Raw genomic sequence first — 144,179 nt, forward strand, 5'->3', positions numbered from 1 at the left:
AGACTACTTATCTAAATACACACACGATTTTGAACTTGTTTTCACTTGGTAAATTGCAAACATTTAAAAATTTATATATCTATAAATATATCTCTATATATGTACCTAAATACATATATATGTATATATATTTAGCTATATATGTGTATATATATATAATTTTGTAAATATATATAAATTTGTACATTTATATGTATATAATATATATTTCATATACCTCTATCATTTTCAGGGGTTGAAAATTACTTATTTAAATGATTCCTTGTTATTGGAAATTTAAATTGCTTCCAATTTTTCGCTATTATGTATGCTTCAGATCCTATTTATTTTTCTGACCTCACATGTTACACTCTTCACCTTGCCCTCTGTGTGCCAAATGCATTGTACTTTCATCAATTCTTAAATACTCTCTTTCCTCAATAAAAAGTAACTCTGGAGGGTAGAACGCATTGTTCTTTTGTTATCCCAAGAGCTCTCCATATTACTAATACGCACATAAATATGACTTTTCTTCCATGCCTATCAACATGACACCTGAAATGTAGCTGCTTATATAGTCTATTACCCCACTTAGCTCCACCCTCAATCGCTGTATAAACTAAGGTTGCCTTGATAACACCAACAGACACTAATTATTATCATCACCTTGCTGCAATTGCCGATGAATATCGTTTTTTCTTTTCATGTGTTTGCACAGTTAATTAATACTGATATACCTCGGTAGTAAACTTACCTTTTTGATAATCCACGAATTATGGGGAAAAATATAAGTGACATTTTGTTGATGTTGGTACAGTATCAGTTTAGTGTCACTCAGCTGCAACTAAATTAGGTATAATTTTGAATAACGTCCTTTATTTGTTGATTAAAAGTAGCCCTACACTTGATGTTGAAGAGAGAAGAAAGTTCCTACACGGGTTTTTATAGGTAATATAAACAATTTCACATGAAGTGTCAATATAATACAATGAAACTAATTGTGTAAATTCCCTTCATAATTTCCATTTCTTCCCTCAATTACATTGATATTTAATGTGGAAATTATTTATGTTACCAAGTTAAGTTAAATTAAAATCTGGATTTAATATCTGGGGTTCAATGTGCCATCTTTCTCAGATGGACTCTCCAACCAGAATTATAGCCTCTTACAGATTTTCATGGCAAAAGTCTGCGCTGTCAATGACTGAAATATAGTTGACAACATGTAGTGAGCCCAAATCTACCATCTGACATGGGTCATCCTCCAATTCTGTTTGAATGCAAGAGACTTCGTAGATTCATCTATGGCTCTTTCAGAGGATCTGGAGTCACTGAAGGTGCTAAGCTGTGAAGTTATTGACCCTGGGACAGAATCACGTTGATGCAGCTCTTCTAATTTCATTATATTCTAATTCTTGAATATACATCGTATCTCCAAATCAGTGAAAACAAAAAAAGATAAGCATATGGTTCTTCTAGAATTCAAAACTTGGATTCATACCTGGGATTTAATGTGGCACAATATTCACATTAATCTCTGACTTGGGGCACCTGGGTGGCTTAGTCGGTCAAGCGTCTGACTCTGGCTCAGGTCACGACCTTGTGGTTCGTGAGTTCAAGCCCTGCATCAGGCTCTGTGCTGACAGCTCAGAGCCTGGAGCCTGCTTCAGATTCTGTGTCTCCGTCTCTCTCTGCCCCTCTCCTGCTCAAGCTCTGTCTGTCTCTCTCTCAAAAATAAATAAACATTAAAAAAATTAATCTCCAGCTAGAATCATAGATTGCTTCATTTATTTCTTCCTGGCAACCATCTCTTTGTTTGCTGAGTAACAATTTTGCTGGAAAGGCCAAATCCACCATTCAACAGGAATTAGTCTCTTAATAGGTCAGAATATACATAACTTTACCAAAGACGATGGCTTTTTGAAAAGATCTACACAAATTCAAGGTATTGGACTGGGTTGTATCTACCCTATGAGGCAGTACTGGAGATACTTCTGAAATATTAAATATGCAGATAATTAATGACCAGAGGAAATTAAAATTCATTGTAAATAGTTCACAGATAACAATAAAAGGGAAATTTTATACTTCTGGGTAATTACTACATCACTCTCATTTAAATCATGAATTGTTATGTTTCTCCAAGTGGATCTTTTTAAAAAAGTTAACAAAATATATGAGTGTATGCTAGCAAATCAAATAGGAAAAAAAAATCTTATGTCGCTGCTTTGCAAATTGAGACTGTTATTGCCTCTTTCACTGCCTCTATGCTTCCTGAATATCTTTCACTTCATCTGTGTAAAAGTTATTGTCAAGACTGCTAATCTGTCTCTTCTATGCTGCAAAAACAAAGAAAAAGACTCACTGTATCACTACTATAAGAATCTAGGTTCCAGTATCAATTTTCCAGGAAACCACCTGCCTTATGGATACAAATGGGATTATCTACATTCCTCACATTACTCGAGCTTAAGATACATGAAAAGGTAAATTTTATGGTTAAATAGAGTTGACATACCTAGCTTACATCTAGAGCTGGTACTACATATTTATGTTTTCATTCTAGAAAAAGTTATAGTATTTAATTATATGGTATCAACTGCTTGGATTATTTTGGCCGAATTAATTAATTATTTCAATCGAATTACCGGTAAATCTTATGAAATGCTCATGTTAACTTCATTTTTACCTCAAGGAAGGGTTCCCTTTTAGCAAATTGAAAGATCAACTTAAATACATTAAATGTTCATTTGAGAATAGTGTATCTGTTTCCATATACCTAGATGATACAGATATCTTTGTCTACAGTTGATTCTCCAAACTACAATGAGAGAAAAGAACTACTGCTGCATGGGCATAAACCGATATAAACACTTACTGAGTTATTTAGTTGTTATTTTTGAAGCTTAAAGTTTCGATCTTTACCTGGAATTTGTTTTGCCACTGTAAGCAGGTGAGTGTCCAGGCCGAACAACAGCTCCTTTTCTCTCTTCATGACCCATTCTTCTCAGTTGGTGGATGACACAATGGCCACAGCCCAAGGGGTACCCAGATCCGTGATCCACCAGGGTTCAGTCTCTTTTCGGGTCTGAATACAAGGGATTTTATCAAAGTCACTCATGAAAGATCCATCAATAGCTTGTCAGGATATATCAAAGGATCATGGAGATTGTTGGGTAGATGTTTCCCCCGAGATAGTATTGGACCTTAAATGCCAAAGTACAGCCAAAGTGAGCTATACACCAAAAGAAAAGTGCAATGTACTGATGGCAGAATGGGAAGTGACTTTTTTTTAAGGGGAACTAATGGGGAAAAATATTTCCATTTCTTGAAAAGTTGGTATATAAACTATACCTCATATCTATCGATCTGGCTAAAATGTACCATTGTTACTATTATTATGAATTCAAACTACCAGTCATCTCCTGATTCTCTACAAATGGCTTCATGCAAAAGAGGATTGATTCCTATGATTCATATTTAGATTCCAAGTTTTAAATGAATTCTGTTGTCAGACTATGGCTTGGGACGAATGGCAATTTTAATGGTTTTCTACATTCCTTCTGATTTTTCCTATTTATAGTATAAACAAGGGAAAGAAAGGTGATATTTTATGTGATCTTTATTTCTATTGCCTTCCTTACATATTTATTTTTCTGATCATTAACCACAGATACTGTTACAGAAATGGACTTAACATTAAAGGTTATTTAATTTAGTCAAAGAAAAGATTTATTACATTATAAAGGTATGTTCACTGAGTATTTTTAATCCTAAGATAATTTTGACTTCTAGGGATAAGAAATTAAATAGATAAAGAGAGACAATCACTAAATGAGAGGTTTAGATCTTGTTTGTAAAATGAAGCGTGGTCTTCTATGGAGAAGTACAAAATGAGTTAACTTAATTTTTTTTCTGATTTACTAATTTTATATTAAAAGTTAATATATGAATTCATGGCTATTCAGTGCAGCATCTATGGATGAAAAAATAAAAATAAACTTTTACCCCTTCCTATATACCACCCCTCTTCTCAAAGTAGAAATGACTAATAGTTAAATTCTTTCAGGTATTTTTATATTTATATTTAGGTATTTTCTATTTACCCTTATTACCACTTTCTACCCATAATTCCCTTTCTAATTATGCCAAGAATTCTATACAATAAATTATTTTTAGTCAGTGGTATCTTTTTTTTTTTTTAAAATCTTTTTTTTAACGTTTATTTATTTTTGAGACAGAGAGAGACAGAGCATGAATGGGGGAGGGTCACAGAGAGAGGGAGACACAGAATCTGAAACAGGCTCCGGCTCTGAGCTGTCAGCACAGAGCCCGACGCGGGGCTCGAACTCACGGACCGTGAGATCATGACCTGAGCCGAAGTCGGCCGCTTAACCGACTGAGCCACCCAGGCGCCCCTAGTCAGTGGTATCTTAAATCATTTTGAAGTGTTCTAGTAAGTGAATTGATCTGCCAAAATAATGGGTCAGTCTTTAACAAAATATGTATAGTTAAAAAAGGAAAATAAAAATGGTAATGATAACAACTCAAAAAATGTTCCAAGTAAAGCCAAATAGTCAAGTTGACCATAAGTAAAATATCTTTTTTTTTGCTCTTTGCAATTTATTTGCAGCAAAACATCTTCCCAGTCCCTCTAAACTTTGTTAACAATATGATTTATAGTTTTTTGGTAATTAATTTATCAATTAGGTTTTGCTTTATAGTTTTTACATAAGAAATATAAGCATAAAAAGTAAATATCTCATTGTTTGTTGGCATTTATTTAAGCAGCATGAACTACGGAAATAAACTAATACAGGGAATCTATGAGAAATTTTTCCCTTCACTCAAATATGAGAAGTCCTAGGTTCATATAATCTTTAAAAAATAAATCGACAAGTGGAAAATATAAAACAAGAAAGAAAATACTGAATAAATAAGACAACAGAGGAAATGGCCAGTGAAGAGAAATGAAACAATACTCTGAGGAAGATTATGAAGTTAGAGTCGCAGCATCGTTAGATATTTCAATTTCCATATTATTTAATATGAAGAATGTTGTCTTCCCTTCTGTACTTCATGATATAATGAAATAACTGAATAAAAATAAGGAAATGTCATGGGGTGCCTGGGTGGCTCAATAGGTTAAGTGTCTGACTCTTGGTTTCAGCTCAGGTCATGATTTCATGGTTCATGAGTTCAAGCCCCCGTATCAGGCTCTGCACTGAAGGCATGGAGCCTGCTTGGGATTCTGTCTCCCTCTCTGTGCCCCTCCCTTGCTCACTATCTCTCTCTCTCCCAAAAATAATAAACTTAAAAAATAAATGAAATGTCCTATTAATCAGGAAATATATGTAACACCCACTGACCCATGTGGCTTTTGATATAGGCAAAACTGGGCATGGACCAAAGACTTGCATCTCACACAAAGTTGAGGATATGTTTCTTACCTGGAGTGTTGACAATCACATATCTTCCTCTCATTCTCCCACATCTAACAGATTCTAATTTTCCAGGTTCTACAGAGTTAATGATGGCATATCTGAAGAGAAAAAAAGTGAATTTCAGGCTTGATTTTGTTAGTGTGATCAAAGAAATCACATAAATTAAATTAGAAATCAATGAAGTGTCATAAAATACTTTGAAATCAGATGTTCTGTTCTTTCCTTATCTGGTAGTTGGAAAGCAATGACTGAATTCATAACAGTTATTATGACTATTATGGCAATTTTACAGTCAGCATTGGTTTTCTGGCATTGATTGCTTCACTTTTTCCAGCTACATTTTATAAATGATGTCCATTGTCTTCACTTCTTTGGTAAGTTATTTTACTACGAAAAAAAATCACTGATACTTGTTACTTTGCAAAATCTTTCTATACATACATAAATTATTTCTACAAAATGTCAGATGTTATTTTGTAGCATGAATTTTTACAAAATAAACTCAATAATAAACATATAGTTTATTCCAAACCCCCTAACAAACTTCCTTCTGCAGTTTGGGGGGATTGTATTAAATGTATAGAATAATCTATAATAATTTGTTTGTTTATAGTATCAGATATTTTTGAAAAAGATCAAGGTACATCATTTAAAGTATTCAAATCATTCAAGTATTTGAGAGGTCCTAGGTTGGTATAGTTTTGAGTTGATGTCCCTCCATAAATTTAATTTAAAAATATCCATGTTCAATATATTTGTATTCATTTTCTCCCAAGTATTAAAATTATTTGTTGCTGTTGAAAATGGGATTTTTTCTCTTATTTATGCTTTCATTATATGTTCCAATTGATTATTATTTATATCCAACAACATATTACTTATTGTATTTTAATTTTTAACGAGTCACCATATTGAATGATCTTATTTTTCCTAGTCGTTTTAATTTGATTCCTTTGGTTTTGTAGATTTACAATGACATAATCTGAAAAGCTACTTTGCCCTCTTCCTTGCAGAATTTTATGTCTCTAATTCATATCACCTGGCTAATTGCATAGACTAGTAATTTCAGACACTGTTAAGTGACAATTGGTGATTTAAGTAACATGTATTTTGTTTTAGTTTTCTTCCCAGTATTTAAACTTCAGACAAAGAAAATTTTTAAAGCAGGTAGAGAAAAGAATTCTCACATACAAGGGAAATGCCATAGGGCTTTTCAGTGGATTTCTCAGCAGAAACCTTTCAGGCCAGGAAAGAGTGGGATGATATAATCAAAGTGCTGAAAGAAAAAAACCTGCCAAACAAGAATAGTTTACATAGCAAAGTTGTCCTTCAAAAATGAAGGAGAGATAAAGACTCTTGAGATACACACAAAACGGTAGAATTTATGATCACTAGACCAGTCTTACAAGAAATACTGAAAGCAGTCCTTAAAGCTGAAATATAAAATACATTGGTAAAGGTAAGTATAACATTAAATTTAGAATATTTTAATACTGTAATATGATAGGATGTTAATCACTTAACTTTAGTATGAAGATCAAAAACAAAAGTATTAAAAATAACTATAGCTACAATAATTTGTTAATGGACACAATAAAAATAATGTAAGTTGTGGGCGCTTGGGTGGTTCAGTCAGTTAAGTGTCCGACTTTGGCTCAGGTCATGATCTCACAGTTTGTGGGTTTGAGCTCCGTGTCAGGCTCTGTGATGACAGCTGGGAGCCTGGAGCCTGCTTCTGATTCTGTGTCTCCCTCTCCACCCCTCCCCTGCTCACACTCTGTCTCTCTCTGTGTCTCAAAAATAAATAAATATAAAAAAAATTAAAGAAATATACATTGTGACAACAAAAACATAAAATATGAAGGGAGAAGTAAAAGAGAATAATTTTTGTAAGTAATCAAAGTTACATCATTATTTGCTTAAAATAGACTATTATATCTATGTTATGTTATGATGTTAAAATGGTATGTAAACCCTATGAATCACAAAGCAAAAACCCACAGTAGGTACAAAAGATAAAGAGAAGGTAATCAAAGCATATTGCTACAGAAAATCATCAATTCACAAAGAATGACAAGAAAAGAAAAACGAAACAAAGGAACTGGAAAACTAATAAGATGTCACTAGTAAGTCCTTACAAATTGATAATTACTTTAAATGTAAATGAATTGGTTTCTCTAATCCAAAGAGTGGCTAAAAAGATTACAATGACAAAAAAAAAGGCCAACTATATTCTGCCTATAAGAGACTCACTTCAGCTTTAAAAACACACAGACTCAATGTGAAGGATGGAAAAAATATTCCATATAAATATTCCAAATAAAGGAGAAAAGAGATAGCTATACTTCTATTAGACAAAATAGACTTTAGGTCAAAAACTCAAACAAGAGAAAAAGGTCACTGTATAATGATAAAGGGGTCAATTCACAAGGGGACTTGACAACTGTAAAACATATGCATACAACATTGGAACGCCTAAATATATTAAGCAAATGCCAACAGATTGGCAAATGCCAACAGCAGATTTGAAGGGAGAAGTAGCCAACAATACAGTAATAGTAGGGGACTTCAATACCCCACCTTCAATAATGAACAGATCATCCAGGAAGAAAATCAATAAGGAGACATTGGACTTGAACTATACTTTAGACCAAATGAATCTAACGGATAAATATAGAAGATTCCATCCAACAGCATTCTCCAGGATAGATGATGTTATGTCAGAAAACAGGTCTTAGCAAATTTAAAGATTCAAGTCATTCCAAGTATCTTCTCCAACCACAATAGTATGGAACTAGAAATAAATAACAGAAAGAAAAAAAAACTCATAATATGTGTAAGTTGCTCATTCCTCAGCAACCTATGGGCCAAAGAAGAAATCAAAAGGAAAATCATAAATATCTTGAATCAAATGAAAGTGGAAATACCAAAACTTATAGATACAGCAAAAGCTGATCGAAGGGTGAAGTTTATAGCAATAAATGCCTATTTTTAAAAAAGAAAGATCCCAAATCAACAAACTAACTTTGCACCTCTAGAAACTAGGAAAAGAAAAAGAAACTAAACCCAAATTTAGCAGAAGGAAGGGAATAACAAAGATTAAAAATAGAAAAGATCATTGAAAGTAAGAGTTGGTTTTTTGAAAAGAAAAATAGAATTGACAATTTTAGCTAAGCTAAATAAGAAAAGAAAAAAATGAAGTAAAATTAGAGAGAGGAGGTATTACAACTGATACTGCAGAAATACAAAAGATTGTAAGAGACCATTATGAACATTATACACCAACAGATTGGATAACCTTGAAGAAAAGGATAAATTACTGGAAACATACAACCTAGCAAGACTGAATCAGGAAGAAATAGAAAATCTGAACAGACCAAGAACAAGTAAGGAGATTAAATCAGTAGCCATAAACCTCCCAAGAAAGAAAAGCCCCGATCAGATGATTTCACTGGTGAATTCTATGAAACACGTGAAGTACTAATACCAATCGTCACACTCTTCCAGAAAATCGAAGAGGAGGGAACACTCCCAGACTCACAAAGCCAACATTACCCTGACACCAAAGCCAGATAAGGGCACTACAAGAAAAGAAAACTGAAGGCTAATATTCCTGGTGAATCCAGAGGCAAAAATTTTCAACAAAATACTAACAAACCAACAGTACATTAAATGAATCATACACCACGATCAAGTGAGATTTATCCCTCGCATGCAAGTATGGTTCAATACATGCAAATCAATATAATATACCACATTAATAGAATGAAAATAAAAAGTCACCTTAGGATCATCTCAACAGATGCAGAAAAAGCATTTGACAAAATTCAACATCTTTTCATGGTTAAAACTCTCAACAAATTTGGTATAAACAGACCCCAACATGATAAAGGCCATATACGACAAGCTTATGGCTAACATCATACCATGGTGAAAGCTGAAAGCTCTTCTTCTAAGATCAGGAACAAGACAAGGGTGCCCACTTTCACCAATTTTATTCAACATAGTACTGGAATGTCTAGCTAGAGCAATTAGGTAAGAAACAGGAATAAAAGGCATCCAAACTGGAAAGGAAACAAAGTAATATTCTTTCAGTTTGCAGATGATATGATCTTATATAAAGAAACTCCTAAAGGCTCCACCAAAAAACTGTTAGAACTAATAAACAAATTCAGGAAAGTTGCAGGACACAAAATCAACATACAAAAACCAGTTGCATGTCCGTGCACTAACAACAAACTATCTGCAAAGGATATAAAGAATAAGAAAAAAGGATATAAAGAGTAATCCTATTTATAGTGGCATCAAAAACAAAAATACTTAGGAATAAATTTAATCAAGGAAGCAAAAGATCTATACCCTTAACACTATAAAACACTGATGAAAGAAATTAAAAAATGATGCAAATGGAAAGAAATCGTTTTGTTGGATCAAAAGAATATTGTTAAAATATGCATTCTACCCCAAATCTTCTATAGATTCAATGCAATCAAAATTCCAATGGCACTTTTTCACAGAAATAGAAAAAAATATATATATATCCCAAAATTTGTATAGAACAACAAAAGACCTCAAATAGCAAAAGCAGGAGGTATCACACTTCCTGGTTTCAAACTATATTACAAAGCTATAGTAATCCAAACAGTATGGTACTGGAATAAAAACCAATGCATTGGCCAAACAAACAGAACTGAGAGCACAGATTTGATGCATGTATGATCAACCAATATTTGAAAAGGGAATCAAGAATACTTGATGGAGAAAGATTAGTCTCTTCAATAAATGGTGCTGGGAAAACTGGATATTCCTGTTCTGGACACTTATGCCCCATGTTCTTGTGTAACAAAAAAAGCACAGCTGAGCGAAGGTCAAACGCATACTCTCGAAATAGAAGCCTACATAAAATAATTCCCTACAATATCAAATTCAAATTAAACCTCCTAAATAGCATTGTGGTAAACCTCAATTGCTTCAGCGACTGGAATAAGCCGAAAATATTTACAGACACACACAGAGGCATACTGACCAAAGTAATTTCCTTGTTCTTCAGGGCTCCCTGAGGGGAAAGAAATGGCATTCTCAGAATTGAGTTCCAAAGGGCTTCCAGCATATTCTGCCGTCCTGTGACCCATTGGTTGTTTTGCACTTCACAAAACAACAGAAGCCCTGTTCTCCCATTAATGATCACATTCACGTATCCTCCTTTCTTTCCTCCACAGTTGAAAGCCTCTGTTTCCCCAGGGCTCAGGAAAGAAAGAAATGGTTGACACCTGAACGTAAAACTGCATTGTCACCATGGATAATTCTTAAATGATTATTTTGGCCTGGATTATTTGTTTATGCTCTTTGACAATGTTAATTAATAATTGTGTTTCCTCCGCCATTTCAAGTATTATTTTTTTATTTTATTTCAATTTACTCATTAGGCACACAGAAATATTCCCAGACCATCTGTCAAAAATATGGTTCAATTCAGAACACTCTTTTTTAAATTTTTAATTTTTTCTTTTTTAAAGTGTTTATTTATTTTGAGAGGGGGCTAGGGGCAGAAGGAGAAAGAGAGGAATCCCAAGCAAGGTTCCATGCTCAGTGTGGATCCTGACGAGGGACTTAATCCCACAACCCTGGGATCACGATCTGAGTTGAAATAAGGAGTCAGTCACTCAACCAATTGAGCCACCCAGGCGCCCCCAGAACACTCTTTTAAAATAGTTATTGGTTGTATTTTTCCAGCAAGTTCATGGGCTGTCAAGTTTGTGAAGAAAATTCTATTCATCCCTAATCCTTTTTTTTCCCCTTATTTATAGATTTATAAAGACTTCACTGCAAAAGAACCAATTCATAGTCAAATAATTACTTAGAAACTTTCTGCACTTTTAATCTTGTTTACGAGTTTCCAGACTGCATAACCATTACTCATTTAGTCCTTGAAAGTTTAATCTGCTTTCAAGCCAAGCACACATTTTTTAACTTCTCCAAAAGTCAGTAACTGATATTATCAGACACAGTTGTTGCCAAATCTTTCTGCTGTATACCACTATGACAGTTCTCATGTTTTTTATATTCTTTAATTTTTTACACATTAGCTTTTTGTCATTAACTGAAATCTAGAGAAAAGAATGCTTTATTCAGCTTTATAGCCTCTGTTACTAGGACAGTCTCTTAAATAGAAGAGTTCAATAACATTTTAGAGAAAGTACCTATATTAGAAAATAAAACATATAGGAACTGATTTTAAATGTAACTTGACGAAATTGATTTCTATGAATACTCTAAAATTTGTATTTGTTTTTATTTTTGCAAAGCCCATAAATGTTTAAGTGCCCTGTTTTAATTTAAGATGAATTTCAAGAATAAAATCTTATCTATTGCTAAGATTTTCCTTCCCTTTGGTAGGTGCTCTCCAATCAGATTCACAGCTTCCCTTGATCTCTCATGAGAGCAATTCTTCATTTGAAAATCACCATCATTTGCATTGTCTTTGTGGATCCCAGATCTCCCATCTCCCAGTGTCAATCTCTCACCATGTTTGAGTACAAGAACCTTTGTCAAAGTAATTTTCTGGAGACCTATCCATTGACTTCTCAGGGGACCCCAAGAGATTCTCAGTCCTAGACTGGTAACTGGTTTGATTTTGATGGAATTGGACGTAAGCATATAAAAGATGATGCAAACACATTTCAGTTAAAATGCAGACTTCATGTCTATACACGAAATGTAATCAATGAATGACTCTGGTCACTACATACAGTTATGACACCAAATTTGATACTCTGGAAACTGTGTCAAGAGTTGAAGAGTGAGAGATATTTTTGTTTGCAGGGGAAAGACTGAGAGATAAACTGATAGCTCTATCCAAATAGGTTTAGGGTATTTCTTTCATTGAAAGTCAGTGTGACAGAATTAGAATTAGAAGAAATGTTTTCAACATACAAATGTGAAAATTTAGGTCACCAGAGAAAAACTTATATTTTTAATCATGAGCTCTAGCCCATAAAGACATGTTATGCCTCAAAACATTGCATATTTACCTTATCTATAAATATTCAAATAGAAGCTAGTGGCTATTTCTTGGAGATAGGGAGAAAATATCACTACATTACAAAATCTGCTAAACTAGAAAAACTGTAAGTATCCATATAACTTTAAAATTTGAAGATTCTTGCAAATTCAATTTTATTTTTTATTTCCATCTTTAAATTTTAAATTGGTGTCAGTTTCTTGGAAGGTCAGTCATATTACAACTATGAAATCATTGTGTTGATTGATTTTTCATGTGAATTGACTATTTTTTAATATGTAATTTTTTTTAAATACAAAAATCCTTCATAAATGAAGTTTTGAAAACCTTGAGATTCATAGACACTATCTTGCTATTTAAAAGTGCATTAATAGGGCACCTGGGTGGCTCAGTCGGTTAAGAACCGACTCTTGACTTCGGCTCAGGTCATGATCTCATGGTTCATGAGTTCAGGCGCCTGCATCGAGCCCTGTGCTGACAGTGTGGAGCCTGCCTGGGATTCTGTCTCCTTCTCTCTCTGCCCCTCACCCGTTTGCTCTCTATCTCTCTCTCAAATAAAAATAAAAACTTAAAAAAAAAAGTAGATTAATAAATCTTCAAATCATTTAACAAAAAAAAATTTAGAGAATTCTTTGATGAGATATATTTTCAAAGCTTGTTATCTACCAAACAATACCAGATTCATTGTAAACCTTTGGTGTGAACACAGATCTGCCTCTTCACTATTTAACAGAATATAAGCCTATAATCAGTAAAGACTAAAGTTGAGAACTCATCAGTAGGCCTGTGAACTGGTTAGATATTGAGACAATTACATATTCCATGTACAAGATTATGGTTTTTAATCTTGAAATCCAACTGCCTAGTTCAATTCTTGGCTGTACTACATAAGACTTTAGTGGGGATTAAATAAATTAAGATTTGTAAAGTACTAAGAACAGTGTCTTGCACATAATAAATATCATATTAAATAGTTTTGCTTTTTTTTTTTTTTTTTGAAATACAATTAGGAGCGCCTGGGTGGCTCAGTTGGTTGAGCATCTGACTTTGGCTCAGGTCATGATCTCAAGGCTTGTGAATTTGAGCCTCACATGGGGCTCGATGCTGTCAGCACAGAGCCTACTTCAGATTTTCTGCGTCTCTCTCTGCTTCGTCCCCGCTTGTGCTCTCTCTCTCAAAAATAAATCTTTAAAAAAAATACAATTAAAAAATAAAACTTCCTGTTTGATACTAATGGAAAACTTGTCAGCAGAAATTTTTAATGGAAATGGGGTCAGAGCAATTTTTGGGTTCATTTAGATCATATTTCACACTATCTTTATTTCACTCTTAATTAAGAACAGTTAAATAGGGGATCTGAGTGAAAGGCAGCTACCAACTGGATGAGCAAGATGCATAGATGTTTCTACCTGAATCAAAGGGTTAATTCTATCAAGCAATCTGTATGGTCCCCAAAATAATTATGTTATTTCTTTACAGAAAATTATATGGATTAGGTTTTTAAAGACTGAGTCACAGAAATTATTAAAACTCCTCAAATTAATTAGAATCTCCACCTTTCACAGAAAATAATAAATCTTTCCTCTTAAAACTGCAGTAGCATCTATCTAGTAGAGACAAACTGTTAGAAGAAAATATACTTAATGTCATAATCAATAGCAACGCATTTTAAATATTTTAACTATAATTTTTTTTTTTTATGCATTACTGCAATTTTTTTTTTTTCAACGTTTATTTATTTTTGGGACAGAGAGAGACAGAGCATGAACGGGGGAGGGGCAGAGAGAGAGGGAGACACAGAATCGGAAACAGGCTGCAGGCTCTGAGCCATCAGCCCAGAGCCCGACGCGGGGCTCGAACTCACGGACGCGAGATCGTGACCTGGCTGAAGTCGGACGCTTAACCGACTGCGCCACCCAGGCGCCCCTTAACTATAATTTTTAAAGGTGGTTTATGACTCATATTTATGCTTATTGTAGAAAATTGAAAATATAGGAAAAGTATAAAGAAGAAGTAAAAATTTCGACCTAATGCTACTCCTCAGAAAAAATAAACTTTAACATTCAGTGGATTTTTATGTAACTTTTTCCTATGCTTATTTTTATGATTTCACTTGAATCATACTATGTGCCCAATTTTCCATATGGCCTTTTTAATCTGAAACTATAATTATCTGGTTATTAATAATAATGATAAAAATTTCATAACTATTAAACTATTGCAGTTTATTCTATGAGCACTATAATTTATTTATCATTTTCCTTAATGTAGTATTTAGATGGTCTTTTTTTTTTTTTTTCTTTTTAAAATACTGCTGCAGAAAAATTATAACATGTGGAGAAAAGCTTCTACCTGTATTTTGGATCCTTTCCCTACAGCCGATCCCCAAAACTAGAATATTTAAGGCTTTGATGTTCATTACAAATTTTAGTTGTGACTCAGTTAAATAGATTTCCTGTCATATGATTAATATTTCATGTGATCTAACTAATAATTAGAACCTTAAAATACAGCTAATAGTTTTATTACGTGATTTCTGCTTTGACATGTGAATTCTGTCTCTTTATACTTAAGGAATCAGCTTCTCAGGTTGGAAGGAGATATGTTCACAAGTCTAATCAGACTTAATATCTGTTATTAAATTATTTAGAGGAATCAGATTTATATTTCCACAAATTTCTATTAATTATCCAAAGAAACCTAAAAGAGGAAGACTAAATCATGCAGGATATGAAGAGAGAAAGTGGAATGGATGATTTGGGCTCCCAAGTCTTCATTTAATATATTTGGATAGATTATGATACTGATAAGGAAGTCAATAATAATAAAGATAACGGGGAGGATAAACAGCATCATCTTTACCCTGACATTCATAATCAACAAAGCATTTCCTAAAAGAGCACTGTGCTCTCTTAACTGCAGTAACCAGCTTGGGCTCTTATTATATGATAATTATATGCATGATTGCATGTACTTTGGACCTTAAATGGTATTTATGGAAGATTTCATATTCAAAAAAAATGGGAAACGAGAAGAGTAATAATTTGATCATAAAAATGCAACAATCTGGCTTCTGTTAAGTCAGTGTGAAATAAGAGGATTCGCTGATGAGATGGTGACAGCTGTCACCATCCATTGCTAAGTGACCAATAAAAGCTTTAGAAATGTGCTTCATTCTCATCACAGATTCCTCTGAAAGAAGAGTAAGAACTTGATGTGAAATCTACTGGTGAGACAACTACTTAACGATTTTCATTAGTTTCTATTTAAATTAGCAGAAGTGTGGACATCTCTAACGTGGTCAAACCTACATCTGTTTGGAGCAGAAATCAAAACTTCTGACTAGAAGTTTAAAAAAGGTAAAGGGAAAAACAATTCCTTAAGAATTCAACAAATTGAGGAGGGAATTAAATATTTATGAAACATGATTCATTTTAAAAATGAGAAGTACAGATGTTGTGTAAGGGTACAAACTTGGAATGAGTATTTATAAGCCCTAGAGGTCTAAGGCACAGTACAGTGAATGTGGACAACAATATTGTATTATAATCATCAAACTTGCTAAGAGACTGGTACTTAAGTACTCCAACCACTAAAAAAAGGATAATATGCAACATGATTGAGTGCTAACTGCATTAACATGTGCCTTAAATTTACACAATATGTCAAATATTTGTATAAAGTGGCATTTTTGAAAAAAAGAAAAGAAAATGAAGAGTAATAATTCCATTAGTAGAGGAAGAAAGCAAGCGGTAGAGGGAGAAAAGATATAGAAGTGGATTCTTTGCCAGCCCCCTATCCAAGAGGATAAGATTCAAACTCCATCCTTTGGAAATGAATTTTGCCGCTGACTTGAAAATGTTCCTTAACGAATTCCTAAAATTGCAAGTGAAAACAACACTTCTATGTGAAACATACTGTGGTAAGTCTTTTGACAACAGCTAACATTTGAATCACAAGTAATGTCAAGCTGCTCTATAAACTTTACATGTTGTCAAAGGTAAACACAAGAAGATTGCAACAGATATATGTTTCGAACTAAAATTACGGTTCTAAATAGCGTTTTTTTTTCCTGATCTCGATGTAAATGCGAAGGAAATTTCCATATTTCAAACTCCATTTAATCATGCAATTGAGGAGTGTCCACCTTTACTTCAACTGGAAGTGATTAATGGGCAATGCAGTGATATGCTGAAAGGCAAAAGATGCCATCCAAATGATGAGTGTGCTCAACTAAAAGCATATGCTTGTGAGTTAATACCAGTATTTGGTGTATCTATGTGAAAAGTAAATTCTCAAAATTGAAATATATAAAATTTTAAAACACACTAGCCTTAACAGATGAACATTCACAATTAACTTTGATGAGAATATTGACTTTGAACCCCAAATAAGCAAAAGGTTATCTCCCTTGCTCCAGAATTCCATTCTTCTCCTAAGTAGCATACACTATCAAATATTTTAATCCATCGTTATCATATTATTTTGAGTTTCATTAATAAAAAATTGTGGAAATTTATTTTTTCTTTTATATGAATATTTACACAATATCCTTGATTTTTATTCTTATTCACCCTTCATATCCTGAAATAGGTACTATCTGGACCTTCCCAAAAGTTTGTCAATCCCTAATAAAATTATAGTCATCCGTCATTATAGTGTAATTCTCTTATCAAGTATACGCATTGGGGTGCCTGGCTGGTTCAGCAGTAGAGCATATGACTCTTGATCTCAGGGTTTTGAGTTCAAGCCCCATGTTGGGTGTGGAGCCTAGTTAAAAAAAAAAAAAAAAGTATGTGCATTGATTCTAGTATTAAACATGAACATTGCTATCTAGTCATTGTCAAGAGATTGATAATTTCTAGTGATTATTCTTCTATGTTCCTTGTATTTCTATGAATATTTTATGCAGAGAGCAGGAGTTATATCTATAGCTATTTAAACCTTATTTAGTAAATATTTACTATTTTATTATTTTATTTTTATTTTTTAAGAGTATACAACTCTTTTAATGTTTATTTATTTTTGAGAGAAAGAGATAGAGTGCAAGCAGGGGAGAGGCAGAGAGAGAGTGGGAGACCAGAATCTGAAACAGGCTCACGGTTTCTAAACTGTCAGCACAAAGGCCAACGTGGGGCTTGAACTCCGGAACCACGAGACCTCAGTCTGAGCTTAGGTTGGATGCTTAACCGACTGAGCCACCCAGGTGCCACAATATTTATTATTTTAAATAATGATATAATTAAATTATTTTTCCTGCCAAACAATAAGTATGTACAAATTTTTACATTAAAAATGAAGGCATAGGGGTGCCATAGGGGTGGCTCAGTCAGTTAAGTGTCCGACTTCAGCTCGGGTCATGATCTCACGGTTCGTGAGTTCGAGCTCCTCGTCAGACTCTGTGCCAACAGCTCAGAGCCTGGAGCCTGCTCCCTCTCTCTCTGCCCCTCCCCTGCTCGCACTCTATCTCTCTCTCAAAAAATAAATAAACATTAAAAAAAATTTTTTAAATAAAAAAAGAAATGAAGGCATAATATTGATACAGGATAGAATGGAGATGCAGTAGCCTAAACAACTAGAACAGTAGAGAATAGAATAAAATATACTTGAAACAATTTTGCAAGTTTCAAATAAAAATAAATGGAAGTTATATTTTGCTGTGACAAAGCAAAACCAAAAATCTATCTTTTGTGTTAAGAAAAATAAAGTTTATAATACTAAGACACATTTTCAGCAAATACATAGTGAAGCTGACAAGTTACTTCCTCTCAAAAGTTAAAAAGAATTGATAAAAATTTGTCTGCTAGAACTAGAATTAAATATGTGAAAAGGTTTTAAAAAATAATTTTCAAAGAATCCAAGCTTTTAACTTTAGCCAACTATAAAAGCTCTTTTTTTTAAGTTTATTTATTTATTTATTTCTGAGAGAGACAGAGTGTGAGCGAGGGAGGGGCAAAGACAGAGGGAGACATAGAATCCGAAGCAGGTTCCAGGCTCCAAGCTGTCAGCGCAGAGCGCACTGCAACTCGAACCTATGAATCAGGAAATCATGACCTGAGCCAAAGTCAGACATTTAATGGACTGAGCCACCCAGACGTCCCTAAAATAGCTTGGTTCTTACGCACACAGAAAATAATTTTTAGATGAAGAAATTGGAAAATAAGTTATTTCAATTATGAAAACTTTGTTAGAAAATTATGAGAAAAGACTTTAAAAAATATATTTGACAAAAAGCTGAAGATTTCAATTAAACCAAATAATTGCCCATGGAATGCAAGACCTCTATAACACCAAGATCGACTGATTCAAACTTTGAAAAGCTGCAGGAACTTGTCTTTAGCTTCTTATCTGTAGGTGAGTCATGTGATGTAAAAAGCACTGCCAAATTAACATTCGATGTGTATTTCTCAAAGGACATCCATATTTATGAAGAAAGGTGGTCAATTTATGGCTTAAATGGAACTCATAGCAGAGATTTTTTTTTAAGCTTATTGATTTATTTTGAGAGAGAGAGAGAGAGAGAGAGAGAGCAACTGCAGCCCAGTAGTTCCATGCTGTCAAAGTGGAGCCCAACGCGGGACTTGATCTCAGGAACCGTAAGATCATGACCTGAGCCAAAACCAAGATTTGGATGCTTAACTGACTGAGCCACCCGGCAGCCCCAAGATATTTTTAATTTAATATGTCTGCCAAAGAATTTTTGATATGAAATATTAGTTTCTATCACAACAGAGGATGCTCCAACTCTTAAGCCAAAAGTCTTGATTTATTGAAATTTTAAGACAAGAAACATGTTTCCCTTCCTGCTTTGTTTCTACCTGTGATGCATACTGAAAACATATATGCCCCAGTTTTCTGAAGCAAACTATGAAAATTGCCATAGATGCATTTAACATCATTCAGGGAATATGTGCAAATGCTATGAGCCATCAAATTGTTTTGGAATTACTGAAAGAAATAGAAGACAATGAATTTAATCATCTTGTGTTCTTCACCAGTGTTTGTTGGTTAAATTGTGGAAGAGTTGTACAAGGATTAACTGCACTGTTAATTCCAAGTCAATGTTTTTCTTGAAAGAAAAGGAATACTTGGCAAATATTCAAAATCCAAACACAAAACTTGGAAGTCTGATCTATGTTTTTTTTTTTTTTTTTTAAATTTTTTTTTTTCACGTTTATTTATTTTTGGGACAGAGAGAGACAAAGCATGAACGGGGGAGGGGCAGAGAGAGAGGGAGACACAGAATCGGAAACAGGCTCCAGGCTCTGAGCCATGAGCCCAGAGCCTGACGCGGGGCTCGAACTCACGGACCGCGAGATCGCGACCTGGCTGAAGTCGGACGCTTAACCGACTGCGCCACCCAGGCACCCCTGATCTATGTTTTTTTTACTGCTACATCACATTGCCTATGAATGAGTTAGATTTGAAGTTATAAGAAAGAAAAAGTTTGTCGTGAACTAGCTAGACAAGTACAAGAATGTATGTTGAAATTGAGTCTTTGCATAATGTAAATCAATAATAATGATTTTATACACTATTTAACATAAATCAACATGAAAGAAGCTTTAAACTATGATTCAGAACACCATGAAAATTGACTATAAAAATTACAAGAAATATTTGAAGGATACCTTGTGGATATTTGTAAATTAAGAGTTGATTTTCAATTTATTCAGTATTTCTTTCAATTCAATGTTAGTAATAGTGGGTTAACAGAAGAGATAGTGAATTTACTTCTTTTGGATGCAAGTAGTTTTTAAACCGGTATGTTTTTCTTTAAAGTTATATCAATTTTGGGGGCACCCAGGTGGCTCAGTCAGTTAAGATTCTGACTTCGGCTTAGGTCATGATATCATGGTTCATGAGTTTCAGTCCTGCATAGGGCTCTGTGAGGACAGCTCAGAGCCTGGACCCTGTTTTGGATTCTGTGTCTCCCTCTCTCTGCCCTTTCCCTGCTCATGCTCTGTCTGTCTCTGTCTCTCTCTCTCAAAAATAAATAAACATTAAAAAAATTAAAATAAATAAATAAGCATTAAAAAAGTTATCAATTTTTTTAAAAGATGAACAAGTTTTTTCAACATAAAAGCACATGATAAACGAACAATTCTTGGCACTGGATTCAGTTATTGGAGAATTGTTAGTTTGGAACTTGGATATGTGAAACTATGTTTTTCTTTGGTTGTTAAATTCAACCTTCTTATTTTTATTTATTTATTTCTAATTTTATTGATTATTGATTTATTGATTTATTGATTTATTTATATTTGAGCCAAAATCAAGAGTTGGTTGCCCAACCAACTGAGCCACTCAGGCACCCCAAAACACAGACTCTTAACTATAGAGAACAAATTGATGGTTACCAGAGGGGGGGTGGATGGGGTGGTGGGTGAAATAGGTGATGGGGTTAATAGTACACTTGTTATGATGAGCACAGGGTGATGTATGGAATTGTTGAATCATTACATTGTACACCTGAAACTAACAGAACACTATGTTAACTATACTGGAATTAAAGAAAAAAGAATAAGAGGGATAAGGAGTGCATTTGTACCATTTTCAACAATGAGGAGAGGATTTGTAATAATATTATTGCAAAGTAACTGAATGTGTTTTCCCATAGAACCACATATACTGCTTATTAGCTTATTTTCTTATAGAAATAAAACAGTGGACAATAATGAAACTTCAGCACTTGGTTAAAATGTTTCTCTAGAAGAAACAACCTTAAAAAAAAGTGTAAACCCTAATTCCTCATGTGGACTCTTTGTGATCACCTCATTTATTTTCCTAATGAATAATTTGTTTCTTTCAGATGTGTTACAGTCTCTACCCTAAAGTCCAGAAGAACACAGACCTTCCCAGGTCAAGAATGAAAGAAACAGGTGACCATCACCATGCCCACTGGCCCAGAATTTTTTAACTCTGTAGAATTTAGTCACCAGGTGGTGCATTGTTAGACACTCCTTGACCCCTCTCCCTCTGGATTTGGACAGGGACGACTTGGTGAGTATATTTTATATTTTCTTTTCTTCCACAAATTTGGGGGTATGCAGGGGAATTCATCCCTCGGTTTTTATTGTGTATCTTTTTTTCTATTTGTCCTTCTATTCCTATTCAGTCTATTCTCCAGGCTCCTCTTCATCTGCCCTCCTTTTAGATGTCAAGATTCCAAATTTCCTTGCACAGCTAGCTTGTCTTTTCATTGTGTTCCCACTCAACAATTTCCCTGGGCAATTTCATACCTTTTCATGGCTCCGCCCACCACCCCTCACCATGGATTCTGTCTCTATTGAGGATTCAGACCTATCGCAGCAACAAAACTAACTTTCTTACCTAACCATCGTCTCCTCTTAAATTTCCACAGTCACCCAATCCTCAATGTTTAAAACTGAACTCATAATTTTCACCACAGATTTAATCTTCCTCCTTGTTTCCTGCAGGGCAGAAATTTGAGACTTATCCCATCCTCATTCCTCCCTCTTTTCTCCACCTGGGATGTCTAGCATGCATGTTGAACTTTCTAAGAATACATCGCCTCCTCTTATGATTTCCAATTTTAATCATTGGATTAAATTTAGGGGTAGCTAAATTAAATTAAATAAATGTGTTGAACACATTATCTGGTCTACTTTGACCCTCACAACAACCCTACAAAATAGACGTATTATTCACAAGATGTTAATAAACTTGACAAAGGACATAAAGCTAGTAGGTTGAATCCAAATGAGTGTTATTTCTCACTTCCATTAGCTCTTTTTTGTAAAGGAAGAAAAAGTGGCTTTCAAAGTAACCAGTTGCTAGATTCAGTTGACTGATTGTCTTCAAAATAGTTTATGTGTTGTGTGGAGCCAGCCATAAACTAATGGAGAGCGGAGCTGCTCCGGAGAACTATTAATGCTATCGTGGGAACCACGTATGTGATTTCAAACTTTCTCCTAGCCATGTTAAGAAGTGAAAAAGAAACAGGTGACAGTAATTTTAAGAACGTATCTTATTTAACCCAACGTGTCACCGTTTTATCATTTCAACACTTATCCAGTACAAAAATTACCAAGATGTTTCACATTCACATCAAACACAAACACCTAGTGCTTGAAATCTCTTGTGTATTTTACATTTACAGCCCACCTCAGCCAGGATGCTAACTTTTCCATTTACTTGCTCTGTATGTAGATTCCATAAAATAAATAGCTCAAAACTAGTTTAATGGGGCACCTGGGTGGCTCAGTCGGTAAGCGTTTTGACTCTTTGTTTCAGCTCAGGTCATGATTTCTCAGTGGGTGGGATCGAGCCCTGGGTCAGGCTCTGCACTGACAGCATAGAGTCTGCTTGGGAGCTCTCTCTTTCCCTCTCTCTCCCCTCCCTGCTCATGCTCACTCTCACCCTCTCGTTCTTTCAAAATAAACAAATAAACTAAAAAAAAAAAAAAAAAAAAAAAGAGTCTGTGTTTTGGTTTGTCTCTGTTTTTCTTTGTTCATTTGTTGCCCAAATTCCACATTTGAGTGAAATCATATGGTATGTGTCTTTCTCTGGCTGATTCACTCCTACTCTGCCATCTTCCCCAGAAGTCTATTCCTCTGATTCTTTAACACATCTCTGTCTTTTGCTTTTTGATGTGTTCCATCAATATTTTTTCTCCAAATGCCATCTTAGTTCAAACCTTTATCACCTCATGTGGTTACAAACAGCAGCTTTTGAATTGGTTTGCTAATGTCCTCTAACGTCAGCTTCATTTGTACACAGCTACCTGTATCACTTTTCAAAAATGTAATTAGATTAAATAATCAAAGCAAAATGTATCATTTATAATATGGCTGCTAATTTGCTGAATTCCAGTTATCATAATGTCATTTCTTAAAATAAAGAAATATAGTATGGACATTTGGAAAACCTGAATTGAAGTCCCTGTGATTTATATATGACCTTGAAGAAATTGCTTAACTTCTGGGCTTTAGTTCCCTCATTTGTAATATAAATTGGTATATATGATCTCTGAAACTTCTCAATTCTGATTTTGAACAAGGCTTTACCAGTCTGCAGGCATTCAGGTCTTTGCATTGTACTCCACATTGTATTTCCTGAGACGTTTTCTCACTCATCAATGATTAAGGAACATTAATCAGTGACAGGCATTATGTTAGACTCTAGGTATAGCTAAATTCTCTGCCCAGAGAAACAGGACAGAGCCATCTACCTAAATATTGGTACTACATCAGTACATAATCAAGGCCATACTAGGGGATTTATATACAGCACAATGGAAGGGGGGAAGGATAAGAAACAAAATCTAACTCTGCCTAGGGAAGCTAAATAAGATAGGAAACCTTAAGAGAAAATTATAGATATAAGAAAAAAAAGAAATGAAAAGCAAAGAGGTCATTGATGACCATAGAATGGAAAAATTCAATGAAGTATTAAATAGAAATCTTACTAAAGTAGGTTGAAAATTAAATATAAACTATTAGGAGCGCCTTGGTGGCTCAGTCTGTTGAATGTCCAACTTTAGCTCAGGTCATGATCTAATGGTTTGTGAATTCCAGCCCTGTATCGGGTTTACTGTTGTCAGCACAGAGCCCACTTCAGGTCCTCTGTCCCCCTTTTTCCCCTCTGCCCCTTCCCCCATTCACACACTCTCTCTCAAAAATGAATAAACATTTATAAAAAACCTATAAACTACTAGTTAATGCATTGAGTTAAGTCGATATGCTTATCTCTCTTCCTTCTTCATACTCTTGAAAAAAAAAAAGGGTACAAACCTCCACAGAAAAACAATAAGGAGAACACAACTGACCAGACAAATCAACAACATTGGGAAGGTCGAAAGATACAAACTTCCACCTATAAAACAAATAATTGTGGGGATATAACGTACAGCATGGTGGCCATAGCTAGTAACACTGTAGTGAATATTTGAAAGTTGTTAAGAGAGTAGACCTTAAAAGTTCTCATCACAAGAAAAAAAATTATAACTATGTTAACTAGACTTATTCTGGTAATCATTTCATAATATACAAATATTGAATCATTATGTTGTACACCTGAAAGTAATATATATTATGTGACAATTATACTCCAATAAAAAAAGCAAGCAAGAGAACTTACATATGAGACTTGTCCTGGTGGCTGCAAGACAAGTAGCTCTTTACGTGTGCCTACCAGAATCTTGAAAGTTTATACAAAGGCCTTAATGTGTTCAGTCACATAACCAGTCCACATGGTCTCAACAATACATTACTCTCTCAAGGCTGTGTCCTTGAAATGGCTGCTAGGATAGGGATAATAGGTAGAATGTACATTCCAAGGACAGGGGAAGGAGTAGGGAGACTTCAGTTGCCTGAAGTCAGTGGGCAGTCATGTCCTCTTGGTGACTTCCTCTAACAAGTGTTTTCGAAAAAAATTACACCTTTAGATCCTATGATATGTTTAAATACATTGGGACACACTTTGATTTCTTTTTTTTTTTAATGTTTATTTACTTTTGAGAGAGAGAGAGACAGACAGAGTGTGAGCAGGGGAGGGGCAGAGAGAGGGAGACACAGAATCCGAAGCAGGCTCCAGGTTCTGAGCTATCAGCGCAGAGCCCAATGCGGGGCTTGAACACAAGAACTGTGAGATCATGACCTGCGTGGAAGTCAGATGCTTAACCAACTGAGCCACCCAGGTGCCCCGAGACAGAGTTTGATTTCTGTGGGGAAATGTGGGGATCAACCATGACAGGTAATTTTTAACTACAAGGAAAGAAAAAATTTGTCCAAGAAATGTAATCATAGAGTATATGGCTCAGTTAGGAATAATGTTAATGTATGTATAATAATGTAACTACTTAAATACTAACAACCAAAGAATTTTAAATAATTATACTTGATGGATGGGGGTCAGAAAAGTTTATGAGTAGGTAGGAGGGAGGATATGTGAATTCTCCTCCTCCATGGTAGGAAGTGAATAGGTAACATCCTAAACTTAAAAGTTTAGATACAGCAGTATTAGCATGTTATTTAGAAATACAGAGATGTCACCAGAAGAAAAAGCTGATTTCTGGAAAGCAGAAATTGGGGGAAGAGAGGAACAGCAGGGGATTTCTGCTTTTCAATATACATTTTATGGAACAATTAGATTTTAAAACTAAATAAATGTTTTATTTTGATTAAACAGTTAAAATTAACTTACAAAAAGAAACATTGACTAACAGTAAATGGAGAATTTCTGCTGAAATAAGTTTGCATATTCCCAGCAATCTTCCAGATTCCAAGAAAGTATAGAAAATAAAAATTAGGGGCGCCTGGGTGGCTCAGTAAGTTAAGCATCCAACTTTAGCTCAGGCCACGATCTCACAGTTCAAGGCCACGAGCCCCGCATCAGGTGCTGTGCTGACAGTTCAGAGTCTGGAGCCTGCTTCAGATTCTGTGTCTCCCTCTCTCTCTGCCCCTGCCCCGCTCACACTCGATCTCTCTCTCAAAAATAAATAATATTTTTAAAAATTTTTAAAAAGAAAAGAAAAATTAAACAACAGTTTTAAAAAGAGCTAAAGAACAAATGACAATCATAAAAAGCTGGTAATTGCAAATACGGTTCTAGGACCTAGAGAGATAAATTTGAGAATCAGCTTTATATAAGTGGTAATTTAATCCACTAAGTTGAACAAACTCATTTTAGGCTGAATAATGAGAGGAAAATGAGCCTTTCTGCTAGAAACAGACTCAAGATCCAAAAACTCAAATACTAGGCTAGGGGTGGCATGAAAGGGGAGATGCGAAGTCCCTAGTGCTTCGCATCTGGTGAGAAACTAGAACCATGAAAAGGGTCACCAAGAGGGGACCTTCTCACTTTCGAAAGAATGCCTGAAAAGAATCATGGCATCTGCTGGGGAAAGTGGCCTGTGTCAAGTCTTGCTCAGAGAGGGAGAGAGAAAGTGTCAGCCTCCATACTGGACCAGGGCACATTGGCCATTTTTGTTTGTTTGTTTTAGTAGGCTTCACTCCAATGGGGAGCCAGACTCAGGGCTTGAACTCATGACCCTGCAATGAAGAACTGAGCTGAGATCAAGAGTCAGACGCTTAACTGACTGAGCTACCTAGGAGGCTCAAAAATTTTTTTCTTTTCTTTTTTCAAGTAAGCTCTACACACTCAGAGTGGGGTTTGAACTCACAACCCCAAGATCAAGAGTCACATGCTTTATCAGCTAAGCCAGCTAGGTGCCCATGTGTAAGATGTGCAATATCTCTACAGAGCATTAAACATAGGCTACCAATTCAGGACCTGGGACTGAACTGAGAAGCCCAGTCAGTGATGTGTATATAACCTTAAAATTATCAGAGATATGGTAAAATTAAACAGTGTATTGAATCACTGACCCAGAATGCCAGGGAGATAAGAAGATGCTGAATCAAGTAGCTTTGGGCCATGAGGGACTGACTGAGACACTTTGTTAGGGGTAAATAACGCAAGCTCCACAGCTCCATTGCCATGATTCAAATCTTGAGTCTACCCTTTACTGACTATGTGACTTTGGGCCAGTTTTGCTACCTGCCCAAGTCTCAGTTTGCTTAGTTTTCTAAATAAAAATAGCATCTACTTCATAGGATTTTTGTAAACCATCCTTAGAAAAGAGTAGGCAGTCAAATGACATATCTGGTAAAAGTTTAGTATCCAAATATATAAAGAACTTATCAGCTCAACACCAGAAAAAAAACAAATAATCCAATTAAATGGGCCAGATGTGAACAGACATTTCTCTAAAGAAGACATATAGGTGACCAACAGACACATGAAAAGATGCTCGATGTCACTCATCATCAGGGAAATACAAGTCTAAACCACAATGTGATATCACCAGACACATGTTAGAATGGCTAAAATCAAGAAGACAAGAAAGAAGTGTTGGCGAGGATGTGGGGAAAAAGGAACACTCGTGTGCTACTGGTAGGACTGCAAACTGATACAGCCACTCTGGAAAACAGTATAGAAGTTCCTCAAAAAACTAAAAGTAGACTTACCACAGGATACAGGGTCGCCTGGGTGGCTCAGATGGATGAGTGTCCAACACCTGATTTCGGCTCCAGCCACGATCTCGCGGTTTGTGGGTTCGAGCCCCACATCAGGCTCTGTGTTGACAGTGCAGAGCCTGCTTAGGATCCTCTCTCTCTCCTTCTCTTTCAAAAATAAATAAATAAATTTTATTAAAAAAATATTACCTTATGATCCAGTTATTCCAGTACTGGATATTTACCCAAAGATTGCAAAAACACTAATTTGAAAAGATATGTGCACCCCATGTTTATTGCAGCATTATAGCCAAATTATGGAGCAGCCAAGTATCCATCAATAGATGAATGGATAAAGAAGACATGGGGTGTGTGTGTGTGTGTGTGTGTGTGTGTGTGTAATGGAATATTACTTAGTCATAAAAAGGAATGAAATCTTGCCATTTGTAATAATATGAATAAATCTAGAGGGTATAATGCTATGTGAAAAAAGTCAGTCAGAGAAAGACAAATACCATGTGATTTCACTCATATGTGGAGTTTAAGAAACAATACAAACAGGGGCGCCTGTGTGGCTCAGTCTGTTAAGTTGGCTTAGGACATGATCTCACGGTTCATGGGTTCAAGCCCTGTGTCAGGTTCTGTGCTGACAGCTCAGAGCCTGGAGCCTGCTTTGGATTCCGTGTCTTCCTCTCTCTCTGCTCCTCCCCTGCTCATGCTCTGTCTCTCTCAAAAATAAAATAAACACAAGAAAACCAAAGTGGGAGGCATCACAATCCCAGACTGTAGTCTCTACTACAAAGCTGTAATCATCAAGACAGTATGGTATTGGCACAAAAATGACACATAGACCAGTGGAACAGAATAGAGAACCCAGCATTGGACCCATAAATGTATGGCCAACTAATCTTTGACAAAGCAGGAAAGAGTATCCAATGGAAAAAAAGTCTCTTTAGCAAATAGTGGTGGGAGAACTGGACAGCAACATGCAGAAGAATGAAACTAGACCACTTTCTTACACCATTCACAAAAATAAACTCAAAATAGATGAAAGACCTAAATGTGAGACAGGAAACTATCAAAACCCTAGAGCAGGAAGCAGGCAACAACCTCTTTGACCTCAGCTGCAGCAATTTCTTGCTTGACACATCTCCCAAGGCAAGGGAATTAAAAGCAAAAGTGAACTACTGGGACCTCATCAAGATAAAAAGCTTCTGCACTGCAAAGGAAACAATCAACAAAACTAAAAAGCAACATGGAATGGGAAAAGATATTTGCAAGTGACATATTGGATAAAGGGTTAGTATCCAAAATCTATAAAGAATCAACACCTGAAAAAACAAATAATCCAGTGAAGAAATGGGCAGAAGACATGAATAGAAACTTTTCCAAAGAAGACATCCAGATGGCCAACAGACACATGAAAAGATGCTCAACATTACTCATCATCAGGGAAATACAAATCAAAACCACACTGAGATACCACCTCACACAGGTCAGAGTGGCTAAAATTAACAACTCAGGAAAACAGATGCTGGTGAGGATGTGGAGAAACGGAACCCTCTAGCACTGTTGGTAGGAATTCAAACTTGTGCAGCAGTTCTGGAAAACAGTGTGAGGTTCCTCAAAAAATTAAAACTAGAACTACCCTACGACCCAGTAATAGTACTACTAGGAATTTATCCAAAGGATACAGGAGTGCTGATTCATAGGAGCATATGTACCCCAATGTTTATAGCAGCACTTTCAACAATAGCCAAATTATGGAAAAAGGCTAAATGTCCATCAACTGATGAATGGATAAAGATGTGGTTTATATATACAATGGAATACTACTTGGCAATGAGAAAGAATGAAATCATGCCATTTGCAGCAATGTGGATGGACTGGAAGGTATTATGCTAACTAAATAAGTCAGTCAGAGAAAGACAGATATCACATGTTTTCACTCCTACGTGGATCTTAAGAAACTTACCAGAAGACCATGGGGGAAGGTAAGGGTAAAAAAAATAGTTACAAACAGAGAGGGAGGGAGGCAAACCATAAGAGACTCTTAAATACAGAGAACAAACTGAGGGCTGATGGGGGGGGGGGTGGAGAGGGGAAAATGGGTGATGGGCATTGAGGAGAGCACTTGCTGGGATGAGCACCGGGTGTTGTATGTAAGTGATGAACCACAGGAATCCACCCCCAAAACCAAGAGCACACTTTACAGACTGTATGTTAGCCAATTTGACAACAAATTATATTTAAAAAAATAAATAAACATTAAATTTTTTTTTAAAAAAGAAACAATAGAAACAAAGAAAAAAAAAGAGACAAACCAAAAAACAAACTGTTAACTATAGAGAACAAACTGATGGTTATTAGAAGGGAGATGGGGAGGGGAGGTGAAATAGGTAATGGGGGTTAAGAAAGGCACTTGTGATGAGCATCATGTGTTGTATGGAAGTGTTGAATCACTATATTGTACACCTGAAACTAATTTTGCACTGTATGTTAACTACATTGAAGTTAAAATTAAAAAATCTTTTATTATACTTTCTTTGGATTAACTCCATTTTTCCTAATATTTTAAGTTGAATACTTAGCTCATTAATTGTCACTCTTTTTTCTCATGAAGAAACTTATGTATAAATATTTCAGCCTATAAATTTTCCTCTAAGTAGTACTTTGGATGCATTTCAGCTATGCTTTGTTCTCTATACGGTACAGCTATCTTTATAAAGGGTAAAATGGAACATGCGCTTTCTAGATTAAAATCTTTTATTGATTTTCAATTACACTTACAAGAAAACCCCCAATCTTTTTGGAGCTGGTGTGCCACCCTCTCCAGCCTCATCCTGTCCCACTCTCTCCCTCCTTCGTGGCAGCTTAGCCACACCAGCTTCCACTCTTTCTTAGATGTGCCACATTCTTTCCCTTTACGTCTCATTTCTGTTCTTTAGCACTAGGCTTAACTGCTATATCCATGAGAAGTCCCTAACCACTCTAAGTTAGCTCCCTAAGTCCACCAGGAAATAGTCTTTATCACATCCCTTATCTCCTTCATAACATTTATCACAATTGTATATATTTATGTTTGGTAACGTGGTTTTTTTTCTGTCTTTCCAACTAAATTGTAACTTGCATGAGGACTTCTAGAAAATAGCTAGCAAACAGACTGAAATTAATGGAGTAATAATAGTAACATTAATTGCATAGAATATCAACACTATAACAAGGCAGGTGAATACTAATGAGATTAAATACATACTTTTTCTTAAATTATTGAAGACTGTTCAAGTTATCTAAATCTGTTATAATAGAGATAACATAGATAGTAGAGATCACATATATAATAGAGATAAAAATGGATTTTTTTTTCTGAAAGATTAGATTCTGCTATCATTGTCTGGGATTCCACTTGCCACCATCATCAGATGAGGCACCAACCAGAACCATAGATCCTTCTTATCCTTCTTTCTAGTCAGAGCACCAAACTGTTGGTTGGTGATGGCCATAGAGTCCACAGTGGAGGCCACATGCAAGTCCACCATCCTCCACAGATCCACTTCCTGCTGTGTTCAGTCAAGCCCTTGTTATAGTCAGTCAAGAAAGGACCACTGACAGCTTTCTCAGGCTTGGAGACTTTTCTTCCAGATATTACAAGATATATAAAGGTAGCCATAAGCTAAGATATGCAATATAATGTGATTATTTCACACCATGAAATGATCTCTAACTTTTGTACTTCTGCCTTGTCTATAAATGATACTTTTGAGGATTTATTTAAAGGTCAAGTGTTGATGGCTCATACATATTAAAGGAGTTTATTAAGTAGCAAAAGGCCTTGACACAGAGAGAATACTTAAAACTTGGATCAAAATCTCTGAAAGAACTGGAAAAAGATGATAGACTGTGTAAAAACTATCATTGAAATATTAAAAATAACAGAGGAAGAAAAGAAAATAGAAAAGAAGTTTGCCATATTCTATTCAATGAACAAAGTACTAAGGAACAAAAAAAATACATGAAAGATACAATTTAAGTGATGATGTTTTAACTTTTGAATAAAGTAATTTTTATTTTTAGTAAAATGTGAAAAACTGTATGTTATTACCATGATCACTTAAAGTTATTGACATATTTTATATTATTTTCCAAGATTTGATACAATCAATCAATATATATTTTATTTTACTAAAAACTTACAGACAACTGACCAAAAACCTGGCTCACGTGGTATATACTAGAAGCAGTAAAATTGTTTGGCAAATACATTGAAACACGTCCAAATACATACAAAAGTTACAACTGTTCTTTGATAAGTCTCCTTAGATGCTATTTAAAATGTGGATAGTGGGGCGCCTGGGTGGCGCAGTCGGTTGAGCGTCCGACTTCGGCCAGGTCACGATCTCGTGGTCCGTGAGTTCGAGCCCCGCGTCAGGCTCTGGGCTGATGGCTCGGAGCCTGGAGCCTGTTTCCGATTCTGTCTCCCTCTCTCTGCCCCTCCCCCGTTCATGCTCTGTCTCTCTCTGTCCCAAAAATAAATAAACGTTGAAAAAAAATTAAAAAAAAAATAAATAAAATGTGGATAGTTATCAGGCCATTTCAGTTTAAAATTATTCATGAGAGAGAGCCAAAGCATAAGAGACTCTTAAAAACTGAGAACAAACTGAGGGTTGATGGGGGGTGGGAGGGAGGGGAGGGTAGGTGATGGGTACTGAAAAGGGCATCTTTTGGGATGAGCACTGGGTGCTGTATGGAAACCAATTTGACAATAAATTTCATATATTAAAAAAAAATTATTCATGAGAGAAGCATCACAAAGCAGAAAATGAATGTCCTCAAATACATCCGTATGTCGTAGTCCCTGTCTTCCCTTTTCAGCCCCTCGTTGATGACTGTGCATCAGGAGTCTGGGGACTGTCTGCTATCAAGTGAACTCATCCTCGAGGCCCTCAGCCCTTGTCTAATCTGCTCTCCTGCCTTTGCCCCACCCACTTCACCTTGTGAATGGTACCACCAGGGGTGCCCTGTCAAGTGTGAGAATCCCTCTACCATCTCTTCACCACCTTTACCTATCACCAGGTCCAGTCAAATCTAGCTTGTTAATGTGGCATTAATTTACCCTTTCGCATCCATTTTCTTCCCTGGTTCTTAACCTTTCTCTTGGGTGATGACATCATATTTACTGCAGTAACCTCCCAACTTGACACTCTCAAATTCACTTGTGATTGCTTCCCAAAGGATCTTTTTAAAATACACATTTGAGGGGCGCCTGGGTGGCGCAGTTGGTTAAGCGTCTGACTTCAGCCAGGTCACGATCTCGCGGTCCGTGAGTTCGAGCCCCGCGTTGGGCTCTGGGCTGATGACTCAGAGCCTGGAGCCTGTTTCCGATTCTGTGTCTCCCTCTTTCTCTGCCCCTCCCCCGTTCATGCTCTGTCTCTCTCTGTCCCAAAAATAAATAAACGTTGAAAAAAAAATTTAAAATACACATTTGAGTAGAGGACCCTCTCTGATTATTCCTAAATAACTTGCAAATTATTTCAGCTGAAAACCCAAATTTCTTAACCGTCATGATATAGTCTTTTCCTGTACTAGTCCAGTCGCTCAGGTCCCACCATTGGAGACTAGATTGGAGACAGAGTACATATCCTCTAGAATACTTTTCCTCACTCTTCCCAGCAAAATTTATTATTCTTTGTGCTTCTGAATAGCTGTACTTTTTTCATATTTCTGGAGTCATATTTATAAAACAGTTTAGTAAGTACTCATTTTTATAATATATAATGTTACAGACACTGAGACCCGTGACTTTGTTTCCCTGGAGTCTAAGATCATGCTTGCCACACATGAAATGCACAATCACAGCGTGTAAATTATAATGCATTGCAAGAATGATAGCCCCACCCCTTCTTCTCTTCCTCTGAGTCAGTACCTGGGATTTTCCCAGACCTGAACACTGCAGTGCAGTTTCCGGCAGTGGTATATGGCAATGAAACATCATAACAATGGCATTATTTCATTATCAGGAACTATTTTCCCAACAATAATCATAAGTCTCCCCACAGTTTTTTAAATAATTTATTTTAGATAGATATACATTAAAGGTTTCTTTTTGATATTCTATCAGTTCTGTCTTTAAATATTCCAAAGGATTAAGTACTTAGGCGTGTTGGGAATGGCAGGGATGAATTCCCTAGTGGAATATAAATTTGGTAAATTATAGAGTGGTCATATAACCTGTATCATCATGCCTTCAAGTTTGCTTTTTGATTTTTCAGTAAGCCTCTCATAAAAAACAAAGCTTTAGGGGCGCCTGGGTGGCGCAGTCGGTTAAGCGTCCGACTTCAGCCAGGTCACGATCTCGCGGTCCGTGAGTTCGAGCCCCGCGTCAGGCTCTGGGCTGATGGCTCGGAGCCTGGAGCCTGTTTCCGATTCTGTGTCTCCCTCTCTCTCTGCCCCTCCCCCATTCATGCTCTGTCTCTCTCTGTCCCAAAAATAAATAAAAACGTTGAAAAAAAATTTAAAAAAAAAAAAAAAAAAAAACACAAAGCTTTAATCGTACTATATTGAACAGCCTCATCCTAGACCTCTGCAGATTTCATGGCATTACCCCCCAAAATTGTATGGCTGTAGTACCTCCATTGACTCCACTGATAAGCCACAAGTCCTCTTTTAAGATTTCCCATAAACAATCTGCCCATGAACAAACACCTCTTTGTTTTAGAGGAAATTTCTTATTTTTTAAATATTTATTTATTTAAAGTTTATTTATCTCAAAGAGAGAGAGAGAGAACACGAGCAGGGGAAGGGCAGAGAGAGAGAGAGAGCAGGCTCGGTGCCATCAGCACAGAGTCTGGGGCAGGGCTTGATCTCAGGAACCAGGAGATCATGACCTGAGATGAAACCAAGAGTTGGTCTCTCAACCAACTGCACCATTCAGGTGCCCCTAGAAGAAATTTCTTGAGTCAATATGCACAAGTATTATTCTTCATTATTTAGCCACATCCCATTAAGTTCTGTTTTACTTAGGTGAGAAGACAGATCAGTGTTAAAGAACATTTTTGATTTTCCTACAGCTTCACTCGACTAAAAATGAAGCATACATACATACACACCTGAATCTAGTCAGGAAAGAATGCTTTCTTCTGATCAAGGATACCCGTCCTCATTGGACTATCGTAATAGTAAGGAATTATTTTGTATTGCATTAATAAGCCTCTAAATGTTTTGGATTTGGTCAGTATCAACATTTGTAATAGAAAATGTTATTCACAGTTATAATTTATCATAAGGGGCAGTTTGGAGGAAGAAAATAATGTGCTAATTTGGAAAGTGCACTTGTGAATAATATTACCCATTTAAACCAGATAAAAGAAGACAAGATGGATGGAATGTTGAAAAACACTAGCATTTGAAAAGATGAGCAAGGAAATAAAGATAATAAAAGAGATTGCACAAAAGTGGAGAATACTACCATGGTTGTGAAAGACAAAAGACCCTCATGTTTCCAGAAAAAGACAATTGTTAACTGTGCAAATGCTACAGGCAAAGCAAACCAAAGCATTCCATTCCCCTGCTTTCTCAGGCACACCTACTCTTCTTTCGTCACGATTACATAGCCACATGGAAAAATAAGATTTTTGATGTGACTCCCTGAAATGTTCCACCTTTCCCTTTATCACTTTGCAAGATTAAATGGTTCTAAGACCCACACACCTACTCAATCAAACACATAATTTTGCTATTTGGAGGGGCAAATTTTATTGAATTCTGAGGTCAAAACACTAACCAATATTTATTTTATTATAGTTCACATAACTCAATATCATGTTAGGTCTATGGCTTTTAGTTAAAAACTGTGTAATTTTAAGTCTATAAGTATGTTCAAATTTTGGTTTTCTTCAAAACTAAAATAAAGGGGTGCTTAGGTGGCTCAGTCAGTGTGTGTCCGCTCTTGATTTCAGCTTAGGTCATGACCTCACAATTCATGAGATTGAGCTCTGCACTGACATTTGAAGCCTGCTTGGGATGCTCTGTCTCTGTCTCTGTCCCTCCCCTGTTGTGCTCTCACTCTCTCTCTCTCGCTCTCTCTCTCAAAATAAATAAACATTTAAAAAATTAAAATAAAAGGAAAAGGAGAAATTGGAAAATATAGATGAAAAAATTGTATACCAGTGATCATATTTCTAATATGTAAAATGATTCTTTAAAGCGGATTCAAAAAACACTAACATTCATATTGGAAATGAAAGGGTAGACAACAAACACCGAAATTCACAAAAAGAAAATCCAATGACCTATTGATATCTGAACAAGTAGTCCACCTTTCCATAATAATTCATTTATTATCCAACAAATACTTACCGAGACATATTTTGCATCTTTTTCAGATGAAAAAGCAGAATACCATTTTTCATATGAAACAATGGTAGTTCTAAAAATATGATACTATTCAGGGTTGATAAGAGTGTGGAGAAATGGGCACTTCTAAATCTCCCATTTAGATATGGGAGAGTTTCAAAGGGGTGTAGTATTTCGCCATGGCAGGGAGCCACATATTTCAAAAGTCATGCATTTTTCCTTCACCTAGAAATTCTACCTCTAGGAATATATTTAAGTAAATAATCAGATATGTTCATAGGATTTATGTGCAACAATATTTTTTGCAGCATTATTTATAATAGCTCCCAAAGGAAACAACAAAATGTCAAATGGTGAGAAATTGGTTAAATAAATCATGGTGTGTTTTGTACAACATCTAATAAAAGTCATGTGGAAAAACAGTTAATGGAAAATATTCTTGATATGTTGACAAGTTTAAAAAGCAATATTAAACTAATATATATGCTATCATCCTGATTTTCTGATTGTTTATAAATGTTTAAATGTACCCCCAATATAATACAGTTACATGTGAATATAATATTTGCACATAATACTATAATATAAACTAAAACGTTGACAGTAATGACCTCTGAAGGCAGGACTCAGGAGAGTTTTTAAAAATGTGTTTCCTTTAAAAAATTAATGTGTTTCCTTTGCTTTTTCTCTATATCCTATTGTTTCCCTATTAAATAAGCACTGCTTTTATAATAAGAAAAAAAGTTACAAAATTGGATTTTATAATTAGCTGATTGATAACCTAAGAGTAGTTTCAGTATAGTGTGAGGGTGAAGGTTTTTAAATTTGGTTAAGTAGTGATTTGAAGAAGTAGAAGCAATCAATATAGACTGTATCTCAGAACACTTGGCATTTAAGTGCAGGAAAAGATCCAAGGTTAGGTTTAGAGGGAAGTCAGGTTGAGGACAAAGGAGATGGAGAAATATATATATATATATATATATATATATTTATATATAATATATATTTATATAATATATATATTTATCATATATATCATATATATAATAATACATATTTAGGGTAAAGAGAAAAAGACAGTGGAGAAAAACATTTGTACATAGATTAAGGTAATTTACAGATATCGTTATTTACCCATGTAACTTTACATATAGGTATAAGTTAAGAGAAGAAGAAAAATGCAAAATAGTATGCTAACTCATAGTAAAACATGTGTAAATATGACAACATATTAAGTTGTATTAGTCAAGATTCTCCAGAGGAACAGAACCCATAGAATATATGTATACACATACACACACACCACACACACACACATACGCATATACAAAGACAAGTTTTGTCTATCCATATATATATAGAGAGAGAGAGAGAGAGAGGTTATATGTAAAAATTATATATTATGAAATTTATATATTATAAATATATATTACTATTATAATTTATAAGTATAATTTATAAGTATAATAATTTATAAGTATAATTTATAAGTATAATTTTATAATGTAATATCATAAATTTATATATTTATATTTATTTATATTATATTATAAATTAGAGAGAGAGAGAGAAATTTATTTTAGACACTGACTTACATGATTATGCAGGCTGGCCAGTTCAAAATCTAAGGGTCGGCCAGCAGACTGGAGACTCAGAAGGTCTGATGTTGCAGTTCAAGCTCAAAGACCTGTCTGCTGGCAGAATTCAGGCAGTCTTTGTTCTATTAGACCTTCAACTGATTGCCCCATTAGGGCAAAGTCTACTGATTTAAATGCTAATCTCATCCACAAAAAAATCATCCTCACAGAAACATCCAAAATAACATTTGGTCAAATTTCTTGACCCTATCAAGTTGACACTTAAAATTATCATCACAAAGGTACTGATGAAAAATGAAATTGTTCGCCAGGAGCAAGATTGCTAGTTTTTCTTAATACTGTCTTTAAATTTGTTACAGTAAAAGGGTTAGGCATAATTTATTAACAATGAACTCATGCTGTTCAAAACTCAGAAGGGCTTCAACTTTTATAATGACTAATCTTCAAACCACATAACATTATGAGGTCATTATACTATCTATACATTATCACTGACTCCTAGAATTCTTATCAAACACCAGTATACAATTACATTCCTGACCTAATTTGAGTATGTCCCATCAACATTTACAGAGTGGAAACATCTAATTACAAACATAGAAGTATATGGGACACCAGTATAAATATGTGGCAATTATATCTTTTGGGAAGCAGAGGTCATGCAGCCTGGGTTTTAGGCATAATGTTACCACTAACTGGCTATAGCAATTTGAATAATTATTCAAGGGACATGAGTCTGCCAAACTACAAAAAACAAGAGTGACACTTGCACACTAGCCTTAAAGAGGTGTTTTAAGGAATAGATGAAATAATAGATTTTGCTTTGAAAATATAAAGAGGTCCAAAATGAAATAAATACTTCTACAGTGGATTAGGGAAAATTAAAGAGGAATCAAAAAGGTGTCAGAGAGGAACAAATTTTACTTTCAGTCCCTCATAAGCTAATCAGAACTTCCAAACAAGGTCAGGCCTAAAAGGACACAAGTCATTGGTTAAGGGATGGGGAATGAGTAGATGTTTATCATCATAATGGTAACATCCAACATTTAGTAAACGTATAATAAGTGTCAGGCAACCTGCCATATATTGCCTATATTATCCCTTTTAACCATCATAAAATCCTGAGAGCTGTTATTGCCATGTTATAGATGTGGAAAATGAAACTCAGATTTGTTAAGGGACTTACCCAAAGCTACTACATGTGGCATGATGCTTCCTGAAATTTTCCCGTTGCTCTAGGCTCATGACAAGGGGCCCCTCTGGATTCCAGGTTTTATAGTGGGAAGTGAAAGTACAAACCATCCTCTCCCCACTCCACATCTATTGAGCTTAGAGCTAGTCAGCCATGGAGGAAGGAAAAGTTTTTTATACTGAATAAGAGATTGAAACTTTAAGTAGATTTGACTTTTAATAACTGAGACAGTGACCAAAACGTAATGGAATCTTTTCAAGATATCATGAGGTTAAAGGAGAGATCTGATAGAGAATGGATGAAGTTTTCACATTTGTCTCCTGAGTTGAGAATATTCAATAAACCAGTTACATTTGAGGGTGGGAAATGGAGCAGTTACCCAGGATCCTTCAAGAACCTCCACATAGACATAAATATGTATACGGGGTTCATCAAACAATTCCAAACACAAACTGGGATGGGAGAGATACCGCCAATATAGACATAAGAATAGACAATGGAAAATATTTAAAGATACACATATTATGAACGGAAATTATCTGTGGATTATAGTATTTATGAGGATGTCAGATGTTGGGTGAATCTTCTTTTGTTGTCCCAGAATTCATAACTAGGGTCCAAGCTGCGGATAAAGAGGCATCATGTACCTCAAATTCTAAAGACAGAATTGCAATCAGACATTGCCTTTCCAGGCTTACTAAAAGGAGGCAGAATCAGTTCCACCGCCATGAGCCGCTGCTTCCGTGGGAAGATAAGGATAATCACAGCTATGAGTTATCAGTCCAGAGAGGCATTTGACAGCTCTTTTCTCCTCCTTCCTTAGGGGAGACTGAATGAAGAGAACTAATCTCCTATTCTGGACAGACACATCCACAGGCACTAGACTGTTTTGCCTGCAGCCACCTAAGCAAGAGAAAAGAGAATGGACACAGATGGTAAAGCTGAGAGAAGGGATGGCAGCAGTTATTACCTCTGGGCCACAACCTGGAATGTAACCAAATTACTTTCTTTCTCTGATCACTGAATTTAGAAACCACGGCAAAAATCGTATTTCATCAAATATTTAAGCAAGACTATTCCCTGGAAGAATTTAAATGTTAATGGTTACCTATAGAATCCTTATCTCCCTTCTGGGTCTCCCACTATAAATCAGGGACTCTTCTTTCAAAGAAACAGTTGGCAGGTCTAATTGAGGAAATGAAATCCCTTTACACCCTTACCCCTTACATGTGAAATGTAAGAGATACAGACAAAGCTATTTTGGGAAGGTATATATAACCTATAGATAATATCATATATAGTAGAGTAGTGTCAATGATACATTCTTCCCACTTGTAATATACACATACACATGTGCATGTGTATATGTATCCTTTCCATATGCACTATATAACCTTCCCATTAATCCTCTGGTCATATCATGCTTGTGAAAATTCATTTCAAAGTAAAATACTTAAAAATATTGATTTCATTATTAATTTATACTTGTAGAAAACTCAGAAAATACAGCAATATCTAAAGATGAAAATTAAAATAATCATAAACCTCTACTCATTAATAACTACTGTTAACATGTTGGTAAAGGAAAAGATTAATTGTAGTGTTTTACTATATCAATATTGTGCTCTATGTAGTTTTATATCCCACTTTTAAATTCTTACTTATACACATATTTGTGCTTACTTATTTGTGCTTACAAATAAAAGACTTGGAAATAAGTGTTTCTAAATGTAGAATACTAGCAATAATAGCTATGATAACATTAGATGCATGAAAAATGAAAGGTTTCCAGAACAAAAAAGAGAGCTTAGAAATTGAGTGATATTTAAAGTATTTAACAAATGGTTACGGGTAATAGTCACTGGCTGATCAGAAGGGAAACCAGGCACAACAGTCAGCTTGTCTCCACACTCGTGTGTCTGGGCTGAGTATTACTCCTGCATAAGAGGAGACAAAGCCTTGAGAAGCCAAATAATCAAATGTCACACTGATATTTGGCAACAAGATCACAATTACCATCTAAGACCCAATTTCCTGTCCAGGGTTTTTCGTACTTATCAGGTTGCCTCCCTATATGAAAGCTTTCTGAAATGTATAAAGTGCTATTTAAGTGTACATTCTAATTAATATTATCAATACAGTTAAACAAATACACAGAGATTACTACACAGGACCAATGAAATATCCAACAGTAGGAGGTCCCCAATACACCAGGCCTGGGAACTACTGTGACCTTTGTTCATGACATTTGTTCCCTAAGCTTGGTGTGCATTCCCTTCTATACCATCTGACCTTTGAAGACAGCCCTACACCTGACAAAATTTGTTCTGTGCACCAACAGCACCTCATTCATGCCCCTCTATTAGAGTAAACCACACGTGTACCACCCTCCCGATGTCTACTAAGAAAATAGAAGCTTCTTGATAGCAGACACGTGCTTATTTATCTCTGAATCTTCAAAACTTAACAGCATTTGGAACAAAGGAGGCATTAAATGTTCAAAGATCAGAAGAGATCACTTTGCTAATTTCAACAGCATCCCGTTCACATTTAAGGGAGGCATTACAGAGAAGTTTTAAGTTCTTTAACAAACATTTGTAGTAGGCATTTTAATTTTTTAATGTTTTATTTACTTTTGAGAGGGAAAGAGAGTGTGTGAGCCAGGGGAGAGGGAGAGAGAGAGAGAGAGAGGGAGACACAGAATCCGAAGCAGGCTCCAGGCTCTGAGCTGTCAGCACAGAGCCCGATGCGGGGCTCAAACTCATGAACTGTGAGATCATGACCTGAGCGGAAGTTGGCAGCTTAACTGAGCCACCCAGAGGCCCCTGCAGTAAGGCATTTTATTAGTCAACTTCAGAAAAATCTCAGTTCCAATTTCAGATACTTTGTTGTATTCTCAAATCATGTGACCCAGTTTGGGTTTGGAAAACATGATTACTTTAGGACCGCTAGTACTACCATAGGACTCATACAGACAAATATAAAGATTTCCTGTGCTCCAATAATTTGGTTATATTTTATAAAGAGCATAAGACATGAGCAAAAATAGCTATGTTCCAAGGCAGAACGTGAATTCTATTAGGCAGTTAGGAAGAAATAAGGCCATCACCAAAAATACAAGCAAAAAAAAAAAAAAAAAAAAAAAAAAAAAAAAAAAAAAAATTAAGCAATTCCTAGTAAGCTAAATACTTAAGGAATAGATATATTGAACTGCCATACAAATACTTATATCCATGACCCACTGGGGTCCTAATCTTCACCCTAATATTTGATTCATGTTAAATTGGAGATCTAATAGGTACATTATCTATCTACCACCTACTTACATTCACCCTTCCACGGTCAACAAATACAGAGGCACCAAAGTGTGCCAGACTTTGCTGTTTCTTTTAAGTAACTCGGTTTTTTCATTTGCATTACAGAAAGTTGAGCTTCTGGGACTGTCTCAGTACCCTAGAAATTTAATTAATACCAGAATCACGAACACACTTCAATCTTTATGGAGTAGGGGAAAATACTTAGAAGTGAAATATCAGCAAATAGGGCCAAGAGGCCTCCATGGCAGAAGCAGTGTCATATAAAGGTAAGGCCGAAGGGTGCAAGATCTAACAGGGTTGGGTTCAATTCTTGCCTCCAATTCGTACTCCCCCATTATCAGTTTCCTCATCTGTAAAACAGCAATAAATACTTCATAAGTTTGCTGGGGAATCAAACGCAGTAATGGGACACAAAGTGTTCCAAAGCGCCTGATCCCCAATAATTGGTATAATGCCAGATTCCGCTTGGAGAATACTAGAAATGTTTCCAAGTGAGCTCCGTTCCCGCCTCGCCCCACTGGCGGCCCCTGCCGGCCAGCACAAAGACCGGTCCCCAGGGTCCTGATCCTACAGTCGCCTGGGGAAAGCGCCCTCAAACAGGCCGCCCCTTGCTCCGGGTTTCCAGGCCACACCGCGGAATCAGTGGGCAGGACTCGCGATTACACAGCTACCTCGCCCCCACCATTTCCACCGAATTTATCAGAACGCGGGCCTCCGTCCATCTCCCACCCACAGCCCCGCCGACGGCTCAGAAAAGGGCTTTTACTCTACAGCTAGGGCTTATCTCCTCCTGAACAGCAGCACGATGCCGCCCCGCACCCCTGGCCGCACTGCCGGCTAACTCCTGAATCTCCATGGCCAGGGGTCAGAGCACCACCGCCAGGCATTCGGGCCGGGATGCTCACCCTCTCCATGCCGCTAACTGCAGCTGGCCACTGGCCGAGGCCGCGAGCCTTGGCCCCGCCTTCGACTTCGCCCGCGCTTGGCCGCCTTTATTCAGCGTCGGCATTGGGTCACCTCCTACTCAAACGTCAGCAAAGAAAATACTCACAGAAGGCGGCACTACAGCGTGCCACACTAGAACCGCACTTAGCACTTTCCGCGCTATCTGCACTTCCGCGTTCACAGGGGCCAGGCAACCGTGCCGCACTGACGAGAACCCGTCCCCTCTGACGCGTGGTCCCCAGACCCAATCGGAGGCAGCACCAACTAGCCCTAATTTGCATAGAATCCTGTATATAGGCTCAGGGACAGAGGCCTCAGCCGCTTACAAGCCAACCGCCACATCTAAAACGTGTTTTTTCTGCAGTGGAGATGCCTCCTTCCCTCAAATGGAACCCGAAGTCACCTCAGGAGCCCAGTGTGTATGTGTACCATAGAACGAGGTCTCCACCCGGTACCGCACTCCCCAGACTACATCCTATGCGAGCGGCGCTGGGCCCCTACTGCAAGCACTAACCGCCCACACCTCCCCCCGGAAGCCCAAAGCCCGCCGCCTGCAACCTGCAGCTACCCTCCGGGACAGGTACTTTCAGGACACCGGGCTGGTGCATTTCACCCAACACACCGATCTGCGTCTGGATTCCACATTCACACAGTAAATGCAAAGTGTTCGCTCTTTTCTTGACGTCCTGGGGGCCCTTAAAAGGGCCTTTAGAAACGTGGAGATAAGCCGCCGGGACTGCTCAGCCACCGAAGCCATACAACGTGCGGCCCTGGCGTTTCAACGCGTACACCACGTCCATTGCCGTGACGGTCTTGCGCTTGGCGTGCTCCGTGTAAGTCACTGCATCGCGGATCACGTTCTCCAGAAATACTTTAAGCACTCCCCGGGTCTCCTCATAGATGAGTCCCGAAATGCGCTTGACACCCCCTCGGCGGGCCAGCCGGCGGATGGCGGGCTTCGTAATACCCTGGATGTTGTCCCGTAAGACCTTCCGGTGGCGCTTGGCGCCTCCTTTTCCCAGCCCTTTGCCGCCTTTCCCGCGACCAGACATCCTTTCAGTACGCAAAAACCCGAAAGCCGAAGAGCAAGAAGCTAAGGGTTACGACACTGGAGACCAAGCCTTATATTGCCTGGCGGCGGACCTGTTTGAAAACCTCAAGCAAGTGGGCGGAGCTCTAGGCGCGAAGGGACTTTTTTTTTTCCACCCTCCCAAAATGAGGGAGGGAGCTGTGAGCAGAAGGAGTTGACTTTCGTTGTTTGCTTTCTTGGGAAAGCTTTTTGGTACTTTTACTGTAAAATTGAGGAAAGACTCATTGGTATTTCGTTTTCTCAACGCTTCAATAAAAATAGGCCAGATTTATGCGCGCTGGCTTCCTCTCCCCACCTCCTCCCTCCCGTGTCCCCTCTATACCCATTCTCGCGCGCTTTCTAGGAATGCTTACTTTATTAACAGCATTCCCAGACTAATATGAAAAATAAATAGTAGCCGGGAATGCATTCTATCTTGTTAGATTTCAAAGCAATTAGCTTTACACCTTTTCATCTGTGGATCTTTTCAAGTCACTAGTGGGAGGCAGAGGAGATTTTTTAATACTTTTTTCTCTTTTGTGACCCCCGCAAAGAATTAAAATTGTTTCAAAAAAGATCTTATCCCCTCCTCACTCCTCCCAGACTTTGCCTTATCACTGCTTGTGCGCCCTTTACAGATTATTCTGCCTCCTCTGCCCTCTTCCCCAACCCCGCGCACTTTTGCTTTTCAACAAATAACGATTTCTATGATTATTTAGTTGAAATAAAGTACATTTCTTATTTCATTCAAACTTTAGGTTCTCACATCTTCCACTTTAAAATTCAGAGGTCTTAAAATAATAGAGCCCATGATCGTAGCTTTAAAGAGTGATTTGTATTGCAAATAGCTCATCAGGAGGCTTTCAATCTTTTTCTTAAGAGAATCCCTGAACAAAATGAAACTCTCAGTAGTTTCACCGCTCTAGGATACAGGACTCTCTGTCCTCCCAAAAGGTTTTATTGATAAAAGGCAGCAGTATTTAGAGGATGATTCATAACTCTTTCCCAGGCACTTAACATCTGGAGGAAGGAATATTGTAGTGAATTGTACTCCCTGTCCCCAGTCTTTAACTTTCTAAAAAAAGCTTTATAGCAATTTTTTCGATAGGTATAAATGCTTATAATTTACCCATCCTTACCCATCTCCATAACACATTTTCATTGTTAGTGATAAGAGTCCTCAGAATACTGTGTGTATGACTGCAAAAAATCCTGAATAGTCATATTGTACTACATGACTTTAATCCTTGACAGGAAGAAAGAAAAGTCTATCAGATCTTGAAGAGATCGGGATTCTTATGGTAAATTGGTTGATTAACTTATATTTTATTAAGACTAAAAAATCAAAGTTAGAACATTTTCAAGTTAGAAATCCTCTTGCTGACAAGAATAAAAGGAAAACATATCCAAAATAATAATTGTTAAAAGTTTCCCTTAATACAGGCAAAATTTAAGCAAAATTTACAAAACTCATATCAAGAACATGTTAATAAATGCACCGGAGGTTTGTCCATTATTCAGTTTATCTAGCAGTTGTTGGATGCTTACTAACATATTTAATCTTCAAACACTTTGGGATACCTACAGAGCTTATCAACTGGTAATTGTACAGCCAGGATTGGGACCAAGGCAGTTTGGCTTCAGAATGAATGACTTAATCATAACAGTATACTGCTTCTCAACTTCAAAGACATTTATTGAGTGTCTACTATGTATATATAGGTTAATCATTGTTCTAGGCAATAAGGACACATACAGAAATAGGCAAAAATGTGATTTCATTGCAATCAAATCTTAATTAGGATGGTGGGAGGGTAAATTTGTTTTACTTTTAAATGGATACTATAATCCACATAAAATGTTGTTTATTTTTAATGTGCTTAAAACAAATAGTATAATTGTATAATTGTTAAATTATGTCAGTGAATTGTTAAAAAATAGTTTCTTATAAAAAAAACAAAACAACCTTATTTTGTTCCAAATGCTATGGCTCTGCAATTTAGGTAAGTACAGTTGCTACCATTCTTTTTAGTCTTTTCAGGACTGGAGCACCACAGGGGCAGCAGAGGACTGGGAAAGGGAACTACCAAGTGCCACCAGAATGTCTTAGGCGACCATATTGATTTCTGGACTCCTCTACAAGGAGACCCTCAGTCTCCTTGGAGAACCATGATCAGCAGCGCGGGTGATGAATAACGAGCAAACCAGGGCCAAGATTTTTGTGCTGCTCCTGCGGCCTCTCCCTGGAATCCAGAGACTCTTTTCAGGCTCATAACCTCAAAGACAAGACATGTTAGGTTTTGGCTAACCGAACTTGTTGCAGTCTCTGAAGAAAGCATTCACGTCTAGTCTAGCACTCTAGTTTCGCAGTCCCTAGAAGCGAAGATTGGCAACCTGTGAATGGCAGAATTGCGCGGGGATCCAGTGTCATCTAGGCTGATTAAGAAAGTTTCAGATGGTCAGTTCAGTCCGAGGCATCTTTTGGGGCCAGCTCCCACACACTGTTGAGTAACAGCAGGCGCATCTGAGTTTGCAGGATACAAGGCGCGCATGTTTAAAGAAACGGCAGGCAGAGGGGCAGTGTTGCCCACAAGGCGGGGTCTGGAGTCAGATAATTAGCTGGTTAGGATGCTGTATACGGTGAGAAAATCCACTACCGGGCATAGCAAAGTAGGGCTCACCCTGCGTCCTCAATTGCTTTTAGTATTTCTTGCTGGAGTGCTTCGTACTTGTAGACAGAGTAGCTCTTCCAGATTTTTCAGTTTCTAACCATGGTTCCTTAATTCTTAAGACGTTCCTTGGAGCAAACTTGCACGTTCGAATCTCAGGATGCACTGAATTCAACGGAGGCCCCAAACGCAGAGCGGTCCGGTCCTGCGTATTCATATGGGGGGTTATGTAAATGAGGACTAGGAGTTTGCTCTTTTGATTGGAGAGAGCTGGAGAAGGCGGTCCCTCAACCAGGAGCACTGGTTGGAAGCGGAGCCTGCCTGTCATTGGCCAATAGAACTGAGGATGTTGCTGCGCCCAATGAGAAGGCACCGCCTAGTGTCAGCACAAAGTCTTAAAGGCAGTTCCGGTGTAGTACTTCACATTCACTTGCTCAGAGCTGGATTGTTGCGTTTCGCTTCGCAAGCAGGAGTTTTTGGCGAGAGGTGAACATGTCTGGTCGTGGAAAGCAGGGCGGCAAAGTGCGGGCAAAGGCTAAATCTCGGTCCTCCCGCGCGGGCCTCCAGTTCCCGGTCGGTCGAGTACACAGACTGCTGCGCAAAGGTAACTACGCGGAGCGAGTAGGCGCTGGGGCACCCGTGTACCTGGCGGCGGTGTTGGAGTACTTGACAGCGGAGATCCTGGAGTTGGCTGGAAATGCCGCTCGTGACAACAAGAAGACCAGAATAATCCCTCGCCACCTGCAACTCGCCATCCGCAACGACGAGGAGCTAAACAAGCTGTTGGGGAAAGTCACCATTGCTCAGGGCGGCGTCCTGCCCAACATCCAGGCCGTGCTGCTGCCCAAGAAGACGGAGAGTCAAAAGGCGAAGAGCAAGTGATCCTGACGCCACCACAGGGGAGCTGGCTTTCCCAGCAAAGGCTCTTTTCATAACCGCCCGCAGTATTTTTCAATATACTCGATGTCATGGAAGGCTGGCGAGATATAGTGGGGAGGTGGGCGGCGAGGGGCCCTCCAAGTCCAGGGCCAATAAAGTCGGTGAAAATCGTGTGGTGGAGAGAGCTATGTAGTCTCCGGGACCTTCCGGATGACCCGGGGGGCAACCGGGAGACCTCTGGAGCAGGTACTGGTGGGTTGGCTTCAGCCGCTTTGTGGGCTACTTTGGTCCGCACCCTCGAGGCGTTTTGTGGGCGGATAAAGGAAACCAGGAGGGACCCACTGGCTTGGAATTGGGCAGAGTTGGGGTCTCTCCCTACTCGCCTTAATGCAAAAGATAGGCAGAGTAGGGTGCGGTTGCGGCAGGGGGATTATTTTTACACCTCTTTCCCAGGGCTTTCACTCTTCTGTCTTGTCCCGGCTGTTCAGGACGACCCAATTTGGAAGACGCAGTAGGGGCTAGCTGGTGTCTGGCAAGACGTTGGCTTACTGGCCATACTTTTCAAAAGATGGAGTAACTCTCAGTCTTGGAAGAGTGGTTCTGATGACACCATGTCAACAGATTTTTCTTAGCCTAATAGCTGTTGTGTTTACATGCTTTGGATAGCAGGTATTTTTATATACACACTTATGTTCACATTTCTTTAAGGTGAAGGAAACATCCAGTAAGATGTGTAATACAGAAGCATGAGTCATGAGTAAATTTGTTCTCCTGACACTCATGTTGCATAACAGTGCAGTGTCTTTAGTCATGAGTTGCTTATGCTTAGGAGCTTTTAAAATGATTTTCTCACGATAGCCTTGTCTCCACCATATTATACTCCTTTGGAAGTGTAATCAATTTGATTTTGCTTCCTAACAACAAATAACTTGCTTGAAGTCTTTTATGTTCCCCCATTGGCATGGAGTAAAGATCTCATCCCAACAGTCTTCTAGGGTTTGCATTGCTTAATTGTACAGTAATGCTTTAATAAACATGGGATGTGTGAAAATGTAAGGGTAAATAACGTAAGTGCAAGAAGAAACACGTCTCAGATCAGGAATCCACATTTAAAAGTTTAAACCCTAGCCATCCTATTCTGTCCTCAACTGACCCTTCCATCTTACCCTTTTCTGAAAGCTTCATCCTGGCCCACCAGGCCCACAAGTAGGATCCCAGTTCAGATTTCACATCTTTGGAGTCCTCTTTCCTATGAGTCAGAGTTGCAGTCTTCCTTTCAAAAAAAAAACAAAACAAAAACATATATATATATATATATATATATATATATATTTCTTCATTTTGGTAGTGTGTGGCCCATTTTCCCACATTGACTTTCTTTATTTCTTCCCCAGTATTTATTGAGGGAGTACAGCTGTGAATGAGGACAACTAGATTTCCACTCTCTGTGAGCTCACTTCTTTTTCCTGGTAACTGAAGACAGGACATTGAACAAAGAAATGTTAATATCAGAAAAAGAATCCCCTTCAGTTTCCATTAATACTGTGTCTGTCTGCTGCTTGTGGAAATGAAGGTCGGGATTACTTCTCCGACATGGTCAACTTTGAGGGCTACACACATCTTTGTTAGGAGGCAGATTATTGCCCCCTAATTCCCCAGGAGAATAGACTCCAAGGGTACCATGGGCAGGTGCCAAGATGTCCACAGCTATTTATTTACTGCACTCCTACCTTCCATCCAGAAGGCTTCATCATGTGTAAAACAGTCATAATACCAATTTTAAGGACTGAGATAGTTCATTTACTATACGTATGAGGCACATATTAGGTGCTGAATAAATTTAAAAAAGTATGATTTCCTACAAGATCTGGGGTTACCCTTATAGGTTAAGGTATAACTGTAACAGGCTTTTGTTTGGTTTTGTTTTGTTTTTTTAGCACACAATCATTAGGATAGTTCTCAGTGTTACCACTTTGGGGAAATGGTAGGCAGTAGAGGACTATATATACATATATATATACACACACACACACACACATATATATATATGTATATATATGGCATATAATATATACATACATATATGGCATATATATATAATATACATACATATATATGGCATATATATAATATATATACATATATATGGCATATGTATATATATGATATAAAGTGTACATATCCAATGCTGGTTTTGACATTTAAGTCTTTTTTTTAATGTTTATTTAGTTTTGAGAGAGAGAGAATGAGTGGGGGAGGGGCAGAGAGAGGGAGACAGAATTCGAAGCAGGCTCCAGGCTCTGAGCAAGTGGTCAGCGCAGAGCCTGACGCAGGGCTCAAACCCACGAACTGTGTGCTCATGGCCTGGGCCGAAGTCGGAAGCTCAACCGACTGAGCCACCCAGGCGCCCTGACATTTAAGTCTTAATTTTGTAAAAGATTTGAGGCATCTGAAAGGTTATTACCAAAATGGTGTCAAAACAAGAACAAGGGCCACCAAGACATTTATAAGAAAAAAGCAATTTTTCTTGTTCCTCTGAAGATTCACAGGAGTCTGTCTAACCCTGTTACATGAAGAGCAAGCCAGTCAAGCCTAAAAGTACAACCAGTGCCCCCTTTCCTGCACCACCTCCACTGCTCCAGGGATTGTTTCCCCTCAAATACTTCCCTTGCTGCAAGACTCAATCAGTCTCTCGCCATTTCTGTAATTTATGTATTTGTTTGTGCGTTCATTCATTCATTCATTCATTCATTTATAAGAGAGTGGGCACACAAACCTGCACCTCAGCAGGGAAGGGGCAGAGAAAGAGGGAGAGAGAGAATCTTAAGCAGGCCCCATGCCCAGCATGAGATCATTACCTGAGCCAAAATCAAGGGTTATGCTTAACCAACTGAGCCACCCAGATGCCCCTCACCATTTCTGTTTTCAAGGGTTTTTTTAAACCTGAATAATTTATTGGCTGTTAAAAATGCATACTTTTTGCATTACTTTTTGCATTACTTTGCAGTAAGCATGCATTTACTGCAAAATCAATTCAGCCTGTGATCCTCGATGAACAAATAATTCTTGCCAATGTATGACTGTTAATTGCAAAGGCCAACATTTCTTCAAGCACTAGACTGCATAGAAAATGACTTAGGACAGAACAGATGGGACCTGAATTCTGATTTTTTAATACATTTACAATCCACAGTTGTATTTATAGACACACATACCCATTCCTGCCAAGGTAAGTCATTCATGTGGCAGGCTGTGACTTGGGTAGGATTTATGTTTTGTTTTTCCTCTGGGACCAGTCTTGTCTTTGTTTCTCTGAGAACTGGTCTGTGTAGTTTTTTCTGCCTGGAATCAAAAGGTTTAGTCTGTCTCCGTAATTGGTGATGACTGACCTACTGTATGCACTCTTCACAAATGCCCTTGAAAGGTCATAGACCATGGTGTTCAAGGACTTCAGCCATGTGGAACAAGACTTAAGTTCAAGTCCACTCTGCCCCATACTAGTTAGGTGATTTTGGAAATGTTGCTCAATTTCTTTAAACCTCAGTTTTATTTATTAAGGGGGCATAATAGCAGAGTTTATATTAGTGGATTTTGCAGAGGAGTCATTGAGTTAATGTGAATGAGAGCACAAAAGTTTCCCATGTAGAAACAAGTAATTTTTTCTATGCGCAACTCGATTTAGAGTGCATTGCAATAATTGTGGCACCTATTGAAATAGAAAAACATCACTCTAGCAATCCTGTGACTTTTCTGATAGCAACCCATGAAAACAAGCTTAGTGGCTGTTTTACTAATTACAGGACATCCACAAATCAACCTATAACAGGAAAGAGAGTAATAAATGGTTAAAGCTTGTTAACCGGTCAGATTCAAATCTTAATATGCATTCTCCCCGCCCCTAAAGACAGCCTATTTTGGAATTAATGGCTTTACACCCACGCAGATTAAAAACGGAACCTGTTTGTTCAACAACTTATTGCGTATATATTATGTGTGAAACCTATAATTGATAACCAGCTGTTCAGAAAAATGATTATAATATAATAAAAAAAAGATTACAGTATAACAGGCTACACGTAAAGAAAGGGAGATGTTTCGGCGAAACATCTGTTTCGGTAAAAGCAGGTGTTTCGGTAACAGGGAACAGAGGCACCTGTATCACTCAGCCTGGCGGGGAGAGTGGCACCTGAGATAGGCCTAGGTGTGTGAGTTAGCCTGACATGCTAGCGTGTTCCAGGCAGAGAGGCAGCACGCACCAAGGCAGGGGAGTCAGAGTACAATGGCTGCAGTTGGATGTGAGAGGACCTAGGGAAGAAGGTCTGGCCTGGAGATGAGAATTTGGGAGTCATAACTAAAAATGGTCAGTGGCTAAAGTCATCGAGAGGGAATATACATACACAGACTATATGTATAGATGCCTAAGTGGCTGTACAGAAAACAGCCACAGCTGAACGGGATGTGGGGATCTATGAGATCTAATCTGGCAGAAGAAGAGGAGCTGAGGAGAAGGAAGGACATGGGCCATGTCCTTCTGTCAAAGGATGGAGATTTCTCATAGTTTGGCTCCCTGAACTCCTGGACACCCCTAATTTGCTTATACTTTGCCATATAATTAGAAAATGCTCTTTAAAAGTTATTATGTTCTCCCACACAGGCAGTGCGGACAGGCTGACTCAGTTTACTAATGGTGTTGGAATGGATATGCATTTTTACCGTATGAATTTTCACTTTGCACAGACAGAAATTTGGGGGTGTATCTGATGACAATGAGAGCATTTGTTTAAAAAATTTTTTTAATGTTTATTTCTGAGAGAGAGAGAGAGAGAGAGAGAGAGAGATCATGAGTGAGGGAGGGGCAGAGAGAGACAGAGACACAGAATCTGAAGCAGACTCCAGGCTCTGAGCTGTCAGCACAGAGCCCCACGCTGGGCTCAAACCCATGAGCTGTGAGATCCTGACCTGAGCTGAAGTTGGACAGACAGCATTTGTTTAAAAAGCTGGGAAGAATGTTGGCAAAGAACCCTTTAATAATATGTCCTTTATTATCATTCCATTTAGTTGAATATTTTTTTGAATATTGAATATTTTTTGAATATTGAATATTTAGTTGAATATTTTTACATGTTTTAATTTTAATTGAAGTTTTAAGTTTTAATCTTAAAGAAGTTACAGAAACAGTGGTAACTTATTAATTCATCAAACTAGTTATTTAATTTATTAACTTTCCTAAAGAAATATATATTGCTTATAAATATCATTTGTAGAAAGCTATAGTTATTCTTATTGAGGTATAATTGCCGTATAACATTATCAGGTGTAACATAATTGTTCAATATTTGTGTCTAATTAACAACTGTCACCACACATGGTGACAATTCTTTTCTTGTGACCAGAACTTTTGAGATTTACTCTCTTAGCAACTTTCAAATATGCAATACAGTATTCGTAACTATAGTTACTATGCTATATATTACATCTACATGACTTAATTATCTTATAACTAGAAGTTTTTACCTTTTGACTCTCTTTACCCATTTGGTCCAACCCCCTCAACGCACCTGCCACCTAAGGCAACCACCAATCTGTGGTCTGTATCTACGAGCTTGGTCGTTTCATTTTTATTGTATATATATGTGAGATCATATGGTATTTGACTTTCTCTGTCTGACATTTTTCACTTAGATAATACCCCCTAGGTCCATTCATGTTGTTGCAAATGACAAGTTTTTATTCTTTTTAATAGCTGAATAATATTCCTGTGTGTGTGTGTGTGTGTGTGTGTGTGTGTGTATGTGTACCACATTTTCTTTCTCCCTTCATCTATCTAGGGACACTTGAGTTTTTTCCATATCTCAGCTATTGTAAAAATACTGCAATGAACATAGGGGTGCATATATCTTTTTGAGTTAGTATAATATAGACTTTTTCAAATGTTTGAAGTGAGAAATTTGACCTGGACAAAGTAATTTTCTTTTAATCAGCTAATGTTTAGTTTCCCAAGGGAGGGAAGTGGAAGGAAGAACAGAAAAAAAGAAAAAAAAAGAGAAAAGAAAAAGAAAGGAAGGCAACTGGCTTCAGGCAGATATGAAATTACCACTGTAAAGCTTTACTTTGTTTTCTGTATAAGGAGAGGAAATAAAGTTTAGGTGTTGAACAGCGGATTTTAACACATACACACAGAAAAGAGAATGACAGCACATTTAGAAAGTAACTCAGGTCCTCGATAATTTTATCAAGTCATACAATTAAAAAGCCAGTACTGCTTAACTCCAGTTGGGAAGGAAGGAGGGATAAGTCCTGTATTAAGTTACCTTTTTTTTTTTTTTTTTCTTTTTAAGACAAATCAGACCAACCAATCTCCTCATGTGGGTTTATTTGCTTTCTGTTTTAAAGTACTTCTCAAATGAACTATCTTGTTCATTTCAAAAGCCCAACTGGCAACTGCAACTCTAAAATATCCCTGGTGAAATTGTGTTTATTACAGACAGAGATGTACAAATTCCTATTAAAATGAGAAAACATGAAAGAAGCAAGTGGTTGGCTCGAAAGAGGTGCAGTTTTAGATTGTGACAACTAGGAAAAATAACATGGTTTATAAAAATGGGGTAATTTCTGGGGTGACTGGGTGGCTCAGTCGGTTAACCATTCGATTTCAGCTCAGGTCAGGATCTCACGGTTCACAAGTTCGAACCCCAACTTGGGCTCTGTGCTCTCAGTGCAGAGTCAGCTTTGGATCGTCTGTGTTCCCCCCCCCACCACACACACACCTCCGCCCCTCTCCCACTCGCACGCACCCTCTCTCCCTCTCAAAAATAAATAAACATTTGAAAAAAAAGGGGGTAACTTCTGATCCCCACAACTTAGCCACTGGCCAGTCATCACTGATCACAGATCCAGACAAAACTAAATGGACCAGTCTTCAGGGACACAGAGACAGAGCTCTTTATCTGATTTAGAAATAATGATTGAAAGCAAAGTTTGTCCTAGGGTCGCTGGTCTGAAGAGTCCCGAACGCCTCAGCCCTCGGGGGATAGCTCAGAAACAGACTTGTCAGGCTTCTGTCCACTCTCGCCCTGTGGACTTTTGTGCTCAGACACGATTACAGAGGAGTCTTCTTTTGGTTTTGATTTTTCATGGTCACAGAATGGCCTGGTCTGCTGTTGGCGTTCTATGACATGGTTTATGTTCCACAGAAAGCTATGGTGTGGCTGTGAGGCCAACCCTCAGCAGCACCAAGGCCTGGCTGACAGTCCAGGCTGGTGACAAAGCTGTCCTGGGCTGCCTTCCCCTTTGTCAGTGGCTAAAGAAAAAATGTGACACCCGGAAGAGGGCTTGCTGAACCGTGGAAGTGGACAAGGGCATCTCAAGACAATTGCTGGCAGTGTCCAAGCACCATGCACAAGAGGGAGCTACTGTCTTTGGGTGTTTCAGCCCCACATTTGTATACTTCAAACATCCCGGTCCTCTAACAACATCCTCTTGTTTTCATGTTCATCAAGGAACTTTTTATCTTGAGTCATTTTTTGTGTGTCTTTGGGTAGGATAAGAGTATCCTGGTTTCTTTAACATGATATAATCCATGTATCGCTCATAATAAATGATATTTTAAATTTATATTATATTTATATATACTTCTCTCTATATAATTTTTGTATGTTTAAATATAAATACTAAGTAAATGCCATGACCTCACTTTCCTCCCATCTTCCAATATCCTGCTCCCCATTGCCCAGCCCAAATAGAAATCACTGTTACTCTTTTTTTTAAATTTTTTAATGTTTATTTATTTTTGAGAGAGGGAGAGAGAGAGAGAGAGAGAGAGAGAGAGAGTGAGAGAGTGTGTGTGAGTGGGGGAGGGGCAGAGAGAGAGGGAGACACAGACTTGGAAGCAGGCTCCAGGCTCCAAGCTTCATTCGGCACAGAGGCCCATGCAGGGCTCAAACGCACAAACTACAAGATCATGACCTGAGCCAAAGTCGGTCGCTTAACCGACTGGGTCACCCAGGTGCCCCACCACTGTTATTCTTATTTGAACTCATGTCAGAAAAAAAAAAAAAATTCAACTCAATAAAAATATAGACATTTGTTTATAAGCTGGCTAAGCCTCTGTTTTTTGCATGCATAAAAAATAAGGTAATAGTGTCTATCCCTTATCATAAAGCATTTAGTGATTAGTGTATGGTAAGGGCTCAGTAAATTACTGCTATTGTTATAATCATTACCTTATATTTTCTTTTTCTTTTTTTAAAAGAGTTTTTATTTTACTTTTGAGAGAGATTGAGAGAGAGCGAGAGAGAGAGAGCCAGGCAGGGGCAGAGAGAGAAAGGAAGATGGAGAGGACACTGTCAGTGCAGAGCTGGATGCGAGGCTCGAACTCACGAACCTGTGAGATCTTGACCTGAGCCAAAGTCAGATGCTTGACCGACTGAGCCACCCAGGCGCCCTACCTTATATTTTCTCTGTGGCATTTCTCTTTCCCTTTTGTATTACCCTGTGTGTCCGTCAGTGTTTATGATCTATATCCCCTGCCTGCCTCCTGAGCTTCATACTTCCTCTGCCCATTTCAGATTCCCATGGGGTTTTCTCCCAGAGATCTCAACCTGAGCCTGTTCCGAACTAGACCAGTTCCCTTCGTTCTACTACCCCCTCCCTGGGTCTGAATTTCGACTCCCTTCATTGGGTACCCTGGGCGGGCTATCTAACCATTCTGTGCCTCAATTGACCCATCTGTAAAATGAAGGAAATGACAGTAGCTACCTCACTGGGTTGTAGTAAGCACTGAATACATTGATGCACACGAGGCAGAGGGCATGCTGAGAAGGCCTGGCACACAGCGAATGTTCCGCAAGTGTTAGCTGCTCTTATCGTCCGTTTCCTCCTCTTCAGCACCATTACGCCTAACGAACCTGCGCCACACCCTTTATAAGTCCCCGGAATAACGAATAACGTCACTGCCATACAACCAAAGCTCTCAGCTGGAGACTATGCTCTTCCTTCCCTTTCTGTCTCATCCCTTCGATGACCTGGACTATCCAGTCTTGTGCTCTCTGTCCCTGAACTAGATCTTCAGCTCCTCTCCTCCACGCTTCTGTGTCGGTCTGGGTGCTTGCCTGCAGTGTCGGTCTGGGTGCTTGCCTGCAGTGGTCTCCCCCTGGGTCTCCCAGCTCTGGTGTTTCACCCTGCAGCCAGCCGATCCCCTGCATCACAGCCAGGGTCTCGTCATGAAATGCAGAGACTATTCTGGCAAGCACATTGTAGTTAACCATGTGCCAAACGCTACTCTGAGAGTTTTATGCTATGAACTCACTTGTTATCTGTGTTCAATGACTTCTCCCTGTCTCATATATTATTTACTTCCTCAATAAATCTTATATTTATTCAATAAATCGGGAACTAAATCAGCCAGGATCCTGCCAGGAAACAGATGGCATGGCCCAAATACGGGGAGTTGAGAAAAGTGTAGTAACGGGATTAATTTTTTTTTTAATATTTTATTTATTTTTGAGAGAAAGCGGGGGGAGGGGCAGAGCGAGAGGGAGACACAGAATCAGAAGCAGCCTTCCGACTCTGAGCTATCAGCACAGAGCCCAATGCGGGGCTCACCAACTGTGAGATCACGACCTAAGTTGGACACTTAACCAACTGAGCCACCCAGGCGCCCCAATGGGATTATTTATAATGATGTGAGTAGCGCAAAGGGAAACCACATGGAAGGGGGCTAGTGACAGCTGGGCTCCACTACCACCCTTAGGCTTGATGGAGTGAAAGGAAGGAGTGATCACCAGACCTGGTAGGAGAAGGTTGAGTGGAGGGGGGGCCTGCATGACAGGAAGAACCAAGAGAATATAACCCAAGACAGCCATGCAGGGAGGGTCCAAGGGAATAGTTCCCATGACCTCACTTTCTTCCCTTCCTCCAGTATCCTGCTTCTCATTGGCCGGCCCCAGTGAAAGCCAAAAGACAAAAAAAGCCCATTGATGCAGTCTCCCCAGTTCAGTTTCCCGGGGCCAGAGAACAGAGCGGAAACATGCAAAGAGGGGCTCTGGAGGGCCAGGCCTCTTAGTAATCCGAACGCAAAGTGAGCAGACACCCACTGCCATAGGGGAAGAATACAACTGGGCCTTGCCTCGCATGACAAAGGTCACCCCCCTCACATGACCCTTGATATACAGAGTGTGCTAACAAGAGCAAATAAAACAGATGAAATTCCTGTGTTCCTGAAGCTCCCACAAGAGTAGACCTTAAATGAAGTCCACAAAACTTACAGATGCCGGCCTGTTCTGCCATTTTTTTCCATATATATACCACTACTTCCTGTCTCTTCCAGTAGCCGACGTAGAAGCATGGGGGAACTCACACCCACTCTTCTTTGCTTCAGCTCCTTGAGTAGAACCAGCTCCGTGTTTATTTATTTTTATTTTTTTAATACTTTTTTTAACGTTTATTTATTATTGAGAGACAGAGACAGAGCATGAGCATGGGAGGGGCAGAGAGAGGGGGAGACACGGAATCTGAAACAGGCTCCAGGCTCCGAGCTGTCAGCACAGAGCCCGACGCGGGGCTCGAACCCACAAACTGTGAGATCATGACCTGAGCCGGTCAGACGCTTAACGGACTGAGCCCCCCAGGCGCCCTGAACTAGCGCCATGTTTAATCTAAATGCCAATAAGGCTGGAATTTGTCGAAGAGCCGTTGGAATATTTTAGCGAGTGCCACCGTCTCTGCCAGAGTTTCCCAGAGCATGTTTTGCTCACCTCCTAGTTCTTAGCTTTGTTCTATTTAACAAACCTCTGACATGGAGACTGCCAGTCAAGCAGGGTTCCCTTAAGAGTTTGTTAAGAACAAAAATGACCAAACAAGCCTTTTATCATTAGCAAGTACACACAAGCTAACAGTGCCTAATGACCTGCCAGAAGGAGCTGGAGGAATAAATGCTCCCTATTTTTGTCAAAGGAATTGGTGCTGATAATTGTGCAACTAGGCTTGTGACAGTGGACATAAAGAACACTGGATTTTCTTCGCACTCACATGTGCCAGTTCTGAACTGATTGCTTCTGAGCTCCACGTTCAAACTTCAGTACTACTTCTGAGAAAAGAGACCGAATTCCTTTAGTGGTTTTTCCATTTTGGTAAGCATGCTGTCTCTCTCAGCAGAGGGCACTGGAATGACTTTGCGGGAGGAAAGGGCGAATCTTGCTGGCTCAGGCTGCTGGTCGTTGTGGTGGGTAAGCAGTGAGGGTGCGAGGACACCCGGTGGCAATCTGTCCCTACCATGTGCCCAGAATGCACCGTCTCTCTGTGACCCGGCAACCTTGCCTCGCTCTGGGGACCAGCTTCCCGTAACCCCCCCACCAGGGAGACCACACTCCAGGCCTCTGGCCCTCAGTGTTGCCCAGACTCCCTCACGTGCTTGCTTCCCCAGAGTTGATCTCCTGGGGTCCTTTCCTTGAGGTCAGCGAGAGTGACAGGCAGGCCACCTGCCTGCAGTGTGGGGTTCACACTACGAAGATAGCATTGAGTAGTTGTGACAGAGGCTGTGTGGCTCACAAAGCCCAAAATATCCACCATCTGGCCCTTTACAGAAAGTTTGCTGATCCCTGTTCTAGTCTAATAGTGGAAACGAACAAATAAAAATACAAAATAAAAAAACCAAATAAATGCAAAGCATCTATTTAAATAACTGGGTTGCTCTAATAAATGTGGTATGTTATTCTTTGCTTTTTTTTATGTTAACCATAAGGTTTTTCATGAACATGTATTTTATGAATAAACTCTCAGTACAAGTTATGGATTTTAAAATAGCTCCTCCTATGATCTGTGTTACTCAGCAATAAGAACGGCCGTAGATGTTGGGTTTGTACTCTGTCTGCATTTTGATTCCCTTATCACTCAAAAAAGCCAACAAGTATTATTTGAAGGTATGGAGTTTTTTGTCTGTACGTTTTATTTTTTGTTTTGCAGTTAAGTCCCTAACTATGGCAACCTTTATCAACTCCCAGAAAAAAGTCCAGCTTTCATAAAGATAGAATGACCTTTTCGTTTGTGGGTAGTGTATTTTATAAAATCAGACAGGATTTCAGAGCTATTTTAATATATGTTTTTCCCTTCTCCCTGCCTGAACTTTGGTTGTTACCTTCTTTCTTTACTCTCATTCCCCATTTTATTGGAGCCAAGGTTGCTGGGTGAAGTGATAATAATGGAGTTAATTCTGTTTTTCCCTGGACTCTAATTTTTCTTGAGATTCTATGGATATAAACACTATCGCATTCTAAGTTTCCTCCCAAAACATTGGTATACAAATCCCCAAAACAAAATTTTTTTTTTAATTTTTTTTTTTTAACGTTTATTTATTTTTGAGACAGAGAGACAGAGCATGAACGGGGGAGGGGCAGAGAGAGAGGGAGACACAGAATCCAAAGCAGGCTCCAGGTTCTGAGCACAGAGCCCGACGCAGGGCTGGAAGCCACTAACTGTGAGATCATGACCTGAGCCCAAGTCGGATGGAACCACCCAGGTGCCCCAAAACATTTTTTTTTTTTTTTTGCATCTCACAGCATTATTCAAGTGTTAATTCTCCTAGTTATCAGTTATTTATCTCTTGTAAATGTGATACAATTCTTACTAAATAGGGATTCATTATGGTAAATTGCAATACAAGACAACTTTTAGGTTTCAGAAGCCTAATGAGGGGAAATAACCTGTTTGAATATGGTAACAGATCAAGGAAAAACATGTATGTGGGAATCCATGGTCTTTTCTTTGCAAACTTATTTTTTTTTTTTTTAAACAAAATGTTTTTCCTATTAGGGTCGCAGCACTATTAAGGTAATCAGTTGATATTTAGTATTTTTAACCTTTCAGAGAAAACATTTCCACTTTTAAAAAACTCATTTAAAAGATTTTTAAGAAGATTTTTAAAAAAATTTTTTTTTTCAACGTGTATTTATTTTTGGGACAGAGAGAGACAGAGCATGAACGGGGGAGGGGCAGAGAGAGAGGGAGACACAGTATCAGAAACAGGCTCCAGGATCTGAGCCATCAGCCCAGAGCCCGAAGCGGGACTCGAACTCACGGACCGCGAGATCGTGACCTGGCTGAAGTCGGACGCTTAACCGACTGCGCCACCCAGGCGCCCCTAAGAAGATTTTTAAAAAGATTACAAAGATATGATGAAAAGGTCTTTCACTGCTACGTGGCATGTAATAGCCGTCAGATTATTTTTTTCCAAATTGTTTATTAGCACAGGTTAAATAAAATTCTTTTAAAAATTAGTGTTGGTAGGGGCGCCTGGGTGGCGCAGTCGGTTAAGCGTCCGACTTCAGCCAGGTCACGATCTCGCGGTCCGTGAGTTCGAGCCCTGCGTCGGGCTCTGGGCTGATGGCTCAGAGCCTGGAGCCTGTTTCCGATTCTGTGTCTCCCTCTCTCTCTGCCCCTCCCCCGTTCATGCTCTGTCTCTCTCTGTCCCAAAAATAAATAAAAACGTTGAAAAAAAAATTAAAAAAAAATTAGTGTTGGTAAATACTGTATTCAAGGTATGGGACAGAAGTGATATAGACACATGTTTATTTCTTGAAATTTCCCTAAGGACCTTGAAGGTAGGAACCTCATCTGATTTTGCTTTACACTGTTTTCCTAGCACCTAGCTCACAGCAGGTGCTCAGTAACTATCTACAGAATGAATAGTTTATTTCTCATGTCTCCTTAAGCCAGGAGATACCTCATTCCATCAACTACCCTTTCATTCTCCAACCTCTCCTTCTCTACTGTGCATTGATCCTCAGCAAAATTGAGCATGCTGATCAAGCAAAACCCTTCTGCTCAGTCAGTCTTCAGCCACCTGCCCTCTGTCCTACCTACTTCTCTCTCTTTTTTTTTTTTAATTTTTTTTTTCAACGCTTTTTATTTATTTTTGGGACAGAGAGAGACAGAGCATGAACGGGGGAGGGGCAGAGAGAGAGGGAGACACAGAATCGGAAACAGGCTCCAGGCTCCGAGTCAGCCCGGAGCCTGACGCGGGGCTCGAACTCACTGACCGCGAGATCGTGACCTGGCTGAAGTCGGACGCTTAACCGACTGCGCCACCCAGGCGCCCCGTCCTACCTACTTCTCTTCACAGCCAAACTATAAGGCATTCTTAGAAATAAGAGGGGCACCTGGGTGGCTCAGTCGCTTAAACGGCCGACTTTGGCTTGGGTCATGATCTCGTGGTCTGTGAGTTCGAGCCCCGCGTCGGGCTCTGTGTTGACGGCTCGGAGCCTGGAGCCTGCCTTGGATTCTGTGTCTCCCTTTCTCTCTGCCCTTCCCCTGCTCACACTCTTGTCTCTCTCAAAAATAAATAAACATTAACCAAAAAAAAAAAAAAAAAAAAAAAAAAAAGAAAGAAAAAAAAGAAATAAGAGAACTGTGGTAGGGAGACTTATTTTGGTCTCATAGAGGTCCCAGCTCTGACCTTTGCTAAAAGTCCTTCATCCCAGGGATGGAAAGAACAGAAAGATTTCCCCACAGCTCATTTATACCTTCCTGAACCAGGACTGGGTGTGTAGAAATTATCCATACCTCTGCTCAGTGACCGCTTTGAACTCTAGAAGTGCTGCCGTAAAGGCCTGTCCTCCAAACGGATTCTGACTGACGACCCTTTTCATATAGTAGATGTGCTGCAGTCAGAATTGAGGACACAACCTGAGTGTGCAGTTGTATATGAGGTGGTGATTGTGGCATCTTCTGTGGCCTGAAGAATTACTTGATGAAGTAAAAGAAAGTTTAAGAAATATTACAAAAAGTCTCCCAACTCTATATAAAGTGGTCTTTTATAAAGAGCACAAACTGGAATATACAAAATGAGAATTGAAACTAAATGGAACTTTGGGTGTCGTCTAGGACTTTACGCTGATTCTACGCCATGGCAGAATATTGTTGTGGTGATCCTTCACATCTTAAGCCCAGGAAAAAGAGTAAAAGGAATTTCAAAATGACTTTAAGGGGCAATTAATGTATAACAAAGTGACACTTTGAGAAGGAAACAGTAATATTTATCCATATTATCTGCTTAGAGATCTGTATCAAGCTTAGCAGTGATCGAACCAGTTTTTTTAAAACATGACATAAATTATGATCCTGATGGTTAAGTGCCGACTCAGAATCGACCCAAGTTTTGAACTGCTGATTCCCTTTTCCTGCAGATATGGCTAACATATAAAATGTGTCAGATTGTGCAACTGACTTTTCATACAATTAAACTAGTGATATTAGGAAATGACTTTAAGATAAACTGTCAACAGCTCCCTTAATAAATGTGAAAACACAAATCTCTTGGACAAGAATATAAATTTTAAGCAAGAACATTAAAAATTTGCAGACCAAATACCGAAGAACAATTGTTTACACTTAGATTATAATATTGACTTGATGATGATGTAACTGTGTTTGAATCTTGTATCTAAATGATAAAAGATTCAATTCACTTACTGGCCTGCACTGATTATACCAAAAACAAAAACCTCCAAATGATCCATAGACTGCTTTGACAGGATTTGCTTTAACTCGGAGTAACTTCCAAGAGAAAGTCACATACACAAATCTCAGAACAGAAATGTAAAAATCCATCAAAGAAATCACCCTCAAGAGAAGAACAGCCTTATTGTGTTATTGTACTATCTTTTCAGGATATCACCAATTTTTGATGACTCACATGACAGGTTTTTAAGATCTAGTGGAAAGAATAGGTACACTTAGCCTAAACTCAGTGTATACATGGTCTCCTTGGGCTTGTACATGTGTCTTTGTTCATAGAATATTCACACTTTGGGCCACTGGGTAAGTCACACAAACCTTTTGGCTTCAATATTCTCATTTGTAAAATGGGGAAAGTATCTACGAACATCATTTCCCAGGATTACTGGCTAGATGAATTAGTTAGAAAATGGTATTGATGCAAATTAATAAAATTAAGCATTCTTATTCATTTTATGTGCTTTTATTTTTTTTAATGCTTAGTAAGTTTTGAGAGAGTATGCACACACATGAGCAAGGGAGGGGGAGACGGAGGATCTGAAGCAGGCTCTGCATGGACAGTAGAGAGCCCGATGTGGGGCTTGAACTCATGAACCCCAAGATCATGCATGACCTGAGCCAAAGTCAGATACCTGGGCGTCCCTCATTTTATGTGCCTTTTTTAGTATTATTTTTGAGGGAGACAGCAAGCAGGGGAGGGGCAGAGAGAGAGGGACACAATCTGAAGCAGGCTCCGGGCTCCAAGCTGGAGGTGCAGAGCCTGATGTGGGACTCAAACTCACCAACTGTGAGATCATGACCTCAGTCGGTCATATGCTTAACTGACTGAGCCAGCCGGCAACCCTTATGTGCTTTTACTAATAAAAGCTTATACAACTGACAATGCAATAAAGTAAAAGAAGTAAGCTTATCTGGTTATCTAATGATTTAGAAATGGTTTCAAAGCTTTTTACCATCAATTAGTGTCAGCTCACAAAGCTCTGGGAAAGCAAATAAACTTTGAGAAGACTCATCTTCCACACAATTAATAACCTCTCAATTTCTCCAAAGCCAATAAGATAATTCTGAAAGAAAGTAATCCTCTTTTCTTGATCCCTTAAAATTTAAAACTTAGTTTTAACCATATCTTCAATCAGAGTTTCATTGTGTACCAGCTACGGTAGTTCCTTAAAACCCAAGTTTTAAATACTGGTTTCTTTTCTGCCCATAACACAGATATCATATTTATATATTACCAGTAACACAGAGGATGTCTTGGTGTAGAACATTTATTTATTTATTCCATGAAACACTCAAAGTTTAGGTCAGTGGGAAATAATTTTAATCAAAGAATTGTACAATTTCTTCCCACATATCTTGCTTTGTATTAGGAAATGACATTGCGATCCATTTCACTAAAATATTACAAAATATTTACAAGAAAATATTAAAATAACTCAAACACAAAAGGCAAGATGGGGTAAAATAAACTGTTTTTCAGAAATCTCTACTCCAGTGCCCACAGCACACAAGAAGAGAATCATAACAAATAAGTAACAAAGATCCCCCCGATCACGTTTCCAAAGAACTGGAGAAGGGGAACAAACGGGATGAAAATGGTGGTATGAAGGGAATGGATGTTAGCAGCACGGCTTCAATAACCAATCTATTCTGAATGAAATAACTCTGTCTTATATGCAACAAATTCTGAACAAGGCTAAGTTTTAGGATATTCCTTGAACTGAAATTTAAAAATACCCTGACAGTGAAAGCAGCTCTTTCACTAAGTTTAGTAAGAGCCTCTTTCCCCACGAACCACTCATGTGAACAGAAACCTGTTCTGGCATTAAAAGCTGTCACAGTAGCCCTTCCATTTCTTTCATGAAAGCTTCATAAACATCATCCTTAGTTTGCACTGAGACTGGGACAGATGGACCAGATTTGGGGGCTGCTTTGGCAAGAGGCACAGCAGAATCATCCTCTGACTTTCTTTGGGGAGCAGCAGCGGCCCCTTTATTCTCCCGACGTACCCTCAACGCAGTGGGCACGAATCGAGTAATCTCTGCCTTGGGATTGGTGATCTGTGGCTTGGCACTGATGGTTGCGGTGGCTTTCTTCTCAATGGTGGCTGCGCTTGTATCATCCGCCTTGGGTCGCTGAATCAAGTTGGGTGGAGCACTTAGGACCCCCGGGTTCGGCAAGGGAGCTGGTGGGAAAAGCCCAGGTGGGGCAGGTCCAAGTGGAGGCACCAAAGGTGGGCGCATCATGCCAGGACGGGGTGGAGGGATACCTAAATGAAGGCGAAAACGGGCCGATGAGTACTACGTGAAGCCATTTTAACCATTAAAGATGTTAAAAACATAGGTTGACAATTTTTTAAAAATGGGCAATTTAGAAAAAATAAGCTAAAATCATGCTGCTTGCTATTTGAAACTCAGGAATACTTTTTGATAGGAAGGATTATTTTATCATGAAATTGTATTCACTTTCATTTTTTTTTTTTTAACGTTTATTTATTTTTGAGACAGAGAGAGACAGAGCATGAACGGGGGAGGGTCAGAGAGAGAGGGAGACATAGAATCTGAAACAGGCTCCAGGCTCTGAGCGGTCAGCACAGAGCCCGACGCGGGGCTCGAACTCACAGACCGCGAGATCATGACCTGAGCCGAAGTTGGCCGCTTAACCGACTGAGCCACCCAGGCGCCCCAGGAAATTGTATTCACTTTCAGTCTGTGTCCCTGTACTTATGTTTTCTTCCTCTCAGAGTAATGTACTATTTTAATCTATAAAGTTGACAACACCAACTGGTTTCAAGTAGGATGTCACCTTTGTCAAATTTCAAATCTGACAGCCCAAGACACTATACTAGCTGTGTAATGCAGATACTATCAAGGCCAAGGTTGGGGGTTTCATTCTCATGCATTATTTACTGATTTCCACACCATTTCTCCCCTGAAAAAAGTAGCCCCATGGGCAGGAAATGTAATTCTAACCTTGGAATGAGAGAACGTAACTAATCACAGTATGTCACCACCACTGGAAAAGAATTCGTGTCCTTTTGATGGTTCAAACATACCATTGTCATTTACCCAGAACCTCCAGATTATTTTTCTTCAAACACCACTTTTAAGATTGAATATAAAGTACCAAGTTTCACAGAACCTAAGATGCTATTACTTATACAGACTCATAATTATTCCGGATACCACTGAGAATCCGGGGAGCTTAAAAGGAGGCTTTCACATTAAACCGGGAGTCAATGTAATAAACTAGAAATACACATACCACACAAACTAAGAGTGCAAGGAAATCTGCATATTTCACACTGATACTGGTTAAGAGAGGAGGGGGGATCTGCCTTATAATTTTAAACTTTAAATTCATACTCATGTAAATAAATGGAATGACTTCACAATTAGAAGCATTGCCTGTCCCTGTCTGTGCAAAACACCCTACTCAAATGGAGAATTTAATCCAAGGTGGTCTTTGGCTGGGAAAAATCCCTCATACGACAGACAGAATCCAATGCAAATACCCTTTGGAAAAACTCAACTTCAACCTACGCCAAAAGCGATTTAAAAGCATTTTAGAATACCCCTTGACTTCAGGATATCGAAATGTGACAATATGTCTTAGAGCAGGATGAAGGATGTGGTAGTTAAATTTTTGTAGTATAAATCAAAGCTTTACCTGGAGGCGCAGGGGGAGGTAGCCTTGGTGGGGGTCCCCGAGGAGGAGGGCCAGGAGGCAGACCTGGAGGTGGACCTGGGGGAGGACCAGGGGGCCGGCCTGGGGGTGGGCCTGGAGGTAAAAGTCGGGGTAAAGGCCCTCGGAGCCCTGGCATTCCAGGTGGTCTCAGGAATGGAGGAGCTCCTGTAAAGAGAAAAACGGCAAATTAGCGTAAGACAAATAACATATGAAGTAGGTAACTGTGATATAAAGGTAACTCCGATGTGGTCTGACTTATCATTTTAACTTGAAATCAGGTAACTTCAAAAACTGACCAAAACATATGTGGAAACTGAATTCATTCAACAAATATCTGAGCACCAGATAGGGTAGTAATTTTGTTATGGATCATTTCTCTTTATATCCCAGCACTGAAAAAAAACATACTCAATCACAGCTCTGCTGGGCTAGACATTATACAAAGATGAGAAGAATTCTTAAATTTCCAAAATAAAGCTGAAAATGGAATACAGAGCAGGGTGCTTTAAGAACTCCCCTGAAACACAATAAGATATTGACAAGGACCACTGAAAAGGGCGTAAGATAGGTAATTTGCTTTTGCACCACCAATTGGAAAAGGATAAACTCAAGTGAAAAAACTTAACTGGCCAACTGCAGGATGAAGAACTATAAAATCATAAATGGCCAAGAAGTTCGCATAAGTTTAAATAAACTTCTTATACTGGTATGCCAAACTACACTAATACTGATCACTTTTATCTCTGAAGACTGACATCCAACAATTCTCAACCAAAGAAGGATACTTGATAGTATTTACTGTGCCCTAGTCTCACTAGCTATCAATTTAGATTTCGGCCAACCTGTCATATTAAAAAGCAGTACTAAAGAAACCCCCAGTTTCGTATTCCAGTTTCCGCCTGCAAACATCAGAAGTAAAGAACCCTGAAAAAAGAAGACCTTTGGAGAAAAAGACGGCTGTCGTCAGTACTATGAATTGCAAACAGTGCTGTAGGAATAAATCGCACTTATCCTTTCTCTCTTAGGGTATCAGGAGAAAAGAAAACATCAGCACTAATGATGTATATTTTTGAAATGACTTCATCATTCTAATCACAGAGAGATGTAATTATTTTTCACAATACCGAAGTGCTAATTTACCTGGAGGTGGTCCAGGAGGAAGGCCAGTAGGTGGTCCAGGTGGCCGTAAAGGTGGAGCAGGGGGTGGTCCAAGAGGAGGTGGTCCTGGCATGGGAGGTGCTTGTATCTGAGAAGGAGGAACAGACTGTGGGGGAGCTTGCTGCTGTGAAGAGGCAGCAGATGTGCCATCAGAAAGAGATTCCTCTTTATGCTGTTTCTGTGATTGCTTTTCCGCTTCAGAATCATCAGAATCATCTTCATCATCATCCTCTGAAAATTCTTCTACTTCTCGTCCCTCCTCTGGGATTTCCTGACCTAAAGGAAATTTTAAACCAGGTAAATGGGACTGATTCATTTTTTACAGTCTGCAAAAAAGTGATGCGTGAAGACACATGCTCAATTCAGTGCTTTCTTACAATTATCTCAATAGTCTTCTTCAGTAAAATACTTAGATGTGGAAGAATCAAACAGTATTCCACTCACCTATGTTACTGGAGCAGAGGGAAATAAGCCCAGGCTTTTGAACAAGACCGACCTGGATCTAAATGCCAGTGTAACAACTTACTAGCTGGGCAACTCTGGACAGCTTACCTTAATGTCTCCAAACCTAACTTTTGTAAAACAGGATTTATTATTTACTTTAGGGTTGCTGAGACACTAAATGGGAAACCATATGTAAAGGAACTAGCAGGAGGAAATATCCAAAAGGTGATTTCACGCCTCTTTCCCAGTTTTACCTGCCATTCGAAGCATCATGGCTTGAAGAGGAGTCAGCTCCTTCATGTTCTTCTTTTTCTTCCTTGATTTTCCAGGCATATCTGCAAATCTTACACTCAGACCTTAGGGGCCAGGGGAGGGAGAGAATGGGGTAGATCAGGAACAACAAAATTCAGTAAATGCTTACTATATAATGCTATAAAGCACCAGATATGATGGCTGCCCACTATTTGGCAGAAGTTAAGTGCTGAAAGAGCCATATAAAAGGTAATAGAAGAAGTGCTCACTGGTGGTAAACATATGCAATTGTGATTTCAAATCCATCAATTTTAAAAACTTGAAGAATACCATCAATATCTTTTTGCCTGTAAAACTGAAAACCCTGGTAAGAGACAGTTCTCTCTAAAAATATAAATTACAAAAATTGGCCAGAGATAAGACCAGTTTATAAAATTGAAGTGGTAGTTAAAAATCTTTTTTTAACCTGGCCCAAATAATTTTTACAAGGAACTTCAGGCAAACGTGGGAGTTACAGAAATTTCCTGTACAGGAAAAGATGGAATGCAATCCAGAACTCATGAAGCCAGCACAACCCTGATACCAAAACTAACCTACTATAAAATACAGTTGACCCTCGAACAACATGGGTTTGAATTGAGTGGGTCCACTTACGCATGGATTTTTTTTGTGATATAGTACAGTACTGTAACTGTACTTTCCTTATGAATTATTAACACTATTTTCTTTCCTCTAGCCTACTTTATTGCATGACTGTAGTATATAATACACGCAACAGACAAAATGTGTGTTCATCAATGGTTTGTGTTATCTGTAAAACTTCCGGTCAGCACTAGGCTATTAAGTTTTGGGGGAACCAAAAGTTATGCACGGATGTTCTGATTGCACACAGGGTCGGTGCTCCTAACCCTGGTGTTGTTATACCCACCTGTATAACCAAACAGAATCTAACAGTGTTTTAAAAGAAAAATACATCATAAACATGTAGGGTTGGTCCCAGAAATGCAAGGTAAGGTTTAACATTAGAAAAGCCATGAATATAGTTCATTACATTAAACAACTTAAAAACCATAACAACATCCCAACAGATGCTTAAAAATATTTATTACAAAAACTCTTAGCAAAGTAGGACTAGAAGGGACCTTTTTAACCTGATAAATCAAGCTATCTACTAGATGCTATTAAACATGTTGCCAAAGGGTACAACATTGGAAGCAATCTTTGTTGGTAAACATTTACAAAGTTGGTAAACATTTACAAAGTTCCATGTGGGCAGGGCTTTAGTTGTGTTCACTTTGTATCCTTTGTCTAGGAAAATTCCTTGCATACAGTACAAAATGAACAAATATTAGATGAATGTCAAATCATAGTTAGGATAGCCACATAGTTAGGATAGCACATGTACACTGTATGATGATGAGTATATATGAGTATATATGATGAGTATGTATGAGTAACAAAAGGTGGCAGAAAAAGGGAAAAATGAGGCAAAGAATCACACAATGCCAGAGAAAAATGGAGCTGCTGTGGCTCTAAGGACTTGCTATTTTCAGAGCTAGCTCCTATGTATGTCCTCCATAACTTTTCGTTACCAGCTCTATACACCCCTTTAACCAAGCTTTTTGGTTTGCAACCATGATTTTTAAGAAATATCAGAGGAAAGATCTGTCGTCATTATAAATACGTCAGTAGTATTACTAACACATAAATATGGTATTGTAGGTTACAAAAACAATTTTAAAAGAAACTGCAAGACTACAGAGGTGTGAGAGATTATTATACATTTTGCACTGCTCAGTTTCTATCATGATGCTTAACATTTTCTTGATGAATATCATAACTACTTTTTAAAAGTACATGTAACTCAGTCCTATTTTGTAATAATCAAATGGACACATAACCTACATTTTGGATGTTTCCATTACATCATGACTCACTTGCAAGTGTACCTGAATTATAATTGTGGTCTGGTTCATGTGAAGACACAATGAACACAGAAAATTTAAGTTATTTAAACAGACTTATTAAAAAACAAACCAACAATGTGAATATGGCTTTCTCAGTATGGTTGTGTGCTTATTCTTTTTTCCTACACATCCCCATAAAAGTACATCCTCATGCTGTTGAAATAGTTATTTTTCTCCCCAAGTGGACTTTATTACATAGGCTTCTTTATTACATACACTGCTTAATTTATTTTTCCATCACAAACATCCACCGAGTACTTAGTATGTGTCAAGAACTTTTAAGATTAGATATAAAGATGAATGGAGCTATGATCCTTCCTTTCAAGATATTCACAATTATTTTTACAGATGTATTAATAAATCAAGACCTTTGTCTTGTGTATTTATTGATCAATACCATGGACCTTTCATCAGCACATACCTGACTTTTTTTCTTCATTGTTGTCTCTTTCATTATCATCACGGTGCACAAATTCATCCCCTTCACTTTCTCCATCTGATCTGTCAGTGTCGCTGTCATCAGTACTGTCATCATGCTTATCTTGATCCATGTCCTCAGGATACCCATCATCTTCACTGGTGCTGGAAACATCGTCGTCATGACCCCGTTGAGCTGACAAAGTAGGAGGGAGCAGGAAACAAGTATTACTATTGGATCCTCCACACACACACGGGGTCTCAGAGCACAGAAAACTATTATTTAACTCAGAATAACCTACCTGTTTCTGTAGGTTCTGTATATGAACCTACAGATTCTGGTTCTGTATATGAACCAGAAAGATTCTGTATATGATATGAGCTGTTCATACCGTCTAACAATATTTCCATATGGTAACAGTTTTAAAACCTTTTTGATAACGTAAGGTATTTTTTAAAAGGTTTAAATTTGAAAACAAATTCTATATGTGGAAACTTGGATGCACACACATATACAAGATATTTGTTTATATAGAGAACATATAAAACTATGTTCTAGTCTGATGGCAATAAAACTGAAAAGGAAACAAGTACCTGAATCTTAAGGGATTGTTAGTAAGAAGGTGACATCTCTTAATAGAGCCTATTTTAAAACACAATAAACATTTCTATACTTCCTTATGTATGATGCTTTTACTTAAGTAAATTCTATGACTTATCCATCTGTTAGGATGTACATGTAATCCTCATTCATTTTCCAAGTTCTGAGGATGGTAAACAAGATGTTAAACAGGGCCAGCTTAAAAAATGACGGTAGAAAGGTTGTTAAAAGCAAAAGAAACAGTCACTCCTTACCAAGTTCCGGACTATACAACATGTCTTCATCCCGCCTACGAGGGGGAAGATCTAGAGCAAAGCCCACTTTACGGCCATACATTTGCAAGACTTGAGGAGGTGGTGGGCCAGGGGGAGGACCAGGAGGTTTTCTGCCAGGGGGCAAACGTGGAACACCATGACCGAGAAGAGGAAGTATAGAAACTGCCCGCGTTGGAGGTCTATGAAGAAAATTTTACAGTTACCACGTTAATAATGAGAAGATATTTATTTCCCCTCTTCAAACATTTTTAAGGGATTTCTTCACATTTAATCAGGCGGGGCACCACTTACATTCACATTGCCTTTCATTTCCACTACAATAATTTTGGCACTGGATAGTCAAAACGTACTTTTAATAAATGCTATCTGATGATGCTACCGCTTCCTTACCCATAGGCTGAGGTCTTTTTAAGGATGGAGGGTGGCTGGGCACCAGGAAGTGGAATGTCCTGGATCAGAATGTTGGAAGGAGCATGCGGCATGTCTGGCAAGGGAATACTCTCCACTTCCACGTGCTGAGCATTCTGAAACAAAATTTTTCAATGGTATGATAAGAGCAAGCCACAAACTCAACACTAAAAATGAACCACCTGCTGCTTCATAAACTGGATTTGCTTTCCATTTAATGTTAAGTATCAGGAAAAAATATCAATACCAGTATTTGTCAATATTTCCAAAACCTGTCAATGAATGGAAAAAAAATCCTTATCACCTCTAAAAGAGACAAACTCTGCTGCTCTTCTCCCTCCTATCATCAACTTATCCTTTTGGGTTATGGTTTGAAATAGCTGTTTATGGAAATCCAACTATTAAAAGTATCTAGCACCAAAGCCACCCTTTTAAATGTTCTGGATGATAAATAGCACTTACCAATTAACTTAGAAATAGCATATAACCCATGGAAGAGCTTGGGTTTCTAAAGTTAGTCTGCCTTCGTTGAATTTCTGTCACACACTAGCTGTGTGACTAAGCAAAGTTACTTTAGTTTCCTTATCTATAAAGCAGGACCGATACTACCTACTTTATAACAACTATATCATTTTTTTTTTTTTTACATTTTTGAAACAAAATTCACAGTGAAATGTATAAATTCTGTTTTGACAAATGCAATAGTTCATATTCCTGTCGATCCCTAACAATAATATCCCATAGCAACCACTGTCATAAATTTTTTCATCCACAGATTAGTTCTGCCTATTCTAGAACATCATACAAACGGAATAACTATGAAAGAAGTTCAACATGTTTTGACACATATCCATGAAAAAGTTTTTTTATCCCATGTGGTTTTGAGTATCAGTAGGTCATTCTTTATTGCTGAGTACATTCAATTTTATAAATATACTAGTTTGTTTATCCATTATCCTATTAATGGACATGTGGGCTATTTCCAGTTTTTGGCTATTACTGTGTTGGCAGATGGATTAATTTCTCTTGTGTAAATATGTAGCATTAGATTTGCTGGCTCATGGAGAAGGTGTATGTTTAGTTTGACAAGAAATTGCCAAGGGGCACCTGGGTGATTCAGTCGGTTAAGTGCCTGACTTCAGCTCAGGTCATGATCTCATGGTTCGTGAGTTCGAGTCCCACACCCGGCTCTGTGCTGACAGCTCAGAACCTGGAACCTGCTTTGGATGGTTTGTCTCCCTCTCTCTCTCTCTGCCCCTCACTGGCTTGTGCTCTCTCTCCCAAGAATAAATAAACATTAAAAAAAAAAATTGTCAAGAGGAAGAATATGACCAACTCTCACACTGTCAATTTTAAGAGCAAATCTAAAAACATTTTAGTTTCTCTAAAAGAAACTTGATTACCTTGACAGCATCAAAATATTGGCTAAGTTGAGCCCTCTTCTGTTCATATTCTACTTCTAGCTTTCTCAATTCTTTGTAAATATCCGGATTCTCTTTTTCATAGAGTCGTAGAATACGTTCAAAGGTTTCACGCAGCTTTTTACGCTTGTCTTTCAGCACCTTCTCATTTAACTGTGGTTGCTGCACTGGGTTAAACTCTGAGAGAAAAGAGTAGATATTCAAATTAAACACAAAAACTTGTTTCATTTAGGTTATCAACTAACTATATAAGTTAATATAATCTCCCTATATGCTAAAACTTTGAAAAGGGACCTAGACCAGGTATATTACTTCTAAAATTTACTATAAAGTGCAACAGACATTTGTTGAAATTCCACCCTTTTAAGATAGCCATTAATTTTACTTTCTTTTATAAAAACAGCACCTAATTGATTTCATCATCACTGTAATAAAAATCGATTTTCATTCCCTTACGCTAACAACTTGCTATATAGTGAGGCTTCAGTCAGACCTGACTCTGTCCTTTAATTTTGAGATCCTGAGCACTTTACTTGAATTCTATGATCTTTAACTTCTTCATCTGGAAAATGGGGACATCAACTACTTTACAACAAAGTCTGATGACTTAATGGGATCACAAATAAAATATCCAGTAGTGTCTACCTCACCACTTAATTATTTTTATAGTGGACTGGTGTCTAGTAACCATACAATCCTTTCTCTTTCCATGTATTCCACAGAGGGCTTCATTTCAAGTCTTCTGCCCCAAGAGGGATTATCAGCACAAGACTCCCAGGCTTGCCTGGTCAATTATACCTGCCTCCCTCCACTCCCCCTGCCAGTGACTGACTCAGAGATCAAATGGCACATGATCCAAACTGAAACTAGATACTTCTCTGAGATTTTAAATGTGGATGTGGAGATTTTAAGTGTGGATCCCTCACAGGAGGGATAAAATAAACCTAAAGCTGTGACCTTGTGTCCCACTAATCCACACACACATATTTCACCTTCCATCACAAGAAGTTCATTAGCAATATACTGAATGAGGCTAACAAGAGAGCAGACCGGACAGACACACGAAAGCTTCCCTCTGGGAATTACCAACTATGGGAGTCAATGTACATATTTTTTCTACCTAAACTAGTTTATACCGAGTTTTATAAACTGTGTTAAGTTTTATAAATTGTAATTAGAGCCCTGATCAACAGTGTTCCCTTCTTTTTTTACAGATAGCAAGTTTAATTATCTTTTCCCCTAAATCCTATTAACCTTGGTGATTTATTTGGTCTCCCATCCAAGTACCAACCAGGCCTGACCCTGCTTAGCTTCTGAGATCAGACGACATTGGGCGCGTTCAGGGTGGTACGGCCGTAGACTTGGTGATTTATTTGGAAGACACAGTCTTACATTCACACACTATTCTTAGTGTGATTAATACAAGTGTTGAATGCCTGAGTTTTAATCCCAGCTTGCCACTTCCTAACAGCACAACCTTGAGTAAAGTATGTGCCTGAGTTTCCTCACTCATAAAACAGGTGGAACACACCTACCCAAAAGCTGTTGCAAGGGTTAAATAACATCTGGAAAAAACTGGTAAATAGCAAGATAAGAGCTCAATAAACCTCAATTGTGACAATTATCTCCTTTAAAACCACAAAAATCATTGAAGTCATGTTAATAGGTAATGTCTTGACATCTCAGGGACAGCAATTGTCCATAGTAATATTTAACGCAGAGGCAACAAGTGGGATCAGTTCCACATGAACTGGGAAACATCTGGGATCACGCAATCTGACCCAGAACTCTCGCCCCAGCTAAATGCACAAGATTTGCCACATTATTTAACAAAACTTCTCATACCATAATCCCACATAACTGGATTTTAAAAATTCATTTAATATATTGTTGAGACCCACTGTACCTCTTTTGCTTACTATCTGATTTTTGGCAAACCACTAAAACTGGGAACCTTTGCTAACAAAACTTGGAAAAATCATTTCATTATGCAATTAAAAAAAAAAAAGGTAGAAGCAAATGTCCATGAACAAATAAATGGATAAAGAGGTGGTATATACATACAATGGAGTATTACTCGGCAATCAAAAAGAATGAAACCTTGCCATTTGCAACAACGTGGATGGAACCAGAGTGTATTATGCTACGTGAAATCAGAGAAAGACAAATATCCTATGACTTCACTCACATGTGGAGTTTATGATACAAAACAGATGAAGGGAAGCAAAAATAATACAAAAATAGGGAGGGGGACAAAACATAAGAGACTCTTAAATACTGAGAACAAATGGAGGGCTGCTGGATGGGGTGTAGGTGGGGGGATGGGCTAAATGGGCAAGGGCCATAAAGGAGGACACTTGTTGGGATGAGCACTGGGTGTTATACACAGAGGGATGAATCACTGGCTTCTATTCCTAAACTCATTAATGCACTATATGCTAACTTGGATGTAAATTTAAAAAAAAAAAAAATTAAAAAAAAATAAAAATTAAATTAAAAAAAGGTAAAGGAGGCAGAAAAATAAAAAATCCCATGTTCTGAATGGATCTTTGTGGGTTGGGATAAAATTTCCAGTGGTAGCATCACACAGACAATTCTCAAGCAACTTTGATTCAAGGAAAGATAACAAGTTATTTGTATGATTCCAGTTATAAAAAAACTTGTGACACTGAAGATGCATATGAAGAAACTGAGTAAAATTACTCAAAAGAAATGAGAAAAAAGGGAGAAATCCTAATACGATATTCTATAAAATTAGATTTTAAGTATTTGATGACTTCTACCACCTTACTAAGTGGGTCAAGTGTCTGATCTTCTCATTGGGAAAAATGGGAAACTGATAAATTCATGGTGGGGTAATACTTAGATGTACGTTGTAGTTGCCAAAATTAAAAACCAAAACAAACAAAAACCTCCAGAATTCAGTCTTGTCTGGAAAACAGGCTTTCATTTTTGAACTGGTCAAAACAGGCTTTCATTACTTCAATAACAATTAGTTCAAGCTAAATAAATGGGATTCATCTTACACTAGGTAAGATCTTCAGTGTGCAAATTGCTCCCTACCCCTCCATTTTAGTCTTCCTGATACTAAAACTAAGCCTAACTGTCAAATGTCATCATGCTTTTGTTTTACTCATGCCTGTGCTGCTCTCCTCATTACCTGCTTGCCTGCCTCCATGTATAAGACTGTTATACCTGCTATGAAATCTAGCCTTTTATAAATTCTTACCCATTTCATCCAATTTCTCCATGTCTCGGATAATCTGTTTGGGATCCTTCATCTTTAAAACTGCAGCTCGTACCATCATGCGCTGTTTTTTGTTCTTAGAGAAACAAAAGAGCACTATGTCAAGGAACTGGACACCCATATGAGTTTTTATTTCCATTTGCATCAAGAATCTGAATCTATTTGAAATGAAGCCAAACTTCTCCTCGGTTTCTGATCTCGTTTCAACCACCACAACCAAAGCTATGTAATTTTTTGCTCTCAAATATTTCAACTTTAGACAAAAAGATAAATGACCATTACTATGTGTGCTTTCTTAGGCAAGTATTTCCTTCAATTTTGTGAGGTCTTTAGCAATTACTTAAAAAAATCTTAGTTTTTTTAAGCTTAATTCTAAAACTATATATTAAAGTTTTGCAGATTTGATACTGAACAATGAACTAAGAAAACCCCATTAAAAGCTATTAAAAATCTGCATTCTCTCAATGTGTTAAGGCATGATACTATAAAGTAAATACTTTTTTATTCTGGGAAAACACTTCGCCAGAAACTCGACAGCTACAAAATGAAAAAAAGGAACCCACAAAACTATTCAGAACCGTATTTATTTCCATTCACTAATTCAGTAGCTTTTAACAGAGCAATATGCCTTAATAGCAAAAAGAAATTCCTTTCAAAGATATTTAACTCACTGGGAAAGATAATCAAATAGACAACGTTACAATAACTCCTCATGAGCTTAACTGCAAAGTTTTTTCAGTTCTGTTTCCAAATATGGTATTTTGGCTTAGTAATTTTATGGTTTGTTAGAAGCAGTATGAAGTATCTATCCTGACAAATAATTGTAAATATTGTTTTGAAATCCACTAATCCCAAATAGTAAGATGTGCCAAACACCACTATGGCTCATAGGATGCTTCTGAAATCGTACCTTCTTTAATTCTCTCTTCCGGGCTTCTTTTCCTTTAGAGACAGAGAAAACATAAAACTTTCAAATCTTGAACACTAACATTTTCTCCAACTTAATACAGATTAATTCTTATTGTGGGAGGTTGTCCTATGCACTCCAGAATATTTAGGAGCATTTGTGGGCTCTACCCATTAGATGCCAACAGCACCCTTTAATTATGTCAACCAAAAATGTCCTGACAAGTTTTTAAGCTTCTTAAAAAGTAACTATGAATCTGAAAGAAAAAGATGTCACTCTCTCTGCCCTTTCCCCCGATCATGCACACACTCTCTCAAAATAAATAAATAAACTTAAAAAAAATATGGGTACTAATTTTTTTGCATGTTTAAAGTTTTCATCATGTACTCCCAAGAACACTGGATAACTTCATACAACTGACTCCTAGCACAGCTGGTTTTATAATTAAGGCGTAATAGATTCTCTAATGTTTGCAATTTTATCCTCTTCCTTATCATTCCATACTAATGGACACTTACGGGCTTGGTCTGTAGGGTTCATAAATTTTCCACTCTTGGTGGATGATGTAGATCTCCGTCCCATGTTGACAACTTGTATGATTTACTTGTTCATAAAAAAAAAAAAAAAAAAACCTGCAAAGACAAAGAAATAGCTTATTTTTCCTCTATTTACAAAGTGTCTTCCATTTTATGTTACAAAACTTCTACCAATCTCTTGAAAAGAAACATTCCTTTGATTATTAACTTTTTAAAATGGATCACAACAGACCGACTCTGTCAACTGAAAAGAATCAGAATATGCTTTGACAATATGGGGACAAATCATGCCTACGAAAAACCATTAGATCTTTTCCTACACCCTTGGTTTCTATTTAGGGTGAAAGGGGAATCAAAAGAGAATGGTGGTAATAATGTGAGTTCAAAAAAACAGATAGCTCACTCTTTCTCTCTCCATGGTTTTTCTTGTCATGTATTCCCAACATCTTTAAGATAGTAAAAACTCATTAATTTAAGGCTATTTAATTCAGATTTCATTCTAATTCAGATAGAATTCTTGACTCTCACGAGCTTAAAACATAACTAAAGGTGCAAATATTAAAAATTAAAAGTATTATATGAAGGAGTGTCCAAGAATGTCAAGACACACATTTTTACTAGCACCCACTTGATTCCTGATTTGTGCTTTTTAAGATAACTGAAAGGGATGATCGTGCTTGAGAGAAAATATTTTGCAAGTCAAGATTTTTACTAATCTGAGACATTATTATATTACTTCTTTCTCTTGTTCCAATTAAGGGTTAACTTTTTAATGCTTACCCTTCCCAATAATAAAGTTGACAAATTTACTTTCTTTTGAAAGTAGACTTTTATTTATCTTTTTAAATTTTTTTTTTTACACATTTCTTTCTTTTTGAGAGAGAGAGAGAGAGAGCAAGTAGGGGAGGGGTAGAGAGAGGGAGACACAGAATCCGAAGCAGGTTCCAGGCTGTCAGCACAGAGCCCGACGCGGGGTTCGAACCCTCAAACCGTGAGATCCTGACCTGAGCCGAAGTCGGGACTCTTAACCGACTGAGCCACCCAGGCACCCCTGAAAGTAGACTTTTAAAGGGTGGGAAAGGGAAGATCATGAGATACAATTTTTAGTAGCCTATACAAGTAATTATACCTCCCCTTCTTCCTCGTATGAAGATTTTGTCAAGAAAAGTTCACTAGTTAATGCCTCTTTCAGCAAGTGTTCAAATGCCTTGATTTCTGCTAAATGCTTCAAAGCTTTTCCAGTGGCAACTAATTCACCCTGCGCAGGATTTCCTTCACAGAAAAAACTGGGAGTCGGGGAGAAAGGAGGTGGGAACAAGCAACATTAGTAGAAATATAGGCTCCCCTGATATTTGATGACTTGTATCTTGTTTGCTGTTTTCTCAATTACCCTTAGGCTCCTGTTTTGACCTTCCTCTCCCGCAACTGTAACAAAGAACAGATACTAATTACAGAGGATTTCTACAGAAGACCGTGGAGCCTTAGTCTGCACGAACTACTTTTGGTTTAAAAGCAGAAACGACAGGGAAACTGGGCCACAAAACCGTGGGGAAACTAAATTTAACCGAAGAGGCAGCAGTGGGACGGAGCCCAGTTTACCAAGGGAAGCAACAGCAGCAGCAACTGCCGAAACCATAGCGACGGTTGACCCTGACTCGAGGTACAAGAAGACGTCAAATCTAAAGCGGCCGGTCAACGAGCACAGGCAGGAGGTGGCGCTAACTGACTCGGGTGAACAGCTGCTGAAACGCTGGAAGCCGCACCGCCCTTGGCTCGAAGATCCCCCGGTCCGCGACCCGGGAGACCCAACCGCGGAGAGGAAGAGCGGAGCTGACGGGCCTGGTGTCCCCGAGGCAAACGCGCGGGCCCGGAGAAGGGTCGGGAGAGATGAAGGAACGGAGTGGAACAATCCTGCACACTCACACTTCTGCTGGGTTCCTGGGACTGCAGGAAGCGGGGATGGGACGATTCTTGGCCTCTTTTACCTCGTAGGGGCCTTCACCTCTGCCTCCCGGTCAGCAACCCTGCCACCGCCATCTTGAAACCTCGCGCCCCTCCGCCATCCTTACGTCACTTCCTATCCCTATTGCCGAAGATCTTAGCGTTTCTCCGCCCTGGTACCATAGAGAGGAACCAAGAACTCCCGGACCAGAGTCTTCTTCCGCTCCGGATTAATACCGAATTGGTTGACTTTCTGGTAAGAGCCCGCCCCCCATTGCGCGGAACCACGGCAATTGACACTTCTTTAGACCAATAGAAATAAGGAAAGCGAAGCAAGTGGGCTAGGTGATTGGCTGATGAGAAGACTACTTTCCCTCTAGGACCGAGACATTCTGACTTAATTTCCGGGGTCTCCGTCACGTTGGGTTGGACGGGACGATTCCAGTTAGCTGTTTTGCGGTGTTTCTTTTGGCCAGAATTATATTAGTTTTTGGATTTTGGATTTTTTCGTGATGTAAGCGCGTGCTGTCTCTTTTGGTTGTGTCTGTTTGAGAGCGGGCCCCCAAATTGCACTTGGTACTGTGTTTGTTGCTCTTTGCTAGCGTCATGTCGGTCTGGAAATTTTATAGGCACACAGAACATTTTGTAGATTTGAGCAAGTTAGTGCCCGTTTTAGAGTTCCAGATTGTTCATCTACGATAAATTAATCTACTACAGTAATCTACAATAAGTTTTTGAGGAGGGAATGTGGAGATACGTCTGCAATTTTAAATCTAGAAGTGGCGAGGTTGATTTATGTTGGCTCCTTTCCCTTTTGGTCTTTTCACCATCTAGAAGTCCTTTATGATGTCACTATACCTATATACGGATTTTCACTTAGGTCTAGTCTTTCATCCTTCCCTGCTATCTGCGGTTTGTCTGAGACTCCTCCCCCTTTCCCCTTAAAGGTAAGCTCAAATATTTAAAAATTTTACTTTTAAAAGACTCCCTTGGTTATTTCTGATTTTAATATCCCTTAATAGGAAAATATTTTAGATATAGTTCTTACTATTAATTATTGTAAATACTCCAACATTGAAGGAGATACATACTAATTTTAGCAGCAGAATATTTAAATGTGCACTTAAGCATTTAAGATCGGTTCCTTACCTAAACTATCCTTTGTTTTAGAAAATTTCCCGGTTTGGTTTTGGGCCGAATTTTGAGTCCCAGAAAGCATTAACAAGGTATTGTAGTTTAGAACTTGTAAGTTAGGTAATAAAAAAATAAGCTTTAATTTTGAATGTGAACAAATTTAGTTTGCAACTAAGTTTAAGAAGCAGTGACAGAAGAGAAAATGAGTACATTTTGAAACATTAAAGTATTTCATCTAGCTTTTTAATTTTGGGGACATGATGAGATTTTAAAATCTCAAGACATTTCTTTTATGCAAAAAATAAACTGTAAAAACACATTCTTGCATCAACAACTTATTAATAATTTTGTGAATAGAACCTAAGAGTCTCAATGGGTAGTTATTGGCGAAAAAACACTTGTGTCCGTAGAAATTAACTGAACCATTAGGCCTCATTAACCTCTGGATTTTTCTGAAATCAGGTAATTAATGAAATGGGCCACCTAACGTTTTATGTAGCCGAGGCAGCTTCCATTCTGATAGTATTGAAAATGAAATTTCATTTTTCTGAAAAATCAGGGTAATAAAAATTATGACTCTCCTTTAAATGACAAAGTGACAAATTCTTAAAAGAGTAACAGCTTCCTCCCCTGCATCCTAAATGCATGTTATGTAAGTGTAGCTGGGGTTTGCATGTTTTCTTTTTAAATGTTCCAAAGGGTTCACACGTTCACATGAGGGATATTTAATCATCACACCACAGTTGGTCAGGGTTGATTGCCATTATAGAAACAGAGCCTTTATCTTTTTAGTTTTAACTTTTATCTTTTAAAAAATCCATCCAGGTTATAGCATGTGATTAGTAGAAGGTAAAGAACCATTGTGTTCTTTCATGATTGAATTGTTGCAAAACCATATTTCAGTCTCTTCCAGTTTATAGAAAATTGGATTTAAACTGATGAACAAAATTATGGTTGCATTTCTATTTCATTCAAAGGTCACAGTTTGTCTAGGCAGCAGTTACCAAGTACATCGCCTTAGAACTAAATGATGTCTGAAGCTAGTAGTAGAAACAAAAGTCAGTGTAAATTTTAAAGATTTGAGGAATTAGAAAAGGAAAAGGTAACCCTTACACCTGCTCTCCTACAATAGCATTAAACCTAATGTTGATCTGGTAGAGCAGTGTAAGAAGGTATCCTGGGATATAATTTTACCTCACAGGGTCTAGCACCAGCTGATTTAGGCATTCATTGTTGATACAAAACTCTAGAGGCATCTAGTTTCAGCATCTCTAAATCATCTTTCCACGTTGTTAACTGTATTTATGTCCATGTTGGAAACGTACAGAAAATGAACCTAATCAAAGAAGCAGAACACTGTTGTTGAGAAGCAGAAGTGGCACAGTGGCTGTTTATTTCATTTGGTGTTTCACTATGTTGGTGACTTCGGTAATGGCATGATGATATTTTTCTGAAGCTGACTTGAATTCCACCAGATGCTTCTCATAACTTTTAATGGCTGCTTGAAGCTGTGTTTTCTCCACTGCTCCCAGGATAGCACGGAAAATCATATCTATGCCAAGGCCAAGAACAGCAACCCCTATACTACCAAGGAGAGAAGCGCCAATTTGAGCTAACACGGTGACCAACTTGTTAATTATGCCAGTTGTGACATTTGAGCCCACAAGTTTGACAGCCACTGCACTGGCTGCAGAAGTAGCTTCTCCCAGGATGACTGAAATGACCTTTTGTACTATTGCAATTTTCTCTGTTTCCCTTTCTTTAATATCCTGAAGTTTTCTGTAAAGGGTTGGCTCTAGTTTATCTTTCAGTGCTTCATCAACCTTTTGCAATTCTTTTTGGATTTCCATCATGGCTTGGATGATGATATCACAGTTTTCCTTGATGGTCCCATCTCTTTTCATCTCAATGGAGGCCAGGCTGCACCGCAAGTGCGTGTTTAAAACCCCAATGAGCTTATTGGTGGCATTGAAGCTATCAGATAAGCAGTCAAGAAGCTGCTGGTGAAGACGGTTGACTTCTTGCCTTCTCCTTGGGTTATCTGGGTAGAGGAAGTCACTGTGAGCCATATTTCAAATATAACTTCTGAAAAATAAAGTAGTAAATATTCACTAAAACTTTTGAAAAATATCTGTTGTCTGCATACATTTGACCAGGAAATCTTATACTTTATGAATAGAAAAATAGCACTGTGCTGTCTAAGGAATTCCTCAGAAAATTCAACAGGTTCTTCAAAACAATTAGTTTTATGAAACTTAGAGTCAGTGGATGGAAATGTGGGTAACAGAATGCAACCTGTTGGTGCATTAATTAGGGCACTAGCTTTTTGTGGTGGAGAGAAATCCTAGATAGGAAACATTTGTGTTTATCAAGTATCTTATTTGACAAATGTGATTATTTCCAAGTAATATTTAATAGCATTTGACATACTGTGTAGTTAGCCCTTGGTTTCCAGTGCTCCTTAATTTTCCCAAGCCCTAGTCACCTACCAGATTGATTTCTTTAATATTTGGAGTTAAGTTACTAGGGCCAGGAGAATAGTAAGATCTGAGTTTACAGGGCTATTAATATTTGATTTTGCTTGTATACTGTTACTTTATACTATTCAAGTCACTCTGTATGTCCTTACAGGCAATTATTTGGTCTCTAAACGCAGGGGCCATCCAAAGGCAACACAGATACAACATTAGAATCTTTACACAAAATTTTCACAATAAGAGCACATATTCAAAATTCTTTAGATTAAAATCTCCCTTGGGGAGAAAGTGTTCATGGTGCCGGACACAGTGTAGTTATGACTACCTCTGTAGTGTCCGTTTGCCAATCTTGTAAGTTATTTAGACTGGTCTGCAGTGCACTTGGGCACTATTAAGTTTAGCTAGAGGGAGGGGCGCCTGGGTGGCTCGGTTGGGTAACCGACTTCGGCTCAGGTCATGATCTCACAGTTTGTGAGTTCAAGCCCCGCGCCAGGCTCTGCTGACAGCTCAGATCCTGCAGCCTATTTCAGATTCTGTGTCTCCCCCTCTCTCTACCCCTCCCCTGCTCACGCTCTGTGTCTCTCTGTCTTTCAATAATAAATGTTAAAAAAAAATTTAAAAAAAAGATTAGCTAGAGGGATGCCTGGGTGCCTCAGCCAGTTAAACGTCTTACTCTTCTTCATTTCGGCTCAGGTCATGATCTCAGTTTGTGATATTGAGCCCTGTGTGGCCTCCACGCTGACAGCATGGGGCCTGCTTGGAATTCTCGCTCTCCTTTTCCCTGCTTTCTCGCTGTCTTTCTCCTTCTCTCTCTCTCTCTCTCAAAAAAAAAAAAAAAAAAAAAAGAGCTAGCCTCAGTAAGAAGACAATACCATTTCGTGAAAGTAGTAAGGAATGAGTAGCAAGAACGTACCATCGAATAAATAAAATGAATCTGGTAGGAGCCTCCTTGTGTTTGTACTTCTGGCTCAGGGTACTATGTAGAGAAAAAAGGAACAAGCATGTTCTGAGTTTATTTGGGTGAAAAAGTTTGAGTCCTGTAAGAACAATGTTACTCCATATGCATTTGAATAGGCTTACTATGTGCTTGGCCAGTCTATTTTTAGTTTAAAATTCTCTTGGGAGAAAAGAGAAAATGAAATCTGTATGGGGTCTGGCACATTCTGTCTTGAGTAAACAACATCCTGAGGAATTCAGGCCCTATCTATTCTGGGACCATGGGTCTTGGCCTAGATATGAGGGACCTCACAAGCATGGAATGAAGGAATGAAGATACTTTTTTCTCAAGAAAATAAATATGAAAATAACCTACTCTCCAAGTCATAAAGATATAATTTGAAAATGGAAAGGGGTACACTTTTTAAAAATGGATAGGGAAGATAATTATTTATGCTGTTAAATTTAGAAAAAAAATGTCTCAGTACCCCTGATAGCATAAATTATCATGGCAAAAAATTCATTTTTTAAAAAAGTCTATTGATTTATTTTGAGGGAGTAAGAGTGCAAGTGGGGGAGGAGCAGAGAGAAAGGAAGAGAAAGAATCCCAAGCAGACTCCATGCTGCCAGTACAGAGCTGGACGCAGGACTCGAACCCACAGTTCTTGAGATCATGACCTGGGCCTAAATCAAGAGTTAGACCCTCAACCAATGGAGCCATCCAGGTGCCCTAGTCAGAAATTCATTTTTATATTTGATTCAGATCCGGCACACCCATGTGTTACACAAATTGCCACAAAACTGTACTTAGAAGATATCTCAAGTTCAATTAAAGAAATGGCTGAGGGTTTATTAAATACTCCCCAAACACACCATTGGGTTGCAAACTGCACTTCAATAACCACGAATCTGGACTTTGATTTCTCTTTTATCTTCTTGAAATTTTCCCTTAAACTTGTTTCTTTTTTTGGCTCTGAGTTTTCAGATATTATCATGAAGTGAAAACTACAGGTTCTGACTTTGAATTCAGAAGATCATCAACTACATTGCTATTCAGATATTTAGGTGAGAGGATTCGTTCTTACCCTGAAAAAGCATAAAATATCTCTAGCATCTATCCTATGCCATTATCTGAAGGCATAGCTTCCAGAAAAGGTGTGTGGTCCTATGTATGTAAAGATAAACAAATGGAGAGATGAGTCTGCCTTCTGGGTGGGAGGGTGAATACTTCCAAGTGGTCAGTTTCTTCCCAGTTAATTCACTGTGTTAGCACAACTTGATGAATGAATCATAAAGTAACAATCAGGATGTTGTTTACCTGAAGAGAATATGTACCAGATCCCACACAGATACAGAGGACTCCATTTTCTCTTTCTTTTCTCCCAAGGGTTTAAACAAAACTAAATAGGTGAGGTTTCCTATTTTTCCAGGAAAAGTAATGATGGGAATTTTTCCTCCCTCAGTATTAAAACATTATGAAAACAATCAGTATTGTACGGGTATAAGAATAGTTGAACTCCTAGAACAAAACAGTTCTGAAAACAGATCCTTTTATATATTTGATAAATAATAAACATAGAATCTCAGGTTGATAGTAATTGAAATTATTATTCTATAAATGTTCCTGGCATAACAGACTAGTTTGGGGGGTTAAAAATTAATTTTAAAAAGTTAATGTAATATATGTAAAAAATTATAAAGTAGCTAGAAGAAAATGGATAATTTTCAGATGTTTATATGGAGGAGGACTTTATACACTTAAAGCCAAAGTAAAAAGTTACACAAAAATTGGATTAACAAGGATGACCATGTAAAAAGAACTAAAAGCAAACTGGGAAACGTGCAAGAAAAACAAAGTGTGAATTTTCAGAGTGTTGTAATAAATAAGAAAAACAGTAGTAATCTAATAGCTAAATGAGCAAACAACTTTAAGCAGGACAGTAAAAGAATAGTAGCTAATTAATTGATGAAAAAACTTAAATCTTACCTGAAAGACAGTATTTCAATTATATTCTTTCTTTTATATACCCAAGGCGTTACACCTGCACTTTTATACCCTTCTTTCCAGTTTCCAGATATCAAGCTATAATTTTGTGCCAGTAACAATTTTGAATAAGAGACACCATGACTTGCTCAGAATTGTTTTTCAAATCTAATCAAAAATGACTTTTACTTTTTCTGAGTTGGGCTTACCTTTCTAGCTCCTTTTCTCTTGGGGAAGGGTGTTGAAAAGGTTCCTCTGGTACTGAATAAGTTCAAGATTATTTTTATCCCAACAGTGAGGTAAACACTAGAGAATTAGGTGGAGGAGAGGTAGGGTTTTAAGGTGAAACTAATGAATTATTTTTGGACACGTGAAATTTGAAGAAGCTGGTGAAGGAAGCAGTTTAATAATTCAGTAACAATTTATCTAATGGACTAGTACCTTACTATGTATAAGAAAGCATGCTAGGCTCTATAAAGCACACAAAAATGAAAAAGTACATGGTCCCTGCTTTTATGGCATTTCCAATCTAGTTAGGTAGTTAAGACATTTAAAAGTACACGTGGAGTTGAAAGCAATGTGTCATTTGAAATTATAGGCTTGGCGCTTGACTTGTGCACATTCAAATTTTATTTTATTTTAATTTTTTTACCAGTTTCTACAAATTATTATATTTTTTTATTTCTATTCTGTTCTAAATATTTATTGTCAAGTTAGCTAACATACAGTGTGCTCTTATTTCAGGAGTAGGTTCCCATGATTCATCACTTACATGCAACCAGTGCTCATCCCAACAAGTACCCTCCTCAATGCCCATCACCATTTTCCCCTCCCCTCACCCCCCCATCGACCCTCAGTTTGTTCTCTGTATCTAAGAGTCTCCTATGGTTTGCCTCCCTCTCTGTTTGAAACTATTTTTTCCCCTTCCCTTCCCCCATGGTCTTCTGTTAAGTTTCTCAAGTTCCACATATGAGTGAAAACATATGATATCTGTCTTTCTCTGACTGACTTATTTCACTTAGCATAATACCTTCCAGTTCCATCCACGTGGCTGCCAATGGCAGGATTTCATTCTTTTTCACTGCCAAGTAGTATTCCATTGTGTATATAAACCACATCTTCTTTATCACATTCAAATTTTGAACAACCCACAGGTTAATATATATTAACACTGGGGCCATATGGAAATATTCAGTCATCTAGGAAAGGTTAACAATTTGTACACTTTAAAGCTGTTACTCTTAAATGTTTGATATTTAGAGGAGAGGTTGTAAACCACATGGAAAAACAGCTGACAATATGCAGCATTTCTACTATTGCCCATGACAGTTTAGCTTCGACTCTCAAATTGCTTACTTCACTCAGCAAAACAAAAGCCTTGCAATTAGTTGGAGCCACTCTTCTTCTTCTTTTTTAAATCTTTATTTATTTTTGAGAGAGACAGAGCGAGACCGGGGGAGGGTCAGAGAGAGAGAGGGAGACACAGAATCTGAAGCAGGCTCCAGGCTCTGAGCTGTCAGCACAGAGCCTGATTCAGGGCTCGAACTCACAGACCATGAGATCATGACCTGAGATGAAGTCAGACACTTAATCGACAGAGCCATCCGGGTGCCTCGGAGCCACCTTTCTTGAAGATCATAGTGTTACTTAGGCATGCCTCAAGTGATGTCTTACCAACAATACACTTCACTTACCTAAGAAGAGTTCTGGGTCGTATACTTCTTCCTATCTTTATTACAATTTCAGGGATAACCATTTATTTATTTATTTATTTAGTTTTAGTTTTTTTTTTTTAGTTTTTTTTTTTTTTTAACGTTTATTTTTGAGACGGAGAGAGAGCGCGCAAGTGGGGGAGAGACAGAGAAGAGAGCAAGACAGAAGATCTGAAACGCCTCTGCACTGGCAGCACAGAGCCCGATGTGGGGCTCAAACTCAAGAATCATGCATGAGATGATGACCTGAGCCAAAGTGGGACACTCAACCGTCTTAGCCACCCGGGCGCCCCAGGGATGACCTTTTAAATATTGACTTTAAAATTCAATCTTTTAAAAATCATTTCAAAGTCATTTTATAAAAGACATTTAAAGATTGGCACCTACAGGTAGCTAAGTGGTATACACTTCATCCAATTCTTACTTATTACCTGCACCTTTTGTGTGGTAAATGTGATTTTTACATTATTTGTTATCACATGATAGTGCTCCCTGTCAATGAAAAAAATCACTTTATGCAATTAGCATCCACTTCTTAACAGCAGAGTTTGTACTGTTGTTTGAGTTATTTTATTGCTGTGGTTCATGAAATAGGTTCCAAAGATTCTGGGGCAGCCTGATAGAGAATTGCTGGCCAGCAGGCGGAGCTCGTGGTCTCTGGCATGCCTATTTTTCCAGAGCCTTTGCTGAAGCAGCTATGATTTCTTGTTGCTATATATGGACTGTGGGTGCATAAAATTTTATTTGATGACAGAGTTCTGTTGCTAAAAGGAAGTTTGGAAATCACAGGTATTTTTGTCTTGGGAAATTGGAATGTGAACAAAGACTAGCTTCAGTGGATTCTTATTGAAATTAACCTTGTCAATTTTGTTGAAATGAGAAGTCAACATTCAAGACAGAAGAGCGTATAAATGATAGAAATATATTGATTGTATCTAAAAGTTAAGATTTATTTAGTGATACTATACAATTGTTTTAGTTTTTTTCAGGGAAGGAACCACCTTACAAAGTGAAAATGTATTGATTATCACATGTTCAAATAAAAAATTCTCAGGATACTTTTGTGAATAATAGTAGTTAAATGTCAAGTGTCACAGAAATTTAAAGAGGGAAATTATATTGAGGTGTTCAGAGGAAGCTTCACGGAGAAACACATGTGGTATGTGTTTTGACAGATGGTAGAATTATAATATGAAAAAATTAAAAGATTTGATAAAAAAGTATTTTAAAATATAAAGTCAATAGCACTGATATATAAGCACTTTAAAATAGGAGAAAAACACCCATTAACCTATCTTAATTTTTTTTTTTTGGTTATTCCTTTCTAAAGTTTGTTTAAAGGTGCAAGTAGTTTACAAAGTTGCAATAACAGTGTAAATAAAATTGTCATCTTATATTAATTTACCTCAACACTTTTCTTTATTTTTAGTTTTATAATCATTATATAAAATATTCCATAAGATATCTATCATAATTTAATAAATATCCAGTTGTTTCCCTATCATAATATTCTTTAAAAAATTTTTTTTTTAATTTTTTTTATTTTATTTTTTTTTATTTTATTTTTAAAAAATTTTTTTTTCAACGTTTATTTATTTTTGGGACAGAGAGAGACAGAGCATGAACGGGGGAGGGGCAGAGAGAGAGGGAGACACAGAATCGGAAACAGGCTCCAGGCTCTGAGCCATCAGCCCAGAGCCTGACGCAGGGCTCGAACTCACGGACCGCGAGATTGTGACCTGGCTGAAGTCGGACGCTTAACCGACTGCGCCACCCAGGCGCCCCTAAAAAAATTTTTTTAATGTTTATTTATTTTTGAGACAGAGAGAGACAGCATGAACAGGGGAGGAGCAGAGAGAGAGGGAGACACAGAATTTGAAGCAGGCTCCAGGCTCTGAGCTGTCAGCACAGAGCCCGACGCGGGGCTCGAACTCACGGACCGCGAGATCGTGACCTGAGCGAAAGTCGGACGCTCAACCGACTGAGCCACCCAGGCGCCCCTAATCTTTTATTTATTTTTGAGAGAGAGAGAGAAAGAGAGAGAGAGACAGGGTGTGAGCGGGGGAGAAACAGGGAGGCACAGAATCTGAAGCAGGCTTCAGGTTCTGAGCTGTCAGCACAGAGCCCAACGTGGGGCTTGAACTCACGGACCATGAGATCATGACCTGAGCTGAAGTCGGATGCTTAACTGACTGAGCCACCCAGGCACCCCTCCATCATAATATTCTAATGGACATTTTAATACACAGGTTTTTTTCCCCTTTTCAATTATCTGGATTATTTCCTCAGGATAATTTCCAGAAGAATTTTATAATCCATGGGAAATAAAGTTTTTATTACTTTTGATAAGTATTGCCAATTGCACTCCAAAAACTTCTACACTACCATCAAAAATAAATTTTTACAGCAGGACACTGTGTATGTTTCAAAGTCAAAGATGGTTCTGTTAAACATTATTAATTTGGGGAGCATGCAGTTAAATTTCAAAAAGAGTTTTTGCTTTTGTAGAAATAATAGTGAATATGTTAATGATAAAATGATATGGTTGATCTCTGAGATTTGCTTCAAAATAATCTGGAAGGGAGAGTGGAGTAGGGTTACAGAGGATATAAAATCAACCTTGTTTTGATAATTTTTGAAGCTACATTATGGGTAAATGGGAGTTTATTTTTTTATTATCTCCACTTCTGTGTATGTTTGAACTTTGTCCACAATAACAATTAAAGAAAAAGATAACTTCTCAGCCTCTAATGTTTAGTCATTTGTGCTCTCTGAGGTTTTACATTTCTCCAGGCTGTTACTTTTCCTCACTATCCATTTTGGGTCCAGCGATCATGCAAGTTTCACTTATTTGGGAACATGGGAAGAGGGTATAGGTGAAGCCCGAAGCTTTTCGGGAGAAAATAACAGCTATTAACTTGCTCTGGGCCTCCTTCTATAAATCAAAACCATGGCCTTTAACTGAAAAAACAAAATCAGGGGTTCCTGGGTGTCTCAGTTGGTTAAGAGTACAACTTTGGGTTAGGTCATGATCTCACAGTTCGTGAGTTCAAGCCCTGCATCGGGCTCTGTGCTGACCACTCAGAGCCTGGAGCCTGCTTCAGATTGTGTCTTCCTCTCTATCTGCCCCTCCCCGGCTCATGCTCTGTCTCTCTCTCAAAGATAAACAAACATTAAAAACAACAACAACAACAACAACAAAAATAAAGAAGCTGATCATGGTGTCATGACACTGTTCCCCATGTGAGTTCTTCTAAAAAATATTTCTGACTAGGGAGAGGAGTATCAAGGAGTTATCAAATGCTCAGGTGAGAATCCTCTACTTATGTGCCTTAAGGAATTAAAAAAATTAGTAAATGTTTCTTGCCCTCAAGAAGATGACAGTCAAGGGGCGCCTGGGTGGCGCAGTCGGTTAAGCGTCCGACTTCAGCCAGGTCACGATCTCGCGGTCCGTGAGTTCGAGCCCCGCGTCGGGCTCTGGGCTGATGTCTCAGAGCCTGGAGCCTGTTTCCGATTCTGTGTCTCCCTCTCTCTCTGCCCCTCCCCCGTTCATGCTCTGTCTCTCGCTGTCCCAAAAATAAATAAACGTTGAAAAAAAAAATTTTTAAAAAGAAGATGACAGTCAATTTGGAGATACACAGCAAATGCTAATGATATTTAAATGTAACATGAAGGAGCAGAAGCAGTATAAATTAAGTAGTAGTAGATTATACGTTTCTTCTTTTACAGATTCTGAGTGCTTATATTGGTGTTAAAGACAAGAGGAAATGTTACAATCCATGTAAACAGTACACATTCACATAGGTATCATTTCTTCTTTAATCCTAATAGTGATGTCTTTACTGCTTTATCTTCCCCTCTGATTTAATCAGTCATATGAGCTGTTACTTTTTTTTTTTTTAATCTGGTGTCTTCAGAGAAATAATCACAAGGAAGCTGACATCAGATCCTCTTAAAACGAAGTTGTTTTGTGACTATATTATATTTATGGCTAGGATTCAAGACTGACATGTTGTTTCAGGAATCCTTTAATCCGGAGAAACAGAATATCATATCAATACTAGCAGAAATATCCATATTGCTTACCTTGCTGTGTTCCTGAGTTCAGTAGCCCCAGCTTGTTTAGGAGTATTGCTGAAGGGCTTTTTCATCTGGTTTCATCCGGATGTTTCCGTGGAATGTGATGACTTATAGCCTTTGCTAGTCTCTGCTGGGTCCCTCTGCCTGTCTGGTTTATAGACAATTTCTGCATTCTTTTTTCTCAGAATTCTTCTATTTCCTGTATAATATAAAGTCAGTGTATGTTAAGTAACATAATTAGAAAGACTAGTAAAGTAGTGAGCCATTTAATTTTCTGTTCTTGAATGGACTTCATTGTTGAAGGGCTGTACAACTGAACTAATTCCATTCAGCAGAGAAGATGACTCTGATCGCAACTCTCAGATTCTGGGATTCTGTCCTGTCCGCTATTCCAGACATCAAGTTTCCTTTAGCTTCTGTTGCATTTATACTTCCATCTGTTGCTGGTGGCTTTGGGTTCTCAAGAGATGTAAATCCAGATACCTGCAGCCAAATGTGATTTGTGTGTAGAAGTTCTGCTCTTTATCACTGTCTCTCATTGCGTTGGTGAATGTCTTGACAACAGAAAAGCCCGAAAGACCAACCTGACTCCTTTCCCTTAAAGCTTAGATCATGGGGTGCCTGGGTAACTCAGGCCATTAAGCATCTGACTTTAAAAAAATGTTTATTTATATTTGAGAGAGAGAGAGAGAGACAGACAGACAGACAGACAGATGGAGTGTGAGTGGGGCAGAAAGAGACAGAGACAGAATCTGAAGCAGGCTCCAGGCTCTGTGCAGGCTCTGAGCTGTCAGCACAGAGCCTTACACAGGGCTTGAACTCACGAGTGGTGAGATCATCACCTGAAGTCAGGCGCTTAACCGACTGAGCTACCCATGCACCCCAGTGTCTGACTATTGATTTCAGCTCAGGTCATGATCTCATGGTGACAAGAGATTGAGCTCTGCACGGGGCTCTGAGCTGAGTGTGGAGTCTGCCTAAGATTCTCTCTTTCCCTCTCCCTATGCCCCTCCCCCACTCATGTGTGCGCTCTCTCTCTCTCATTAAAAAAAAAAAAATGCTTTGATCAGAGTCTTCTATGCTTCTTCATCTAGATTCTGCCCTAATACCCACTGGTTCCTCTATAGCCAGCAGGGACACCTCAGACGCAGGAAAATCACTCAGTCCCCATATAACTTAATGGAAAAAACACAGGCTTAGAATTGGACCGTCCTGATTTTGTGTACCCCAAGTATCACTTCCTAGCTATGTAGCCCTGGGAAAGTTACTTAATCTAATTTTTTTTCATAGTGTGATTTGAGTATTAGTTTGTAATTTATGGGTTGTCATTATGTATTGAGTGAGATAATGCATGTATAATATGGCAAAAACTTATTAAATGGTAGCTATTCTTATATTAACAAATCCAACTAGAAAATGTGTAAAATGTAAAGATGCTGCTCTATAGTTTTAAAGAAGGATTAAGTGGGGTGTTATTTTACTTTTGTCCCAGTGGGTCATTTTTTTTTTTTTTTTTAATTTTTTTTCAACGTTTATTTATTTTTGGGACAGAGAGAGACAGAGCATGAACGGGGGAGGGGCAGAGAGAGAGGGAGACACAGAATCGGAAACAGGCTCCAGGCTCTGAGCCATCAGCCCAGAGCCCGACGCGGGGCTCGAACTCACGGACCGCGAGATCGTGACCTGGCTGAAGTCGGACGCTTAACCGACTGCGCCACCCAGGCGCCCCCCCAGTGGGTCATTTTGCACTTGACATATCCAGGGCTTACCATGTACAGGCATGGGGGAAAAAAAGAGAAGAAAGATGTGTAGACAGTGTATTGAAAGTAAGTATGGATGGATAAGTACGATTTCAATAGGTGTGGAGGGGGAAGGAGTGGGAAGAGATAATGCAGGTGGAGGGAGTACTGTGAACAAAGGAGCTAACAAAGTATTGTAGAGCATTTCCAGGGAACAAAATTAATCCACTAGGCTGGTGGCACAGGATCTATATGAGAGCAATGAAGGGAAGGCAAGTAGTGAAAAATTGAAAACAGTTTGTAGATGACCTTAAATGCCATTCCAGGAAACTGTATTTTATTCTTTAGGCAATACTGAATTATTGAAGGTTTTTTATTATGAGTTAATATGAGGAGGTTTGGATTTCAGGAAGGTTACTTCGTATAAAGTGCATTAGTGGGTATAGCCAATAACGTAACTCCAGTGCCTACAGTAACTGGACAAAACATATTAGCTGAAACACTTAGTGTAAGACAGTAGGGTGTAGAGGGTAAGTGTCTACTTTAAAAAGGACAGCTGTAGCTCCAGACTATTTTTCTAACTTATAACATGGGCTTAGTGCTGCCAGTTAATCTCATTTTTTTTCAATCATCAATAGCAATCCAGATTTCTATCTTTCAGTTTTTGAATTTAGCAGTTGATATGCGTTTTTTTTTTCAACGTTTTTTTTTTTTGTTTGTTTGTTTTTTTTTTATTTTATTTTTGGGACAGAGAGAGACAGAGCATGAACGGGGCAGGGGCAGAGAGAGAGGGAGACACAGAATTGGAAACAGGCTCCAGGCTCCGAGCCATCAGCCCAGAGCCCGACGCGGGGCTCGAACTCACGGACCGCGAGATCGTGACCTGGCTGAAGTCGGACGCTTAACCGACTGCGCCACCCAGGAGCCCCCTTTTTTTTTTTTTTTTTTTTTTTTTTTTGATATGCGTTTTGAAACTACTTTATGGTGGGTCAAACAAACCACATCTGCTGGTTGGACTTTGCCTGTGGATTGCTGGTTTGTGACTCCGGGGCCAGTGTTCACAATCCCGTCTTTTTGTATCTCCTCTGGAATTCTACTTGTGAACGTTGGTTAGAGACATCAACACTCCTCTCTGAAGCAGAAGAGGAGGAATTGCAGTGCAGGTACAGAAACATTCTGAGGCAAGAGAGACTCTGATGGAGTTTGCATCAGATGGCCTTGATCTTCTTTGGAGTGTGGCACTCTACCTCCTTGGTCTGCTGTTATCCACCTCTCAGAGCTATCTGATAGTTACTTGATATATTCTATCCAGGATTTTTAGTTGTACTCAATGGGAAAGATTGGATTGAGTGTGCTTGCTCTATCTTAACTGGAAGCAGAGCCCCTCTATGTAATTTGTAAGCTTTATACCATCTTCTCCACTAGATTGGGTAGTTATTGAGGATAATCTCTGAGAATAATGCTACTCCATATATCAGCACATCTAATTGTGGATCTAGCACACAATATTCAATATGAGACTTAAGTTCATTGAAGCACCCCTACTTTATATATTTATATATAGAAAATATATATTTATATATAAAATATATATATTTATTTTAATTATTTTTGCTGTTTTTTAAATTAAAACACAGGATCATTTCTGCTTTATAGCTTGGGTAGCTTTCCTACCCTTGACAGGAGTTACCTCTACATTTAGATTATACTTTCAGTCTCCCTGTGGTTGACAAATATAATTTTAGTTTTGATTCGGATTACTACTTTGTTTTGCAGTGCTGAAACATTTTTGTTGGAGAAATGTCTTCAGAATCAGAAAAGGATAGAGACAGGCTGGTTCAAGCTGCCCAAAAGTTCTTCTTTCATATGCAAGATCTTGCTTCCTTCACTAACATACTTATTGAATTGTTTAACTGCAGTATGAATACTCAGATCAACCACATGACTGTGAAAGAAGATGATAATATTAAGGATGTCTTTGAACAAATGTTCAAAATTTTAAAGGAGATGCAATCTGTACTGGAGGCAAAGTATGACCAAATGCAAAAGGAACCTTTATGTTCCCAGATTGCAACAGCTGTTTGTTCCATAGTTGAGAAGAACACCAATGTAAAGGAGTTGCATCAGTCAGCTAAAGAAATGTTCAAAAATGTCCACACACCAGTCATTGTCTCTGTGCTGAATAGTAGTAACATCCTGGGGAGTTTAGAATCTTCTGTCTCACCCTTGATGAAATATCCCATCATGAATCTTCGGTTAAGTGACCTCTATAGAAAAGACACCAAAGAGCAATCAGATGCCACCACATCTGAGAAAAGCACAAGCCCAGGGCCACCCCAAATCAGTACAATAGACACCTTGAAGAAGTTGCAGGGTGCGCCAAAAACTGAGCAAACCAAGAATACCATCAAGTCCACTGCAGATCAGCTGGAGCAAATTGTCAAAGCTTTGCTACCAATCTTAGAGGTCCTCCAAAAAGTCATAAGCACTATGGAAACCAAGACACCTGTGCCTAAGAAGACCAATGACCAGTAGGAGTGCTCATTTCTGTCAGAGAATCAGTTTGAGTCCTGTGAAATTTTGGAGTATGTTCTAAGACCTTTCATGCTAGAAATGTGTTATGTTGAGACATAAGTGCAAAGAGTAGTCACCCAACAGACCATTTACCTTGAATTTTGCTTTATTCAAATAAAAATAATCAAAGAAAGCCTGCTTGAAGTGGCAGTTACTAAAGATCACATTTTGTTCAGAAAAGCAAGGTAATGTATTATGTTTGAGGATGTTTCTAAACGTTACCTGTCATCTTAAAACAGTTAAAATAACCCCAAACTAATTTCCACCCTTAGTAATTTTTTTTTTAACATTTATTTACCTTTGAGAGACAGAGAGAGACAGAATGTGAACAGGGGAAGGGACAGAGAGAGAGGGAGATGCAGAATCAGAAGCAGGCTCCAGGCTCTGAGCTGTCAGCACAGAGCCTGACATGGGGTTCAAACACATGCACCATGAGATCATGACCTGAGCTGAAGTCGTACACTTAACCAACTGAGCCATCCAAGCAATCCCCACCCTTAGTAATTCTATTTCTAGATACTGCAGTGTGAAATCCAGGTAAATGTCAATGTTATCATTAGATAATCTGGCAGAAACTACTGTTGAGACAGGACACATATAAAATAAACTTCTGCATTTCTGTCCCTTATATACCCATCTCTGAAACATTAGTGCCTTAACTCTTATATGCCATCACTAAATACTTTTGGTATGATTTATCCAGAAGTGATTGATTGATTGATTGATTTTTTAATGTTTATTTTTTATTTTTGAGAGGGACAGAGACAGAGCACAAGTGGGGGAGGGACAGAGAGAGAGGGAGACACAGAATCCGAAGCAGGCTCCAGGCTCTGAGCTGTTAGCACAGAGCCCGACGCGGAGCTCGAACTCATGAACTATGAGATCATGCTCTCAGCCGAAGATCATGACCTGATCGTGATGCTTAACCTACTGAGCCACCCAGGCGCTCCCAGAAGTAAATAAGAGCAATGAAGGAAGAGTAGTTGTTTTCTTGCTTACTTGACTAAGACCAGAGCAAACAATTTATTCTTGTCTGTTTCCTACTGAAGTTTTGTGATTAGGAACTATTGGAGGTTGAAAAATGGAGTTGCTCTAACCTTTCATGAAGACTGAAACACTTGTAGGATTTCTGAGATGTGCTTTTATGGGGGAAGAAACGTTAGACAAGTCCCTTTGCCTACCAGAAAGTCTTTGACGCTCATTCAGTGGGAAGAAGCATATGCTTTCAACATTGCCATATTCTACATGAACCTAATAAGAACTTCATTGAGAATAAGAAAAGCAATTAGTAACTTGAGTTCTTTAAAAAAAAATTTTTAATGTTTTATTTATTTTTGAGAGCAAGAGAGAGCATGAGCGGGGGAGGGGCAGAGAGCGAGGGAGACACAGGATCCGAAACAGGCTCTAGGCTCTGGGCTGTCAGTGCAGAGCCCGACGCAGGGCTCGAACTCACAGATCTCAAGATCATGACCTGAGCCGAAGTCCGACGCTTAACCGACTGAGGCACCCAGGCGCCCCAGTAATTTTAGTTCTTTATTGGAATTTTTTTTTTCTGAGAATACCTAAGTTTTTTCCTCGTGTAAACATTTTCTCATCTAAAGCTTTAAGTCCCATTTTCTTCTTTAAAGAGAAAACATATTTCCCTATACTTAAAAAAAAGTCTGCAGCATGAGAAACTAAAAGGGAAAGAGATGGTGGGCATTTGATGGAGGGGGGAAGATGGCACTCAGTTTGTGTACTTTTTAGCCTGCGATGCAGTCACTTCCACCAAGGTTCCCAGGTCACCTCCTCAGTCATGGCTACTTTGAAGTTGCACTTTTGCTAACCTGAGTCAGGAGCTCAGCTCCAAAGCCAAGGCTGTCATTGGAATCACCACTATAATTTTAAATTAGGAATCTCTTCCTTGCTCCCTAACAATAAGACCTTCAGAACGTCCTGTGGCAAGGGCCACGGGGATTTTGACCATTTCCAGGGTTTAGAGGGTTTGCAAAAAGGATGAGTTTCATTACATGGAGTCTGCAGTTTCTCTCAGCTCCAACGCTGAAACCTTGTTTGTTTGCAATAGGTATCCATTAATAGCTGTCTTATTTTGAGGACATTCTTGAGCTGATCCATTTCTTTTTTTTTTTTTTAACGTTTTTTTAATTTATTTTTGAGACAGAGAGAGACAGCATGAACAGGGGAGGGTCAGAGAGAGAGGGAGACACAGAATCGGAAGCAGGCTCCAGGCTCTGAGCCATCAGCCCAGAGCACGACGCGGGGCTCGAACTCACAGACCACGAGATCGTGACCTGAGCTGAAGTTGGACGCTTAACCGACTGAGCCACCCAGGCGCCCTGAGCTGATCCATTTCTAACCTGACTTCAAAAATACGCATATATAAATGGGAGGAGGGAGACGTGGCTCTCACTTTGTTACTTTTTCTGAAACTGTGTGTATTCAGGTTTTCACCTGCTTTCTCTTGGTCTTAAGATTGTGTCCCAGGTTATTACAACAGCAGGGGGAGTCACATGGAAATGAATGGGACAAGGGCCAAGAAAAGTCTTGGGCAGAGTCTTTCTGTGAAATGACTGGAAGAATGACTGGTGGCAGTTCTAGGGAAGTCCTCACCACATGTCAATGGGAACGACAGCTAGTGTCATCCCTTGACCTCAGAGATGGGCAGGGCATCAGTAAGAGTGGTTTTCAGATGCTGGTGGCTCCTGTGAGGCTGGCCATCACTGGCAGTGCCTCTCACAGATATTCCCCCACCACCCAGGACTGCTAATCTTCCCATATTGATGACTTCTTGGTGGTGGCTGCTTCCCAGCCTGTGGAGATACTGTGTGTGTGTCAGTGGGGAAGCCTCACTCCTTTCCAACCTATTACTCTTGTTTAATGTTTCTCTCAAATTCTTTGTTTTGGGTTCCTCTCATTTTCTATCAGTTCCTCCAGGTTTTGAAAAGCAGCATGGGGAAGACTCACTAGTTTCTACCTCTTATCTAGTTTCAGTCCTCCTCAGGGGCCATGAGCCCAGTGTGAACTAACTGAATGAAGCATAAGTGGGGACTAAAATGTGAACTGCCATAAAGCAAAACAAAATGAAACATACGGGCATTTACTACGAGAAAATAAAGAAAAGAAGGAAGGAAAGAGGAAGGAAGGAAAACAAGGAAGGAAAGTAGGAAGGGAGTCCTGTAATACTTGTAATGCTTTTTTTTCTTCACGTTTTCTCACTTGCCAATGTTTGGTACGTGTTGGCATCTCTGAAAGCATCTAGTTCAATGAATGTTTGTTGAATTTTACCAAATCAAGAGCTGGTTCATAGAGCATAAGTCAATTTGATTCTGATCATGACACAACTCAGGCCAAGAATCCTGGCTCCCCAGGCAAATCAAACTCTACAGAAATTTTCTTTCACTGGCTTTATTATTTTTCAAAGTAATAGCAAACAGAGAAATTCACGACAATCAGATAGGCATATTAGAACACTAAATTATAAAGATAAAAATAAAATAATAGATGAGGCCAGATAACTTTTTGTGTACACAAAAAGGAGAGAAACATGTTTTATTTTAATAAAAATTACTATAGGAGGTAAATACTATGCAACTTTATAACACCAGCTCTTTTAACAATTCATGTGAATTTGTGCACAGTCAAGCGTCCATTTTATCTTCAAAGGTATCCCGGAAGAAAAAAAAGAGCAGAAATTACAGTGAAATTTTTGAAAGTGATGTCCTAAAATTTCATGAACTTAGACTTTGAATTGATTTAAATCAACGGTCCACTTCACGGTTTTCTTGCACAAAAACTGTGGACCATAGAGAGAGATCAAGGGAACGTAAACTATGGACATCCATCCTTAACCTACAAATCTACATAATTCAAGGGAATAACTTCTATCTCTGGAGATTTGTTCTATAAAGCAACGGCAGGATCATAATCCCATAAGTCACAAGCCTGGAGGGCTTCTTAAACATAGGTTCTAAGTTTCTGATTCCATGGATTGGGATCAGGCCCTAGAGCTCACATTTCTAACAAATTCTTAAGGGACACTGATGCCGCAGGTGCTGGAGGCATGTGTTAAGAGTCACCTATTTAGAATGTCTTACTCAGAAAACTGATTTCTCACGGAGATCCAATGCATTAGACTGCCTTTTTAGCTTGACTGGGTGACTCTTTCCTCTCTGGTCCACATTACAGCTTCACTGTACCAGACCTACTTCCTGACCCTTATGTACACTGATCATTCCTATATCCTCCGACTCTCTCCTGCTCAGGTGTCTCCTTTCTACCCATCTGAACCCCTTTTTCAAGCCTCATCTCTGATAGAAAGCTGTATCCAACCATAGGTCAGAAGGATCTCATTTTTCTCTAAACTTCAAGTGCTTATTTGTATGCACGATGACACTAAGCACTTGACACATACCTACACTTACTATCTTCTTCCTCTAACCCCTTGCTCCACTCCCAGTGTTCCAAGGCCTCGTTCAAATCCTGCCTCCTCCCTGAAGCCTTCCTGGCATCTCTTCTTGCCTCAGTTTGAAGGAGTCTCTCTTTTGAACTATCATGAACAGAAGGCTTGATTTCCCCCTTTCTTTTGCTATTTCCTCTGTGACTTGTTTATGTTCTTTTTTTAATTTCTCCCAAGAGATTGTAAACTCATGGAAGATCTGGCCTACGACATTCAACTTTTAATCCCCAAAGTGTTTTGTACATAGTATGGTTCAATAAGTGCATTTATGTGGCACAGAAAAAAATGTATATATGCAAGATGTTGGAAGGCTTTTCTATTGCTTCACTGAGGCTCACAGCAAAGCTTCTTCCCAGAGTCAGGCCTGTGGGACTCTACTCAGTAGCCACTAACCTGCCAAGGTCCCTGGGCAATAAATCAGGAATATTGTGTTTATGGAAATTTTATCCTTGCTTTATTAGGTATAGAGACCAATGTAAGCTAGGTGACAGAGATGCGCTTGGCCCTATTCTCAAAATTCCGTGTCAAGTATTAGATGCCTGAATTCTCTACCAGGTGATTTTAGGCTAATTCTTCACTGAGTCTCTTCTCTCATGGCACGGTCCTTTTAGAAAGTTCTCCTGGGGTCAGTTAAACTGATTTTACTTTCGTTGTTTCTTACTCAAATCTCAGAGGGGCTAAGTAGCATGGACTTTCAAAATTCAAAGGTGTAGAGCTAGCCCTCACTTTCACTCCATTTAGCCCAATACTAAGGTCTTTGGAAATCCGCTAAAACAACCCCATTGCCCCACTGATATTGTATACTACTGAGGTGAGTTGGAGAACATTCCCAGCTGTGAAGTTCGATGATTTATACTCCCTTTCACTTAATTATTGTCACATAGTGGCGACTCAATGTATCTTTGATATGTGCTTGGTTATCAGACTTTTTTTCTCCTACATCTTCTCCTTTATCTCCACACACATCTACATACATTCCTAATAAATGTACTTAAATTTTTGATGCTGACTTAAAATCCAATTTGCCGTAAAGTTCTTTCTAAAATAATATAGGAATTTAAATTCTCACTTCTGTAATGTTTTAGAAACACGTGCAGCACCCCACTACTGGCAGTGAATGAATGAGATTTCACTAACATCTTGTATTAACTTTCCCTTTTATTTCTCAAGTTTTCATATTTCCTCCTAAGACTACACTGGTTTGGTCCTGAATGCTGATAAAAATCTCACACTTTAGTTATGTCTCTAGGCTTCAAAGCTTTTCCATCTGATGAAGAATTTGGTCTCTGCTTTCGAACTCAAGCTTCTGTGGTTTGTTCCTACTTAGGATTGCTAAAAAAAAATAATGGAGAATCCTTGTATTCATGATTCCTTTAATTGCTTAAGGTAGGATATTCAATTCACATTATTTATGCAAATATACTATTTATTGATTTCTGTAATAAAAAAAGCCCAGGAGTCCAGTTTCAGGCACAATTGGATCTAGGGGCTCATTTACTCTCACCAAAATGGTTTCTTTTCATTCCTCAATTTTTCCTTCATTGTGTTCACTCCATTCTCAAGGAGATAGAGTCTCCCTTGCTGGTGGCAAGATAGCTGCTTAGTAGCTCCAGGCTCCTACTCGCTCTGCTTTCATTAATCTTCACTCAAAAAAAAAGGCTCCCACCCCACTCCCAATCCTGATGCCAAAAAATTACGATGACTGTATCTCACTGGCTCTGGCTGGGTCCTTTTCTATTTCAGTATGAATCTCTGTGTCCACGGAGAAGAAATATACGGAGTTACAGGTCCACTCACAGGCAGCGGGCTGGGCCAGCTCTGTGTCAGTTGGTGACTGGGCAGAGTGATTCCCCAAGGGTATTCAGGGTGCCCTGGCTGGCGTCAAGCAAAAGGGCACAGAGAAAGCAAAACCACAAGGTTCCTTTATACTCTACTTTTGGAAGAGATGACGACACTGGTCAAGAAGGAGAGAGAAGCAATAACCATGGGAGCTGGGTTGTACTTTTTGCTGGAAGCTGTAAAAACAAACACAAAGTTAGAGATGTTTTAGGTGGCAAGAGAATTTTTTTTAAATGACCTCATTTCTCCTTTGATTCACTTTTTTTTTAAAGTTAGAAAATTCCTAATAAAAGTATTTTAAGTTGGCTACTTAAAAAAAATATTCTTTTAGATATTTTCTAACAGAACTCAGCTTGTTTATTTTGCAGATGATGAAACAGGCACCAAGAAGTTCAGATATTTACTGCAGGTTACCCAGCTAGTAGGTATTTGAGATTATCAATAAATAAATAATTGCCACCTTTATTATCATCAGCAGCACTCCCCCCATCACACTTACCCCCATCTAATTACCATCAGCTTCATCATCATTATGAAAGCTAACATTGATTAAACAACTCATTCTGTGCTATGATCTATTTTAAGCACTTGCTACAGATGAACTCATTTAATCCTCACAGGAAATCTATGCAGTGTTTATTCTTCATTATCCCCATTTTTCAGTTGGTAAAATGGTGACACAAAATGTGGAGTAATTTACCAAGCATCACACATCTTTTTAACCACTATATTGTTTCTCCATACTTTGCATGTCCATTTTTTAATTACAAAGTGGGCCAAAGGTATTCACACAATCTTGCTTGGTGTGTGGTGGTGGTGGTGGTGTGTGTGTGTGTGTGTGTGTGTACTGCCTACACATGCATGCTCTTCACAGGAAGTATGGGGAAGGTTAGCAGGCAGTTAGATGTGGCTCATGGAAGCAAGACTGGAATACAAGAAACTATGTCAGGTATCACTACTAATTGGGAATTTAATGGGATGAGGATATAGAATGAGTTGGAAGATGGAAACCTTTAAAAAAGGCTCTAGATAAAGAGTGGAATTGCCTTTTTAACCAACCTTCACTGATTATTTAGAGTAGAAAAGATGTTTAGGGTAGGAAGACTTTCAGCTCTGCGATTGCCTATTTGAACAGCTCATTTGATAGGACGACCCGATGATGGAGAAATATTTTTCCACTACGTTCACATAATAATGCGTAAAATCCTTTGAGTTTCCTGGAATTTCTTGGAATTCTATATGTGCAAATGATATTTAAAACCCCAGTTTTCACCAATAAGAGTAGACACGGAGAGTTAATAGTGGGTACAGATTTCTAAGCTTTTGCCAAACTTTGTGTAAAACTATATTATCTGAACTCTCACAGGGACCTTGGAACCATTAATACCACTGTCTCAGGTTATTCATTATTCACTTCTTGTTTTGTTTTCTCTTCATTCAGGCTGAGGTCCCAAGGACCCCTGACCCTGCCTTTCCTCACTTTTTAATGGGATGAGATTCTACTGGAGAATTATCAGAAAATATTGATTGACAGTAAACCAATATAGCAGGTAGAAACTATGGTTATTGGAAGGAATTAGCTTTGGTCTTGAAGCTTTGCCCCTAGCCTACCTTTACCATGGTAGTCACTTTCACTGGGCCCCAGTTTTCTCATCTGTAAAATGAGAGCACCTCGAGGTTTTTGGAAATACTCGGATCACTGTCATTCCACTTTGTTTCACGGCTATTACAATGAGGCTCAAAGAAGTGACAGACATACAGATATTACTATTTTGAATCATACTCATCCTTCAAACCACCTATTAAGCCCCTTTCATAATAACCAGGATATTAAAAAAGCTTACTTTAATTTTATTTTCTCAGCTAAAGTAACTTTTCTTTCCTCTTTTGTTCGTTTTTTCTCTACCTTTCTTACAGTCATTAAATTTCTAGCTCACACTTTATTATTTTTTTGCACAGACAATATCTTTGTTTAGGAGAATAAATGAAAAACATCTGTGAATTAAATTCGATGCAATCTACAAAATCTTTCATTTAAGGATAACTCACATTAAATTGACTTTTGTATTTGTTTTTACTTTTCTTCTAGGCTGTCTATTTAATACTTTGTGTTCCCTCTGTCCCTAGTAGAGTGTTTTTCAAATTGGAGTTTGTGATGCATTGATGCCTTGTCATGACCATCACTCTTTAATAATGTCATAAAATGGGTTAGAATAAAAAACACTCTAGTTAAACGGCATGCAAAATGGTAACTGATTGTCGTGTGTGTGTGTGTGTGTGTGTGTGTGTGTGTGTTTGTAATTTATGTGTATGCAAAGTGAGTTATAATCTAGTCACAGTCACAGAGGATTAAGACTAATGGTAGGTTCTTAGTAATATATTTTTTTTTATTTTTATTTTTGGGACAGAGAGAGACAGAGCATGAACGGGGGAGGGGCAGAGAGAGAGGGAGACACAGAATTGGAAACAGGCTCCAGGCTCTGAGCCATCAGCCCAGAGCCCGACGCGGGGCTCGAACTCACGGACCGCGAGATCGTGACCTGGCTGAAGTCGGACGCTTAACCGACTGCGCCACCCAGGCGCCCCCTTAGTAATATTTTTGAACAGCAAATAAATCTCCTGAAAATACTCTATAGAGAAAACTGTCATGGGCTTTTTGTCATAAAGCATGGGAAAAAGTTGTACTTTTGTCATTTGTAAGCTGAATGATCTCACATAAGCCATTTAACCTCTCTAAACCTTAGTATTCACATCAGTACAGTGGGGTCAGTAACCCAATGTACAGGGTGGTGGTAAGAATTAAACAGATAATGTGTGTGAAAACCTTTTGTAAATGAAATTGCTACATAAATATCATTTTACTAGTGACTTATAACCTCAATTTGGTCATCTATACCTTAGGGTATACCGCCTGGGGAGAACATATGATTATTATACCTTTTATTTAATGAATTCTGAATCTGCGAATTATACCAGATTGTTCAGTCAATCCCTTGAAAAAAACAGAAAAAGCTAAAACTGACATACAGCGTATCTAGGTAATCTGGTATTTGGAGCCGAATGCTATCTATAGCTCGTTTCTGTCAAAATGCAGAGATTAATGAATGTCATTATTTTAGAGAGTTATCTAGGAAAAAGTTGGCACTCAAACAATGGTAAGCATTGTTTCTTCCACCTCTTCTTTTGTTTTATTTTTAACTCTCAATGTCACTGAAGCACGCATTTGTGCCATTAAACTATTATTCCACTTCCATGTGCAAAGTACTTTGCAGAGTTTTTCAATTGTGTTTGAGAGAGTGGATACCAAGTACTACCACAACATTCCCTCTTGCCCCATTTTATGAATAAAGAAACAGGCTTATAGGCTGTCATTTGCACAGGGCCACGTAGCTATTAACATATGTCCAGCCCATCCTGGCTCCAAAGTCTTCTCTTTCCACCATGCTGTGGTGGTTTCCACCATCCTAGATTCATTCAGTTACTCATTCTTTCATGCATTCGGGTGAGATAGACACTATCCTTCAAGAGTAATGTGATATCACAAATAGGGAAAACTTGTTTGAGATAAAGCCCAGAGTCAGAGAACACAGGAAACAGGAAGTTAATAAAATAAATAATATGTAACAGTAATAGTAGCTGAAAGTTTGGAGTACTTACTAGCATCAGGTATTGTTCTAAGAGCTTTTACATGCATAAGTCATTTTATACTCACTAGAATCTTATAAGGTAGGTTTTTATTAAAATTTTCCCCTGTGTTACATATAAAGAAATGGAAGCACGGAAGAACTAAGCCATTTGTCCATGTCCTTACTGCTAGTAACTGGCAAAGTTAACATGTAAAACCAGGCTTGCTACAAACAATTGACTGTATTTTTTTCTAGAAACATGCTTAAGAATTTTGATTATGTGAAACATTTTAACAAATAAATCCTTCCTTGTGAATCCAACGATATAGAACAGAGCATGTATTTGTGTGTGTACAGATTTTTGGCACGGATTATTTTCTTGAACAAAGCAACATTTAAGGACAAATAACTGACATAACATATTTCGAATGTTTCAGTGAGCATGAAAACATGTTTCTATGGTAACCAGTATAGGTCATATGAGGGGTGAGAGAAGAATTAGAAGGGAGAGCTGTTAGTTTAGAATGTCTTAAATGATTTGTCTTTTTCAAATTGACTCGCTTAAATATATTATGCTACCAATTTGACCTGTTGACTCTCTGAAGGCGACAGATTCCTGGGTGCTCTTTGAACTTGGGAATTGTAGTTACAAGTTAACAGAACCAATTTTGAAATAAATTGAAGGACTGAAGAAGCTATGCTCTCTAATCTACTGTCTTTTCATTGGGAGAATTATGGTGTCCTGGCTGACCAATTTTAAAGGTCTTCGTGTTGTCTTTCAAATATGTTGTCTGTCAGATTAAGAGGGAACAGGAGAGGAAACAAGTCACTGGCTGAGAGGGAATTGTTGAGACATAAGATAGTTTGTGGCTTCTGCTCAGGAAAAAAATTGAAGGGATAAGAAACAGTTGAGAGGACTCTGGTTTCATGAGGAATTAGATATCAGTAGAATACTATCTGTGCATCCCTAGACTGAGGTTGATGGTGAACAATATCAGTTACCTAGAAAAACAGGTCTGGAGAGAGTCCACTGATCTTACTCCCTTCCAGTGAAGGACTCCCAGAAAAGAAAAACATACCGCCACCTTCCTCCTTCCGTTGTTCATGTATGGATCAATCCAGTACTGCTCCAAGATGTTGGGATAAGTGGAGTGTTACTTGTTAGTTAACAGAAATGACTTCAGGAAAGTTTCAGAAATAGCTTACTCATTGAGAAAACAAATACCACTGCAGTGAATGGCTGCAAGCATCGTGAAATTAATCAAACTTTTTTTGTAGTGAGTAGAGATAGGTGGATATTGGTTGTGTTTGTCTCAAGATTAGTCTTTTTGTCCTCAACTAAAGTGTCTATGCTAACCACCAGCCAATGGCAGCCTTGAGGCTTCCCTCAGTTGGCTTCCCTAAGGGGTTTAGGGAAGGCAGAACCAGAGGATGGAGGAGCCTTCTCTGCAACTTTCAGCCAGAGCCAAAGGAGTCAAAGGAAGAATGGCATCACAGCAGCTTGGGCTTGTTCCTCTCCCTCTTTCAATCTCCCAAATAGTTTTGTAGTTGTGCTGGCTGGGAAGACACTCCAACTCCAGCTCTTGGCCTACCATGTAATGCCTCTGACCAAAACATCACCTTCTATGACCAGTGGTAGTTTCATTCCACCGTTTACAATTTCTTCCCAAGACTGCACAGTTGGGGAATTTCTAGGAAAGGTTTAGATATAATAACTCACATTGCAAGTGCCCACATTTCAGATCATTTATATTGTGGCTACAGCTCCTTAGTTTTTGACTAGGGGTTGAGCTTTCTAGAATATTTTCTCATTCTAGTAAGTATTGAAACTGTTTTTAGTCAATTGCGTTATCTGGTCATCTGACCCAAGGCCCAGGTCATGTAGAGGCATTGAAAGAGAATGCTTCATTTATTCACTTACTTATTCAACAAATACAGATTAAGTACCTCTGGTTCCAGGAGACTAAAATTAATATTGGTTAAGGCTTATTTATCATATACTATATTCTAGGGAATGTAGAAATTCTTTAGTGTTTTATTTCATTTTCCCAAGAGCCCTGTGGGGCTCTGTTGTGATGCTCCTTACATAGCTGAAGAAACATAGGGAGTTTAAGCAACTGGATTGAGAACACAGCTCAAACATAGTACCAGTTGGACAGGAATTTAGACAGAATGGATCTGGGGTCCAAGTGCCTGGATTCCATGCCAAGCTCTTAAATACTATGTAGTCATACCCTGGCTCACAAAAAGCTTACAGAGCAGTACAAGATTATTGATTCCCTTAAGTACGATTTGTGATTCCAAAGATCCAGTCAAGACCAACCAAGCTTCCAGAATCTAGTGATATGCATGGCTACTCCAGCTAAGCCTTAACTCAAAGTTGTGCTTGAGTTGTTTCCTGACAGGAAAGCAAGGGTCATTAATTTGGTGTGAAGGGTCTTGAAACACCTTTTCTTTGAGACTTACAGAGAAGAGAGTATGGGTAATTGTTTGTATTATATTCTCCTTTTTCTCAGTTTCCTGAAAGCTACAAACATCATGAAATTAATACATTTTTTTGGTAATAAGTAGAGATAGGTGGATATTGGTTGTGTCAATGCCCTACAACTTTTTACTTAATATATTTTATTGTGCTCATCAACCTAGTAGAAAAATTTTTCTGTCTCAACTTCATCATGATGAGGATGAAGCAACCGTGCCATAGTCAAGTATAGTTCCAAAGAATCCTGGAAACTGGCTATGGATGTTCTCATTTATTATCAAAATCTCACTGTTTTCTTCATACTCTAGTGTTTCATATTCTCCTCTGCAAACACTAATCTCTTGGTTCTGTGGAACGGATACTCATTTCACGCATAGTAGTGCCTATCACACTTCCAAGGAGAGGCAGGAGGAGATAAAAGTATTGATAGGTCACCTCTCCCCTGGTCTGTGTTTGCAGATAGCACCAGAGTGAGCAGGCCCAAGACTTCAGTGTGGATGATAGTTTCAAGATCTTTGTGACACTGTAGCCCCCAAATTTTGAGAAACGCTGACAGCCTGAATTACTAACAGTACCGATAGTGATGGAGTGGAGAAAGATTCAGGGATATTTCAAAGGTAGACACTGCAGTTGTGTGAGTGGGAATGAGTGCACAGGTGGATAAGGACGGTCTTCCTTCTGAATCAAACAGGGCACAGCACTTGCTACAGAAGTACCCTTTTGTGCAGTGACTGTGGCTGGCAACATACAGGGATGGAAAGGAGTCAGCCATGTATTTTTCTAAAAAAGGCCTTAACATATATTTTTGTTTCATGATGTCTCCAATTCCTCCTGCTTCAGTTCATTTTTTTTCACGGTATCATCAGAGCTCTTGCTCAAATACTGCTCTAATTGATGTTCCATTCCTTAAAAACTTCCAATGACTTCCCATTATCTATAGCATGAAATTTGAAAAGTCCTCAGCATAGAATACAAGAGTTTTAATGGTCTAGCTCATCTGAATCTTCCCACTCCAATCAATCCCCTATTCCCTTTCTACTCTTCCTATGTCCTGCACGTCCTACATTCCAACCATCCAGAATCGTGGAGATTCCCTAAAGACACCAGGTATTTGAAATCTGTGATTCAGCATATGCTGTTTTCTGCTTGCAATGGCTTTTCCTCTCTTCTTTCACTGAAAGCCCCCATTCCTACTTCAAGTCCCATGTGGTCCTCTATTCTGAAGCCTTTCTTACTTTCTCCAGAGACAATGAATAGCTTCCTGCAGAGGGAAGCCACAGCCATTGCTTAAACATCTGGTGTGTTGCTTAGTGCTTTTGACTGTGGACAGTTGTTCATATTTCCATTTCTCATTAGACTAAAAATCTCCCTAGGATAGTGATCTTGCTTTATTCATTTCACATTGCCTGGGGTCTCCCATCCCAGTTCCTGGAACATAGAAGATAGTTAATAGATAAGAGTGAATGAATAAATCATGCTTCCTGCTTTACTTTCAGCACTCCTTATTCCTGTAATGGCCATGACAAAAAAAAAATGAGTTAGAGGGAGAAGGTAAAAATACTATATTTTATGTGCTATTTTTTTCAGTAGAGGTTTACTCTCTGCGTCTAGAATGCCCCACTGCAGAAATACATTTTTTTTTCTAGAGGTAGTTTAGCAGAAAGAAGAGAAGGGAAACCAAGAAAGAAGGCAGGTTATCTCTAATCTGTCAGTTCCACCATCCCTGAAGGCCAGTTTCCAGGGTTTTGGCCTTTCCCTCAACAAGCTTACCCAGAAAAATAACTTTTGGAAAAGAACAGTGGTCTGTGATCCTGATTAGAGTGGATTCAATTTAGATCAATAATATAATACCTTTTAGTAGCTGACAGTTATATGTGCTCTGGTTCCCAGCTGACTGCAATTGCAACCAATTTCCTCTTGGGTTGTAGCTCATATTTACAACTTTGAACAACTCATAGGGAGGGACCAGGACCTCCTTCTTGACAGAAACTTCTTCTACAGGTGCACCCAGACAGGTGAATATGGTAAATAGAGTTTGGTTTTCAGACTTCTGTGTGTCTTCTTTTCGGAGGGAGGTGGAGAGGAATTGGCCAAATCGGATGGTGGCACCTCTGTAGGCTTCCAAATTGATACCCTTCATCTCATGATGCACCTCATAACACAATGAGTTATTCTTCCCGACTATCTCTTTCCTTAGCAGCTGGATTGCTGAGGTCAGGTAGTAGTGTAGGTATTTGAAATGGAATGAATGTTTATACTGCCGTGGAGTCCTAGTAGCACTGGCCATGGCTCTGATGAAGTCTGTGCGAATGCTATTGTTTGATGTATAAACTGAGATGGCCACAGCATGCGTAATATTAATGTTCTTGGGGAGATCTTTTGCTTGGTTCAACCAGGTTAAATAGGCATTACTCCAGACCCTGTAGTAATTTCTATGTGTTTCTATTTCTTTTGTGAAATAATCTCCTTGACTTAGCTTCTCCATGACCTGCTGGCTGCATCCTTGGTACTGATCATCAAAGGAATATGGTGCCAAGTCAAAGTTGATGTTAATGGCAACCTATAAGAAAAGAAAAATATTGATTTTAACCATTCATATCAGATGGTAGGTGTGGTGGCTGACTTGCTATACTCCATAAAGCCAAGTCTTTGCTTCAAAACTTATTTGCTGAAGTAAGTTTCACTCATATTCATTACACACTGCCCCAGTATGCCCTGCATCAGTGACCTGTGTTAGAGATTGGATTTGGGTTGATAAATATTAGTAAAAGCTCAAAAAACCCTCATCTCCTCAGGGAGGCAGTGATCCTTCTTGTGTAACCAAAAACAGTATTTTTGCACAGGGAGTACTTTGAAGAAAAAAATTGTAATCTTAAAGTTTATGTATACCTTCTGTTTCCCCTGTTGATTCCCTCCACATTCTCTCATGGGTGTTAAGAAATATCTCTGTAGGTGAATACTTAAAACCTATATTAAGTCTTTGAACTTTATTTAAGAAAAACCTTCAGTGATGAGTAATGTTGGGTTCTCCCAAGGGGGCCCCAGTATATAACAGCCCTCTTTTCTGACCAATTGAAAAAATTGAGGGGGGTGGGAAAGCATATATGAAGGTTAAAATAACATCTTTACTTCTGAACTGTTGGGGCACACATCTTTAGGTCTGATGGAAAGTAGATTTGCTAAGAGTAAACCTCAGAACGAGGCAGACCTGCCTACTTAGCTGTAGACAGTGTTGGACTGTGGTCCTGCCCAAAGTAAGATTCTGGTCATGGAGGTACACGGAGCTCATGCCCTTTGCCATCAGGCTAACTCCCAGGAAGAAGAGCAGACTCAAACTCATAATACCCAGTTATTAATCCTAATGTTACCAATCAAGTAAATTTGCCCAGCTCCAGAGGAGAAGTACAGTGGTCAGGAGTGTGCCGAAGATAGTTCCTCCTCTTAGGAGACAGGAGTGGGAAAAAGACATTTTCTCATTGGTAGTCAATAGAATGTTACTTATTAATATCTAGTCCATATTAAACTAAGGTTAGAGATTTGAATACAAATTCATTAAGCATCATCAGTCCATATTTTTTAGAGCCATATTTTCAATTATCCAAATTCCAAGATGTTTTCTTCTTGGCAAAGAAACTGTGCTTTTCTAATAGACAGTACTCATTATATTAGGAGATAGGATTCCATCCAGTCAATGTCAAAGATGTTGCAGCTAACACTCAAAAACATACCATTTGGTGTTTTTACTGTTATTTATGATGAAAAGATGTTTGGTTGTATGTAAAATGGAACAGACTTTTAAGACTGCTTAATGATTTTAACCAATAGCTCTTTATGGAAGGTTTACAAATAGTTCTACAGAATCTATTTACGCCAAAAGAAGCCAAAATCAATAATATCATGTTCTGTTCAATCTTGTAAGCTCTAAAAACTTTACTATATTACTCGATCTCAAATATGTACTTTGTTATCTCTTAACAGTAGGTTATTTTTCCTTATGCAGAACTTTAAATTATAATACTTCTTGTGACTTGATCCATATGACACAGTCTAAAGTCAAATAGGCTATTTTGTACCACTTGTCCTACAGAAGCAGTGTTTCACTTAAGTTTTATGGAGAATCAAGAAAATAACACTATGCCCCTAGCTTCCATAATGCCAAATTTATAAACTCTAAAGAATTCCACAATTGTTGATCATTGTTTTCAACCCCCTTCACTAAGCATTACTTGTTAAAATGTCTGAAAGAAATTAGAACCAAGTGACTAAAGGTCATTTAAAGGTTGTCACCAGGAAAGTGCCCCGCTGGAGCACTCACCATAAAGAATCTCCTCTTCAATTGTGCCCTACCTCAGAACTCCCGGAGGGTGTCTGCAAGGCAGAGAACAGCATCAGGAGAGGAAGCTGCTTTGGAAGGAGCCAGATTCTCAGCACAGGGGCTGTAGGAGTAGTTGGGAAAAGAGTCCTCCTGCATCTGTTGGTCGATGGACGGTATTTGTTTGTGTTAAAAGTACTTCTTTGCTCTTGCGGCTTCATCCTGAAACGAGTGTTCAGTGTTCTCCTTTGGGAACCTTCCTTGTTCACATCTTGTTGATGACTACCAGCCAGCAGTTTTCTGAGGGAAGAGATCAACTCCAACTTACTTGCAGAGCTGATATTTCTGTGAAATAGCCAGATCTGTGCACCAAAAAAGGGATTCTAAAGTGAACTTGTTACGTTTCCCATTAAAAAAAAAAATCCCTTATCTAGTCTGTGTGGGGGAATTCCAGAGGCCTGTTAAAGGTCAGGCTCAGCAGCTCAACCTTAACTTTCTCAGGAAGACAGGAAAAGGCACAAGCTGTACAGTGTCTGGGGCCAAGTGACATTATCTTGAGCTGCAGGGTTTCATCACGAGTGATATGATTGGCTCCCACAGGTTGCTGGAAAGATGCCACCTCAAGGTGGGTCTATGTCAGGTACATTTGGTGCTGCTGATAGGCCGCCCCTGCCCAGAAGGGGCTGATAAGAAGCAGCACACCTTTTAGGGTTACTGTCAAAAAGAAGGCTCTCATTGCTGCTTTCCCCCGATAGCCTTGAAACTCTCTAATCCAGAAACTATTCCTGTTGGGGTCACAGCTCTTCTGTTTTCTCTTCTGAAGGCATCAGATCCTCTATCCACACTATTTCAGTCTATAGTGAATCCTACTGACTACTGTCAGAAGACAGCCTCTGAACAGCTGACATCAATCAAAAGCAGGGTCCAGTGTGCTAAGTTAATGCAGCACAAGTGTTCTGTTAGACACTCTCTCTCAGGCACTTCCCTTTCTAGTTTGAACATCTTTCATCTGTTCCCAATCATTGGGATAATTGTTTTTCTTGCAAATCTTTCCTATTAACACTTCCCATTTCACTATTTAACTGTGAAGAGAGACTAAATCTTGTTCTTAGAAATGGTATTCTTGGGGGTGACTGTGTGGCCCAGTCTGTTAAGTGTCTGACTTTGGATCAGGTTATGATCTCACAGTTCATGAGTTTGAGCCCCACTTTGGGCTCTGTGCTGACAGCTCAGAGCCTGGAACCTGCTTTGGATTCTGTGTCTCCCTTTCTCTCTGCCCTTCTCCCACGCACGCTCTCTCTCTCTCTCTCAAAAATAAATAAACATTAAAAAACCCATGAAATTATAGTATTCTTTTCAGCATCCTAAAATAGTTTGTAATCTAAATTTTCTGATGATCACAGCAGCTCTATCTCATGACAGAAGTTCAGAGTATTCACACAAGTATAAAAGGGGATACAAAATTACCCATAACCTATCACCTGGACAAGGGTACTATTTAGATTTAGATTTTGGTATTACACAACACACACACACACACACACACACACATTTAGGACTAAATTAATATAGTATGCAATTTTCATACTGTTTTTTCCCTTAACATTTTTAATGTAAGCACATCTCCCTATAGTTTAATAATTATTGAAAACATGACTTTTTTTTATAGCTGCACAGTATTCCACCATAGGTGCTACAATGCAATGAAATATGGAATGGATCCATGCATCCATCTCAGAAACAGATTGATCAATGAATAGAACATAATAGTACCTCCCTTATCCAACGCTTTGACCTGTTTTTAATTCTTACAGCAGCTTCTGGCCCTGAGAAATCAATCAATCAATTAAATAAATAAATAAATAAAAACAATTATCATTATTTGTGCCAAGGTTTATTGAATAAATATCTTATATTTAGCTTGCTTTCAACTTTGTGCTATTATAAGCAATGATTTGTGAGCCTGTTTGGGACATAAATCTTTGTGTGTTTCTCTTCTTGCAACTTTAAGATGCAAATCTGGAGATGTGACCACAGATCGTTGAAATGCATATTTTTTGGACTTAAAGGAAAACACGATAAAATAAATATCCCTTTAAGACTTTTAAATTCTTTAAAAAAAATTTTTTTTTCAACGTTTATTTATTTTTGGGACAGAGAGAGACAGAGCATGAACGGGGGAGGGGCAGAGAGAGAGGGAGACACAGAATCGGAAACAGGCTCCAGGCTCTGAGCCATCAGCCCAGAGCCTGACGCGGGGCTCGAACTGCCGGACTGCGAGATCGTGACCTGGCTGAAGTCGGATGCTTAACCGACTGCGCCACCCAGGCGCCCCTAAGACTTTTAAATTCTTAAGATTCCTCATTATCAACCATCAATTTGGGAGACTGAGGTGTGGTGAAGAGCACTAGAGTCTGAAAACTTGAACTATGGGCTTAATTCTACAGCTTGCTGGCTGGATCAAGAAGAATAAGCAGGCTGGCTTAGTGGGTTAAGCGTCAGGATCTTGATTCTGGCTCAGGTCATAATTTCCAGGTTCATGAGATCAAGCACTGCACTGGGCTCTCTGCACTGACAGGCTCTGTGCTGACAGTGTAGAGCCTGCTTGGGATTCTCTTTCTTCATCTCTCTCTGCCCCTGCTCCCCACCCCCCAAATAAATAAAAAAAAAAAAAAAGAAGAAGAAGAAGAAACAGCAAGTTGTGCTGAGCTTCAGTTTCCTAACCTTATAGAGTTGTCAAAAGTAAATAACAGTTACTTTTTATTGGGAGTGTACTGTGTTTCAAGACCCTTTTTTTAGTATCTCAACCTACAAGACCACTGTGAGGAGATAGTTTAACTTCCACGTCACAGGTGCATTTCCTGAGGCTGTGTGAGGTTAAAGAGACTGTCGGTGATCACAGGTTCATTCCTCTCCTCCCATTGGCTCCCTGTCTCCAAAAACTCTAAAGGAGTCTGTCATTTTATTTCTATTGTCTGTAAACATTTGCTAATTTTCCTTAAGTGTGACTTCCACTTCCAGAATAATACCACTAGGGGGAAGCAGGAAACCTTGTAACCTTTTTGTACAGTTCCTTTGTCCAGAATTTAAAGGAGCTGGAAGAAAGAAAGGGAAAAAAGGGAGGGAAGGAGAGACAGAGACAGAGCAGAGAGTGGGTCTAAGAACAGTAGTGAGAAGTTGAGACTATTGTCGTTGAGCTGATTAAAGAGAGAGGGAGGGAGGGATGGAGGAAAGGAAGAGAGAACTCTGACAATAAAATGGAATAGGGAAAGACAAGAGGTCTGATGTGTGTGTGTACGTTTTTGGATTAAAATGAAAACAATATTTTCTGATAATGTTTTTTAAAAAATATTTATTTTGACAGAGAGAGAGAGAGAGAGAGAGAGAGAGAGAGAGAATGAGCGAGGGAGGGACAGAGAAAGAGGGAGAGAGAATCCCAAGCAGGCTCTGTGCTGTCAGTTCAGAGTCCAATGAGGGGCTTGATCTCATGGACCATTGTTGCAGGATTCTTTACCTCAATACCCCGGGGTTCGTTGTCTCCCCGGCTTGAAGAAAAGAAGTGGAATGTAAAAATGTGAGAAGTGAAAATGTGCAGCAGGCAAAAGTTTATTACAGTATAAGATTAGAAAGTAAGAATAGTATGAAAGCTCTCTTTGCAGAGAAGGAGCATGTGAAAGTGAATGCCCCCGACTATAGGCAAGGCTCTTTGCTTTAGAAGGTTCCAGTCAGTCCCCCCATACTTTCCCCCTTGTTTCTTCTCAGTTTTCATCCTTATTGGCTTGATAACTCTAGGTGCTGTGTTGTCCATTCCTGGTTGGCTCGATTCCACTGTGTTAGGAGTCTGACTATGGTCATACTATCCCTTGTATAACATAAGTTTTATGTTTACTTCTTTTAGTTAGGTATTTTGACTGTCAAACTCCTGAGGAGAACCTGAGGGGGAGGAGGTGGTGTCTGTTAACATTCTTAAGAGGAACCTTAGGCCTGAGGGAGCTTTCTGTGGTCAGATGCTCCCAGCATTGTTCCAAAATATGTGTTGTTTTTCACCCTGGGACCTCAGGTTCTAACCTTTCCCTCCCTGCCTATTTTATCCTACCTTTCCCTTATCATACCCAGAGATCATGACCTGAGCCGAAACCAGGAGTCAGATGCTTAACCGACTGAGCCACCCAGGCGCCCCTTTCTGACAATATGTAGAGTCATTAAAAAATCATCTTTTGCCTTGGGGGCTATTTTATGAAAGTTCCCATGTGATAATTTAATATTAGTTCATTTAGAGCTGGGAGTTCACTCCATTATCATTTTCTTGATACCCAGTTCCTTAAAATGCAATCTATCTCTGCTGTCTTGATGGGTAAAAGGGATGTGGGCTTTGAAATCGCACAGAACTGTGTTGGTATTTTGCCTTTATGTCTTCCTTCTTTTTGTGAATTTGAACAAGTTATGTTGGTTCTCAGTCTCATTTTCTTCACATGTAAAACTGGAGGTGGTATCACTCTTATAGGGCTGTGATGGCAGTGAAATTGAGATACTCTATAAAATATCATGGAATGGATCCATGAACCATACTGTCTTGGAAGCAGATTGATTAGTGAATAGAGAGGCACTTTGATTCAATTCCTAGTTCTATTATGACCTTAATGTCTGACCACGGGCACAGTATTTTACCTCTCTGCTCCTCAGTTTCCTGTTTCTTAGTGCCACTGACACCAGCTTCTCAAGGCATGTGGGCTCAGCTTACGCTCTACTCAGATTTGTGAAGACCAACAACTCACAGGGTGTCCAACAAAGTAAAAGTTAATTTTTATTATTTTTTCCCAAATAAACAGCTGTTTAAGAAAAGGTTTTCAAAAAAAAAAAGAAAGAAAGAAAGAAAAGGTTTTCTAGAATAAATTCTAAACATTCTAGACTAGTTTTGTAAAGCTACTAAAGCTACTTTTGGAGCATAGGTTGAAGTAGTCCTAGAGGGTCTTGTCCCGGGGGAACTGTGTCCTTTGCCACCAACCTAAAGGTTTTGTAATGGCCCTGAGTACTTCCTGTTTGGATCTTATTAAACTCCTTTGGACCCGTGTCAATTTAAGGCCAGAAATCCTTGTTATCTGCCAGAAATCCTTTGTTATCCAAAGGAAGGTAGTTTGATAGAGACCCCCCAATTTGGTAATTTGGGATGGTTTTAACATCTTGTTAGGTCTCTTTTACCCTCACTCAATACCCTTACAGAAGTGAGCAAAACTTCCTTAATCATTTCATATTTTTATAACTTTTATTTAGATAAAAATTTTAACTCACAGAAACATTTCAAGTCTGTACAAGGAACATGCATATGTCCAAGGAATTCCCCCATACCCTATCCATAATAGATAGCACACATGTTTAGATTTCTAGATTTTCCCCCACTTGCTCTATCATTCTCTTACTTTTTTTTTAAACCACCTGAGAATTAATCATAGACATCATCCCCCTGTGAAAAGATAAACTGAGGCACATTAAAAATGTTAAGAACTTATTTGTGCAAAAATAGATTCAAATCAGGCAGCACCAGACCAGAAGTGATTAGGAGAGCTCCACCAATAGGGTCCAGAGGCAAGATTTTTATGGAGAAAGGTGGAAGCAAAGCAAGGACATTGTTTGATTGGCTGTAGTGTAAGCATTTGCCTCATTTGGGAAAGCTTACTTGGCTGTTTGTGATTGGTTGTCTTTAGGTTCTGATTTCTTAACCTTGAGGTCTTTACATGCTTAGGTTTTGGTTTGCTTACATAGGTTATTAAGGTACTAGAACCTTCTCAGTCAAATGACTTCCTTGTTTAATTAATTTAATGTACTTCACGCTTAAATACCTCAGAATTTATTTTCTAAAGACAAAGATTTTTTTTACATAACCACAATACAATTACCAATGATGAGGTTTTTTTGGGGTGATAGTGGGGTTCGTGGGGTCCAGAACCAACGACCAAGAAAGAATTCTTAAAGACGTCTTTGTTGCAAAAAGGTGATTTATTGAAGCATGGGGACAGGACCTGTGGCCAAGAAGAGCTACTCTGGACCACAGGAGAGACTGGTTATACACTCTGGGGCCGGGGGAAGTAAAGTCGAGGGGAAGTTTCCTGTGAGAGTTTCATATGCTAAGATTACAGGATCCTGGAGGCCTAGCTATTGTCAAGCTAAGGTTGTTTTTCCCTCTAGCAAAGCATTGACATTAAGATAATAAGGAGTTTCTGGAGAAACTTTGCTCTGCCAGCCTCCAGTATTTGTCAAAGGGCTGCAGGTTATAAGGAAATTGGGTTCTATCTGCCATTTCCTTCTGCCTTTGTTTCTCACATCACTATGAAGGGTGATGTTGGGGCTCCAGGAAACGGAGTCTATTGGTTTCTGGAGATTAGGCTATTGATAAGATTGCCTTTTTCTTGTGATTTACTAAGATATTTGTCAATAGATGGAGGCTCAAATCCTGCAGGACTATGATCTCTATTAGTTATCCCTTTGTTTTTCTCCTTTCCTTCGTTCTTGGGCAGCCAAGAGTGCCCAAGGAATATCACAAGTATGGCACTTGGGGGATGGGGGAGCATTTGCGGCCTGTCAGCTTGGCTTATGCTCCCTTATCAACCAATATCAAGAAATTTAACATTTATACAATACTATTATCTTACACATAGCCCATAAATGATTTCATCAACTCTTCCCATAATTTCCTTTCTGGCTATTTTCCAGGATCACCCTTTGCATTTAGTTGTCAAGTTTCTTTAGTATCTTTAAACTGAAACATTTTCCTCAGTATTTATATTGCTTTTTGACCTTGATGTTTTTGAAAATTATAGGCCAGTTATTCTGTAGATGTCTCTCATTTGGGGCTTCTCTATTATTTCCTGATGATTAGTTTCAGGTCATAGAGTTTTGGCAGGGAAATCACAGAAGAGATGTGCTATCCCAGAGGCACTTGCATCCATTATTTCAATATATTTGTAATAATAGTTGTTAGATCAATAGCTTCATTATGAAACATATTGTCTAACCTTTCTTATTTCCACTTTTTTTTTAAGTATAGGACCTTAGTGTTGGGAATTGTCTTCTACCCACGGTGAATTTCCCCCTCAACATTCTTACAGAATAACTTCTGTTGTGTGTGTTCTTGTAATATTGAGATTTATAGTAAATAAATATTTGCTCTTGTCCATGGTTTGTGGCACACACCTCCTAGAACCTTTGCAATTTCTTAAGCACTAAGAGCTATAGGGACATCTTTTCCAGTTCCTCAAATAGCTCCAGAGCCAAAAGGGTGAAATTGGTGTCTTTTGTTATTCCAAACAATTCCACTGAGGCTATGTTAATGAAGTGGTGTTTTAAAGGCCCTAAGGAGGTTCTAGTTCAAGATGGCCACTTTAGGAAGACTCTGAACTCACCTCCTTCGGGGAACACACCAAATTAAACTTATTAATAGAACAATTCCCCCTGAAGAACTGAGGGCTGACTAAACAGCTACTGAGCAACCAAAGATAGAGAGAATGGCATTGGAACTGCAAGAGAGACAGAGACACAGTAACAAATGGAACCCCCTCCATTGAGGCTGCAAACATAGTGGGGAGGGATAGTACTGAGGTTCTGGGAATAGATCCCTGGGTCCTTGAGCACAGGACAAAAGCCATGGTTTAAAAGGGCAACTAGCATATAAAAGAGACAATGCTAGAACCCTGGCAAGTGGTGGAGGAGCTTTGGGAAACCTTTCCAGGTCAGAGGGACATGGTTTACCTTTTCACCCACCTAGACCGGGGCAGGGTCTGGACACCGAAACAGACAGATGCGGTTGTCTCAGTGAGACTGGGACTTAAGTGAGCCCAGGAGTCACAAGCCCACATCAGTGCTAGTCATGCTGGGGCACGGAAAAAGGAGCTGAGTTTTAAAAGGTCCCAGGAAGGGGCACCCAGGTGGCTCAGTCAGTTAAACAGTCTACTCTTGATCTCAGCTCAGGGTCATGAGTTCAAGCCCCACATTAGACTCCATGCTGGGCGTGAAGTGTACTTTAAAAAAAAAAAAGGGCCAAGGAGATGTGGGAATGCTCTCCCCATGCCACCTTAAAATCCCACACTGGATCAGGGTCTGGACATCATAAGGTATGGGTTGGGATGGCATAATTGGTGGGTCCAGATGCCATAACTGGTGAGTTGGATTGGCACAGAAAGCTTATGACCTCAGCAAGTCCAGGGTCGACAAACCCACACCAGCCCTAGCCATGCTGGGACACAGAACTGCGGGAACATTGTCTCCCCCTCCACTTTAAAAGCACAGACCGTAGGAAGGTCAGAATACCATAAGGTAAAGTTTTCGTTGCCATAAAGGGCAGGTTCAGAATGCATCCTTGGAGGGTCCTGATGCCCCAATGAGCAGGTCTAGAAACCATAACTGGTGGATCCATTCATCACAGGGAACTTGTAACCTCAACGAGTGCAGGAACCTAAAGCTCATACTACCCCCCCCCCATCACACTGAGGCACAGAAAAAAAAAAAAAAAGACGAGGTTTAAAAGGTCTGAGAAACTGTGGGAAAGTTCTCTCCCCACCTACCTAAAAAGGCCAGACTAGAGCAGAATCCAGCTCACAGAGAGTTTGTGACTTCAGCGAGACCAGGGTCCATAAGCCCACACCAGTCAATCTTTGGTGTTGGGGTATAGAAAACACGTCGTGATTTTGTGGATTTTTAAAATTTTTAAAATATTTTTTTAATTCAACGTATATATTTTTTATTTTAAAAATTTGTCTTGTTTTGTTTTTATTTTTATTTTTTTGGTTTTGTTATTTTCTTTCTGCTTTTTTCTTTTCTATAATTTTTTCTTTTCTTTTCTTTCTTCTATTATTATTAATTATTATTATTATTTTCTTTATTCTTTCTGTAAAAAGTCATAGTTTAAAGGAGGCTGCACACTGAAAACCATAAAACATGGATGAAAGAAATTAAAGATGATACAAGCAAATGGAAAGGTATCCCATGCTCATGAATTGGAAAAATTAGTGTTGTCAAAATGTCCATATTACTTAAAGCAGTCTACAGATTCAATGCAATCCCTATCAGAATATCAACAGTATTTTCCACAAAACTAGAACAAATAATACTAAAATTTTTATGGAATCACAGAAGACCCCAAACAGCCAAAGCAATCTGGAGAAAGGAGAACAAAGCTGGAGGTATCAAAATTGTGGATTTCAAGATATACTACAAAGCTGCAGTAGTCAAAACAACAGGTACTGGGGGAAAAAAGACACATAGATCAATAGAACAGAATAGACACCCCAGAAACAAACCCACCTTTATATGGCCAATTAGCCCAGGACAAAAGAGGCAAGAATATACGGTGGGGAAAAGACAATTTTTTCAATAAATGGTACTCGGAAAACCTGACAGCTACATTTGAAAGAATAAAACTAAACTACTTTCTAATATTATACACAAAAATAAACTCAAAGTGGATTGAAGACCCGACTATGATACCTGAAACCATAAAATTCCTTGAAGAAAACACAGACAGCAATTTCTCTGACATCAGCCGTCACAACATTTTTCTAGCTATATCTCCTAAGACAAGGGAAACAAAAACAAAAATAAACTGTTGGGACTACATCAAAATAAAAAGCTTTTGCACAGCAAAACAAAACAAAAGGATAGCCTACTAAATGGGAGAAGATATTTGAAAATGATATATCTGATAAGGGGTTGATATCCAAAATATATAAAGAATTACATAGCTCAACACCAAAAAACAAAAAACAAAAACAAAAACAAAAACACCCCAAATAATCCAAATAAAAATGGCCAGAGGACCTGAATAGACATTTTTCCAAAGGATACATCCAGATGTCCGAGATACATGAAAAAATGCTCGGCATCAGTGATCATCAGGGAAATGCAAATCAGAACCACAATGAGATATCACCTCACACCTGTCAGAATAGCTAAAATCAAGAAGACAAGAAACAAGTGTTGGCAAGCATGTGGAGAAGAAAGAACCCTTGTGCACTATTGGTCAGAATGTAAATTTTTACCACCACTGTGGAAAATAGTATGGAGGTTCCTCAAAAAATTAAAAATAGAAATTCTATTTGATCCAATAATTCCACTACTGGGTATTTACCCAGGAAAAATGAAAACACTAACTTGAAAAAATACACGCACCCCTCTGTTTATTGCAGCATTGTTTATAATAGCCAAGACACGGAAGCAACCTAAGTGTCCATCAATAGATGAATGGATACAGGAAATGTTTTACATACATAATGGAATATTACACAGCCATAAAAAGGATGAGAATTGTGCCATTTGAGACAACAGGGATGAACTAGAAGGTACTGTGCTAAGTGAAATGAGTCAGACTGAGAAAGACAAATATTATATGACTCCACTCATAAATGGAGTCTTTTTTTAAAAAAAAAATTTTTTTTAACGTTTATTTATTTTTGAGACAGAGAGAGACAGAGCATGAACGGGGGAGGAGCAGAGAGAGAGGGAGACACAGAATCGGAAGCAGGCTCCAGGCTCTGGGCCATCGGCCCAGAGCCCGACACGGGCTCGAACTCACGGACCGTGAGATCGTGACCTGAGCTGAAGTCGGGCGATTAACCGACTGAGCCACCCAGGCGCCCCATGGAGTCTTAAAAAATAAGTGAAAGCAAAATCAGAACTATAAATACAGAGAACAAACTGATGGTTGCCAGAGGGGAGGGGATAGGGAGGTGGGCAAAATGGGTGAAGGAGAGAGGGAGATACAGGTCTCTGGTTATGGAAAGAGTAAGTCACAAGAATAAAAAAGCAGGGCATAAGGAATACAGTTAATGATATTGTAAAAGCAGTGTAATAGCACAGATAGTAGCTATACTAGTGGTGAACATAATATAATGTAATAACTTATCAGATCATTAAGTTGTACATTTGAAACTAATATAACATTGTGTGTCAACTATACTCAAAAACATAAATAAAATACAATAAATAAATACAATAAAGTTGAAAAAAAGCCTTCTAGGTCCAAGTATCTCTTTTATGTAACTGGCATTTGGGGAAATTAATATGTCAAGGAATCTTAAACATAGACTTACGGCAAGTGTGTAAAATAATGTACGTTCTTGCATTTTTCAGAGGAGATAGTCCATAACTTATATTAGAGTCTCAAGCTATTTGTAACCATAAAAATTAAAGACAATAATTTTAAATATGTTATTTTTAGATAAAAATTACTTATATGTCATTTTTAAAAAGCCCCTAAAGATGGTTGCCAGGGGAACCAAACCAATGTTAGAGGGTTGGAACTTTCAGTCCCACTATCTCTAGGGAGGGGAGGTGGCTGAAAGTTGAATAATCACCAATGGCCAATGATATATCAATCATGCCTATGTAAAGAAGCCTCCACAAAAATCCATCAGGCTGGAATTTGGAGAGCTTCCAGGTTGGCGCACACACCCACATTCCAGGATGGTGGCACACCCCACTTCCAATCGGCCAGAAGCTCTTGCACTTAGGACCCTTCTGGATCTTGCTTTATGTACCTCTTCATCTTGCTTATCTGTATCCTTTATAATAAACTGGCAAATGTAAGGAAGTGTTTTTCTGAGTTCTGTGAGCTGTTCTAGCACAGTAATTGAACCCAAGGAGGGGATCTTGAGAATCTCTGATTTATAGCAATTTGGTTAGAAGCACAGGTTGATAAACTGGACTTGTGATTGGCATCTAAAGTGGGGGCAGCGGTCTAGAAGGACTGAATGAACCCTTCACCTGTGGAATCTGATATTATCTCTGAGTAGATTGTAAGACTCAGGTGGATTGAATTAATTATAGGACACCCAGCCACTGTTGCAGAATTGCTTAATGTGTGAAAATCCCATCCCACACATCTGGTGTCAGAAGTGAAGTGGCATTGTAGCTGAGTATTGAGAGTAAGGAGACATATAGGAGTGTTTGCCTTGATAGCCCCCACACAACAGTTGGCACTCAAGAAGTGTTTGCTGAATGAATGAATGAGTGAATGAATGAGCACTTGCAAACTTTCAGTAACTGGACAGTTTCCACCACCCTAGGAAGTTGACATTTGCATTAGAAATGAGAAATGGAAGAGCTGACATTTCCAATAATCTTCTAGCCATTTGTTCAAGTTCATTTCTCTCAAGAAACATGGGAGAATAAACAATGAATAAATACAAAGAAAGTAAACAAGGAAGGAAGGAAGGCAGAAGGAATCAAGAACTAAATGAAAGAAAAAGTGGCTGAAGGAAAGCAGAAAGACAAGGAATGAAAGGAAGAAAAGAAAAAAGATAACCTCAAAAATTATGAAGACATTTTATTAAGTTGCTGTAATCTTACCCACTTTTTTCTTTGCTGGTACATGTGCATACCCTGACTGGGGCAATATTGTCTTCGAGGATGAAGCGATGAATGGAAGGAGACAGGAAGACTAGGAAACTTAAAGCTGGAAGAGAAGGTAGAAAGGACTAGGGGTTAGACAGACAAGACAAGATTCCTTCAAGATGCTCTGAGGCCCAGGCTCATAGGCAAGACAAAGGTCCAAGGACTATGGTTGGGTCTGTCTGTAGCTCTGGGTGCATAACTGGCAGCAGAAGATCCATCATAACTCTGGGACCATCCCAACACTTGGGAAGAACAGAGTGAGAATACCAGGCAAGGGAGTAGCCATCCGTCATGCATTTGCTTATAACACATTTGCTGAGCTCTGTCTGAGGTCCTGGAGATTCAGCAAAAACAACCAGAAAGGTCCTGACTCTCAAGGAACTTAGATTTATGCAATTTTGAGGGTCAGCTCATAGGTAACAGGGGCTTAACACTTGGAAGAAAATTCAGGCAAAAACCTCCATCTTTCAAAAGGGTCCTATCTATCTATCTATCTATCTATCATCATCATCTATCATCTGTCATTTTTTCTTTCTGTCATATTATATATATATGTTATATATATAATATATATGTAATATATATTATACTAGTCAGATTAATTAATTAATTAATCCTATGCCTCAGGAGATTAGAACTGAAGCATAGCCCCAAATGAGCAATTTTTAGTAGAGAATGGAAGCTATAAAATTTTGAAGACATAGTTAGGATTGAGGGTAGTAGAAGCTACTTACATTTCTAGGGAGAGGTCTGTAATCCCTGATAAATCCTGAGAGCAAGTTCTTGTATGGGAGAATTGCAAATGAGAAGACCTGCTTCCAACACCCAGGCCCTGGGTCTGTCTGAGGTGTGCATATGAGGCTGGGTGTATGGCAATCTGGAAATGAACAGGATTGAGTTTTTCAGAGGTGGAATGAGTGGGACCCTCTGTGGGAAACTGAGGCTGGTAGAAATGAGAGGAAGCAAGGAAGGAGCAGTATTATGGCATGAGCAGCCCTGCAGTCACTCTAGTGAGCAGTCACTCTAGTGAGATTGCTGACATCTCTATTTGAGGGGTTTAATTTTTTTTCGTCAATATATGAAATTTATTGTCAAATTGGTTTTCATACAACACCCAGTGCTCATCCCAAAAGATGCCCTCTTCAATACCCACCCTCCCCTTCCTCCCACCCCCCATCAACCCTCAGTTTGTTCTCAGTCTTTAAGAGTCTCTTATGCTTTGGCTCTCTCCCACTCTAACCTCTTTTTTTTTTCCTTCCCCTCCCCCATGGATTTCTGTTAAGTTTCTCAGGATCCACATAAGAGTGAAAACATATGGTATCTGTCTTTCTCTGTATGGCTTACTTCACTTAGCATAACACTCTCCAGTTCCATCCACGTTGCTACAAAGGGCCATATTTCATTCTTTCTCATTACCACGTAGTACTCCATTGTGTATATAAACCACAATTTCTTTATCCATTCATCAGTTGATGGACATTTAGGCTCTTTCCATAATTTGGCTATTGTTGAGAGTGCTGCTATAAACATTGGGGTACAAGTGCCCCTATGCATCAGCACTCCTGTATCCCTTGGCTAAATTCCTAGCAGTGCTACTGCTGGGTCATAGGGTAGGTCTATTTTTAATTTTTTGAGGAACCTCCACACTGTTTTCCAGAGTGGCTGCACCAGTTTGCATTCCCACCAACAGTGCAAGAGGGTTCCCGTTTCTCCACATCCTCGGCAGCATCTATAGTCTCCTGATTTGTTCATTTTGGCCACTCTGACTGGCGTGAGGTGATATCTGAGTGTGGTTTTGATTTGTATTTCCCTGATGAGGAGCAACGTTGAGCATCTTTTCATGTGCCTGTTGGCCATCCAGATGTCTTCTTTAGAGAAGTGTCTATTCATGTTTTCTGCCCATTTCTTCACTAGATTATTTGTTTTTCGGGTGTGGAGTTTGGTGAGCTCTTTATAGATTTTGTATGTGAGTGTGTGTGTGTGTATGATAATATAATATTTTGTATGCAAGTATTCTTCATGATAAAGAGTTTTCTATTGAGCTATGTTCCTTCACTTTCTGCCCTTTCCTCACTTTGGTACATGTTTTGATTGATTCCCTTGTTCTTTCTCATGTACAGGGAGGAGCTTGCTAGGTATTGACCAAAGTTTCCAACCAACAGATGCAAATCTGTGCTCCATGGCTTAGTAGTTGTAAATTCAGTTCCATGCTTATGTTGACTCCTAGACGCTGGTGAAATTAAGGTACTTCTGTTTTGGTATAATAGTTTTATATTCAATAATATTTTCTTTGCACATTTTCATTTTGTTCATTAAAGGGCAAGGAACTGGAAGGGTTTATATCACGTTAGCATCTGTATCCTGTGTGTGTGATCGGTCCCTTTCTTGCATTTCCTGTATGATGTATCTCTACCACTGATCAGAAAACAATCATTTAGGGAGGATGAACCTTACTCTTCTCCTGATGCTCATAGTGAATAAATACTTTTGTGACTCAGAAGTCTGCCTCTGGAATCATTCTTTTAACCCATTACTCCTCCTGCTTCTCTGGGTTCATAAACCACTCCCTCGAAATATAATTAACTTTTAATACCTTCAGTCCTGACTGTGTCTTTAAAACTTTGTAGTTTCTGTCTTCTAGTAAAAATTGATGGCCTTTCTTCTCCACCCAGGTATTGTCTCTCTGAGAAGAGAGGTGTATTCTGGGTTCACTGCTCATTGATGTTTCTTGAGAGTTGGGCAAAGTGACTATCTTTTAATGGATGGTGGTGAAAATAGAGAATAATCTATGCTACAGCCATTTTTTTCTCCTAGGTTCTATGAATATCTGAAATCAAAATGATTTATCAATTTAAAGATTAAATGATTTATCAATTTAATTTTCTTTTAAAAACTCTTATCTTCTACTTGAAAAATTGATGTTTGAGTCACAAATATAATATTAGCCTTATTCTATAAAATTAATTACCCTGGACTTATGCTAACAGAACTTTTGCTCTCCTCTTACTCTGAGGCATGTCACAAATCTTACATTAATTAACAATGACTGGTACAAACAAATCACATTTCTTTAATCATTAGCTTTTTTCCCCCCTACTAACTAGAGGAGAAAACGTTTCAGTCTACCTTATCCCAAATGTAATAATGTATCAAATAGCACATAGTATTACATCAGTCGTCTAATCCCAATGTATTCACTGTTGTTTTGAATAATCTCTGATAGTGGTGGCCAAATCCCTCCTCCCTCTTTCTTTTCTAAACTTGAAGATCCTATTTTGTTCTTCCAAGTTTTCTTTTTCCAGACTCAACATTCTGACTCCACCCTTCCTTAGACTCTATCATCCTGGCCATCTTCCTCTTTCAATTCCAGTAACTCAATGACCCTTGTGAAACATGGCAACAGGACACCACACATGTGTCTAATTAATGGGACTGAAACTTCTTTTGTTCTGAACACTCTCCACTGTTGCAACCTAAGGTGAAGCAGCTTTTGGGGGACTATATCATTTTTTTGAATCACTGAATTCACACCTATTAGAAATTATGTTATTTGCACATGAACTTCTACTGTTAAGTCAGATATCACCAATAATATGTATCTGTAAATTTGAAGTAGATTTAGCAAGCTGACTTTTAGGACCTGACATTTATGCATACTTAACCTCTTTATTTTAACCTGTCAATGACTTCATGAATCCTGATTCTGATATGTAGTGTTACAGCAATAACTCATTGTTTAATTTCACACAAAAATCAGAATACTATTCTTTTTTTATATCTTCATCAAAACATTAATTAAAATATTAAAAACAGCACAAGACTAAGTAGAGATTCCTGGGTATGATAATAGGTGTTTCTTTTAGGTTGAAATTATACATTTAATTAATTAATTAATTTGAAATTATGCATTTTAAAGTTCTCTTTAGTTATACATCAATCAGTTAGTCAGCTCAACTAGGTTTGAACACATCTAATTCTGCTAACATCTTAACCAGGTTCACAATTTATCAGGTGAAATCAAAAGATAGTTTAACACGCAAAATGTTTAAAAACTTTTCTAAAAATGCTGTTAGACGCATGAAAAGATGCTCAACATCGCTCATCATCAGGGAAATACAAATCAAAACCACATAGAGATAACACCTCACACCAGTCAGAGCGGCTAAAATTAACAAGTCAGGAAACAACAGATGTTGGTGAGGATGTGAAGAAAGGGGAACCCTTTTGCACTGGTGGTGGGAATGCAAACTGGTGCAGCCACTCTGGAAGACAGTGTGGAGGTTCCTCAAAAAATTAAAAATAAAACTACCCTATGACCCGGAAATAGCACTACTAGAAATTTATCCAAAGGATAAAGGAGTGCTGATTCATAGGGGTACATGTACCCCAATGTTTATAGCAGCAGTTTCAACAATAGCTAAATTATGGAAAGAGCCCAAATGTCCATCAACTGATGAGTGGATAAAAAAGATGTGGTATACACACACACACACACACACACACACACACACACACAATATGGAATACTACTTGGCAATGAAAAAGAATGAAATCTTGCCATTTTCATCAATGTGGATGGAACTGGAGGGTATTATGCTAAGTGAAATAAGTCACTCAGAGAAAGACAGATATCATATGTTCTCACTCATATGTGGAATTTGAGAAACTTAACAGAAGACCATGTGGGAAGGGAAGGAAAAAAATAGTTACAAACTGAGAGGGAGTCAAACCATAAGAGACTCTTAAATACAGAGAACAAACTGAGGGTTGATGGAGGTGGGGGGTTAAGAGGGCAGGCAAAATGGGTGATGGGCATTGAGGAGGGCACTTGTGGGGATGAGCACTGGGTGTTGTATGTAAGTGATGAATCATGGGAATCTACTCCTGAAGCCAAGAGCACAGTGCATAGTCTGTATGCTAGCTAACTTGACAATAAATTATATTACAGAAAATGCTGTTAGGTGGGTTTGTACTCTCCATTTAGCCATAATTCACACCTTTTACTCTTAGACCAGTTTAATAGCATATGCTATCTACCCACCTGGACTCTTTAGACGTTTGAATATGCCAACCTTATCTGAGTCATTCCACTTAGGATGTAGAAACCTTAATAGACTATCACTCTCACTCTGAAAATGAGAAAAAAAATCCAGATAATCTACAAAATCATAAATTTCCTGGAATCCGTGAAAGAACCAAGGTCACATGACAAACAGGTCAACTGAATTTCAAAGGGTAACAGACCCCCTGAGGAGATATGGGACACGTAAGTCCCTTCATCTTTGTTGAAATAGAAGAGAAAGATGCAACTGCCATAAAAGTAGGGAAAAAGTAAGCAGCCAAAATTTTAACACATTCTTAAAGGTCAGGTGTGGGCTAGCAAAACAATTTAGAATCTTCTGAAGCTCCAGACTGAAAGAGAATAGACACTAATTCTCAAGATCAGAGATTCCTCCTTGGTGATGAAAACAGGTTCACAACTTCTCTCATTTAAAGCAAAGGCCATTTGCCTTTGAGGGAGAGGCAGGGAAACCCATCTGGCTCAGGAGCCTGACATGATAGAAAGCAAAGGTCTACTTCCATTGGGAAGGGGTGGGAAACTGTCCTTGCAAGATCCCTCATGGATACAAGGCAGAGTTTGGCTGTCATGATAAGGGGTAGAGGGGGAAATTAGGGTAGATAAAGGGAGTGCTGAGATAGTTCAATCCCAGAGGCCAGGCCAAGAGTCCTTCTTAAGGTTGAGGCTATAGAAGGAGGACAGAGAACCCCTTTCCCTGCTCCACAAGGAGCCTGGCAGCAAGCAGTAAGAAACAGCCAACTACTGCAGGGGGAGGAGCAAGATCACACAGAGAGATGATCTCCTACCCCTGGTAGTGCAAGTGCACAGGACCTGCTGAAAACTGAGTAGAACAGAAACATGGAGAAAATCCATTAGGCACCTCAGACTCCACACCAGGCACAAGTTAACAGCAGTCCACCACTGGGGGAGTTTGAAGTCCGTGGTGCACTGAAGGCAGCTAGAGCAAAACAAAATCCAACACAGTTCAACTTCTGACTAGGTTGACTTAGTTCCCAACACTAATAGCCTGATAAGATGAGTGTCTCTTCAGGGCCAAATACCACTGACCTCGACTTTATTGTTTTCTACACACAGCATCAAGCCTTCAACCACAAATTATGACACGCATGCAAAACCAAGAAAAACAATGTCCAAAGATCAATCTGTAGCGCCAAACATACAGATGGTCTGGGATCCAGATGTTAGAGCTATTAGATAGGGATTTTAACTATGATCAACAGGTTAGAAACATAATGAAAGTTGGTCAAATGCTTTCCTAAAATCTAGATAAAACATGTTCCAACCCTATTTTTAAAAATTTTTTAATGTTTATTTATTTTTGAGAGAGAGACAGAGACAGAGCATGAGCAGGGGAGGGGCAGAGAGAGAGGGAGACACAGAATCCAAAGTAGGCTCCAGGCTCTGAGCTGTCAGCTGAGGGCCTGATGTGGGACTCAAACTTACCAACTGTGAGATCATGACCTGAGCTGAAGTTCGCCGCAGACTGAGCCACCTAGGCATCCCTACCTGTTCCAACCTTCTTAACTCAGCTGTATTTTAAGATCTTCTGCCTTCAATTGTGTTTGTTCTCTCTTTGAACTTCTGGAAAACTATTTCATAAGAATCTGGTCTATCCTGTTTATCAATTTAAATTTCTTCATGCTAATCATCTTGTTTGTTTTGCTTAATTTTCTAATTTTCCTCAGCATTTGGTATAGGTGCTCCTCAAATATTCTATACTTATCTTCAAAAAAAAAAAAATGTGTTGCTTTGATTAGATTATCACCTCTTCTGTCTTTTCTTCTCTGTGCCTTCCAAATGACTTTGACATGTTAGGGATCTCATGGTTTCCATGTTCTTTGGCTTCCTATGCCACATATTTGCTTAATCTACACTCAGGTCTTCTTGAAGCTTTTCTAAGCTCTTAGTCTTTGCTATATTTACCCTCTGGTTGCTATTAATTTGTGTATGCATTTTGGAGCTATCACTATGGGTCACATCAACATAACAATGATAGTTCTATCATTTTGTATACTTAAATTGTTCTAGAATTTGACATCATTTTATTGCTAAAATTTAGGGCCCATGATGTTGAGAAGAGAGAGGAACTTGTTTTAGGTAAGCTTTTTGAACTTCCCAAATAAGTCCAAGCGATCTCTAAGTTCCCCAATATATTTAACAGCTATTTGTGTTAGGAGATAACTATATTTTAAATTAAATTTATATATTCTGAAGGAAGTGGGTAGTGTTTTAAGAGTTTACTGTCTTTGGGGCAGCTGGGTGGCTCAGTCGTTTAAGTGTCTGACTTTGGCTTAGGTCATTGTCTCGCTGTCTGTGAGTTCAAGCCCTGCGCTGGGCTCTGTGCTGACAGCTTAGAGCCTGAAACCTGCTTCAGATTCTTCCTCTCTCTCTGCCCCTTCCCCACTTGCACTCTGTGTCTGTCTCTCTCTCAAAAAATAAATAAACAAAAAGGAGTTTACTGTCTTTGTCTTCTCAGTAGATTTCTATTCAATATGTAGTTATTGTTGTTCTTAAAGGATTTTTTTTTTATTTTATTAACGTTTTTTATTTATTTTTGAGACAGAGAGAGACAGAGCATGAACGGGGGAGGGGCAGAGAGAGGGGGAGACACAGAATGGAAGCAGCCTCCAGGCTCTGAGCCATCAGCCCAGAGCCTGACGCGGGGCTCGAACTCACGGACCGCGAGATCGTGACCTGGCTGAAGTCGGACGCTTAACCAACTGCGCCACCCAGGCGCCCCAAAGGATTTTTTTTTCATTTACAAATATGATTCTGCTGGTCCACCACCTATTAACTGTGGATTGGTGATTAAGTTCTGTACTTTGTGTGTCTAATGGCCAGAATGACTATGCTAACTCTTCTATATCTGGAGCAGTGATGAATAATCTTGTTTCTTCATCCTCTTCCATTTTTAGTATGGTCTACCACTGGTTTCTAATAAATCAGGGCTTGTGGGGCTGTCGTTCTTAGGCAGTCATATTATCAGCTTGATTCAATATGCAGTTCAGATCAGACAAACACTTAAGTAGGATTTGAAATCAAATCTTTTGTTCACTATTCTATCACCTATGCTTATAATAGTGCCTGTCACCTGGATAGGCCTTCAGTAAATTTTGGTTGAATACATTTCTTTTTTTCGGCGGGGGCTGGGGGGTATGTGTGAACGAATCTGTGCTTGCCAAATACTATGCTAAGAATTTTCTAATATATTCTTAATTATGTCAACAATGTTGTGAGGAGGTATTATAGTCCCTTTTTCTACAGGTGATTATATTGAGAGTCAGGCAATGTGCCTTGCCTAACTTTGCTCACTTAGTACAAAGCAAACAAAAGATTTAAACCAGATCTCCTGACCTTAGTCAATGAGTGTTTGCTCTAAACTGCACCAGATTAGAAAGCTGAAGGTAACCCTTTAAAACAATAAGACCACCACCACCATTTATTGAATCTTTTCTATATTTCCAGATATGTTTAATCTCACTTAACTAAATGTCATTTTTTGGTAATATTATTATCATTACTTCAAGTTTACTAATTGAGGTTTAAGGTAAATAAAGTTTAGCCTTCTTTCCTGGTTTCTGTTACCTCTTCTTCCTTAGATCCATTGTTGGGGTCAGGGGAGTGGGGAGGTGTTTAGTTCTTTTGTCTTCACTCTTCTCACTTTGTTGTTGACCCCTTGTACTCTGAATCTTGCTTTCCTGGAGTGGTGGTACAAGCCTGTCTCTTTCTTTCTTTCTTTCTTTCTTCTTTCTTTTGGGAGCACATGTTGGGTAGGGGCAAATTAAGAGAGAGAGAGAGAGAGAGGGAGAGAGAGAATACCAAGCAAGCTCTGCCTTTTCAGCCTGGAGCCCTATTTGGGGCCTGAATTCACAAACCATGAGATCATGACCTGAGCCGAAACCAAGAGTCCGGAGCTTAACCAACTGAGCCACCTAGGCGCCCCATGTCTGTTTTTCTTATGTTCGATTCTTTTCCTTATGAAACTATAGTATTTATGTCTCATTTCTGACTCAGCTTACTTCTCTGAACTTGACAGAGTTTGTCCAGTTCACAAACCCTGATGCACATGGTTTGTGATTCTCTAATCTTGTCTTGAATTATAGACAGTTTTAATACTTCTTGGCCAGACTTAGAGTCTTTATGTCTGAGTTCTCACTGGACTTATCTTTCAAGTCCCTGCAGGATCAAAGGACACAGTGCTTAAGATATAGGCAGATGTGGGTTTCACTCCAGATTCTGTTTTTTCTAGTGTGATGACACTGAGCAAATTACTTACTCTCTCTGGCAAATGGAGATAATCCAACTCATATGGTCATTATTAGGACTGAACGAACAAAGTTTATGAAGTGTTTAAGACAGTATTATATAGGCAGTGCTCAAGTAATGGCAATTACTACTATAGTTTTGATTACTATAATTATTATTATCTAGAAGGAGTTTGGCTAGACTCAAATTGGTATTTTTATTATTCTTAATACTATATGTTAATCATCAGAACAAACCAGTCAAAATAATTTATCTGCACAATAGTTTCCTGACAAATGAACCTCACTTTTCCCGTATATTTAAATAATTTATATTTATATTATTTATATCTTTGCTTAGCAAAGACCTTTGGGAAAGGGGTGGAGGGAAGAGGGATTTAAGTATCAGACGAGGGACCTTTATGGTTCTTTTTAATTTTAAATTATACACTTCCCTTGAGTTGCAACTGTTCAACATTTTATTATGTTTATTATTATCCTTTATTTTCTCTTTCTTTTTTTTTTTTTTTTTGAAGTAGGCTCAACTTGGTGCTTGAACTCATGACCCTAAGGTCAAGAGTCACATGCTCTACTGACTGAGTAGAGCACCCCAGCCAGGTGCCCCTCTTACTTACTTTTTTAAAGCATTTATGAATGCTATAAAGATTATTATTTTTTTCTTATAGAAGAAAACATATGTACATTTCACAAATAGATGTTTTGTCATTTCAATGTATATTTAATTATAAAAATGTTAATTGGTAGCCATCATGTTCTTGTTCAAATTTTGAGAGTAAGTAAGAATATTTTAACTGAGATATAATGTAGGTTTTCTGGGCCTGACATCCAGTTTCATTGCTTAATTACTAGTATTATTTTTTCCCCTTCATTTTAAAAATATGCTTTTAACTGTTGTTTCAGGCTGGAAGACCTTTGGGTAAAACCCTAATTGCTGTCAAGGAAAACATAATTTTCCGGCCAACTTAATATAACCACACAGTTCTACATTCATGTAAGTTGTGTACAGACGCAGAGCCGTTCTGTAATATTGAGAAGGAAAGTTTTGGTCAAGCTGGTGCCTCTGGATTTTGACTGTAGGTGCATAAACATTGACATTTTATGACTAATAACCAGGAAAACAGCTGCTCACACCAAAGGTTCAGGATTAGTGTTGTTCACTTATTGGCCCAGAAGAACAGCTTACTATAATTCTCTCAATGATTTGAAATTGTGAGTTTTTAGAGCCAGCTGGGGCAGGAAGGATAGGAAACTAAGCACATGAACTCTACAGGCTCACTTGTGCCTGATCTTCCTCACATTAAAGAGGACTAGGCTTGCAGGCAACAGCTAGGGATAAATCTAAAAAGGTGATTATCTACAACAAGAATGGCACATTGATTTTCATGTATCAAGAATGACACATTGGTTTTCATGACTGACTGCAGATTATTTCCCAAGGGGGAGATTTTGGATTGGAGTATGGGTTAATGGGGCTGGCACAGGGCTACCCCTTACCTAGCAGTAAGAGGTGGTAATGGAAGGAGGGGCAAGCAAAAGGGATGAGAGACAGTGAAGTAAAACAAATCTATTTTAAGGATTTTACCTTGAGATAGTCCTTTGCGTGATGAAGTCTTCCATTATCAGATTTCGGTTAGAAGTATTGAATTATCGGAAAACACAGAGATACATAAGTTAGTATATTTTCACATTTAACTGTTTGTAGCACATAGGAAACTTTTATTTTAAAGATGGGTGTTAGAAATTTTTTAAAAAAGAAAGTGATTCATGATCTGCTAAAAAGTGGTTGAGTAGTGTGTATTTTTACCAGCTCTATATCTAGAAGGATGTACTAATGTAGATAAAAATATCTAACCTGGGTAGAGAATTGTTTTTAATGCATGTCCCCTGCCGCATACCAAATATACACTTAGCAGTTTGAAAATTCTCATTATCCAACTTAATTGTAATAAGTGATAAAGTAGGTAGAACAGACATTATTAGCTTTATTTTTCACAATGAAGAAACTGTGGGTCAAATAGGCCAAATGCTTCTGGTAAGTACTATGTAACCAGCAAGTGTTAGGGTTAGGCATAAGACCCCCATCTATTATCTACTGTTCTTAAGCCCAGATTCATTTTTACTATATCACGTGGACAATAGCAAAATAAAATGTGTATTACCTTGCTTATATTAGTTTAATTACATTTAAGACTATGAGACACAAGATGCTTAGAGAGTAATAGAAATTCTTTCCTTCCTTGTCGAACTCTTAAATGTTACCTACGTTTGACCACATTTGTTTCATAACCCAGAGCTATGTGTACAATAAGATCTAAAGAATGAAATAAGCTATCCAAAAACTAAAGTCCAAAGCCCCAAATATGCTCACCTCAAATATGTTATCTGTGCATATTAATGAAGAGTCAAGTTGTGAGCCTAAATGCCAAATGGTTATTTTATTTTATTCTGTAACCATTCATTGAACTAATAGCTCAATTATGATCATCTCCTTTTTTGCCCATCCTCATATGTTCATATGAGGTACCTGTCCTGGAGTACCTCACTTTCTTCAGCCCGCTTCTTGCATTGTATACTATATAATCCTCTCCCTATTCTGAACAGAGTGGGGGCTAACAGCTGGTTTTATGGATATAAATATTGGATTCATATATCTTTCCTTTTTGAGCATGGATAAAAATCACAGAGTATTAAGGTTAGAAGGTTCATTTGGTCTAACTGACAATCCACTCCAAGAATCCCCTTTTCGTTGTTCCTGTCGAGTGGTGTTATCCCCATGTTTAAACGTAGTTCGTGGTGAGAAGCTTACTGAAACGACCTTTTTCAAATTTGGATTTGTCTCTTAAATTTTGCATTCATTGAAACATTTTTTCTCCCTGTCTTTTTTACCCTTTGTTCATAATCCAACCCTTAAGATGACAACATGTAAATCTTTTTCTTTTCTCACATGTTAAACCTTTGCATGTTTGTACCTGGATGTCATATACACCTTTTCTGCTTCAAACCAAACAGCACTCATGATGTTAACCACTGGTCATACAGCCTAGTTTTAAATCCCTTTCCTTTTCATATTTATTCTCCTCTAGACATAATGGCCTGATATCCAGAGCCCATTTCTCTGCTGTAAAATAGAGCCATAAGATGAGTCACGATAGAGAGACAGTCATTCTGATTTAATGGACACATACATCTGAACTTTCTAAGGAGGAGATTTGGGTTACTGAGATTATGACATGAAGAGAGGTCAAACAGAGGCAGGAATCTTCCCGTCTAGTTTTGACCCTCTTCGGTTCTAGTGACTGGAGTGCAAGAAAACACGGAGAGAGATACTGAAAGTAAATTCTAGTTAAGTTTAGAGAAATACATGGCCTCACATGAAGGAATAAGCTTTCCAATCCACCTTTCCGAAAACCTCGCATGCCCAGCAAAACATCAGCCAATGATGAATTGTGGAAGCAGAGTGCCACCACCAAATTGGGAATAGACGCAGGCTTCATTTTCATGCATCCAAAATGAATTATTCTGGATTTCTTTTGGTAGCTGAAGACAGAAAGAAGGCATTTCCTTGATTCTCTTTGAAAGCCCAGATTTATGTGTACCAGGATTAGCATAGTTATCTATTAGATAAACTAAATATCCTGTGGGGTGGTCTCTGATGAAAGATCTTGGAAATCTGGAGGCTTAAGAATACGGATACTGAAAAAACTTTTTGAAGTATACATAGGGCTAATTCTACAGAATATCTGAATTCCTAGTTGATCCTGTCAAGATCTTCTTTAGCCTCTGGAAGTAATATCTCTTTGTTTTCAATGTGAAGATAATAAATCATGTCATTGTTTAAAATTTTTAGGTATGTGTACACCAGGCAGGCACAGAGCTGAATTATGACTTTGAAGGTTTTTAACTGCAACATTTAGAAACCCATATTTTGGTTTGGCTCAGCGCCCTCTTTTCATCTTTCAGGTCACTGAGTGCAAAGGGGGAAAAAAAAAACCCTGAACTGTAAATATTTTTGAAGTACAGGTTTATTTTCCCTTCTTGCAAAACTAAAATTGAATTATTTGATTTTGTCCAAGGGATCTAGTTTGTTCCAAGACAGGAGATGAATCTTTATCACTGAAAAGTGCTTTTTAGACTGATTTCAAACATATAACTTTGTGATTCCCAAAGAAGTCTTATCAGAAACTGAAAGATGATTGCACAGGAGTTTTTCATTCTCAACATTTCTTCAGCATTAGGGTTTGGTCTTCTTTTTTTTCTCTGCTGTTGAAAGTATGGTCGGTTTGCAAACATTGTCCATCCCTATTTTATTTTTTTTTTTGCTTTTGCAAAAAGACTCCCAAAGCTTCTCACCTGTGGTGAATAAGGGGCCATTCAGATGTCAAAAATTGAGTTTCAGCCTTGTTTTGCTTTTAGCTTACTTATGACTTTAATTTAGTACTGTTTTAGTTTTCACATCTCTTGATTATGGATAATGATACCTGCTTTGCCTAAAACCCATAGATATTGTTAGTACCAGTGGAAAATATGTATATATGTGAAATCATTTAAAATAAATTCATTTATAAAAATGAAAAATTAATACCATACATCCAAGGCGCCATGGGCAGAAGTAAGGACAGACCTTGTACGGAGAAGATCTTGAATTGCATTTGCAGTGAGCTGGGAGAGAGGAGGGTTATCTGCAGTGAGATTGTTTCTCTTCTTTTTCTCATCACATATGTACACGCAAATGCACGCACACACAAATACCATTTCTAGTTAGGTTTGCATCCATAGCTGACATTCTAGATATTAGGCCTAGAATGTTTCTCTTTCAAACCAATCCTGACTTCTTATATATGCTGGGAAAATGCAGGGGCTCTAGAAATGAATAATTCCCAAGGTAAGCTTCAGGTTCCCCCTCATCTAGAGAATTCCTCTAGGAATTGTCTGGGTCTCTTTTTTCTTTACTTTTGGTTCACAACCAGAGAAACCTGCTGTTCAGATGGCAAAGAAGAACCTCTTTACTTGTCAATAGACTAGATTGCTACTTTATAATATGATTTGAGATGTACCTTGTGACAAAACATCTTGTTCAGGAGCTTGTCTTGATGCCTTTAAGGTCACTCTTTGAGACTAGTTTTGTGTGTGTGTGTGTGTGAACATAGCCCTCTCCAAATTCTATTTTTAAAATGCAGACATCTGGGGCGCCTGGGTGGCTCAGTCGGTTAAGCGTCCGACTTCGGCTCAGGTCACGATCTCGCGGTCCGTGGGTTCGAGCCCTGCGTCAGGCTCTGGGCTGATGGCTCAGAGCCTGGAGCCTGTTTCCGATTCTGTGTCTCCCTCTCTCTCTGCCCCTCCCCCGTTCATGCTCTGTCTCTCTCTGTCTCAAAAATAAATAAACGTTAAAAAAATTAAAAAAAATAAAATAAAATAAAATGCAGACATCTCCTTAGAAAAACAAAGGCAAACTTGTTTGAGTCAGTAGTGGAGAGGAGAAAAAGAGACACTGGAAAGGAAAAGTGTGGATCCTTAAGACAATATTTTCCTTCTTTGTCATAGTTCTAGCTCAGATGACCTGGTCTCATGTCTTTCTATGCCAAAGCACATGTTAGTACCTAACATGGACTTAAACCTCTGGGGTAGGGAGGAGTGAGGAAGGCCTGGCCTGGGAAATCCTCTAAATAGCACTTCATTTGGGAGACTTTATCTGACTCATTGTAAACTTTTAATGAACTTCCTTTGTCTTTTGCCCTCTTGGCCCAGTTAGCTGGGTTTATATTGGATTATATGTTAGCAAATCATTATGTAGCACCTGATAACTCTGTTAGGCATTTTGAATGATAAGGGGATAAAGTAAACGGGAGTCAAGTGACTGACCTCAGACAGCATATGTAATGAACTTATTGGCTCCCTAAATCTGCACTGGCACTTCCAATATAGCAAGCTACATTAATGAGGACACAGTGGCAAGGTGTTACAATTAGCTTTGAAGTGAATTTTGATGCCAACCTTTCCTTCCTAGTGCTGCCTTCCCTCACTCTTTTTGGGTCTTTCCCCCTAATGAATCTGTTGCTAATCTTCATTGGTAAAGACATTTTATTCAAAGGCATAAAAGACTTTCTCATCAAATTTTCAGGTGAGTCATATCTCCAAAAAGAGCTAATAAAATAAATGACAAAATTATTTCAACTATCGAATTCAGCAAGATGACATTTAAAAAGCAATAAAATATACTTTGCATTTAGATTATAAAATGTACTCAGAAGGAGAGGATGGGGGAAGATATGATTTGCTAGCAGCTTATGTCAAAACACCTGAAGGATTTAACAGCCCATGAAAAGCAACCATGAAAGAAATAAATGTAGGCTTGGACTCCTCATAGATGAAACAGGTTTGGGTCATGACAGGTCACAGTTAGTTGAACTCTGAAACCATCAGACAATATTTTGTACTTCGGGTCCTATGGGACAGATACTGATAAACTAGAATATATTCAGAAAAGGATGCATTGAGGGAGTGTGACATAAGCAAGATGGTGAAGTGGGAAGGCTTGAACTTGCCTTTTCCCTATAAACATCAATTCAGCAACAATTTACAAATTCTCTTTGTGAGTAATCCAGAAACTAATTGAAAGGCTCCTGTGCCTAGAGCAAACACAAATCCAGACTCACTGAAGCTGGTAGAGAAACTTGGGACCCCCTCACACTGGAGTCCCTGTCCCTAGCACAACCATATGATCTGGAAGAAACCCTTTAGCTCCCAGCTTCTTCAAGGGGAAGGAAGCTGTTGGTTTGTACACCCAGCATCCTAACTTTTCTCAGGGGGCTACCCAGAAGACTGGCTTCTGTCTCACTAGTTTTGCAACTCTGACAGGTTTGGCACAACCTAGCCACCCGTGGGAAAATGAAGATGGCATCTTGGGTTGGTAGATGCAATAGATCCTTCTCTCTGCTCAGCGCAGAGTTATTAGGATGAAGAGTTTCATCTCTCAGCTATACCTCGGGAGACGAAAAAGTTGATTCATGTGTCTAGAGCCCCAACTTTTCTAGGGCTGACCAAAGAATTAACATTTGTCAGTTTTGACAGTCTTGGGTGTCTGATGAGTCTGGTACAGTCTAGCTGCTGGGAGAGAATGGGCCAAGTATGTAGATGCCATAGATCCTCTCCCCAGCTTAGCACAGGATAAGCAAATGAACCTCTCCCTGCCCCCAGCTCTCTGCTTCCCTCAGAGGAGAAAATGATTGATCCATGCATCTAGCACCCCAGCCTCTCTGGGAGTATCCCCAAGAACTGGTATGTATTTTGCCAGTTTTGGGGCTTTGGTTTTTCCAGCACAGTCTTGACAATAAGGAGGAATAGAAATAATGGTTTGGACTGGTAATCACCATAGTTACACCTCCTCTTGCTTCCCCAGCTCAGCACAGAGCAAGAGGACAAAAACCACAGCTTTCTGCTTGCTTCTCTTTGAGAGGAAAAAGAGTTAATAGAGGCCCCTAGAATCTCTGGCTGTCTGATAGGTGAAGCTGTTCTTCTGTGTGAGGCCAGTCCATGAAGACTGGGATAGGTGCTTGCTTTGTCAAAGGTGCAGACCCCAATAGAGAGTCAAGAAAAATGAAGAATCAGGCAAAGATCTTCTAAACAAATAAATATGATAAATCTCCAGAAACCAAAATTAATGAAATGGAGTTATATGGCTTACCTGAGAGAAAATTCAGAATAACTGTCATAAAGATGCTCATTGAGGTCAAAAGAGCAATATATGAGCAAAGTGAGAATTTCAACAAAGAGAAAGAAAGTATAAGAAAGTCCCAAACATAAATCATGAAGCTGAAGAACACAATTGAACTGAAAAATTCACTAGAGGGGTTCAGTAATAGACTAGATGAAGCAGAAAAAAGGATCAGCAAAGTTGAATACAAGGCATTGGAAATAATTCAGCCAGAGGAGCAAAAAAGACTGAAAAAAAAAAAGAAAATAAAGCTTTAGGGAGCTAATTGAACATCATCAAGAGAACCAATGTACACATGATTGGAATCCCAAAAGAAGAGAAAAAGAAAGGACCAGAAAGTTTATTCAAGGAAATAATGGCTGGAAACTTTCCAAATCTGGGGAAGGATATGTACATTCAGATTTAAGAAGCCCAACAAAAGCCTAAATAAGATGAACCTCCCAAAATGTACAGATCTTCCTCAACTTGATGGAGTTATTCCTTAATAACCCATCATAAGCTGAAAATATCTTAAGTTGAAAATGCATTTAATACACATAACCTGAACATCATTAAACACATCACCTTAGTCTGTCTGGGCTGCTGTAAAAAAATACCTCAGAACAGATATCTTATAAACAACAGACATTTTTTTTTCACAGTTCTGGAGGCTGGGAAGTCTGAGACCAAAGTGCCAGCATGGTCACATTCTTGTGAAGTTCTTCTTTCTGAGTCATAGCCAACATTTTCTCACACATGTCCTCACACAGCAAGGGGCTAAAGAGCTCTTGACACCTCTTTTATAAGGCACTAATCCCATTCATGAAGGCTCCAAACTTGTGATTTATGCATTTCTTAAAGTTTACCTACTAATACCATCACCTTCAGGAATTAGTATTTTAACATATGAATCTGGGTGAGAGGATACATTCAGATGATAATACTCCCAAAGCAAAAAATATGGAGTGACCGAATGGATTAAAAAATCCCAACTATATCCTGTCTGTAAGAAACTCACTTTAGGTTTAAAGGCATACATAGGCTGATAGTGAAGGGATAGAAAATGATAATCATGCAAATAGTAGCCAAAAGGGAGGAGGTGTGTTTATATTTATAACAGACAAAATGGACTTTAGGTCAAAAACCATCAAAAGATGTAATGAAAGTCATTAAATAATGACAAAAGGGCCAATTC

General features: G+C 38.6%; 6 protein-coding genes across 12 annotated transcripts; 2 read left to right on the forward strand and 4 right to left on the reverse strand.

Annotated features, from left to right (window-relative positions):
• Nucleotides 1–2,909: 2,909 nt before the first annotated feature.
• Nucleotides 2,910–43,950, reverse strand: LOC115518345 (histone H4). 3 transcript variants are annotated; one of them, XM_032593914.1, is made up of 4 exons: nt 43,452–43,950; nt 27,438–27,588; nt 5,430–5,521; nt 2,910–3,067 (listed from the first exon to the last, which is right to left on the reverse strand). In XM_032593914.1, exon 1 carries the CDS (start codon nt 43,879–43,881, stop codon nt 43,570–43,572), a length of 312 nt encoding a protein of 103 aa, XP_032449805.1. In that variant the 5' UTR covers nt 43,882–43,950; the 3' UTR covers nt 2,910–3,067; nt 5,430–5,521; nt 27,438–27,588; nt 43,452–43,569. The 3 variants fall into 3 exon arrangements, with proteins under 3 accessions (XP_032449805.1, XP_030177658.1, XP_030177656.1); XM_030321798.1 differs by lacking the exons at nt 2,910–3,067; nt 5,430–5,521 and having other exon boundaries at nt 27,565–27,593; nt 42,936–43,950; XM_030321796.1 differs by lacking the exons at nt 2,910–3,067; nt 5,430–5,521; nt 27,438–27,588 and adding an exon at nt 41,344–42,234 and having other exon boundaries at nt 42,790–43,950.
• Nucleotides 43,951–46,975: 3,025 nt separating this feature from the next.
• On the forward strand, nt 46,976–47,618 carry LOC115518543 (histone H2A.J). The gene has a single exon (XM_030322085.1). It carries the CDS (start codon nt 47,060–47,062, stop codon nt 47,447–47,449), a length of 390 nt encoding a protein of 129 aa, XP_030177945.1. The 5' UTR covers nt 46,976–47,059; the 3' UTR covers nt 47,450–47,618.
• Nucleotides 47,619–64,206: 16,588 nt separating this feature from the next.
• Nucleotides 64,207–80,395, reverse strand: WBP11 (WW domain binding protein 11). Of its 3 annotated transcripts, XM_030321806.2 has the most exons (13): nt 80,260–80,395; nt 79,816–79,819; nt 78,259–78,372; nt 77,744–77,775; nt 76,816–76,909; nt 73,569–73,765; nt 72,148–72,281; nt 71,737–71,936; nt 70,886–71,077; nt 68,500–68,601; nt 67,784–68,077; nt 66,626–66,808; nt 64,261–65,225 (listed from the first exon to the last, which is right to left on the reverse strand). In XM_030321806.2, the coding sequence occupies exons 3-13, from the start codon at nt 78,320–78,322 to the stop codon at nt 64,792–64,794; spliced, it is 1,926 nt and encodes a 641-aa protein (XP_030177666.1). In that variant the 5' UTR covers nt 78,323–78,372; nt 79,816–79,819; nt 80,260–80,395; the 3' UTR covers nt 64,261–64,791. The 3 variants fall into 3 exon arrangements, with proteins under 3 accessions (XP_030177664.1, XP_030177666.1, XP_030177663.1); XM_030321804.2 differs by lacking the exon at nt 79,816–79,819 and having other exon boundaries at nt 64,207–65,225; nt 80,200–80,337; XM_030321803.2 differs by lacking the exon at nt 79,816–79,819 and having other exon boundaries at nt 80,194–80,395.
• A 2,347-nt stretch (nt 80,396–82,742) lies between these two features.
• Nucleotides 82,743–92,617, reverse strand: SMCO3 (single-pass membrane protein with coiled-coil domains 3). Of its 2 annotated transcripts, XM_030321813.1 has the most exons (3): nt 92,547–92,617; nt 84,742–84,804; nt 82,743–83,436 (listed from the first exon to the last, which is right to left on the reverse strand). In XM_030321813.1, the coding sequence occupies exon 3, from the start codon at nt 83,418–83,420 to the stop codon at nt 82,743–82,745; it is 678 nt and encodes a 225-aa protein (XP_030177673.1). In that variant the 5' UTR covers nt 83,421–83,436; nt 84,742–84,804; nt 92,547–92,617. The 2 variants fall into 2 exon arrangements, with proteins under 2 accessions (XP_030177673.1, XP_030177672.1); XM_030321812.1 differs by lacking the exon at nt 84,742–84,804.
• A 3,462-nt stretch (nt 92,618–96,079) lies between these two features.
• On the forward strand, nt 96,080–96,814 carry CB4H12orf60 (chromosome B4 C12orf60 homolog). The gene has a single exon (XM_030321811.1). It carries the CDS (start codon nt 96,080–96,082, stop codon nt 96,812–96,814), a length of 735 nt encoding a protein of 244 aa, XP_030177671.1.
• A 3,444-nt stretch (nt 96,815–100,258) lies between these two features.
• On the reverse strand, nt 100,259–114,183 carry ART4 (ADP-ribosyltransferase 4 (inactive) (Dombrock blood group)). Of its 2 annotated transcripts, none has more exons than XM_030321808.1 (3): nt 113,604–114,183; nt 111,108–111,816; nt 100,259–103,324 (listed from the first exon to the last, which is right to left on the reverse strand). In XM_030321808.1, exons 1-3 carry the CDS (start codon nt 113,787–113,789, stop codon nt 103,233–103,235), a joined length of 987 nt encoding a protein of 328 aa, XP_030177668.1. In that variant the 5' UTR covers nt 113,790–114,183; the 3' UTR covers nt 100,259–103,232. The 2 variants fall into 2 exon arrangements, with proteins under 2 accessions (XP_030177668.1, XP_030177669.1); XM_030321809.1 differs by having other exon boundaries at nt 113,572–113,658.
• Nucleotides 114,184–144,179: the final 29,996 nt, after the last annotated feature.

Source organism: Lynx canadensis, chromosome B4 (genome assembly GCF_007474595.2).
Source record: "Lynx canadensis isolate LIC74 chromosome B4, mLynCan4.pri.v2, whole genome shotgun sequence".
Lineage (NCBI taxonomy): Eukaryota > Metazoa > Chordata > Mammalia > Carnivora > Felidae > Lynx > Lynx canadensis.

Excerpts from the sequence above, each read along its gene's own strand:
- LOC115518345 (XM_032593914.1), bottom strand. The coding sequence starts at position 43,881 with ATGTCTGGTCGCGGGAAAGGCGGCAAAGGGCTGGGAAAAGGAGGCGCC.
- SMCO3 (XM_030321812.1), bottom strand. The coding sequence starts at position 83,420 with ATGGCTCACAGTGACTTCCTCTACCCAGATAACCCAAGGAGAAGGCAA.
- LOC115518543 (XM_030322085.1), top strand. The coding sequence starts at position 47,060 with ATGTCTGGTCGTGGAAAGCAGGGCGGCAAAGTGCGGGCAAAGGCTAAA.
- ART4 (XM_030321808.1), bottom strand. The coding sequence starts at position 113,789 with ATGAAGCCGCAAGAGCAAAGAAGTACTTTTAACACAAACAAATACCGT. Across the intron at positions 111,817-113,603 it reads CACCCTCCGGGAGTTCTGAG|GTTGCCATTAACATCAACTT; the intron begins GTAGGGCACAAT and ends CTTTTCTTATAG. Across the intron at positions 103,325-111,107 it reads TAACTGTCAGCTACTAAAAG|CTTCCAGCAAAAAGTACAAC; the intron begins GTATTATATTAT and ends TTGTTTTTACAG.
- WBP11 (XM_030321804.2), bottom strand. The coding sequence starts at position 78,322 with ATGGGACGGAGATCTACATCATCCACCAAGAGTGGAAAATTTATGAAC. Across the intron at positions 76,910-77,743 it reads GGAAGAGAGAATTAAAGAAG|AACAAAAAACAGCGCATGAT; the intron begins GTACGATTTCAG and ends TGTTTCTCTAAG. Across the intron at positions 73,766-76,815 it reads GGAGAAATTGGATGAAATGG|AGTTTAACCCAGTGCAGCAA; the intron begins GTAAGAATTTAT and ends CTTTTCTCTCAG.
- CB4H12orf60 (XM_030321811.1), top strand. The coding sequence starts at position 96,080 with ATGTCTTCAGAATCAGAAAAGGATAGAGACAGGCTGGTTCAAGCTGCC.